General features: G+C 41.5%; 1 protein-coding gene across 1 annotated transcript; it reads right to left on the reverse strand.

Moving 5' to 3' along the window:
* Window positions 1-6,815: 6,815 nt before the first annotated feature.
* On the reverse strand, window positions 6,816-76,113 carry Pdk3 (pyruvate dehydrogenase kinase 3). Its single transcript, XM_057759114.1, has 12 exons — window positions 75,805-76,113; window positions 55,874-56,015; window positions 51,552-51,623; window positions 44,737-44,921; window positions 43,180-43,269; window positions 32,822-32,899; window positions 30,121-30,197; window positions 28,762-28,863; window positions 28,142-28,252; window positions 23,931-24,044; window positions 21,731-21,870; window positions 6,816-16,435 (listed from the first exon to the last, which is right to left on the reverse strand). Exons 1-12 carry the CDS (start codon window positions 75,908-75,910, stop codon window positions 16,405-16,407), a joined length of 1,248 nt encoding a protein of 415 aa, XP_057615097.1. The 5' UTR covers window positions 75,911-76,113; the 3' UTR covers window positions 6,816-16,404.
* Between the last annotated feature and the right edge of the window lie 68,066 nt (window positions 76,114-144,179).

A 144,179-nucleotide genomic window follows, 5' to 3' on the forward strand; every position in this document is an offset into this window, starting at 1 on the left:
GGCCTCTCCCCTGCGTACCTCCAACTACCAGGTTCCACCTACTGAACACTCCAACTGCCCTAATAGCCGGATCCAGCCCCTACCCCACAGAGTAAAAAGCCCAAGCTCAGAACTTGAAGTCCCACCAATCCTTAACTTGGAAAGCTCCCTCCCCGACAAGAAATGCTATATAATTCCTGTCTTCTTTTTCGTCAGTTCTCTGCTGCTTCTCAGCCTGAGCAGAGGTAGTCGCTCTGCTGGGGTTTGTCCTCCCAATAAATCTCATGTGTGAGGTCTGCTGTGTGACTTTATGGTAATCGTTGCCTCCCAACTGTCAGGATACCTTTCCCTCACAGCTGTAATGCTTAACAGATTCTCCATATGAAAAAAGAACATGCAATGTTGTCTTTTTGAGAGAGAACTTAAAAAAAGGTCAAACACCAAAACCCTAATCATTCAATCAATTAATGGGCTAATGAATTAACTCAATTGCTCTCAAAATAGATATAAATTGCCATTAAATATTTGAAAAAAAGTGTCCAATATCTTTAGCCACAGAGAAATGCAAATTAACCCTTTTTGATATACCATCTCACGTCAGTAAGAATGGCTACCCTTAAGACAACCAACAACAAATGCTGGAGGGGATGAGACTCTGTCTCCACTGTCGGTGGGAATATAAGCTAGAAACTGGTACAACTACTCTGGAAATCAGCACGTCGACGCCTCAAACACTGAAAATAGAACGCCTTTCAAGTAGAGCTAAGCTTTGGCAAGTGGCCCATTCGAGCACTTTTCCATTTTTAATCAATTGGAAACACACAGATGGAGGCAGATACACTAAATCATGATTCCAAGTGTCAACGCTGAAGGGAGGTGTGGCTGTTCTAAGATTTTTCTGCCACTGCCCCAACCAGTTCAGGAGCTTTGATTAAGTCCATCTGGAGCCGGGCCGCTCTGCGAAGTGACTGCAGTCAACACGAGCATATGCTCTCAAATAAGTAAAGCCACACAGGCAGTGAGGGAGGAAATTTAAAAATAGGCCATATTACTTGGATTCACAACACAGATCAGACACATACTTATTTTTTAAAAAATCTGTCTTAGAAATATACAGATATAGATTTTTAAAAGATTTATTTATTATGTATATACAGTGTTCTGCCTGTATGCCAGAAGAGGGCGCTGGATCCCACTATAGATGGTTATGAGCCACCATGACGTTGCTGGGAATCAAACTCAGGACCTCTGGAAGAGCAGCCAGTGCTCTTAACCTCTGAGCCATCTCTCCAGCCCCAATCATATACACTCTTGACAGGCAGTATTTAAGTAAGTTCTTGGTTTCTACAATATGTCAGACAAGTTCTTACGGGAGAAACAGTCCATTCTATTCTATCATAAAACTTGTGTGTGCCATCAAAACTATTTCTATACATTGGACTCCTCATGGGCTATTTAAGTTGAATATTTGAGAGGCAACTCCAAGTATTTAGACAGTCATAGTGACACAGGCTTTCTTTGAAAGGAACTTATTTTTCAATGTGCCTTTTACATCATGCATCTTGATCCCGTTCCTTTCCTGTCTCTTTGTATCTGCCCTTTGCCCCCGCAACCCTCACCTCAAATAAAATAAAATGGAAGAGAAAAGAAAAGAAAAATCTCGCCGTGGAAACTGTATTGTGACACAGTGAGTCACACAAGTGTTCATTGCAGTCATTGGTGTGGTTTGAGGCCTCTGGTTTCTGCTACACTATTGGTGCTGGGCCCTCACTGGGACTGCTCTTGGATATCCTGTTGTGCCCTGTGTCATGGAGGTCCTGCAGCTTTGGATCTGCAAGATCTGTTCCTTCACATACCCCAGCAGATCATAGATGGGGGTAGATGTTGGCCTGGGCCAACCCATAGCCCTGGTTCTGGGCCTGGATGGTTGCTGTATTGGTCAGCCCACCAACTGCCCCCCATCCTCATTACCAGGGTGAGCTCTCCAGCATTGCCCTGCCTAGTTCACCCCATGAAGCAAGGAGCAAGAAGCGGGACGGGTTCTCCTGGTCTCATGGCCCTCAGGGTCGCCTCACATACACCTACCCCACCAGGGCCAACTCGACTGTGCTGCTCAGAGGAGGTGCAGGACCTGCTCTCCTGAGTGCTACAGCTGATGAGGGGCTGGGGGGAAAGGCATCTTTTCCTCACCCATGCCACCCCATGGCAGACGAGGGGAACGGGACCATCTTGCCCAGGCCCCCTGGAACAGGGTCAGCTCCTTTGTGTTGCCCAGGCATGGTCCCTAATGCTGCAGCCAATGAAGGGGCGGGGCCAACTCTGTGCAGCCCTATCCTCTAGGTCTTCAGTGGTAACAGGAGCCACAGACAACAACACAGACCATGGCTGCATCAGGACCATGGACCCAGACAGCAGCCCAGGCCTGGGCATCACCATGGCCTGGGTGGTGATCAGACCACCAACCTCAGCCCACTCCTCGCCACCTTCACCTCTTCAGATCTGCCTCTCTCCACAGGACAGGAACCCTTTTCTCCTCTCTCCTCCCTATTCCCCCTCTTCCCCAATAACCCACCATATATTTGCTAATTATAATAGTGTCCAACCACCCACCCGGCGTCACAAGGTACCAGGTGAACCTGTGTTTTCTCCCAGAGCAGGTCACCTGGGGCAGGCCTGTGGGTTTCCTTCTGCTCAATCATAATGGCACTGGGTAGGGTTGTGTGTTATCCTTGATGCCTGGAGCAGGCCCTCTTTCTTTCTCTCTTTCTTTCTTTCTTTCTTTGTTTTTTTTTTGTTTTGTTTTGTTTTGTTTTTTTTGTTGTTTTTTTGAGACAGGATTTCTCTGTGTAGTCCTGGCTGTCCTGGAGCTCACTCTGTAAACAAGGCTGACCTCAAACTCAAATATCTGCCTACCTCTGTTTCCCAAGTGTCGGGATAAAGGCATTCGATGCCACCACTCAGTGACACCTTTAAAACTATCTGACAATTCACATACATCAAAGTCTATCCAGGGAACAAATTCATTAAGAAACAACCAAATGTCCAGAAGTGGTGGCCTTGAACTTGCAATTTTCCCACGGCTGTCAAGAGTTGGTCTTACAAACATACATCACTATGTCTGCTAACTACTAAATCTTTTTGTTCTGGTTAGAAGCAATAAGCAGAGATTTTGACCACTCTTCTAATTTAACAGCTACCAGTGATGACCTCGCTTAAAGGTTTCTTGAATCTTGATGTCCACCGAGAAGAGTGAAAGGAACAGGCACAATGGGAGTTGTCTCAGCCAAGGAAGAAGTTGTCAGTAAATATTTGAGTGCGTCACAAGGTGCTGGGGACACAAAAGTGCAAAGGCATAGAATCTTCGCTTGTGCTTTATCCACTTAAGTTCTGTCTCTCCTATCCGTCCTTACCTTTAAGTCTTAATGAGCTCTTAAGGAAAAGTCCATGTTTGGAGCCACACAAGCTTCTGACTGATGTACTCCTGTAATCCCAACACTTAAGAGGCTGGCGGAAGGATTGCCTCAATCTGAGGCCAGCTGGGCTCTAAAGCAAGTACCAGGCCCACCTGAGCTGCCTGGCCAGAACCTGTCCCAAAATAAACATGAAGAGGTAATCTGATCCTATTGAGTAAAATTTTAGAATTACCTTACAAACTCACCAATTCTAATCTCTTTGGGATAGAGTACTCTAACTGTAGAACGCAAAGATTTCCAATTCTCAACCAGAGTGGAGGAAAATAGAAAAACTAAAATTTGAAAACCCTTTCTATTGGAAATCATTCTCTGAGAGAGATAAAAAGAGGAGACTGGCAGTATCATCTCCCATCTAGACCATAAATAGCAGAGAGGATACAGAGATGAGCAGAAGGGCAGAAATGAGCCCCAAAGTTACTGTTGACAAGTCTTCCTTGAGGGCTTTGGCAAGTAAGCCCAGGCACCTCCAAGAAGTCTCTTCTTGGATGAAATGCCCGTCCTAGGTCTCACTCAATTTTTTTTTTTAATCACAGACTGTCTGAAAGACTTCCTCAAGTGAAGAACAGGACATTCGTTTACCTTTACAATGATTTCATTACCAGTTTTAGGAAGATCAGTTTTAATATAGGAAGCTCTGTTCCAATTATTGTGCTAATCAGAAAACTTTAGAAAACATGACACTAGCTTATCAAGCCAATACAAGAATTGTTGAGGAGCTGGAGAGAGAGCTCAGTACTTCACTGCACTTGGTGCTCGTCCAAAGGACTGAAGTTTGGTTCCCAGCAATCCGGAGCTCCCAGCTGCTTGTAAGGGCAGCTGAAGGGGCTTTGATGCCCTCTTCTGGTCTCCAGCGAAGCCTGCATCCGTGTGGTATACAGTCATAGAGATACATAAGTCTAAAAAGCAAATCTTAAAAACACGTCGAAAGCTTTAACATCTAGTCCAGTTGCTGAAATCACAAGTTTATTTTTCTTGAGGATCAACAGATTCTGCTTGGGCAAGATGCCAGGAAACAGTAAGTGAGTAATGGTAGCCTACCTTAGGGCTGTGTGCACAGAAGGAAGCAGAGAGGCCATGTAGTCCCAAACCCAACCTGACAAGGCCTTTTCTCCTCCTTAGCTGTCAATCACTTGTTAAACCAGTAACACCGCTGTGCCAGAGAGGCGGGTGCTACCAACACTGTAGCCACGCTGAAAGGCCACTCTCTGCCAGGCACTGCCAGCGCTCTGTGACACTCGAGTCACCTAAGGGGCCCCTGCAGTGAGTCTGGAGTGAAGGCCAGGCCTCAGGTCAAGAGCCCCTGGGCTGTAGGGGAGGCACGTGTGCCTGGGAGGAGCTGGTCTGCAGAGGTGCCTGACTTGTGGGTAGCAAAGATGAGGCTTGTTCTTGCTGCAGGGTGGCAGCAGGAAAAACTCACATATCATTTTGTTATTTTCTTATCCAAAGAGAACTGTTATGCTGGTGGTGTCACCAGTGCTCAGGGAGGCCAAGGACAGAGCAACATTTGGAAATGACAGCCGCCATCAAGCGCCTAGGCAGGTGAGTGGCGAAAATTGGGTGCTTAATGTTGCTTCTGAAAAACCCAACAGGGGAAATGGCAGTAGATAGATATTCGTTACCACCAGCCACAGGTGGCTACATCTCCAAAATAATTCAAAGTCAAAAACGCTTGCCACATTTTAACTGTTGAGGTGGCCAGTGTCAGCCGTTGCCGACAGCCGACACAGAACGAAAACATCAAGGCAGAATTTGAGTGGTAGAGGGTAGTCTCCAGGAACGGCTCCCAGAGGGCAATCTCTTCTACACAAAGACTGATGATTTATTCATGTGATCAAAGTGTTAATCTGCGTGTTGTTGTGAAGTGAGCATTGGAAAACATCAGCAGATAATCACTTGCGAGCATGCATTATGAAGTCATTTGGGAAGGATTTGGAAGCGAAGGACAAGGAAATAAAAACACAACACACTGCAGCATAAATCTCTGCAGCAACTTCACGGAAGGACACGGTCTCGAGCAGGACTCTCTGGGTAGTCTGAACTATGTTAATTCAAAACCAAGACAGGAGCAGTTGCCACAAGAATGTGGTTCCCAAGTCATGAACGACTCCTAGTACAATGGCTGACTATTGGTAAAACACAGATGTAAAACTTCTCAAACCAAAACTCACTTCTGCATTCTTAAGGCAAAATGGGTACCATGAAAGTAGCTGGTTTTTATTTGGTGTTTTGAGATAGGATCCCACATAGCTCAGGCTGCCCTTGAATTCACTATGTAGCTGAGGATGACCTTGAACTTTTGATCCTTTTGCCTTTACCCACCAAGTGTTGGGATTACAGATGTGTGCTGCTATGTCTGGCCGAAGCAGCTGGTTACTAATCACTTGGGTTTTTCTTTAAGGTACCATAAAACATCAACCTTGGATAAGGGTCTAAGAAACCATGTAGTCCAACTTGGTAATTTTATAGAGGAAACAAAATCTCACATAATAGAACTAACTAGTAACAGATCATGACTTCTTGACATTAACCCCCTTTAATAATCAATTGTAATTGATTTCTACTGATTAGTACATAATAGAGTGGCTGTGGCTTCCATATTAAATTTGAAACAACACCTCTTCGCTACTGAGTCCTTAGCATCAATGACACACTGCTAGGTATATGAAGAATCCATCTTTTTATCTAGGAAGCATGTAATTGCACCTAAATATATTTGGGGGCAGTGGTATTGCACGAAAGAAATGGCCCTTTAATTGAAATCTTCAAGATATCTTCAGAACGCTGTTGCAGAACCTCCCAGATTTGCAGTTCTAAAATCATTCTCCTGAAGCATTTATTAATATTTCTGAGTCATAACCCCAGAGAATCTGAGTTGCAAGAGTGAAGAGAAAATCTAGGCCTTCACATTTAGTCATTTCAGATAATTCTGGTGTGAGTGGTCTGCCCAGAGCAAGCCAGTTTATACCCATTTACAGTCTACAGCATAATAGTGTCCTCTCATGTAAGTGTCCTGACTGGACATCACATGGTCCCCTCCCCCGCACATGTGAACCATAGTTAGGAAGATGTCACAGGGACATTCACCGCTACACATTTCCTGTGTTTTATGCATAGGGTGGGTAGCCTGTAAAAATGTGATTTCAGTGTCCTTTGCTGCAGAAAACACAAATAATTGATTTTTCACTCTGATCAATCAAAAGAACTTGTCAGTGTCCTTGTGCCTCCCAGGCAACTTGCAAAGGAGCCTGCTGCTGCTTAGGTGTTACATTTCAGAAACAGAAGGCGAAGTTTATCTCGGCGAGAGTGATGGGAACACAGACCAGAGAGCTCAGAAAACAGCACGCTAATGAGCTGTGGAAAACAACTGCCATTTATTGTTCTGGTTACCAGGGTACAGAATTGCCCGCGTGAGGCAGGACAGGTCTGGTTATGACAAACAACAGATTGCTCAGCAACTCACGAGGAGCACGGTCCAAGCCACACGGGTCTCCGGTTATGTTTTTCCAGCAGTCACAACACACTTCTCTCCGTGGACCACAGAGTGACAAATGACCCCATCTAGTCATTCCTCATTCATGACAGCATAACTTATGGGTCTGAGCTTCATTCTACAAAGCACAAGGTTGCTCGGGAACTGTGGACATGTGTGTACATTCACCACTAAGTCAACAGAGGCATGGAGTGAGCCAGGGCAGACTTGAACTTATGGGTACAGACTGCAATGGCCATTTATTACACGTGTAAGTTAATATTTGTCTCTTATCAAACCCACAATTATTCCATTTAGACAACACTAATAAGTCAAGGAGTTACAAAGAGAACCTGGCAAAGCGTTGAACTTTTCCCTCACACCTCTTTTGTCTAGTTCCAGCATCTCCTAGGCATTCCAAAGTTGTGTTCTAAGGAAACAGATCCATTTCAAGCACTTGGGTGGGGGCTTGGAACAGCAAATGCTCTGTTTCTAAACCTTAAGCAGCAATTCAAATAACATCAAAGCAGGAACTCAGCAGAGTGGGGCTAGCTCTCCCTTTCTTCTAAAGAGTCACTGTCCACGACTGCTCAAGTACAACGTGCGCTCCAGTCCTGAGCACAGTGCTTAGACAGAAGCATCTGGAGCAACCAACAAAAGGGGAACTGTGGGGACAACAGGACACAATTTCTGCAAGATGTAGCATGATTCCTAGAATTTGTTTCCTGTTTTCAATGCTACGGTGGAAGCCAGGCCTCCACACATGCCACGGCAGTGCGCAATCGCTGCACTATATCCCCAGCCCAGCTCCTTGCAAATTTGAAATCACTTAAAGCTTCATACACTCTAGGTAAACTTTGCTTTTGCTTCCACCTGAGTCAATATATTTAATAGTCTCAAAAACATTTATTGGTCTACATCATGTGTCAGCTGTTAAAGGACCTTTTCAATGTGGAAAGCAACCAAATGACGCTGCGAGGTTCCCCCGGGAAGTTACATAAACACTCAACAAGAAAGGGAGCAGATACAGGGCCTTCTATGCTGTACCTGCCATTTTCCTTTCCGTGCTGGCTAAACAGCTGGGAAAATTCTCCCTCCTAAAAGGACTTGCCAAGTGAGGCTGCAAGATCCGGCACGGTCCGTCTTTAGTGGCAGGCAGTCTCACGTCTTCTCAGATCCCTACAGCTACAGGCTTCAGTTGTCAATAAACTCACATATCCTAAACAAACATGTGGGACCGTAAGTTCAGCATTGAAGTTAAAGGCACAAGCCAGTTCTTCCTAAAACTATTCAATGATTTTTAATTAAAAAATAAAGATTGAGGTTTCTTAAAATAGCTTCAATGACAAAAAGGAAATGGGAATGACGTGAAAGGGATGTCACGACGTAAACAGTATCACATTTGATGCTCACCCTGAGTTCACAAGCTCTTCTGGACATGACATTCGGCATGGTTGAATGACTGTCACTGACTTATCGCAGTGACCTTTCAGTTTCTTTTGAGACTAGCCCACATCAATATCCAAAACAGAGTTCTAACTGAACATTAATGCTGTATTTTTTCTCTTCCAAGAATCTGAAGGGAAGATCATTTTAGACATGAAGCACATTTGTTGCGAGTATGCATTCTTTTGTGATGTCAGGGCCGGCATTGCATAGTTACCACACATATGAGATCTCTGATGTCTGCAAAAGTTATCCAGAGCATTTAAATTAATAGGCCACTTTTAAAGGAAGTCAGAATTACTTAATGGGATGCTCCTTGAAGTGAAAGCTTATTATCTGCAAAGCAGCCAGTTCCAAAGGAAGTAGCACCTTCACCGAAAGCCGCCGAACAAATGGCCAGACAGAACCAACAGCAGGGGCTTCTATGACTATCTCAAAGGGGGTTAGACCCAGCTCCATCCTACACAAAGGAAATCTGGGTGTCACTTCTTGTGAAAAGGACAACTTCAGCTTTCCTGGGTAAGCTTATATTGCTGAGATGACAATACTTCTGTAACTCTCACTATGAAATTTAGACAAGTATCAAATGTGAACAGATCTTATCAGAGCCTGTTCCCTGACACAGGCAAGGTGAGAGAAAAGCCTTTACTAAAAAAAGAAAGCATCTAAAACCAATCTGAGCTAGGTTTTATAGTTTAAGTGAGCACTTGCCGTAAAGGCACGCCTGGGATGAACACTTTCATACACTCTCCCAATACTTCAGTTAAAGCCACCATTTGGTAAAGAAATAAAAACATAGTTCTCATCATTTACACAAACGAGATGGAATCCTAAGAGAATTCGCTGGAAGGAAATTGTAATTCTTCATTTTTGCAAACTTTAATAGGAAAAAGTTAGAGCAAAGACTAATGGAAGCCTGGAGTGATTAGAACTTTTAAAGAATGCCAAGTCTAATTTCGTACTTTTGAAAAATAGACTGTGAAAAACAAATCCCAAATACCTCTCTATGTAAATTAAAGCTCAAGCCATGGTATTCAAAATTAAAATCATTTACATAATCTACTATCCTCTGTGTTTTTTAGTAATTAACCTTCCCGAGGCTGATTTTGTTCTCCTTACTGTTTGCTTAACTGAAATGCTTAATAAAATTTCTACAGAATATATTACCCTCTCCATAGATGAATATTATTTTGAACTACAATCTGACAAAAACCTAACTACATTTAATTATGCTTGATTAATCCAAATGTCACTGAGAGATTTATAGAAGAGAGACATTTTTTCAGGTTAAGTTCATACTCCTTTCCAGTGCACACGTCCCGGGCGCTCTTTCCATCTCACCTCTCTAGTGTTTTTAATGTCTCAGGAAAAACTTAATAGTCCTCACTTGGCCATGAGACTCCACACATCAAGCTTTATTTTTTCATTTCCAAGGGACTTGGACATCGAAGGCTGATGTCATCACTTTGAACTGGTGGGTACTGTGCCTGTAGTCACCTATACTTAAGGAACAAGTATGCTGAGAACTAAGGTCAGCTCTGCAGTCTGGGTAAAGCTCTGCACAGCAGAGTGCGCATATGGGATTCCTGGACTTAGTTAAGCACTCAAAGGCTACTGTGAGGTGAGGTGTGCTTTCCTTAAGACAGCTCCAGAACTACCAGATGTTCAGAGACTTTCGGTCCTGATGCTCCAAGGTGATTCTGTCGATGGAAAATCAGGCAGTTTAAAGGGCGAGAAACTGGACCTACCAATGGACACTATTAAACACAACTCCATCGCTTCTCCAATAGTTAAAGCTCTCACTGCTGGGCCACTCAGATCTGTCCCAAGGAGTCAGAGGGGTGGGCATGGAGAACAAGTCCCCACGGTGGCTCTAGCAGTCCCTCTGAGGGAAAGGGAATTTTCTGCCAGGAGGCTGTGGCACACACCAACTGACAGCCCATGTGCTGACCACTTTAAACTCTACCATGGAGATAAGTAGACATGTGTCCCTACTTCAGAGACAGAAATAAGCAAGCAGAGGCTTCTCCAGATTTCTGCGCCCGGAATACTGCCTTGATTTTGGCAAGTGGACACAGCTGATATCACCCGGTACACTTCAGAGGGAAGCCTTCCTAGCCACCCTTCCTCCCCCTCTGAGATGAGGTGAAGTGCTAAACAGAGTCCACTCCTGACCAGCAGCAATTTTACCTCTAGCCTCATTATCCAGATACTTCTCAATTTTTGACTAAAACATTACTACATTGATGTAGTGGGTGTGCCTACACGTGCCCCGCAGCATATGTGTGGAGGTTAGGGGACAACTCGCAGCAGCTGGTTCTTTCCTCTACCATGCGGGACCTGGAGCTTGAACTCAGGTCGTCCTTTACTAGCTCAGCCATCTCACTGGTCCTTAAGTGATCATTTGTGAAACCCTAAAGAGAGCTATCCATCCAAACCCGTGGCGAGTTGCTGCTACAGAGAATCCAACGGCAGCCCTTCTTACTCCATGAGAACTCACTGTGAGAGCTGACCAGAGAGACAATGGCTGGAATGGGCGCAGTCCCACAAGGACCTCAGCAGGGACCCCGCAGGGGAGAGTGAAGAAGAGCCAAGCATGGGAGACAGACTCACACTTCAGACTGATAGATTAAAAGGTGAAACTCACTTGGGAAATCAGGAATACTTCTTTCTCTGAAGAATACACCTGTCCTTTATGAAATTGAAGCCTTTCATCTTCCCCACAGTACTTGTATCCAAAGTGAACCAGGAAATTACTCTATCTTGTCCTTACTGTAACGGGATTTCACTCTGCTTTGATCACTGGCACAGGCCCAACACTGATGTTTCTAGCATGTGAGAGACACAATGTATCACTGAAACTGACGACTGAACCTTCTCTCCCTCCCCACGACTCCTGTCTGCTACCTTCACTTCAGTCTCCCTTAGCGGAGGACACCTGTGTTCAATCATCTATTTCCCAGCAGCACGGCCCGAGGCTGACTGACCTCAGGGGAAATGTCTTGCCTCATGCACAGCTCGGTGGATGCTGCGAGGCTATCATTTGTGGTCCTTCATTGTGGCACGAGAGTTCTGAAGGTGATACAGTTTGCTGCTGGCTGTCTACTAGAAGGTCTGGCTACTGAGGCAAGGAAGTTTCAGTCTTACAAGCATTCCAAACAAGCCCCATGATCTACCTGCAAATACACTTTCAAAACATTATCCCATGTTCAACACTAAGCCCTAAACCTACAAACCATTTGAGTGTGTACTCACAAAGAACAAGAAGAAGCCATAACAAAGCTTTCATGCCTTTCCTTACATCCTTCCCCCCTCCCTTTTCCTTCCTCGCCTCTCCTCGCCCACAGGTTCTCACGATGCAGTCAGGCTGACCTTACACTTGTCCCTGCCTTCATCTCCTGCATGCTGGGATTCCAGGGGTACATCCGCAGGACCAACAGAGTTTCCTATTTCTAAATGATCTACTTTTTAAAATGGCTGACTGGAAAACATGTCACAGTAAAGCACTCAGTGAGGCTAATAGAACAAGCGTATACTTCTCGAGAGCTCTGCTTATGCCCTAGTTTGAAGTATTCTACCATATTTAGTTAACAAATTAATCACTGTTGATGGCTGATAACGTCTCAAGTTCATTAAAATTTCATATGTCCCCTCTATTTTCAAACCAGAAGGCACCGCTATCTCTAACCAGTGTGACAGGAACTGGAGTTAAAAGTTAGCTTTTCACCCAGAACAGCAAACAAAAATCCTTTATTGATTAAATCATTAATGGTGCTCTCCTGCTGGCCATATTGGTTCCTTCTGTTTCCTAACATATAGATTATGAAGGACATTATCTGTAAAGTCAATGTTTAAGCATCTGGACCACTGACAAAGACGGCAGAATCAATACATGTTTGTGTAAGTGTCCTATCCCCCCTGGCCAGCGCACACGTCCAAAAACTGAGCAAAAAATGATCTATGATGAAATTAAAAAAGCCACAATCCCACAGCATGGTCTCCAGGAGAGTGCCTGAGAGAGTACGCAAAAGATACACAAATATATTCTGGAAAAAGAATGATTTCAGAAATCCTGAAAAATTCAGACCAAAAGGTTTCGTGCTCAAAGAAATAAGGCATCAAAGAGGAATAAAATATTGAGTGGAAGCAAATTTAAAAAAAATATGAGAATGATATATGTGAAAGCAAGCCATGAGGCTTACAAAAAACAGAGAAAATAGTGAAATGGAGGATCGGATTCAAGGGTGGAAAATCACACATGAAGAAAAACAAGAGATAAAAGCCATAAAAAAGGTAAATGTAAAAGATGGGTAACACAAAGCTGATAGAGAAACAAATTTCTGAAGAACAGAACAGTGCTCGCTTCGGCAGCACATATACTGAAACTGAAGAACAGAACAGTACAAAATGATACAAAATATAATAAGGCCCAATATGCGACCTAGGTCACTGTGTACCAGGAAAAGGCAACAGACAACTACCAACCCTGAGCTATATTGAAATGAAGGAACAAAATATCAAGGGCAAACATGCAACCGTGCCAAACAAGCAGGCTGCCTACAAACCTGAGAGAAAAATCTATCTGTACTCATGAATCAGCGCACCAGCAGATAGAGACAATGAAGTAAGTCTCTAAAGAATGTGCTCCAAGGTTCTGATAGCCAGCCGAGCTATTACTCTAAGTACTGGTAATAGAAAGACTGGGCAAGAGCATCTAATTGAAGCTGTAATTGAGTCTATCAAAACACAAAACCATCAGCTTCCAAATGTAGAATCTTTGTACAAAAACGCTGGCAGTAAGCGCTGCTCTCATTCAAATAGAAACTCTAGTCATGACCTATATTAGTCTAAAGTTGTCTGCCTAATCCACTTGTCTCCTCTAACTGTGCCAGAATGGAAACACACCAAAGAAACCTTTTCCTGAGTGGAGCTGCCTTGCATTACAGAAAACTGTTGACTTACAGATCATCCTTGAGGATTAATATGCCCAAGAGATTCCTCTAAGGAGATCATTCTAACCACTTGACATACTGTTCAGAGTATTGGCCTAGGAACAGGAAGCCCCAAGCACTGGCTTTGGTTCTGCTTCTCACTTTCCATGTCTCCTTGGCAAGCCACTTCACTGCTTTGGAATTCACATGAAAACTAAAAGCTACTTAGTCCACCTCCTGGCATTCTAAGGATCACTTGGGGTGCTGAATGTTAAGTTCTTTGGAATCTCTAAGAAAGACTATAAAACCATGTCGCTAGACAGAAAGAAGCCCTTGTGCTGCGAATCCAAAACCAAATATTCAGAGACAAAGAATCAGATGGCTCATGTGGATCCGTTTTTAATCCCTGTCACTTCTCCACATTTTAAAGCCATCTCTTAGCACTATAAAAAGACATCCAGCACACTGTCACAGTTCTTGACCTGAAATCATTACCAATTTGAAGTTAGGGATCTGAAGAACTTAGGAAGATGTTCTATCAGTTTTCCTCTTTTGCTCAACAAAGACATTAAGTACCTACTGTGTGCCAGGTAGAGTTTCAAACAGGATACATGGCTCCCAAATACTTAAAATAAGAGTGTAAATTGGAGGACATTACAGAGAAATGGGGAAGAATTCAGCTGCAAATGGGTCAATATCCATCTGTAATATATAAATTCACAGAGCCAGAGAGGCATGCTTAAGCTCAGAGGGTTGAGCACTAGCAACAGAAAGGATACATCAATACTCCAGTCGAGGGAAGACCAAACTGTGAGGATACAGGATGCTCCTGAAACTCTTCTTCTGGCTGGCTTAGAGCTGAGGTGAACTCACTGATGACATGGGGACAGGAGCAGTTGGAGTGCACTAGGTTTAGATGGACACGAGGGGAGTCTAAGAGTGTTAGGGGAGGGCTGTGCATTAAATCCTCAAGACATTTCAACAAAACTGGCATTGCAGAAAAGAGTTTAAGAGAAAATGACACGGTTCTTCTATGCCATATCCAAGCCTGATGGGTATTTGGTGTGGGAGTATGGCAAGTAAAAACAGTGCTGAAGCAAGGCAATCGAGGCCACGATGACAGACACTGTCACCTCCATTCGCTGACAGCCAAACTCGCAAGTGTAAAGGAGGATGGCTGGAAACCGAGACTCAGTAAGATAGAGACATAGAGCTGGTGTTTCTAAGGCAGCCAGGATCTTGAAATGTAAAAGAGCATTATTTTCAGTCTTTCCTCACAAGAAAATAGTCATACTGCTCAACCCCCCGAAGACACCGACTTAGCTGTGTCCAATAAGTCTCTCTCACCCGTCTCTTTGGTATTTACCAACATGCTTTTTGCTCTGCAATGAGGTCTTTATAAAGACAAAAAGGAACTCACCAGAAACTCAGATAATACAAGGAATCGAAAGAAAATCAGATGCTGTGTTCCTCAAAGTTACAACTGAGCCAACTTCATCTAAGTCAGAGCAAATCTCTGAGGCAAAAGCCTTCGGTGTGGTGGCAGTGGGGACAACTACACTGCTACATCAGTAATGACATAGCAGGGGTAACACAAGTCAAAACTTTGAGAGGGACTCTTGGCACATAGCCCAGGCTATGATCATGATCCTCCTGCCTCACCATCTGGAGTACTGAGGTTTCAGGTATGGACCACCATGCCTGGTTACAAACTAAAACTTCTAAATCTGGATTCAGTACTGAAAAACTGGGTAGAAACATTTATATATACAGTAAATGAAAGCAGCAGTCAGAGTGGATGACATACACAAGAAAAAATATAATGGACAGAGAAACACCTAACAGGGACCTGCATAAGCTAGGTACCAGTTTGAATCCAGACTCTCAGATAGCCTTATTACTAAGAATAAATATCACATCATTTGTCTTTCCTTACCACAGGTCCTCTGCGAATTCCTACTTCTAACTTTTAGCAAAAGGAATGATTACAAAATCAGACTGAAGACCAGGCGGTAGTGGCACGAGTCTTTTAGTCCCAGCACTCGGGAGGCAGAGACAGGCAGACCTTTGTGAGTTTGAGGCCAGTCTGGCCTACATAGTGAGTTCCAGGACAGTCAGAGCTGTTACACAGAGAAACAAAAATCAGATTGAGTGGACAGTTCTAAAATTGGCAAAAAGTAATGACAATGAAAATGATCCACTCTATAACATTTTTCAAAATAAGCTAGAATATTTGCCTCTGACAATCTGTGTTATGGTGAGGCGAGTGCATCCCGAAGGCGCTTCTAGTTCCTAAGGGGACTACGAGAGGAATTTCATATGGCAAAGAAACAGGAATAGGGCAGGGGAGCTTTCAGAGAAACACACAACTAGATTTCCCACTCTTTACAGTCTGATTTGACTAGATGGTAGGTTTTCATTTAAAATCTTTCAAACCAAGGTGTTAAGTGAGAAATTCCAAAACAACTTTTAGAGTACTTTAATCAATGGAAGAGAAGTATGCAAACGAACTTTAAAGTAAAAATAATACAGATGAATAGGTTTTAATCCGAAAGTACCACACCTCACGACGACAATACAGTCAGATGGAAGTCGGTAGAACACTGATTCAGAGAGTAAAGGGGGTGCATATATAGGACAGGAAGAACCCTGGGATTGAATTTGCAAGATGTACTCTACTGACACCTTCCCCTTCCAGACTCCCCAGGCCCTAGCTGGAGGTCACGAAGTCAACAGTAGGATCTGCTGTACCTGGAAAGAGGAAGGTGCTCAGAATCTTGGTAAGACTTAGACGCTAAACCCATGATAAGATACAGAATATAGGGTACAAGAGTGCTAAGGAGGCTCCGTGCTCTACTGTGACGGAGGCAAGTATGCCACAGAAAGACACCATGACAAACTGCTCAGGTTACAACTTTAGTGGAAGATGCGAGTGGATTAACTAGAGGAAGCGCTCCGTGGAAACACTGAGTCAATATAAAGGAAGCAACATAACAGAGCATTGGGAATAACAACAGTGCCAGGACTGAGACTTGGTAGAGGAAGGGTGTCTGGTTAACCTGCAGAAGATAATCTTTCTTCAGAGATGACCACAGCACTCGGTTTTCTACAAAGTTCTATTAGTCTTGATCTTGTCCCTATGAAGAAAAGAATCCACAGAGAGCTCGTGAGTACTCAACCTCCTCTATTTTAACAAAAACTTACTCAGAACATTTATAGTGATAATTCCAAAACCTTTGCCCTAACTCAGAATTATTTTCTATAGTTACTATAGAAAAAGTGGCATTTCATTACTTACATAAACTTTGCAACAGTTCTTTACTCACGACTGAAAGTCTGATCAGAAGCTGGGCATGGAGGCACTGCCTTTAAACCCAGCAATCAGAAGGCAGAGGCAGGTAGATCTCTGTGAGTAGGAGGGGCAGCCTGATCCAAATAGTGAGCTCCAGAACAGTCAGGGAGCTCACTATAGAGAGACCCTGTCCCAGAAAACAAAACAAACAAAACCAAAATAAAACAACAAACAATTTGATTAGAACTATAAAATGACTGCTGCTAATGCATGTGAAGTTTCTTCTTGGCCTGAGGAAGCCTGAATTTAGAACAGTGGTGAAGGCTGTCAATTTTGAATCTACCCCAAACAACTGAACTGTACATGTCAAAAAAGCAAACTGTACGGTATGTGAATCATATCTCAATAAAACTGCTAGGGTTAGGGTTAGGGCTAGAATTCTCAGGATTAGGGGTTAGAGTTAGGGTTACTCAGGGTTAGAATACAGTTTTAGACCTCTTTCTGTGTAAGAAGTGACTTTTGCATTCCCACTCCTCTCCTGAGAGCCTTCCCCATGTTTAAGCATTATTCTATTTGTAGAACTTAATGATGTTTGTTTTGTTTTTTGTTTTTGAGACAGAGTTTCTCTGAAGTTTTGGAGCCTGTCCTGGAATTAGCTCTTGTAGATCAGGCTGGCCTTGAACTAACAGAGATCTGCCTGCCTCTGCCTCCCTAGTGCTGGGATTAAAGGTGTGAGCCACCACCACCCGGCAAATTTAACAATTTTAAATTGCCAAGTTAACTACTTTAGTATTTCACTTTTGCTAAAATTTGTTTGAAAACAACATGTTGGAAATTAGGTCTGATCCTTAATTAGCATATAATGTTATTTACTGTGGGTCTCTATATGTAACTCTACCTGGCCTGGAATTTGCTCTGTAGACCAAGCTGGCCTCAAAGTCACAGAGATCCATCTGCCTCTGCCTCTCACGTGCTGGGATTAAAGGCATGTGCCACTGTGCCCAGCTAAAGTATGGCCTTGAAAACAGCTTTCTGTCAAAAGCACCATTCCCCACTGCAAATGACTCTTATGAAAGATGGCTCTGGTACTACCCAATTTACTCCACGTTGCTAAGTACTAGTTTGAATTACCTGGCCACACTGATGCCCAACAAGGTCTTTGGCTTACATAGACTGAAAATGGGATGGACGGCACTAAACTGATCTGACAGACCAAGAGACACAATCACAATGTAGCTGGTCAGAGCACAACTCTTTCCTGGGAAAAACCACCCACCGTGGGGGCAGCAGGACTAACTTTCTGCTACTATCATATGATGGATGATGAAAGACTTAATCCTTTTTAAATTTCCTGTTTTGAGATGAGCTGCAGGAAAGATTAGAGAGCAGCACAGATGTGTTTCAGCCTTTACACTACTCATTAGAAAACACCAGCATAGCTCTTCACAGTTGATGGCTTCTGGTGGGGCTGGGGGATAAAAGAACTCATCTTTAATGGGCTGGCCACTGGACTTTGGCCATGCTCTAATGACTATAGGGGCAACACAAACTGGACTTGGTGTATTTTTTTTCTTTTAGGGGGGAGGCCTCAAGGGTGGAGGGTGAACCTGGGAGGAATGGGACGTGAATGTGATCAAGGTACACAGTGTGAAATGCACAAATAATCAATAGGGTATTTAGTATGTTGGGGAAAAGTAAAGAAAAAAATACCAGCATTTACTATATGGTACAATATTGCAAAGCTATATAAATTATATTTGCCCACAAATGTTTCTGTTATGTAAAAGATGTTAAGAATTAAGGTTTGTATGGTAAGAAATGTATATAAGAAAAACACATTAGGGAGAAATAATCAATGTTAAAAGAGAATGAAACTATCAATAAGAACTTACGTATATGTGTGTGTGTTGAGAACCTCTGTCCAGAAAAAGGGCTTAGAAGAGGTGTAATGAACACCCTATCCTTCAAGATTAGGCTTCAATATCTGTTCAAAAGAACTATAAAATGGTTGATTCCAGGACAGGGGCATAGAGGGTAGAAGTTGAGATTTTAGGATATCGCATTAGACAAGGAAGTAGGACAATGTTCAAAAATTAATGTACTTTAGCCAACAGAAGAAAAAAAATCAAGCTCAGAATAACTGCCATTATTCAAAAGTGTGCCAACTTAAGCAGCAGAAATGACAATGACTGCGACATGCAATATCATGGATAGATTTCACAGGAGCAAAGATGACAAGGGTGTATGCTTACGTGTTTCTTTTGTTTTATGTTTAAAAAACGCACCCTCAGCGAAGGTCAGAAAGCATCTTCTATGGTAAAGAGAGGATAGTCTGGCTAGAAAGGAGTCTTCCAGGGTGTTGGAAAGGGAGATGTAAATCTGTGTCAAGCCATAGACTTCAGATTTGTAGACTTTCCTACTATATGTTATATGTCAAATAAAAAGAAGTGCTGGGTATAATGTATAAAACAATAAAACACTATTAATCTACAATGCTAAAAAAGACAAGGCAAAAGCTGGGCAGTAGTGGCACACACCTTTAATACCAGTATTCACAAGGCAGAGGCAGGAAGATCTTAGAGTTCGAGGCCAGCCTGGTCTACAGAGTAAGTTCCAGGACAGCCAGGGCTGAATAGAGAAATACTGTCTTTTTTAAAAAAAAAAAAAAAAAAAAAAAGACAGGCCAAAAAACTCATCATGTCTCAACCTGTGGGTTGCAATTCATGGGTGGCAAAGCAGCCGTTCATAGGAGTCACATAGTAGATATTCTGCATATTAGATATTTGCATCACAATTCACAACATTAGCAAAATTAGTTATGAAGTAGCAATGAAAACAATTGTATGGTTGGGGTCATACACCATGAGGAACTGTATTAAAGGGTCCCAGCATTAGGAAGGCTGAGAAGCACTGCTTTAGGATGACTTAATTCAACTGCTTACCTTAAAAAGAGGTAAAAGAGAACTCAATTTTCCCTTTAAGTTTAAAGGAAAAAGTTCAACACATACTAGAAGAACTGTATTTCATGGTATGGCCTTTGTTATTTGAGAATGAGCTGTACTTTACAGAGGAACGTTAGTCAATAGTTACCAAAGAATGATTTTTTAAGACTATCATTTTACAAAGACTAATAAAATATTGACTTAGGAACAATTTGACTTCTTTTCTTCCTTTCCAATTTGGGGGTCTTTTATTTATTTCCTTGCCTAAATCCTCTGGGTAGGACTTGCTATACTCTAAGAGTGGGTGTTCTTATCAGGCCCAAATGGTTAACTAGGATAAAAACCATTAGATAAATGGCTGATGGGTAAATAAGTATACTTTTGCAATGTACCTCCTTCCAAAAACAAACAGCACCACAACAAAAAGACCCCATATGGATTACGTTCTAGTGGGAAAAAAAAGCTGAATTATATTACAGGGCAGTACTTCTCAACCTATGGATTGCGACCCCTTTGAAAAACATCTACCTTCAAAAAATATTAACATTACGACTCATAACAGTAGCAAAATTACTGCTATAGAATAGCAACAAAAATAATTTTATGGTTGGGGGTCACTACAATGTGAAGAGCCATATTAAAGGGTCACAGCATTAGGAAGGTTGAGAACCAACCACTGCCATAGATAGATCCGATAACCATCACCTAAATTATCGTGTACCCTTAGCATCACCGATAATGGATCAACTGGAAATCATGCGTGTAAACATATAATTCTGTAACAGTACTGATGGAGTATTCCAGCAGGAAAAAAATAAAAAAAAAGAACCTTTATAACAACTTTGATTTCCATCAAATATGGGAATAAGGAACAAATTAAAAGATACCGCAGAGAAAAACTAAACACATCAAGGTAGGGATGTTTTGCTAACCTGGTCTTTCATCAACAGTACTTTCTAGATTAAAAACAACTACAGACTATCCAGATATGCCATGTAGTTCTGGAATGAATCCCAGTTTGGAAAATTCAGGAACTTTCTAATGAGATGAAAGCTACTGACATGGAAAAGTAGACATAGTTAAATGAAACAAATGCATATTGCCCAACAGTATGAAAAATGATCTCACTTGGAGAAAATACATACATATACAAATAGAAGATTATCTAAAATAATATAAATAAAATTGTACCCATAGCAATGTCTGAGTTGTGGAAATACAATGATTTTCTTTTCTTTTTTCATTTAATATTTCCTAGATTATTTTTTATAACACACAATTTAATAAAAGAATATTTTAAATTGAAAAATTGGAAACCAGACTAGATTGTTTTATAAACATAAACTAGCAACAGTTTATTAACATAAAGCAATGACAGCTGTTGTATGAGCAACAACTTTTCAGTTTTGATCATTTACAGTGTTAAACTACACATAATATAGAACGAGCTGCCAACTACTTTTAAGTGAACAGCTAGTTGCTTGGGCATATTCACACTATTGCACAACCATCAGTACTCCCTACGCCGAGTGCTATTCACCATCACACAGAAAATCTGTACTCAGTAACAATTCCTCATTCCACTTCCCCGAAGTCCTGGCGTCCACTCTTCTACCTTCTGACTCTGAAATGACTGCTCTAGGCATCTCATAAAAGTGGAATAGGACAATTTATGCTTTTGAGTATGGCCTGTTGCACAGCAAATAATGACTTTAAAATTCATCTATGTTGAAGCATGTATCAGAATTCCCTTCTTTTCAAGGACTAAATAATGCTTCACTGTGTGGATAGAGTCCATTTTGATTCATTTCAGCTTCATTTTTTTCAGTTTAACCCCCAAAATTTCTGTAAACATCTTTCTGTCAATCTATAACACTCACAACAAACTGAAAAGTTAATTGTTTGAAAACAACATCCACAGTAGAATAAGCCCCTGCTCACTGTCAATACCTCCAAAGTGCAAGGATTCCCAGGCTGGTGGGAATTTCCATTTAAATGATGACTCTAGCTACCCAATTCTTGTTTGTTCTCCTCAGCATAAAAATTTTTCTCCAATCTTTTTTCTCTAAGGATCGCTTTGCTTTTCCAGTGATAAAATCACACAGAATGTACGGCATAAAATATTGTTCAATTGTCTGCTTGGTACTTTCTGGAGACAAATCAGATACTTTCTAATGGGAACCAAAGTGGTTTCTTACTGTTTAGCCTTGTATTTTGATGCGTCCCTCGGTTCGCTGCTGGGATTGCTCCAGTCATCAGCTTCAGGAGTAGTCTTGTAATGGCGCCACGCAGACTTGTTGAAAACTGGTAGTCTCTCAAAGGATTCACTTGAAAGGGCCTATTAGAAAGGACATACACCAAAGGTCTAGGATACTCTTTTTCTCACATGAAATTCACAGATTTTACTCTTTCAAACACAAGTAACCATTCTTGTTTTAGAAATATTAAAATTTATTTTACAGATGTACTTGGACTGGCTAGGAGGAAGATCCTGAGCCCTCTCTAAATGAGTTAAATCATGTGCTCACTCACTCGCTCAAAATCAGTACTGAAACACACACAACAGGAACAAAGTACATTGTAATTCCGTCAATACTGCTTTGCGATACTCCATAGTACTGAGAGTACAGCTTAGATCAAGCATTTTTATTTAATAGGCAACTGCTGCCCTAAAACAGCCCTAGAAGAAATAAAGTCTCATAAACATTTGCCAACAAGTGATATTAAACATCACATCATTAGGGGCTGGGAATGTAGCTTAGCAACAGAAAGCATGTAGTGGCATGGTAGAGGCTCTGGGCTCTGGGCTCCATTCCTAGCATCAGAGCAAGCAAACAAAGCCCATGTTGAGATCCACTGACACCCAACTAGTGAGTGAAACTGTGATAGCTTGTCCAGTAATATACTAGGGCATGGCTAAAAAGAATGAGTCAGTTCTGCGCAAACTTACGTGGAAAGTTCTGCAAGATACATTCCAAAGTTATGAGATAAAACCAAGCTGCTGAAATGTCTTTAAGATTAATTTCTTAAATCTATTTCTAAATGCAGAACCAAGTCTATTATAGCTTTTTGATGTTGCTATTTTTTGAGCCAGGGTCTCACTGTGTACTCCTAGCCTGGAAGTTTTTACATAGACCGGGCTAGCCTGCCTCTGCCTTCCACGTGCTGAGCTTAAAGTTGTGTGCTACCACACCCAGCTCCTCTATAAGATTTTTATTTGTTTTACTTCTGTGATAATGGAATGAAACCCAGAGTCTTGTATATTCTAGGAAGGATCTACACCACTGAGCTACATCCCCTGTCCCTAAAAATCCAAAATCAACTCTAGGAGGATTCGTAAGAAACAAAAACACAGTACCTCTTGAAGACAAGTAGTGTGGCTTATACCTCTACTGCCTATTGAAATAATATATCAAAATTCTAGAATTCAGAAACAGAAGTCTAACACCACCAATAAATAAGAAAAACTGTCTTATAGAGAACTTAGTTCATAGATAAACATTTTAAATGACCATTATTATGATTTTAATATAAAAAAAACAATGTACAATGTAAAAGTTCCATTAAGGAATTTCTGTATGTAATTTGTTTTTGCTGAGTCTCTTGCCATCTCCCTTTTCTCTTCCAGCTCTAGTAGTTTTCTGCTTTCATGTGCTGTTCTACTATCCTCCCAGCCATCCTCAAAATCTCTCTTCTCTCGTGGACCTCTTTATAGTTTCGTGACCATACTGATTGATGCTCATTTCCACATATGTACACATATGCACATATACACAAAATAAAAGCTAAGACCTGCATGATAGCACACATTCACTATTTGTGTTTCTGAGTTACTTTGCTTGATATAAAGATCTACAGATCTTTATGTAAACATATTATCATTACTGAATTCTTTTATTTTGGTTTTGTGAAACAGGGCTCCACTATGCAGCCCTGGCCATCCTGGAACTTGTTCTGCGGACAAGGATGGCCTTGAACTCAGGAGATCTATCTGCTTTATCTCTGCCTCCCCTGTGTTAGGATTAAAGGCAATGCACCACTAACCACCCGGCTTCATTACTAAATTCTTACAACTTGAGAAATTAAAGCAAAAGACTAGAAGACTTCAGATTACTGAAAATTGGCTTTCTTTTAAACTAGGTTTTTCAATGAACATATACTTTTGAAAAATTCTAATTTAGATCTATGGTTGTAAAAAAATCAAAAAATTTGAGGTTTATACCTCTATGATTCTTACTTTGTTATATTTGGGTATAATATCAGCATGAGGCATAGCATGGTTTCATAAATCTGATCTCAAGGTAAGAGACGATACAGTGCTCTTCTCAACTAGTTATGGGTACTTGCACCTTTAAAAAGTCAAGAGGCCTTTACACTAACAGAAATAAAACACAGTACCTTCAGATAAATGACGGCATCAGTACCCACTCCTTCCATGGAATATAGTTTTAGATCTCCCTGAAAATATCTGGCATACAGACGAGAAATTGGCAAGCCGTAACCAAATCCAGCCTATTAAGAAAAGAAAATTAATAGAATGAGACTGGTACAAATGTTTCATAGGGGACCATTTACAGAAGATTAAAATGAATCCCTGAAGTCAAATCAAATGAATTAGTAACTCCATCTTTATAAATACTGTGTCTATAATCTGTGACCAATAAATTCTCCATTTTATTAAAAAAATTGTCAAGTTTGGGTGACAGAAAAAATTTCATTTTTGATTGTTTTTTATAAAGCATTTTAAAGTAAATTTTAACCTATGTCTGAGCATAAAGTCAAGGTAACTTTTTTTGAAATAGGGTTTCATATATCCTAGGCTGGCTTTAAACTCATTATGTATCTGAGGTTGACCTTGAGCTCCTGTTCCTCTTACCTCTAACTCCTACGTACTAGGATTTTAGGCCATGAACCACCATGCCTGGTTTCTGCAGTGCTGGGGATGGAAGCCAGATTTCTATGCATGCTAGGCAAGGACTCCAGCAACTTAACAACCCTGAGCTCCAAGGGTTACTTTTAAAAAGCGTACACTTACATCCACAGGTAAATGTAGCTCTCACCTCTCAACAAAGGAGCTTCTGTTTGCAGGAGACAGACACCATTATGGAAAGCTACAACTGGTAAAAATGCTGAGAGCTACTGACCATAGGGTGCTTGACCAACATGATAAGCCTATAACACAATTCCTATGCTTTGGGCTCAGGGAGCATCTTGGAAAGGTGGCCAAAGGATTGTTAAGATGATCGATAATGCCTTCTTTAAAAAAAGATACAGGTGCGAAGTGAGGGATAGGAGGGGTGCCGAGTGAATGTGATAAAAATACAAAATTCTTAAATAAAAAGTGAATGCCCAATCAAGTAGAAATTGTTCTGATGATAACGCAAAACCACATTTACTTCCAAGTTTCTTTATCAGATTTCTCTGCTGTCTGAGATGAGAACTAATAGCACAAGAGTTGAATTTTTTCTTTCCTTTTTTGTGGTTTTTCAAGACAGAGTCTCTCTTTATAGCCCTGGCTGTCCTGGAACTCACTCTGTACCCTAGGCTGGTCTCAAACTCCTGCCTCTGCCACCCAGAGTGCTGGGATTAAAAGCATTCACTTCCAATGCCTGACAAAAGTTGAAATTTGCTAATAACAAGACGGCCACTGAAAAAATTCCTTAGAGGTTCCTTCTTAAGGATCTCGAAAAGCTACAGCATGTTAATACAGTGAATGGGTTTTTCAGAAATAAAAAATTTAGTGCCTTATATTTTAAAGTCATCAAACTGACAGTCAATATATTTTTTAAACTAAAGGTCACAGATGTTGGCAAGAATAAGAACAATACTAAAGTCAGTGACTTTGTAGTCGGCCACAGGTGGGTATGGGGAGATGCTATTAGGTAAGCTTTAACACTGGATTAAATCTGGATCAGGAACTGCGCCTTAAGGAAATAGGGCTAGGGTCACACAGGCTTCTGACTCTGACAGATCTAAATTGAAATCTCTGTTTCTGTGTGACTGAGCAGTTCATTCAATTTCTTTAAGACTTTTTTCACCTGAGATGAAAAGCTTGTCTTCGAGTTCATAAGGATTCCATGGCATAATAAGGCTACCTCTCTGTACTATCTATCACACAGTAAAACTCAGTTTTGCTGACAAACCTGAGGACCTGAGTTCAACACCTGGGATCCACATAAAGATAGAAGCAGTGAATTGACTCCACAGAGTTGTCCTCTGACCTCCCGAAATATCAAAGAATTAACAGGCAGAGTAGATCCTCCCAAAACAGGAAATTTTCGACATGTGGGGAATCACGCTGTACCATGGTCTAAGTTGTTTCATGCTGTGCCAAACAGCTTTCAGGCTGTGCCTTGTCAGGGACAAATCTGCTTCCCAAAGTATCATTTGGCTCCATTGCATAAATAGAGGCAGGACGGTTCAATACTTTACAGTATACATAGACATCGCCCACCCAGCACTCTCAATAGAACACAGACTAGTACCATCTCTAGTAATAAAAGGTACCACCTATAAATTTATCTAAATAAACAGGGAACCTATGAATACATTGGTGTTATTAAAATCATTTCAGTCCTGGGGCTGGAGCTCAGTGGGTAGAGTGCCAGCCTAGCACAAAGGCCCTGGATTCAAGTCCCCAGCACCTTCTAAAAATGGTGGCACACAGGTCTGTCCTCCAAGCAGGAAGATCAAGAGTTCAGGGTCACCCTAGCTTCAGCTAGCTCTCAGCCCACCTGGATGACACCAGACTCTGCTCTTGTGCTGGTAAGACACAGCAGGTCAAAGCACTTGCTGTGCAACCCTGACAACCTGAGTTCAAACCTTGGAATCAGCAAATAGGTAAGGGGAGAGAATTCAACTCAATTAAACTGTGCCTTCCACACACACATACAACAGATAAAATTTGAAAAGTCTGTATTTAGGGCTCCAGAGATGGCTCAGCAGTTATGTGCATTTGCTGCTCTTGCAGAAGACCCTTCCCACCACCCACGTGGTTGATCACAACCATCCATAACTTCAGTTCCAGAGGATCCGATGCTCTCTGGTACTAGGCATGCACGAGGTACACATACATACAAATATGCAGGCAAACACTTATACATGAAAACAGTTTAAAATTTGTTCAATTAAAAAATATATGAAGGAAGATACAGATGGGTAAAACTAAGCCATCTGGAAGGAAAACTCTTTTCTAGTACGACACAGCCATGTGCCCACTTCAGAGGTGAGGACAGTTTATTAACTGGGAGAGATGCTAATGGAAGCTCAAGAGCAGCCACAACAGTATGCTAGAAGTCCACAGACAGCCAGTACCAGATCTAGCATTAATTTGCTTTGATCCTTTCCCACATTTATGTAATGGGAAGGTGGATTGGATAAATAATGGTCTCTGAGAGTCCTCTGTTTCCCGGAACAAACAAACAAATATGGCATAAAGCTATCTACAGGGCGCTATTTTAAAAACTGGAATAGATAATCCATATTATTTTTAAACAACTGGCAAAAATGCAAAATTTATACCAGACCCTGGTCAAGGTAATACTACTTCAAATTGATCTTTTATGAATTTTCTTGAATTCTGTATAAATGACTTCCTCAGTTTTCCACATGCTGAGTTAACAAACTCTGCCTCAAATAACAATGCAAAGTGTTTGATTTTATTCATACAAATAAAATATAATCTTATGTGCTTATCACTCAGGTAGGACTTTAAAATGAAACTTAATTTATACCCTGAGCCATTTTGCAGACTGATAGATACATTGCTGTGTTTAATGACAAAGGGTTCAATTGTTGTTTGTCAATTAGAAACACTCAGCAGGGGAAGAGAGTGTGGCCGTACCAGGAATAAATGCTACCATGGTAACCAGAGGCTTTTCTCACTGAGTGAATAAGGCTGAAGGTTATTTCTAGAGTGCTACACAGAGACCTCTGAAAATATATACATCACCTATATGTTTTATGCTTAGATTATGAAAATTTAATGTTATATAAATATTTTAATTATATAAACAAATTTGACAGTGGTGACCCAAAGGCTCTGGGTGACTTGGGCCTGTAAGGTATGCAGCACTAAAGCATCGTCTACTAAACTGTAGCCAAACACTCCCCCCAGTCTTCTCTGCTCACCCATGGGTAATGGCCACCTCCCCGACGGTGGCGCATGATGACAAGTTGCCGTCTTGCAGCAATCTTATCATAGGGAAAGCTTTTACACACTGTATTTGGAAGTGTAACACTCAGCTTGGAGTATTTCTTTTTTTTAACATACAAGCCTACAGGCCAAAAGGGAGCACCAGATCTCATTATGGGTGGTTGTAAGCCACCATCTAGTTGCTGGGAATTGAACTCAGGACCTTTAGGAAAGCAAGCAGCGCTCTTAACGACTGGGCCATCTCTCCAGCCTGGAGTGTTTCTTAGACAAATTAGAAAAGCACTTTGTCCAAAGAACTTACAAACTAAACAGTAAGGCAAAAAGGTGCCTTTGCTCCCACCTATACCAGAAACAGCCCCATTTAAGTAAAGCTAGTACAACCACCTAAGGAGATGGGAAACTCTCTATCCCTGTGTTAAAGACCTTTCTTTCTGCAGCAGTTTGTCATGCTTACCAAGGGAGCAGCTCTTGTAGGCTCCAGGCTGGGTCGAGGGGCAGTTGAATACATGTAGTTAAAAAGACGGTCTATTTTCCGAAGTGGGACTCCACCACCTAGGTCACTTATCTGTAGTGCACAAAATGTTAAAAGTAAAAGGGGAGTCAAGGAGGGGAGGAGAGTTCATTAAATAAAGCACATGCTAGAAGGTTCTAAAGTGAGAAAGGGTTGTGAGCTGCCATTGAAAAGTGGCTCCTTTGGGAACAGTGTAAACAAAGGAGACAGCAACGCCAAAATCTGATAGGCTTGGGACTGAGGTCCTGCTCAAGTAGTCAGCGAGGTAACCAAAGCCAAGAATCCAGCACTAAATAGTCACATTTCCATAAATGACAGGGACACACTGAGAAATGTGCCATCAGGCAAATATCTTAGAAGGCTTTTACAAAATGACTACAATGTCACTAAACAATAGCAACTATGTATGTGCTCAGTTCATTGATAAGAAAGCACTGACACATGACTTTACTCACAAATAGCACACTCAAGAAATGTCAATTTTCTTTCCTTCCCTCTCATAATATTAAATACATACTATTAAATCAACTGATGATTAAAGTAAAATGGAAATAAAAGCTTACCTTAATGGACAAGTCTTCTTTACCCAGAGTGACGAGAGTTTTAACAGCTGGATAGCCCTCTTTTCTATTTTCATGTAGCTCAACTGTTGCTCTCATTGAGTTCTGAAACAATAAGCTCTTCTTGAGAAACCATGTTTCTGACTCACGAAGCACAATTAAGTTAAATGTATTCACTACTTTTGGTGCTGAGTAGAACCGAGAGCCATGCACATTAAGCATGTACTCCACCACTGAGCTAGCCCTAGTCATGAAAAACCACAATTTCAAAACAGAAATAAGCACACGGTTACTTGTATGTGATGATTATTTTGTGGAGCTATTATTAATAAGATTTACATGGATTTTTTTCTATCAGAAAATTTTCCTGATGTTCCATTTTGCATTTAATTGTTAAACATTCTTCTTGCCTTCTGTTTGGCTCTACAGATTTTTGGGGGGGGAGGGGAGTGGCTGAGACGGGATCTCACTGTGTAGACTAGCCTGGCCTTGAATTCAGAGAGATACACTTGTCTTTATCTGTCCAGTAATGGAATTAAAGGCACATGCTTCCAAGCCTGGTGGCTTTAGGGTTTTAAAATTATTCAATTCAACCACAAAGAATGTTTGTATGACTGACATGTATTGAGGCTGCACCTGAACCCCTACTTATCACTTAGAAAGTGAAGAGAGTCATACTTCTCACAAAAATTAACCATTGGATTGGAAAAAAAGGATAAAATATCCATTAAAAAGAAAGTCTGAAAGGTCACAAATGAAGAGAACGCTCCCAATCGAATGGCGACATTAGTGACACAGCAGAAGACAACAGCACAACTGATCCTTTAGGTGTTCAGTTTAGTGTTTTATCCATTAAAAGTGATGAAATGTTAGCTCAAATATCCTGTACAATAACACTGCTACCACAAATATCACTGGATACTTTGTAACCAAAAGCAACAGCTTGGGCCATAGAGTCTTCAAAAATAAAAAAGGTTTTCTTTCCTTTTTAGCCCAGGCTCCACACTCTTCCTCTCCTGCCTCTATCAGATCTTCTGAACGTATTCAAATTATAAAACAGTTACAGGATTTCTCAGAACTGAAACAACTATGCATTAACACAGTTAATGCTTCAGAATCATAGATATATAGAAATGTGTTTTTATTTGGGTATGATAATAAACAATAAAACCTTTGCCAGACCTGAAAACAGATTTTTCATCTCACAGTTTACAGATTAGAAAGCCCACAGGATATCAGAAATAGACTTTTAAAATGGTTATGCAAAATCTTTTTCTTATGCTAATCTAATGAACCCATTATGCCCAGAATCAAAGCCATTTAAAATGAAGACTTCTTCCCATGCTTTAAAATCCCACTTACCTTGAACAGCTCAAATAGCATGTGAAACAGATGTGAGGGCACATAAACTACCTGAATGGGTTTGTTTGGTGCTTTGGCTGAAACAGAGACAAACCATCGATGAATAAAGACCCAAGGTGGGAGAAAATAAAAAATGATGCTTATATTCTATTTTTCAAGTTCATAAAACAAACCTTCATTAACAAGAGTTCCATATTTAGTGACATAACTGAGCAAAAACATGCTTCAGAATAAAGCAAACACACAGTCAACTTCATTCACTGTGACTTAGCGACCTTGAGCAAATCAGTCAAATTCTTTCCAACTTTGTTCAGCAAAATGGGAATAGTATCATTTGTGTCATGGTATTCTGAAAATTACACATGAACATACAAACATTACTTGAAATTTTTCAAATTGGGGGAACAAATCCGCCATCAATTCCAGGAGGCATCTGTAAGAATATGAAGCAACTGAGAAGGGGTGGTAAACGAGACTCAACAGCAGTGCCATGCTTTCAATCTCAACCATTCACTCAAAGACTCAGACAAAGGCTTGACTAGCTGCCAGATGATAGGCTTTAGGAAAGTGAATGAATTTATCAAGAAGGCTCTGACACAATGAATGCTTAATCCACTGATAGATTCGTAATTTAATCTGGAAGATGGTGGAAAACAGGAGGTGGGGCCTAGTTAGAAGTAGATTCCTGGGGCATGCCTGATAACCCTGCCTCAGTTGAAGGTTTACCTAGACATAGAATTTGGGGTTTAAAATAATTCTTTCTCAGAATTTGCTAAAGAGGGACATATTCTGGCAGTAAAAGTACATCAGAGAAACTCAACACTAGTTAGGTGTTGTTCACACTATTGGCTTTTGCCAAAGTCTGACATACCATGGTTGTGATTTTGTTTAGTTAAACTGAATTCATCACTTGAGGTAGCTAGTGTTCCTTTCCCTTTGGAGATCATCCATACCAAGAAGTCTGACTTGGAGTTTTTAAAACCTGATCAAGATTTCACTGGTTTTAGAATAAGCCGTTAGTAAGGTATCTTACGACCAGATGAAGGCTTTACTTTGGAGCACTATTATTCACATAACCTGACCTGTAAGTTGTTCCTGAACAACATGCACTCATTTTGCTGTTGGTGGCAGAGCCTAGATGGAGTAAGCTATTTCTGTCCCCTCTCCAGACTCCTCTTAGGTCTGATGTGGGAGTGATTTCTTTCTAATCTGTTGCTTTCATTGGTTAATTAATAAAGAAACTGCCTAGGCCCATTTGATAGACCAACCCTTAGGTGGGTGGAGTAAACAGAACAAAATGCTGGGAGAAAGAAATCAGGCAGTCGCCGTGATTCTCCCACTCCAGACAGACGCAGGTTAAGATCTTTCCTGGTAAGCCAGCTCATGGTGCTACACAGAATATTAGAAATGGGTTAGATCAATATGTAAGAGCTAGCCAATAAGAGGCTAGAACTAATGGGCCAGGCAGTGTTCAAAAGAATACAGTTTCCGTGTAATTATTTCGGGTAAAGCTGTTCTTCCAAAAAAGACCCCAGGGAGCTCTTTGCCCCTTCCTACATGTAAAGGCACAGCAAAAAATCATCCGCAAGTCAGAAAATAGGCCTTTGCCATATACCAAATCTGTTTGCACCACAATCTTGTACTTCCCAGGTTCTAGACACATGAGAAACAAATGTGTTTGTTATTTAATTCGCCCAGTCTCTGATGGTTTTGTTTAGTAGTCTGAAGGGACTAATACAGAGGTCCACTTATAAGCCTCCTTGGCTTCTTTTACTGTTTTTATGAGATTCTTTTATTGTGGCTGTAATGGGGCCTGAGAAGCAAGCTGAGTGCTTAGTCTATCTTGTGGCAACTGCATCATTAGTTATATAAACAGCCTCAGAATTCAATTCAACCTTTTCAGTCCAAGTCTCAAGGAAATGAAAAACATTTTACAGTTTGTTTTCTTCTTTTAAGTTTAAACAACATTCTCTAGGAGTCATCTAAAGGCTTGCTCAATTATGTGTACTTTTCTTTGGGAGTATTACAGTTGACATTTCTTTTTCTCCCTTTTAAAACCATGTTAAATGTTTTGGCTATGAGTCTTCCCTTATCCTGGGCCTCGTGGCCTTAGTGGGTGGTAATAGAGGTCTGTCGGCTTTCTAAAATAAGATGAACGGAACATGAATACTCCCTCTAATAGTACACTTTTAAAAGTCACAGAAAAATGTGGTCTGAGGTTTTTATGTTTGAGTCTCAAGAAATAATAAAGTCTGTTTTGCAGTCATTGCCTGAAACACCATTAGTTGAAGCAGCACTTAATAAATGTCAACAGAACTCTATATGGACATCAGGAATTTTCCTTTGAGACAGCTTTCCTGTAAGAATGAAAAGTGGGAACTGGAGGCTAAGCAGAAAAAAAATGAGTATAAAAGGAGAGGTGACAGCACAAGAGAACGGAAAAGGCTTCTGAACACAAGCCGTGCACACTCCTATCCCAAGCTGACTCACAGTAATATCCCAGACGACGAAAGGGATAGGAACCATATTGAATGGACATGAAGACGGAAACACACACCATTTTAGGATCTCTGGGAAAAAAAGCTTGTATAAGATCAGCATTTAAGTCACCTTCTTTGTACTTAACATTAAAATACTTTTCTTGTCTATGTCATACCACCCTGACCCCGTCTGATCTCATCTAAAATGTTTTGTCTTTTACCATTGAATTCTTCCACTTCCAGCTCTGGAGCAACCAGGTAATACTGTTCACAGAGCAGCTTTGCTGTTTCATATGCATCTGTAAGAAAGAGAAATTTAATTGTTGAATTACATAGAAATAAAGTCAATTTGTCTAAACTGACTTTAAATGAGTCAAATACCATCTTTTTAAAGCAGTCTTTTGGCTTCAACACATTACTATGACGAAAGCATTTATCCTTACTAAATTTTAACAACCACAGCCATATCAAAATCATAGATTAGTAACAATAAAGCTAGGTTTATGCTAAACACACAAGTATTTAACTTTTAAACACACTGCTAAAAGATTTTTCATGAAAATTTATAAACCTAGGACTATACTTCTGAACATCACAGAATCTGAATAAGTTGTAGCAAAATAATACTTTCTGTAATTTAAAAAACTGGCAACAGTCAGACCTGGAGAGACCTGTGAGCTGCTGCTGACCTGGCTCCACAGTTTAGAGCACTTTCTGCTCTTATGGAGGGCCCCAGTTCACTTTATACCCACGTGGTTGCTCACAGCCATCCATAACTCAAGTTCCAGGGGATCTGATGCCCTCTAAGGCCTCTGTAGGCACCAGGTATGTGTATGATACACATACATACATGCATGGAGGCAAAACATTCATACACATAAAATAAATCTTAAAAAATGCAAACAGCCATGATTTTCCAGTTATTGGCAAATGAAACATCAATAAGAACTTATTGAGTGAACAGATTTTCATGAAACACAGAATTTAAGTTATCAGAACCACCTGCTGTCTTTAAAATGTTCCTTAATTGGTTAAGGATAATAGCTTAGAGTTGATATAAACCCTAAGGTGCAAGAATTTGCTTTCCAAGAGGGGCAAAAATAACTAGAAGATGGGCTGTAGAAAGTTTAAAAGGTAAGGAATAAATTAAGAAAGTAAAAGTGCCTTATGACATATGTATTAACCTCTCTTGAACTGTAAACCATTAAAAAAAGCAAAAACCAATCTGAGAAAAAGATTTGGGTCTTCACTTCTTTACACTGTTACACAAAACTTAATCTAGTGCCTGTTTAGATGATCAATCGCTTTTTCTTGGCTCGGTATCACACCCTTTTGTTAACTCCCTTTCCTTAACTGACACATAATTCTCATACAATTCATCCATTTATAGTGAACATGGAATTCAATGGTATTTAGTTTTATCGGCCAAGTTGAGCACTCCTTATCACAATTAACATTTTTATCACTGCAAAAGATGCCCCACGCTGTCAGCGGTCATTCCTCTCTGCCCAGCCCTTAGCAACCACCTTCCTACTTCTTCTGATTTACCATTCTGGACAGATCAAGTAACTGAATCCTGTGATACAGGTCTTTGGTGACTGGTTTCTCTCAGCATAGTGTTTGTGATGTTAGTTCTGTAAACTTGACATAATCTAGGATCACCTGGAAAAGGAGTCTCAATGAGGGACACTGGTCTATAGGAATGGCTTGGAGGGGGATTATCTTGATTATATTAACTAAGGCAGGAAGACCTGCCCAATGTGAGTAGCACCATTCCCTAGGAGTAGGGAAAGCAAGCTAAACATTAGCATGCAAGCATTAGTCCATTGTTCTTTGATGCTGATTGCGGATGTAATGTGACTAACTTCTACTATGAATTCCCGGTCATGATGGAATGTAACCTGAAATTTAGAGCCAAATAAACCCTTTTTCCCTTAAGTTGCTCTTATTAGGGCATTTTATTGTAGCAAAAAGAAAAAGAAACTAACACAATGTATTCAAGGGTCATCTATGCTATAACATGAACCAATAGCCCATTCCATGTAATTAAACTTCACAGCATAAAAATATTTTCAGTAATAGGCATTGTACAACTAAATCACATTTTCTTCATCCATTTGTCAGCTGACAGACATTCGAGTTGTTTACACTGTTTTGCTATTGTGAATAAATACTGCTAGGAATATTCATGTTGATGCTTTTGGTTCTCATGTGCCTAGGAACAGGAAAGTGATGAACTCTATGACAACTCATTATAAACACGTGGGAACTATCAGGCTATCAGAACAAGACTTTTAGTTTTCCTCTACAATTTCCAAAGTCAGATTGGTGCATTTACAATGTTCTCAGCTACATACCAACTTCCTGGAGACAAACCAACATTGTGCATAGAGAATATACTTGCTTAAGATTCAAGAGATGAGAGAAAAAAGAAAAGGAAGGGAGAGAAATAGGCTCTAGAAAATTTAAATGTTAAAATTTGACATTACCATCTTAAAATGATACAAAGATAAGAACAGGGTATGTTCAGACTATAAGTTCATTTACCTTGTGTTGCTACCAAATTAGAATTTTGTATTCTAATTATCTAATTTTATTTGTAGCCACATTAAAAATTCATATCTGATTAAACTTTTAGAATTAAGCACCAAAGACAGAAACATCAGACCAATTATGACAAGATATAATAAAACAGAAAACAAAAAGTAAATAGCAATAAGAACAGAAAAAAAATTTTTAAGAGAATTTGAAGTGTGAAAATAGACATTCAAGTGGGGTTGAATTTTTACCCTGAAAAAGGTTAGAATTTTAAACTACACTAAATTTGCAATTTTTTCCCTAGGACATAACAAACCTCATCAATTACATGTAAAATGTTTCTGTTTTAAAAGGGGGGACAGAGAGGGAGAACGGGAGGGAGGGAGAGAAATCAAGAAGCGGCTCTTTTGCTTTGGCTAGTCTACTAAACAATGCTACATCTCCACCTAGTGACGTGATAGCACAAAAGCTGACCATGAACTTTTAAGACCTCAAATACAGAAATTTACAATGTTTCACTCTCTACAAAATCAATTTACCTTAACTCCTCTGGGCATATAATAATTTTAATATTGAACGACCTTTCACTATAAGATAGTAACAGAACCCAAACCTACTAAATGTTCTAATTATCCACGGCATTAGCTTTGCCATTACTATGAATATGATAACATTGGAAACATGCTAGGCATATACAATGTCTGGAAGACAGTGGAATCCAAATAAAAACAGCCAACTTCAAACTCAGTATGGCTCCTAAAACCACATGTAAATAAAAATATTTTTAGTTTCATTATACATTGTAGTGGATCAATGATAAACAATTAAGAATTACTTCATTATTCTTGAAAATCTCAAAACATTACAATGTAGATTTTCACACACCAGCCAGTCAATAGAATGCGGAGAGTATTATTAACAAAAATTTACACTAATATTCTCATAGGATAATAAAATTCTTTGGATAAAATACATATTAAGCATCTGATTAAGGGTTGGGGATGTAGCTCTGTAGTAAGTACTAGCCTAGTTTATGAAAGGTTGGGTTTAATCCCAAACACTATAAAAACAAAAAATAAAGCATTTGCTAAATAACAATCCTTTGGCCAATGATAAAGTTTTCACTATTCAATTACACTAACAAGTGTTCCTTTTAGTTAGATTGGAGGTGGAGTCCAGAGCAGTGACAAAGGAGTAGCAAATTTAAAGAGTGTAGATTATTACTTACTAATTCGCCTTTGGGGTAAGGGCGACTGTAAAGAGTTCAGATTAGGAAATGGAATTTCTGAGGCACTATCTCTGTTTTGAAGCCTAAGGACAAACATTTTTAAAACAAAATCAGCAAGTAGGCAGAAGCAGGTAGAACTCTGAATCTGAGGCCAGCTTAGTCTACACAGAGAGTTCCAGGCTAGCCAAGTAGTTCTGGAGAGAATCTAGACTAAGTGATCACTTGCTTGAAAAGTCAAGGCAATGTCACACATTTCTGCATTGGCTCTCCCATGACATAAATGGTCACATGGCTACTGGGTGTTCGGCAGCACTAAAACAGGGTATTCTTCACTTACGTAATTTAACATAAAAATTAAAACCATTTTAAAAATCTCAAGAACTAAAATTCTGCTACTGGTATGGAATTTTCCTTTATACCTACAGTTTTTGTAAAACTCTCCTTACAATAAATTCTCTAAATAAAAATTACTATTTTAAAATTAGAAATCGAATTTTTTGAAAAGCTATTGCCAAACTATTTTTACCTGTACTATAATTCAGCTAGAATTTACTGCTAATCGTGAAAAGGAAACATGGGCAATTATTATCACTGTCAGTGAATGTAAGTGATAGTCATCGCACTAATAGTATTTCCAGCAGATTGATCTTTAGCCATAAATCATTTTCAGAAATATCACATGGGAAACTTTAACAGATTATGGAGCTTATTTGATCATAATTCTACTCCAAATCTACTCTTCCATCAACTATCAGATTTTATACTTAATCCACTGGATCACTTGTTTATGACATAAGGAGTGAGACTTTGAGTACTGAAAATTTTTAAATAAACATGTCATAAACAATAATTTTAAATCTAACAGAATAAAGAAAAATCTTATAAACTCAAGTTTAAAATTCCTGTCAGAACAAAGCATACATAAATAGCCATAAAATATTTCAAAGACACAACACCATTTTTATTTATCTTTTATGTGGGTTTGTCTGTGTGTATGTGCAGGTTCCTGCGGGAGAGTGCAAGCACACGCATGCCTCGGCTCACAGGGAAGTGTAGGACAAGGACAGTCCTTGCCTTCTCGCTCGTCTGAGACAGAAGCTTTTTGTAGGTTCTGGGAACCTGTACTCATGTCCTCATACTTGCATGGAAAGCACTTTTATCCACTGAGCAATCTCTCCAACTCTGAGAATTTATTTTTTATTCTATGTGAATGGTGTTTTGCATATATGTCTTGCATACTGAGTGCATGCAGTGCCCCCACAGGCCAGAAGGGGGCATCAGATCCTCCTGAAAGTGAGTACAGAGAGTTGGTAGCCCATGTGAGTACTGCAAATTGAACTCAGGTCCTCTGGAAGAGCAGTCAGTGCTTTAAAGTGCTGAGCCCTCTCTCCAGTCTCAAAATTCTTATATTTAAAAAAAATTCTTATATTTTTATTATTTTTAATAAAACAGCACCACACCATTATTTTCATGTGGTAATAACATAAGGCTAATCAAAACATAAACAGGTGTTTTCAAACTACCTTGCCAAATCAAGACACCTAAAACCTCCAATTCTTGCCCTCTTTAAACACACCATTTTATCAGTTGTTTCCAGCTGGATATACTTGGTAGCAGAGCAATATTATCTCCTGTTAGCATAATGCAAATAGCTGTTTCCTTAAAACAGCAAATAGCTATTTTAAAATGAATCTTGGACTGGAAAGATGGCTTAGTAGTAAGCACCCTGGCTGTTCCTCCAGAGGATCCAGGTTCAATTCCCAGCACCCACATAGCAGCTCACCACCAACGGTACTTCCAGTTCCAGGACAACACCCTTTTCTAGACTCTGTAGGCACCAGAGTGGTGCACAGAAATATATACAGACAAACACCCATGACATAAAATGAAATAATAGTAATGTTACAGATTCCAAATGAATTTGTCCTGCATCATTCCATTTGAGCCTTTCAGTCAGAGCTGGGAGTGGTAGAATACACCTGGAGTACTTAGAAAACGAAGGGAATCCCTAGTTCAGTATTATCCCTGGCTATACCAAGTTTGAGGCCAGTCTGGGCCACATGAGGACCTGTCTTGACAAACCTAAACAAAGAACAAACGAGAACACCTCCCCACCCCCTGCTGCATATGTACTTGGTCACTGAGCCACACCTGAGTTGGGTACCTATTTTCCAAGTATCTGAGAACAAGACTGATAGTTTGTCCATACCTTCACCTTCTGCACTTTTTTGACCCTAGCCACCTAAGGTGATTGTTTAACAAAGATCATTCTGACCCATGTGCTCCCTTAGAAAGAAATTTCCAGAACCAATATGCCACTTTTTAGAAACCCCTTTAAGTTACAAAGAAATATAATGCAATATATATTATTAGTCTCCCTACCCAAAATCCATCCCAAGTGGAATCCATTAGTTTTCCAACCTCATAAAACACAGCCAACTGGAGAAGTGCACACAAAACATCTAACATAAAAACGAAGAATCTCCAGGCTAGGCACAGCCAGACTATTAAAATTTATAGTCACAGGTAAAAACAAAATGAAACGATACAATCTACCTCTTAGAAACTCAGGATAGACATTCAAGATGATCATGAATCAAAAAGAATACTGAGGAGTATCATGATGCAGCAGTGCTTGGCACTGTTTTAAGTGAGCATCAGTCAAGTTAACCAGGGAATACCAAAAAAGAAAAAAAAGGGAAGTAGAGAGGCCGTAACTTGACAACTCCAGTTGCAAGCCACCCAGAACACAAGCTGGTGTTTTTGTTTGCCAACTCCAGTATCCATAGCTCTGACTGTAAACTGTTTCATGACTTAGGACCTACACAGTTATTTTAATAAATCTATTTCTGGAGCTAGAGTGGGTCTGGTACTTGCAACCTGAGGAGACCAAATTGAAAGCATAAGATATTATTTCTGAGCTGAAATAATACCATGCACTCAGGAGGCCATTTGTATGCTATCATGCTAAGAAATAATAACATAAAAATGGCATGGAGAAGTTAGCATGGCTGAGGAAGTCAACTTTTGTAACAAAGCAAAGATTTAAGTTTGTATCTTTGAAACACTCTCATCAGAATTTTCTATTTGATTGTCTGCCTCCTTTTACAAAGAAAGGAGTGAAAGGGTCACCACAGAAGGCTCCTCCCAAGGATAATAGGACTCACTTTACAGCACTAATTCTAGCATTCACTCCGGAGTCTATAATTCACAGATGTATAAAAGGAAAAACTAATGTGCAGAATAAGCCACAAGGAGGTGTGCTTAAGAGCGTTCTCTATTCAGTTACTGCTATGCTGCATATAGCCTATTTGTACACCTTTATACAACTATCTAGTCAAAAATAAAAACAGCACTTTTACCCTCTACATAAGTTTTCTGTAGTCTGTCTCTAAAAGCCTAAGTAGGTAATCAGTTTTAGTTCATTAAAACTTGTGAAAGCTGTAAAACACATGTGTGCACACACCAGCACAGGAATGCACATTACATACATATGTGGTCATCTAGAGTAGACATTTAATTATGCTTAAACCATGTAAGCTCTTCACAGCTAAGGAAACAAAAAAAAGCTCCGGAGGTGCAGAACTATATTAGCAGTGCTCTGGGGGATCATGCATAAGGTCAAGTTCAAGGCCTATCTGGGCTATAGAGTTGAGTCAGAGAAAGCATGGCAACTTAATAAAATCCTGTCTCAAAATAAAAAAAAAAATGAAAAGGGGTTCAAAATACACTTCAGTTGCGCAGTGTTTCCTCAGGACGTGAGAGACCCTAGGTTTGAACACCAGTGTTAAAAAGGAAAGCTACTTGTAAAGCTCCTGGACGTGAGGGAGGGCGCCACAAAGTGGATCATGAGGGTGTGGCTCTGCAGCAGTGCATATCTGAAAGCACCCTCCAATTCTTCTCAACTTAAGCAAAGAGGCTACTGAAAGATGGAAACTACGGAAAGATTCACAGAGGAACAGAGAGTGATCAGTTCTCCCTCCTCACCTCATCACGATGCTGGCAGGATGTGGACGTGTGCATGTGTGGTGTGTGTGTGTGTGTGTGTGTGTGTGTGTGTTGGGAGAAGTCGAATGGAGTATGGAGAGTGACAGTCATTGCTTTATTGCTTAGAGCTTCACCAAGAATCTAGGTTTTAGTTGTGTTCCCCCAAAATCACACAATAGAATATAGTAAACTGTATTTGCAATACACTAAGCAGAAGATTAAAAATGGCAAAAGAGTAAAGATGAATCTGTGAGTGGGCTATGGCTGGTGATGTAGGCCTATAATCCTAGCTACTGAGGCCAGGACAGAAGTTCAAAGCCTACATGGGCTACAGAGCGAGTTCAAGGCCAGTCTGATAGACATGGCAAAAGCCTGTCTCAAAATAAAAAGAGAAGGCTAGGAATCAAGCCCAATGGTAAAGTGCTTGCCCACCATGTCTAAAGCCCAAGGTTCAGTCCCAGCACAGCAACAATAAGCTGTGAGTATTGGGAGCATGAGGAGAAAGGGAGAGACTGGAACTGTGAGTAAAATGAACAAAGAAACTGATGCTTTATGCTTTGTGCTTAAGTCCCTTAAAGGTCATGAGTTCAATGGCCTCCAGCTTGTGGCGTTACTGCAAGATGACAGGACCTTGGGGGATGGGGTATAAGGGTGAGGAAGTCAGATCACTGATCTTGAAGGAGATTCTGGGACTCTGGCTCCTTTCTCTTTTTGTTTCCCAGATACCGTCGTCAAATGAGTAGCTCTGCTCTGGCATACACCGCCACAATATTTTACATTGTGACAGGCCCGCAATGATGGGCCAGTGACAGTGCACTGTACCAACATAATATTTTCTCTTAAGTTGATTTCCTCAGGTATCCTGTCACAACAATAGACAGCTGACTGACACTTTCTGGCTTATTTCAAATACGTGTTGAACTATTCTAAATAATCTGCACTTAGCTTTTGGCATAAAATTCACCACAAAACAATGCAAAAGTTTCTGGCACACCTTGAAATTTTTACGCACAGGTTAGAGATCAACATAACATCATCAGTAGTTAATACAAACTAAATAACAGAATACTGCTGGCAGTACCTGTCATAAAATTTAAGTTCTTTCAACCTTAAGAGCCAAGTCACTGGGGAATTCCTCCTTGAATTCAAAGGATGTGCTGTAGCATTCCCTAACCTCTTTGTACTATAAAAGCTGTTAACTTTCATCAAATTCCACAGATTCTTCCCCTAAAAATTAGTCAGACTTGATTTTGTAAAGAAACAGTGAGCTAATAAAAATGAGTGTTTACCCAACTTTACCACGAAGAATTTCAAACACGTGCCAAAGTGTAAACCACAGTATTATGAAACCCATGTACTCACCAAAGCCTCAACTATTCTGCACAAAGGCCTAGTCTTTTTTCATTCCCCATTATCTCTCTAATTTTGAAGTAAGTCCCTTATTTCAAACCATGTACAGACATTTACTATCTCCTGAAGCTTTAGCTTTAAAGTTATAACTAAAAACATCCCACACTATATCAGTATCACACCTAAAAACTGGACTTTGGGACTAGTTAATTCCAGTGTGTGCTATTTATTTATTTGTAGTTTCTTAAAATTTGTTATTCTATGTGTATGAGTGTTTTGCAAGTATGAATGCCTGTGTACCTGGTGCCCCCCATGGTCAGAAGAGGATGCTGAAGCTGGAGTTACAGACAGCTGTGACATACACAGCTCTGAGATGCTATGTGAGTGCCGGGAAGAGCATCTGGGACCTCTTCAAGCAACTTAAGTCAGTGCTCTTAACAGCTGAGCTATCTTTCCAGAGCACATTTTTTTAGTAATAAAATTTATTTAACAATTTTAAATGCCTATAATTTATCAAACCACAGAATATTTATAGAGCATCTATCTCTATGGGCACTCTAAGGTTCTATATAACTTATCGAACAAGTACAGAAACATCCCTTGACCTTACATCAAGTACAGTTCAAGAGAATAGGCAGAAGTGTCATGTGCTGGCTGGAGCTAGTCGCTTTAGAACTGAAATAATGTGAGCAAATGTCTTCTGACCCAAGAGCGACCTAGGCGGCCCCAGGAAAACACACTGTACAGGTCGTCCTCAGCAGTGGCTACTGAAGAGCAGCCAGAGCCCTTGATGGAAAGCAGGAAGAGGCAGAGTCATGTAAACTTATCAGCTGAGTGTTTCCAGTGAGATGAGAAGCAGAACAGGAAATGCAATCTGGGGAAGGAGACGGGTTGGGAACATGAATCTGCCCAAAGTAAAAACTGGAACCTGGTGGGTTACAGCCAGTTGAGCATTCCTGATAAAGCACTTATTTTAAATGAATAATGGGGAACCTGTTGCTCAAACTCAAAGTCCTCAGTTAATCGGGATTTATGAGTACCTGGCCTGTTCTACCCTGGGACTATTGGCATAGTGTCCATCCAGCTAAACCCACTTGCTGTATAACTTCTAACACCATGAGTATACAACAGAAAGACATGTAGATTTGGAAAATGTGAACTTAGTTCCATTTATAACAAGGAAATAGTTAAAAATGATAGCAAGTCAAAATTTAGAACTTCCTGGAATGTTTAGTGTTTAAGAAAGAACTACAATTCTAACCCTGAGCAATAAAGTAGAAACTGGTATTTGAGCACTGGAAAATATTTGTCCTTTTCTGATCTAGAAATATTTCATATTTGGACTAAGTGATTTAGACCTAACATGACCTGATGAATCACAGACTACACAGCAACATAACCCTACAGCTGAGCTGCCTCAAAGAAACCACAGCGCTATTTCTGCCATGGCCAGTGACACTGGGTTGGTATCCTTACCTTTCACTACATCAGCGACATTACAGGTGGGATCAATACTCCCTATGTGTTTAGGATGAGCAGGATTAGTGTCACCGCCAAACAGAAGTGCTAAATGAACACAAAAGAGAAGAAAGGGGATTGAAGCACAGCAAGCTGGGGTGCTCAGGCACAGAAAGAAATTTCAATTCTCTAAAAGGACCTTTAATTTTAAGAATCATTTTAGCATCCACAATGACTTAGAGCAATGTAAAACAGCTGATGGGTGAGCAAATACATCAGCCAAAAGTGGGGGAGGAAGTGCTTCAAATCCATCAGTTGCAGTCAGTAGACCGACCCTAAAGCAGCAGCGCGCATGTCCGGTGTCTAGTCCTTTCTCCCTCAGCTGGTGGAAACTAGATCAAGACACTTCCATGCTCGGCAGCTAATCTCCCTGCTCAAGACTACTGCAGTCATTTATCCAAATCATTAAATATTCACAACATGTAGTCTGGGCCATTTGTGAAGAACCTTCACTGGCAACACTGCAAATGCCTCCATCCTGGAGGTTCTTTTTCAATTCTGTGTACACAAACAACATTGTTAGAAAAATACTTTATTTTACTCTACACAATAGTTGCAAACTTTTATTCCTAAATAAAAACCTAAAGAATCTGAAAACAAAAAAAGGAACTCAAGCCAAATTTTTATAGGTATACTTTATATTAAATCATTCAACACTTGGAAAATAGCCACTGACTCAGTACATTAGCTGGCTAGTATTTAGGTTCCTTTTTTCTATAAATTGTCATATAGTTTGATTCTAAAAATGCATAAATACATACTTAAGAGTTCCATTAAATTTGTCTATCTAAATAAATCAAATGAGTTTTTAAAACCAAAAAAAAAAAATGAGTAAAGCAAACAAAACATGCTTTGTCCGTGCTCTGATTCAGCGAGGATGACTCCAGATACGTGGATGCTTTTTCCTTAGAATTAAAGAAAAATGAACCAAGGTGACAACACTAGAAATCAATCAAGAAGTTCTTTATGTTAAGAAGAATTTTAGATTATAGCCCTGTCTATTAGCATGGGGAACAAACTAAAGCTCTCAATGTGGCATCACGGACTGATAATCATGCTTCCTTGGATTTTTCCTACCATTGCGGAAAAAAGGAATTGTTTATATACCCAACATGCCATTCAACAGTCACAGTTTTGATGGTTTTAAAACTAAAAAAGAAAATGCATGTATGGATTAAGAAAAAATACTACATCAAATTATGGAGAAATGAACATGGCTGCCATTTAAACCAGTCCTTTGCCTCCACAGCAAAGCAGCAGCAGAGCCCGAGAGAAAGTGCTCCTGCCTCTAATGTAAGCATCACAGATGTCTTCCAAGGACAGCTCTGAATTAAGAACACTGATTAACAGATGTTTACAATAGGAAGGGTTCACTTATGAAAAACTGAACTAGAAATGAGATTTTTACAGTCAAAAGTCTAAATCAGTGGATTAAAAGTGAAGCAAAACCAAGACTTTTCAGAAAAATCAATTTGGTTACCTTCTTAAAACTGGACCCAACATAACCCAACTTACTGTGTTGATTAATAAGCATGCGGAAAGAAATTCGGTTGGTATAAAAACGATCCAGGAAATATTGGATGTTACTGCTAATAAATGGATCAAAACCGAACTTTTCCTTGTACTCAATCACGCCTTGGGCCATGGTAGGAACAACATCGTTGTGTCTGTTTCTGATGTTAATCAAAACATGGAGAAAGCTGTGTGGGAAGGAAACAAAAAGTGGTAAGTCTGGATTTCCCAGGCTGGAACATATTTCCCACCTCTGTCTAGTTACCTTCTGGTATTCTTTATAACTATAAACATTATGTTTACTAGATAGTAAACGAAGTAGTCAAAATATTAAAACCTAACCCAAGCTTTGGTTTGAAACTTACTACCAAAATTCCTTCAGAGCTACACAAAGTAGTCTAGTCAAGTTTAAAAATAAGTTGGAAAAAAATGAAAAAAAAATAAGTTGAAATAATTTCTTAGGAATGTACTTACATTTTGGAGTTCTATAAATATTTTTTGACTAAAGAATTACAGAATATATCAATGTTTCTTCTGACAACATAAGGACAATCCTGCCAAAGTCTCTAAGGACTTAGAAATGGAATCTTAAAGCAAGAACTTCTTCTCTGAATAAAGAATGCCAAACATTTTATGAGCAAAAATTTGAAATAATCTCCTTCCAGTAGTAAAACATGTTAAAATGTAGATATAAAAACTCAATGATAATAAACTTATTTTCTGGGAGCAGTGGCACATACCCATCGTTCCAGATACTCAGGAGGCAGAAGCAGGAGGGTTTAAAACTAGCCTAGACAACATAGGAAGACACCCATCTCAAAATCAAACACACCAATCATTTTCAAGTATTCTGGCACATTATTGTCAAGATGTATAGGGAAGGGGCTGAAGAGATGGCTCGGTAGTCAAGAACACTGGCTGCTTTTCCAGAGGAACTGGTTTACATATTGTGGTGGCTTGAATAAAAATGGCCCCCAAAGACTCATATTTCAATGCTTAGGGAGTGGCACTATTAGGAGATGTGGCCTTGCTGGAGAAGTGTATCACTGGGGGCTTTAGGTTTCAGATGCTCATGTCAGGCCCAGTGTCTCTCTCTTTTCCTGCTGCTGCCTGTAGACCCAGATGGAGATCTTTCAGTTCCTTCTCCAGCACCATGTCTGCCTGCATGCCGTCATGCTTCCTCCCAAGATAATAATGGACTAGACCTCTGAAACTCTAAGCAAATGCCAACTAAATGTTTTCCTCTCTAAGAGTTGCTGCAGTAATGGTGAAATTCACAGCAGACACACACTGGCTCACAACCATTTTTAAGTCCAGTCCTGGGGAGTGACACCCTGTTCTGGACTCCACAGGCACCAGACACTCATGTGGTACACATTTTGTAGACAAAACACCCATACAGATAAAATAAAAAAACTTTAAAAACATGTATAAAAATATGAAATACCACGACTTTAAGGACAGGAAAATAAGTCAAGCAATGACATCAGGCTCTAAGGCTGAGTGAGTATATAAGAATATAACAATGTTAAAGAGCATTGATGGCTCTTCCAGAGGATCCAAGTTTGATTCCCAGCACCCACATGGCAGCTCACAACTGTGTATGGTTCCAGTTCCAGGAGACCTGACACCCTCACACAGATATGCATGCAGAGAAAAACATCAATGCACAAGGAATAAGAATAAATTTTTAAAAAGAATGTAACAATGTAACTCAGTAAGGAAATGATTAAACTGATTAGGCCAGAGGGCTAATCATATACCAATTTCAAGTCATAAACTTAAGAGTTTGACTGGGGAGATAGCTTAGGAACAATGTGATGAGGACCTGTACCCACATGAAAGCCAGGTGTGGCAGCACATCTCAGTAACCCAACAGCCAGAGGAGTAGAGAAAGGTGGATACCAGGGGATTGCTGGCCAGCTAGTCTAGTCAAAACATCAAATTCCTGTTCAGTGAGAGAGCCTGTCTGGAAAAATGAGGTGAGCATGATCAAGAAAGACACTTGATGCCAACCTCTGATCGCCACATGAAAATGCACACATACACATGTATATGCATAAACCATACACAAAAATTAATTTTTTAAAGATAAAAATGTTGAGTGAAATCACAAACAATAAAGAAAATCCACTGAATCAAGTATGCAGCTGAAGAGGGCTGTTCTAAGCTTATCAGGAACAGGAAAAGCACATGACACGAAGAAAAGAGATGACTGAATTTCTGAAGCACGTGGATGAATGAAGAACCACAAGAGTCCTCAGACTTGGTGAAGATGAACATCTTACTGAGAAACTAGGAAAAGGATCTGTATTAGTGGGGAAATCTAGGAAAAAGCTAGCACAAACACCAATCAATTTTCCCACACAAAAGCAAAGTAAAATAACACAATGTGAAACTGTTCTTTATTAGGATGGCAAATAATAAGCAGTGTAGGTTGCGTGTGGGTGCTAAGTGGAACATTTTCTAAGGGCAACTTAACCAAATATAGCTCAAGTCCAGAGACGCTCATTCCACTTCCAGGATCAAGGCTGGAGAAACAGCTGAACAACGTGAATAGTTGTTTTCAAAAACGGCTTTCACACACATGCATGCACACTCATACACAGAGAACAGGAGTCGGGGAGACATGAGAGAACGAAAACAAAAGCTGTTTGGAGAGATGCTGTTTGAGCCAGCAAGATGACTCGGGATAATTGCACTTGCTGTTTAAGCCCGGTGACCTGAGTTTGGATCCCTAGAACCCATAGAAAAGAAAGGCAAAGACTAATACCCAAGCCTATCCTCTGATCTATATGCATAAGATGACAAACACCTATGCACATGTATCATATACTCATACATACAAACAAATAAATTTTAACAACTACAAACCAGTCTAAAACTCAATACTAGTGGGGCAAATTACATGACCTGTAAGTAGAAGAACTAATAATATAAGCTGGGCGGTGGTGGTGCGCCTTTAATCCCAGCACTCGGGAGGTAGAGACAGGCGGATCTCTGAGTTTGAGACCAGCCTGGTGTGAGTTCCAGGACAGCCAGGGCTGTTACACAGAAAAAAAAAAAAAAAAACCTGTCTCAAAATGCCAAGTGTGTGTGTGTGAGTGTATATATAAGTGACAACTACGTGCTACATCATAACAATGACAGACTCTGTACACAGCAGTGTCCCCAAAAGACTATGTCCCCTGGTAAGGCTGTAGTCATCTTAAGTTTGTACGAGAATACTCCACAGTGTTCACACACATTTCTCATGATGCATTTCTCTAAAGGTATCAGTCATTAAGAGATGCATGATTATATTGTGAAACTATTAATAATGGCTAAGAACTATTACAGATACTTATTTTTATAAAACTTGCCAAGTGGTGGTGGCACATGATTTTACCCAGCACTTGGGGAGACAGAGGCAGGTATAACTCTGTGAGTTGGAGGCCAGCCTGGTCTACAGAGTGAATTCCAGGACAGCCAGAGCTACACAGAGAAATCTTATCTTCAAAATCCAAAACAAATAAACAAACAAACAAAAACAAAAACCCCTACACTCATGCAATATGAATATTTAGGGTATATAAGGGTATAAGAAAATGTTAGGTGTGGTTGTCCACTAGTAATGGAAATTTGGGATAAGTTGTTTACTTAAGTCTTATTTTTATCTCAATGAAATATTTCTGTAACAAATATATACATACAATGACAGCAAAGATGAAAAACTCTAAATTAAAAGTTCACAATTAGCCAGGCTTGGTGGCACACATCTTTCTTCCCAGCACTCAGGAGGCATAAAAAGGCAAATCTCTGAGTGCAAAACCAACCTGATCACTGCAACAGTGAGACCCTGTCTCAAAAACAAAACAATAAAAAGCCCAAGTTCACAATTATTCACAAGAAATTTTACAATGGATAATTTTTCCTTAAGTACCTCCTTCCAATGTATTTATAAATTAAGTATCTGTAAAATGAAATAATGTTTTAGAGTGCAGAAACGTCTTTACTTGCAGAGGCTTACTTTAGAGGATTCTCAGAATACCTCCCTACCCACATGGGCTTTTCTATATCCCTCATGATGATCAATGTGATTTACATAGATGACCCCCCAACTGAACAGGAAGGTTGTCACCAGGACACTAGCTCACCGTTCACCTCTTCCTTTACTAACGCATGGGGCTTCTCAAGTCTCAACTTTCCAAACTAGTTGCATAAAGCCTGTAAGTTCTCAAAACTCACCGAGTAAGAACTACTGCCATGAAGATCTAGCACACGCTGGATTCAGTATAATCCATTTCCATAAATTGTCACTGATGGGAATTTTGTTACAGAGACAGGTCTCCAGAAAAACCAAAACAATGAATAATTGTGTACTTCTCCAAATCTGTATCTTCAAATAGAGAGCTAGAGGCCAGCTTCACTTTGAGGATTTCAAAATGTCCCCAACTAATGATTTAAGGAAACAAAGCTCCTGGATTCAATCCATTTCATGTCAATGCCTTAAGAGACAACAGTGACTAGTATCAAGGAAGCAACTGTGGCTTTCACCCAATGCTTGCACTTTTCATATTTCCCAGATCCATAAGAGAAAATACAACTGAACCTGAGCTTCTCCTGGCTGGAAGCAGCCATTTGGCAGTATGGTATAATGCAAAGAACCAGAACACTAACCAAAAGGAACCATGACTCATAGGTGCTCTGCTATGCAGTGTCACAGCCTTGAGAACATTCTTCCAGGCTTCTGACCTCCATAGCTCCTCGTTTGTGAATTCACGTCTGGGTGGGGAAATGCTCCAAGGTTGTTTGTGTAGTATCATACTTCCCTAATTCTTTCATGGAACACTCCCAGTCAAGTGTTTATCTCACCATTACATGGATTAAGTCTATACTTACAATTAAAGAAAGTTCTTGGCACAACAGACTACCATGAACATTCATTTTTTTATACCCAAAACGGAGAAATTAGGGTGGAGAGAATTTTCTTGGGGAAACACCCCCACTCACAGCTATGTTTTGCTGGAGAACAAAAATGGAAAATAGAAATACTTTCCAGTAACATGAGAATTCAGTAGTCTTTCTACATTGTGATAGTAAATAATTTGAGTTTTGTATAAACACCACACACACACACTTTTATTCTTCTCTAAAAGAAAATCACTATGGTTTTCTAAGATCAACTGTAATACTCCATTGGAAAATATGTTTTAAGTCGATGGACTAGGTAGATAATTCATGTATATTTATTTCATGTATATATGAAGGCTACTGCATTCTTAAAACTACCACTAGATGGAACATTCACTACAATGCTTATATTAAGCTGATGTCCAGTTCACCCTGACTAAATATATTAAGAATTATGTCATGCAGTATTAAATGAAGTTTCATTATTCTTTGTGTACTGTACTAAATTTTTAAATTAAAAAAATTCAATAATGTCATTGCCCACAAAAAAAATTAAAACTTTGATCTGAATTCTAGTTTTTTGTGTTCTCGTGGTATGGGAAGTCCTTCTGTCTATCTGTTGCTTTTATTGGTTAATGAATAAAGACGCTGCTTTCGGCCAGTGGCTTAACAGAACATAGCCAGGCTGGAAGAGATATATATATAGAGAGAGAGTAGGTGGAGTCAGAGAGAAGCCTTGTAGCCACCAAAGGAAAAGACACGAACTGCCAGTTGGAACCTTGCTGGTAGGCCACGAGCCTCGTGGTAAAATATAAAATAGTGGAAATGGGTTAATTCTAGATGTAAGAGCTAGCTAGCAACACCGTTAAGTGATTGGCCAAGAGTGATTTAAATAATATGATTTCTGAGTGATTATTTCTAGTCAGGGCAGTTGGGAAACGAACGAACGGCCTCCTACAACATTCTCAGATGTGTGTGCATGTTCCATGAGTACATAATTCTCACGCACATACATATGGAGGCCAGGTTGTCTTCCTTATTCGCTCTCTTCCGTTATTTGTCAAAACAGGGTCTCTCCCCACATTGGAGCACCAGACAGAAATCTCAAGGTCCAAATCAGGAGCAGAAGGAGAGAGAGCACGAGCAAGGAACTCAGGACCGTGAGGGGTGCACCCACACACTGAGACAATGGGGATGTTCTATCGGGAACTCACCAAGGCCAGCTGGCCTGGGTCTGAAAAAGCATGGGATAAAACCGGACTCGCAGAACATAGCGGACAATGAGGATTACTGAGAACTCAAGAACAATGGCACTGGGTTTTGATCCTACTGCACGTACTGGCTTGACGGGAGCCTAGGCAGTTTGGATGCTCACCTTACTAGACCTGGAAGGAGGTGGGTGGTCCTTGGACCTCCCACAGGGCAGGGAACCCTGATTGCTCTTCGGGCTGATGAGGGAGGGAGACTTGATCGGGGGAGGGAGAGGGAAATGGGAGGTGGTGGTGGGGAGGAGGCAGAAATCTTTAATAAATAAATAAATGAATAAATAAATGAATAAATGAATAAATAAATAAATAAATAAATAAATAAATAAAAAACAAGGTCTCTCTGAACCTAGAACTCGCTTATTAGCTGCCTAGCTAAACTTAAGAGCTCACATTTTGTAACAGTTTAGCTCCCAGCTTCCCCGGGGACTCCCGAGTACTAGGATTACAGGCAGGTTGCCATACCTGCCCAAAGCCCATTTGACTGCAGATCCAAATTCAGGTCCTCACTTATGCAGGCTATGTTAAGCAGTTTAACAAATGAGCCATCCCCCCAGCCGTGAGTTACAATTCTTGAGACCCAATAGCATGGGTTCCATTTATGAAAATATTCTTTTTGCCTAGATATTTTTACTTTCATGTAAATTGTATCATACTTACTTATCTAAAACCCGTGGGTCTTCTGGGCTCTTGTTTTCATATTCTAAAAGTTCAAGGAAGCTTTGCATGTACCTAAAAAAGGAAAAGCACCATTAGCTGCCTGCCTAACATCCTTTCCCTTTTCTAAAAGTATCCCAAGTTTTCATTCAGGTTTTACCCATTCCCATACATAGCTGAAGTACTTCAGGCTAACATGAGTCCCCCAAAGCACGCAGGTAGCTCCATCTTTCTCTGGGAGTTCCGTTTTCTCTTGTCAGGAATTACTCATCAGTCCCATGGTTATATGAATTGGGTGCATCCCTGAACACATGGACTGAGCTAGGAATAGGTCCTAAAGCTTCCAGTTAGGCTGAAAGAAGTACACAGAAGGCTTGCTGGAGGCCTCTGAGAAAGAAACTGACTTCTCTGCTCCTGTACAGTGTGCTGTATGAACAGGAAATCTGCAACTGCTGAAGGCAGTATGCCACCTAGAAGGAAGCTCATCTGAAAACAAAGCCAACACTATAAAAACAGATTTAATAGCCTCATAGTTTCTAATTCAACTAACAAGAAAAGCTCATCCTCTGACTGGCCCTTGTAGCTGTACAAGCCAGGTTCAGCAGTATTGTCTGCTATTATAAATGCATCCTAACTCCAGTGTACAGTTTGGTTACTCAAAAAGAACATATAGTTTTTAAAATGTATTTATTTTTATTTTATGAGAATTGGTGTTTTGCCTGCATGGATATCTGTGTGAGGATGTCAGATCTTGGAGTTACAGACAGTTGTGAGCTGCCATGTGGGTGCTGGGAATTGAATCCAGTCCTTTGGAAGAGCAGTCAGTGTTCTTAACTGCTGAGCCATCTCTCTAGGCCCTCAAAAAAAAAATTTTTAAGACAGGGTCTCACTATGCAGCCTTGGCTGACCTAGAACTTGATATTTAGACAAAATTGACCTTGACCTCATAGAAATACACCTGCTAACTGCCTCCTGGATTCAAGAATTAAAGGCATGCACCACCACACCTGGCAAAAAGAACATGAAATTTTAGTAAATGCCTCAGTTTGATCCTGAAGTGTACGCCAAGAATAAAGAAAGCTCCTTCTCTGAGTAAAATTAACTTCATCAATATGTATTAGAGAAATGCATGTTAGGCCCTCAGGAAAAAATTCTGGATTGATCTTGGTATTTCTTAATAAGAGTCAATACAAAAAATGTGTACAACATTATAATTCTTGATTCTTAATAGCATGTGCCACATATGAGCAAAGCTAGGCAAGTTCTAGCTCTTTCCAAAGGGAACAATCCTTCAGAGAGGAAAGTTACAAATGCAAAAGGAGCCAAGATTCCAGTAAGAGTCACAGCATGAAAGGAAGTGGGAAGACTACAGGGTAGCCGAGGGGACAGTGGCAGAGTCGCTGCTCCACATAAAGCCAATGCCAGAAACACACAAATACATGATCCTAAACTGGATTCTTAAATCAAGACAGCATTTAAAAAACAGGAGCATTATTAAGATAACTACTAAAATAATTACAAGTGTTACCTATTAGGAAGTATTGCTATATCCCCAAACTCTGTGGAGGTACAAGGTGTGGAAATGAAACTCTATAAAAACTCCTGAATTAGGAGATTCTGAGATCTTTGTGTTGAACACCTGGAAGCGCCAACAGAGCACACTCAAAGAGGGCTACAGCAACATTTTGTCTAATATATTTCTACCATTGTTGCTATTTCTGAATTATATCTTTAAAAATCTACCTTTAAATATAAACATAGTGACTTCCTGAGTTCTGTAATCCACTTGAGCAAATTATGAACTTCAGAAGAGGGGCATGGAAACTCAATGTCCAGCCAGTCAGTCTAAAGCATAGACAGGGCATCTGAGGTGTAGTATCAGTCTTGGGGAACATAGCCCTTAAACTTTGGGCTCTGTGCTGACTTCACTTACCTAGTATTGGGATTGAACAGAGTTGCTGCTGTTTGGAAAATTGGTTAATGTTGGAAAACAACTCAGAGACAGTAATTCACTTGGAAGTTCCTGAAGTAACTGCTATATAAGCAATGGAAATGATCTAATTGCTATCACTTACTGGATTTACTGGATCAAAGGACTTGACCTTGCCTACCTAGAATCCTCAACACCTTGCCTACCTAGAATCCTCAACATTGTCCCTGAAAATAACTTATACTTTCTACAGCAATATTTCCAATAATGGTCTTGAAGCAATAAAGAAATCTCACACAAATAACAATTTGTTGCTGCTTCTTCCTTCTAAAACAAGCCATGAGTCCAGAGCACAATGTAACTATGGTATCAAATGCATAGTCGTCGTTTCTCTGATCTTTCCCACAACCTAAGGACTATGCACCTCATAGGAGTTTCTGCTTTTCTGGAAAGGAGGCTAGACAGTGAACCCACATCTAAAATTGTGGGTAGTGGAGGAAGTTCCTAGTGAACGTGTAAGTATCAGATGAAGTCCTGAGTGAATGCATGGTGTTGACATGAGCATGGCCATGTCGAGGACACCAATGCCTCAGACCCATGGGAATAGCAGAGCCATCCCCTGGTCCATGTATGGATGTTGACAGTGTGTACAGAAAATGTCCACTGAAATTTCTTCCTCCCAGATATTTACACCTCAAGACTGCTCCCCTACAGAGATCCCCTACCTAGAACAGCTAAACTTGAGCTAAACTCCTTATTTGGCTCTATACAAGAAATCCACCTCTTCAATTCAGGGATGATGTTGATGCAACTCCATGAGAATGTGTGACTCGACTCTGGCTTTTCTGTATGTGTCTATCATTTTCTTCATTCCTCATCACCTGAGTTAGGTCGATCCCTATGCCATGCATGGTCAGAGCATAAAATAGTGCTTCTCAGAAGAACTACATTCTTGGGAATGCTGTTGAATGTCCATTCTCTATCAGAAGCCAGGCCACCACAAACTCTCTGAATTCAAGCTACTTTTCCAGCTCATGGTATTTTCTTGTGATGTTCTCCTGCTCCTCTGTACCAGTCAGTTCCACCACCCATCAAGGAACAGCACAAGACCAAAGCGAGCATTTTCTGCCCCTTTTGTTCTTACAACACTGTTCCTGATTAGCATGGTGTATGCCACCTAGTCCCTACTGTCCTCCTCCTTTCTCCAGATGCTCCCATAATGCTTCTAGCAGAGTAGAGCAAACAAGCAAACCTGTCGAAAAACACCACCTTTTCTTACAGCCTCCCACTCAGTGATCTCACCTAGGGAGGAAAGTTATCACAAACTCCATTCCCTCTGTGAGGGAATGCATGCTTTACAATCAGCGCTACAACTGCCTTAACTTGCTTTTAAAAGTTTTTGTATGTGCAGATGCAGCACGGCATGGAACTGATACTATTTCCATGTGAGGTTCCCCTGCAATGATTTGACTGTTCAATCATTTCCTTCACGGAAGATGTTTAAAATAAAAACAAGAGGCAAGGCTGAAACCTACTAAAAGTAGAAAACGTCTCCCTATCCAAAGGAGAACAAATGGGTTAGGACTTGCCTAGTGCTCTATTTTGTCAAAGCTGTGCTTCAATCCCTAGTAACTGGGCATGGTGGCACATGTGTGTAATCCCAATACTCGGGAGGGAAGAGGATCAGAAATGCAAGGTCACCTAAGCAACAAATTGAATTCAAGGTCAGTCTGGGATACCTGAGATATTGCCTCACTTTTTAAAATGAAAAGAGGTCCACTGATGCCTGGCCACTGCACTGCCATTCCTTTATATTATTCTCTAATTATTTTTTTGGTTTTTAAAACAGGGTTTCTCTATGTAACCACCCTGACGGTCCTGGAACTCGCTTTGTAGAGCAGGCTGGCCTTAAACTCACAGAGATCCACCTGCCTCTGCCTCCCGAGTACTAGAATTAAAGTTGTGCATCACCACCACCTGGCTATTCTTTATTTTTTTTTCAATGAAGCAACCATGTGTATAACAAGAGAAAAAAAATGAAAATTTAAGAAATTATCTTTTTTTTCAAAGATACTTCCATTAAACAGTTTTAAGATGAAACTTTTTTTATGTTTTTTTAAAACAGAGCTTCTTTATGTAACAGCTCTGGCTTTCCTGGAACTTGTTTTGTAGACCAGGCTGGCCTCTGCCTCCCAAGTATGAGATTGTAGGTGTGCGCCGACATAGCCTGGACAGTTTTTAAATGAAGAGTTAGAAGAAAAGCATTTAAATGCAAGGAAAACCCAGCTATCCTGAATGACTCAGTCCTAGAAAGAAAATATGTACATTTCTGTGGAAAATGGTGCCAATGCCAAACTGTTCCAAGCATTGTAGGGTGATCAGAACATTTACTTACCAACTCTGAACTAATCCCACTGAAGGGCGGTTCAACAAGTTATCCGGCAAAAGGTTAACCTCTCTCATTGTGTTAGCCAGTCGGACAGGAAGCTCCTTACGCAGAAACATATATGAAGTTTTTTCACATGCATTATCTCTACCTATTAGGAGAGGAAAACAATTCCATAAAATTAACATCCAGAGACATAAAATGTTCTCATGTTAGCAGAATTATTACCGGTCAGGAAAAGAAAATTAAGTAATATAACAATGTCTAGCTAAAATTTTCTTCTCTGAAATAGCAAGTTTAAGGAAACCACTTAATTAGAAGAGAAAAAGAACGTTTATTCCAAGAGGCAACTTGGAAAGCGATTTTTTTTCTTAACACAAATATGTACCTAGTGTTACCAGTCATAATATAAAAGTGACCTGGGATATAATTTGAGTTTGTTTTCAAATAAACACTGTGGGGAAATTGCCAAGTACGGAAACAGTACAACATGTAAATCCACTCCTGCTCATATTGGTTTGCTGGGCGGCAACATGATCCATTCATTCTGTTAAGGTTCCTAATGTGTGCCAACTGTTCAGTAAGATTTTTCTTCCAATGTTTCTTTAGGAAACACTCCTCTGCCGCCCTGGAAGCAAACACTCTGTGATTCCAAGTAAAGGGCTCTAAGCCACAGGACTATTATGTCCCAAAGAAATAGTTTACAATGTACTCCCAGGGCAATGATCCACTATGACAAGTTCAAGAAGGCAAAACACATCATACGGAAGGTCAGTGAGGCAAAGCAGGCATGGCAGTTGAGTACCATGTGACTCCTCCCATGTAGAATAGCAGAAATAGAAACTGAGACTAGAACGAGGGCTCCTAGAGGTTGGGGATAGTAGGGATGGAGTGGGATTCCATCAACAGCTACTAAGCTCAAATTAGAAGAAATAAGTTCTGGTGTATTGCCGCACAATATGGCTAACAATTATGCACCACACATTTAAAAAAAACTAGAAGGACTTTGAAAGTTGGTCAGGAGAAAAGACCAGATGCTTAAGGAGACAAATACGTTTCAGCTGATGTTAACAATATTCACACTGAACATTATATGCTACTCCATTAATATGATCAATATACACAGATTATTATATATCAGATAAAAATAAAAAAGTAACAGGAAAGACATGGTCAGGGAATCTTCAGGAGCTGGTTGTGCATTCACATAAACAGGGTAGGGTGAAAGAAAAGGCGTCTGGCCACCTAAAAGAGGAAACCTGTCTTTTCCCTACTGTCTTGTGGCCAGACCAGTCCCCTAAAACTGTTACAAACTTATGGCTTGGGGATAGGTGTGAAATAAAGGATATAAGTTTGGGGGACACAAATACCCTCTGGCCCCAAGTCAGCCATCTTGTGGTTGTGAAACATTTGCTAAGCTTTACCATGCGGCTGAACTTCAGCTGTCCTAATCTGTAAATCAGGGCTCAGACTTTGTAAAGGCAACATATAATAACACATAACCCTGGTCCTCCACTCTGTATACTACGAGTCTATCCCATCTCCCTGGCACTGCTGGGCCTCCTCGATGCTCCGCACTCTGTGGAAGCTGTTTTGGAATGAACCAGGCTAATCCCCTATATAAAAAGGCAGCACCCAAGGGGCTCCACACACAATATTTTCTTTTCTTTTTTTGTGGTTTTTTGAAACAGGGCTTCTCTGTGTAACAGTCCTGGCTGTCCTGGAATATGCTCTGTAGACCAGACTGGCCTCGAACTAAGAGGCCCATCTGCCTCTGCCTCCCAAGTGCTGAAATTAAAGGTATGAATCACCACTGCCCGGCCACACAGTATTTTCTAATCCTTTCCCTCACTTTCTAGTTTCTCCCTTTCTTTTCTACAAAATAAAGCTGGAAACAAACGTACCCAACTCTTGAGAGTCATCTGTGGATCTTTTCTTCCTCACCAATCTGAATCCCATTTCCATATTTAAACAGGTTAGAATGAAGATTGGTCTTAAATCATATTTCTTTCCTTCTAAAGTGCCAATATTGAAGGTCCTTGGTAGGTAAATCTTTAATGGGCAATTCTTTCACTTTCCCCTTAGTGTTCTGATGCATATGTTAGTTCTAAATACCACCCCCAAATAAGAGGGGAAGGAGTATAATACTCCAGAAATGAGCATCCAAACAACTATTTTCTAGAGGTGAATCTGGTAGTTTTGCTTCAAATATATATTATTCCTATTGATCCATATAATTTTAAATGCTGATATTGCCATAGTTAATCTCATTGGAGCTATTATCTAAGTTAAAATATAAATCTGGATCTTTACAGCCCAAAAGAAATTAACTCTAGATTCTGGTGAAAAATACATTGAGAAAAGCACTTGTTAAAGTACACAGAAAATGTCACTGTGGGCTGACAAAGACCAGCTTTCAATCGAGCTTCTTCTGAAACCTATCTCTCAACAGCCCAGACTCTACACTTTATGCTGACCTGCTTAGAACAGTTGAAATAAGAACCTTGCTATTCCATTTTAGCAAAAGTCCTCTGACCTTGATATCTGGCCTTCCTTGGTAATGACCAGATTCCTCACCTCCATTTTAGGTATCTAAATATTCCAGACAGTTCTGAACATGAGTCTAGTTGACCTAGTAAGAATCTCCCCAAACACTGATCCCTGTAGTGATATTTCATTTGGATTTTAATAAATAAAGCTTGCGTGACCAGGCAGTCAGTAAGGACACACACCTTTAATCCCAGTAGCCATGCTAGTTTGCCACAGAAACTGGACGGTAGTGGTGCACGCCTTTAATCCCAGCACTAGAGAATATAAAACAGGAGGAGGCAGGTCTCACACAAAGTCTCATTCTGAGATTCCTGGGGGCAGGATCGCCATTTCGGAGTGAGGTAGAGTGTTGGCTGGCTGTTTTGCTTTTCTCACTTTCAGGCTGAACCCCAATTTCTGTCTCTGGGTTTTTATTAATTGTGCTACAGATCACTCTTAGTGATTTTCTGCCCACTGACCCTTTGCCCAGACATACTTCCATACATTGTTCCTGAGCTAGAACTCTCCACTTGTCCATGGTGCCGAGAGCTGAGCCCAATCTTCCCCCTCTACTATAAAACCACTACAATGAAGACACTTGAATAACATCAGGGCAGTGAGTATGGCAGCAGGCGGGCAGGCAGATGTGCTCTGGGGCAATAGCTGAGAGCTCACATCTTGATGCATAAACCCACAGCAGAATGAGAGAGCCACTGGGAATAGCATGGGAATAGCATGGGCTTTTACAACTTCAAAGCCTGCCCGCAGTGACACACCACCTCCAACAAGAGCCATTCTTATTCAAACAACCACACCATCTTTAACGAAGATTACTAAGAATTTCTTAATGGGGAATGGAGAAGAAGCAAAAGACCCCCATAAGCTGGAACTGGGAGTATCAATATGAACTAAAAACTTCAAAAACCTAAGGGTTTTGGCAGGGGTAGCTAATAAAGGTTTACAAGCATGAACTTCCCAGTCTATATCTGGTTAGAAACAAGAGATCAGAAGATCGGGATCAGGATGAAGAAACGGCTATAATAATCAAGAGCTAACCAGTAGGTCCATGTCTCTCCTCTGAAACCCATGGGACTAGATGGTTCCAGAATCAAAAGTTCTCCCCATTTTTCAAAAGAGCACATGCTATACTTACGCAATAGACATCAAATACTATACAGATACAATACAGCTACAGTGAAATATATGGACATTTACATTAAGTAGAATAAAGTCTATTGTTTCAAGTCAGCTCAAACCACATTCTGTCAAATAAGCTGGGTGCCAAAACTTAAATCTACTTTCAGAAGTTTTGAACCTCATGATTCAGATAAAACTATATGACTCGACGGGACAGCAGTGAGATCTGGTGTTGCAGCCAGATTTGGGTCTGAATCTTTAAGCACTCACAGACTTTTTCACCCTTCTATAGCTCATTTTAACCATCCATAAAATCATGGCACCTCCTTCGCAGAGGTTTAGTGGAGACTAGTGTTCAACACTGAGCATACATATACTCTTAATCTTAGAAGTAGGCTTCGTTAAATAGCAATCAGGAATGCCTGGTGATAATCAAGCAGAACATTTTAAAGCCATGGCCAGCAAGGTTAAATTGTCTGTTATTTGTACCATCAGTTCTCAGAGCATGACTGTATTCTAGGCTGCTGTGAGCCTCAGGCCATCGGACAACTCCACATCACTTTCAAAATCATAAGGATGTGCTCAGTATTCCTACCATTTACGAGTTTAGATTCAAAGTCCTAAATGGTTTACCAGTCAAATCTGTACTATCTAGAAGACTTAACCTTTAGGCCCAATCTAAGAGAATCAGTTTCAGCAAGTGTTTGACTCTGCTGGAACTGGGCTATCAGACTGTTACAAACCCGTAGAGAGACTTGTCTTGACATCCCCCATAGCACCTAGCACAGCACCTTGCCCATTATAGCTTCTCAATGACGCTTTGGAAGACGTAATCATGCTTTGAGAGGTTTATATTTTTAATGCAGAATAGCTTAAAAATTCCAAGTTTTCCCTCCTACATTCTAATTTAGCTTCAAGAACAAATTCTTTGTACTTAGCTACCTTAATTATACATCAGCTTAAATAGGAGCATAAGTCTTTTTCGTTAGTACACTAATTAGTGAACCTAAAAATAAATGTCTGATTTTTACAACTTTTCTGTGGCTTTCCTCATATATATTAAAGGTATCTTATCCTAGATGTTGAATACTTAGCTTAAATCAAGGGTTCTAGCAACCATTTTTATAATGAATGTATCAAAACCCTTAGTTTTTAATAAGTCTTCTCAAAAGTGTTGTTTTTACATATCTTTTCCAGCTATTCTTTCCAATTATTTGACTCCATCCCTCCCTCTCCCACTTACTTGACTTCTCTACATTCCTTAATTCTTATTTTCTATTTTATTCTACTTTTATCTATGTTTCCTCTTGTTTGATATTACCAGATAAAAATTTTCCTAACATCTATTTAGAAGACAACAAAGAGGAAACAGTGAGGAAGCTTGGAAAATTCTGACTCTGCAAATACAAGTGAGTCACTAGCTAGGCGGATCTCTGTGAGTTCGAGACCAGCCTGGTCTACAAGAGCTAGTTCCAGGACAGGCTCCAAAGCTACAGAGAAACCCTGTCTTGGAAAAAAAAGAAAAAAGAAAGGAAGGAAGGAAGGAAGGAAGGAAGGAAGGAAGGAAGGAAGGAAGGAAGGAAGGAAGGAAGGAAGGAAGGAAGGAAAAGAAAAATAATTATTGTGTCTGTTAATGAAGTGGCCTAGTAATGTTTTATAATAAAAGACAGTTGAGGACATCTTCCATGATCTGTCTCGTTGTGAATACAACCCTCTAAAATAGTTTCCTGTGTGGATTACTTGATGGTTATCTTTTAGAAACTAGCAGTAGGAGGGAGTAGGTGGAAAAGGAGAACAATGAAAGGAAAAAGCACTAGCGAGGAATGAATCCAACAAAATGGTCCTGCTCATGTAGATGTTGCTTTTTAATAACACTGGCAAGTAATGTTGGCGTTTGGGATGTATATTTTCCATTAATCATGTTAAATTGAATAAATTTTAACAGAACATAATTTAGAGTAGCTCTTTGACTTTTCTCTAGCTGTATTTATAAGACTGTAAATCAAACATAGTAACACATACTTTCAATCTAAGCAATAGGAAGGCAGGGGCATCAAAAGGTGTCTTCTGGCTTTCTGGCCTCCACATCCATGGACACACATGCACAAACACAGAACTATCACATGACCTAGTAACCCCACTTCCGAATAACACGGTAGAAATAAGGCAAGATGGTGCATCAGATCAAAGAGTAGGAAGAAATACAGATGTATACAGAACTTAACAGAGCTGTGATCACCTAGACTCCAGTGGTTCTCAACTTTCCTAACACTGTGACCTTTAATACAGTTCCTCATGTTGTGATAACCCCAACCATAAAATTATTTTTGTTGCTACCTCATACCTGTAATTTTGTTAACTGTTATAAATCATCATGTAAATATCTGCTTTTTGATGGTCTTAGGTCATTCAAACCCCTCCACAAGGTGTAGTGATCCACAGGTTGAGAACCATTGTGCTAGAGTCATGTAACAGTCATTAGGTAGCCAATGTCACTACATACACACATAAATCTAATTCTGGAAGATTATAGATCTATAGTCCTAACAGCAAATTGGTGAGTATTATTGTCACGGAAGCAGGAAAAGTTAGGTAAAAGCTATATGATACCCGTTTCTGAATTACACTGAGGAAAAATGTTTAGTGAATGACCATAGTGAATAAAGGGAGTTCAAAGCCATAATCGATAGCACAAATAACGTGAACATGCTACCTATTCCTTGGGAAATGATCAGTTGGTACAGCAGAGACTGTCAGTTCACAAACTTGAAACAAAATAACATTCAAGGTTAAGAGCTTCCTATGTACCTCTTATTCTTAGCTAGAAACTAGCTTCATGTAGACAATGTTGTGCCGCTAATTTATGATAGAGCCATAAGCAATGCCTGCTGAGTACCTACCATATGTCATGCCTAGTGTGGCACACTCGAGATCATCAATAAAGCAATCTAATGATTATACGCTATCATTTCTATTTTGTAGAAAAGGGCATTAAATGTGATCGGATTAAGCAGTTCTCCCAAGTCTACATTGCTGACAGATACCAAAAATTAAGGCCTGGGTGTAAATCTACATACTGTTCGTATTTCCACAGACAACCCAACAAATTAACAAGCAATAGTCTTTGGGATCAGAATAACTATTTCAATATAAGAAAATGGAGTAGGTACTAAACTGACAGTCCTGAAATGATAAAACAAAAAACTTTTAAAATTATTCCATTTTATGATTATTTATGAGAATAAATTTAGAGAAAACCAAATATCTATAGAGACAATGTTTGCTATAATTACCCTGGGAGAAATGGCACATTATGTTCAACTGAAGAAAGAACCAGGTTTGTTGTTCTTGTTGTTTTGTCGGGTTTTTTTCAAGTCAAGGTTTCTCTGTAGCCTCGGTTGTCCTGGAACTCACTCTGTAGATTCGCCTGCCTCTGGGTGTGCACCACTACTGCCCAGCATAAAAAAGTTCAATCTAGCGCCATTTTATCCATGGATTTGCCCCTAAGTTTGCCTAGGTAAGAGATATAAACCATCTAGGCTTCATACAGGAATGAGAGTATCTACTTCATATGATGGTGAAAATCACAGCTAAACCTATCCATTATGGTATCTGACATGTACAGAAATATAAGTTCACTTAGCCTCCCAGAAAAAAAAAAAAACATTTCTGGTTTCCTTTGAAAGAGGTGGCCAAGATGCTATGTCAATCACTGGTTGAAGATGGGGACAATCCATTCATTACCCAGGGCTTCCTCTGTCTCATGTATAACACAGGAGAGGCTATAGGTCAGTGGTTCTCAACCTGTGGGTCACAATCCTTTGGAGTCACTCAGCCTTTTCACTGGGGTCACCTAAGACCATCAGAAAACACAGATATTTACATTACGATTCATTAACAGTAGTAAAATTACAGTTATGAAGTAGCACTGAAAATAATTGTATGGTTGGGGTCACCAGAGCATGAGGAGCTGTATTGGAGGGTTACAGCCGTCGGAAGGTTGAGAAGCACTGCTATAAATGGTAGTTCAGCTCAAGTTTCCACTGACTCTAAAAGGGGAAGATTTAACTTTGTTTCCTTACAGTTTCCAATTATAGCACACGCTCAGCTTGCCTAGTAATGGAATTTCTGAGACAAACCCGGAAAGAAAGTAAACAGTCAAAGAAAGAAGGTGTGAGTGCTGAAAGCACTCGCTTCCGTATGTGCTCTTCTGTGTCTCTCCATCCAGAACATTCCTGATGACTTTAAATAAAAGGCAATTGGATGAATACCTCACACATTCCTAGATAACTTCTCATTTATATATGAACATCTCAAAGGACGTGACTATCCTTAGCAATTTTCTAATGCTTTCCAATTCCTGTTTTATTCCAACCCCCGAATAATCAACTATGTTGACAAGACTCCACAGTGACTTAAGTGGTAACCTTCAGCATTCCATGGGCTCTGTTCCTATAGTTAATTTTTAAAATTCTGGGCTTGAGCAAAACCTTACTGGATGTGACACTGTGGTTTTTTTACCTCCTGAAGCACAATGTAATCACCCATGTATGAGCACCTAGACACTATTCTCAGAGACTGCGTTAGGTGGCTTAGGCTTCTAGTTTATAGGCACTCCAAGTTGATTCTTCTGAGCAGCTGTGACTGATAACCATGAACCACAGAGTAGCATCTAATCACATACAACTAAACGAGGAAAAGCAAATCAAAGAATTCCTCAGGATCAAATGGTGGCCATTAAGCATTAAAATTTATCCTAACTACCTATACATTTTAGTCTTTATATTCATGTTTGAGCTTTTTGTCCAGCCTCGTAGAAAACGAATCACAGAAACCTTCAGTCTGCATGCCTCTCTTTTCTCCTTCTCTTTCAGATGATCCCAAATATAGAGGATACAAAGCTCAACAAATCCATTAAGAAAATTAGCCATACTTTACAATGAGTCCGGCTGATGTTCTTAATGTGTGACAAGTGATGACGATGCATTTGTTGAGGTTTGCCTCCACTTTCATGCATGCCCAGTCCAGCAGCACCATTCTAAGCTAGAAAGAAATGGGAGGAGGACTAGGAACAGAAGCCAGCTCTGCCCCACTGCACATGATAGTCTCGCCTGCTCAGAACTGCAGTTTCCTGATTCGTAAAGTGGGTACAGCTGTGCTAAAAATCAAATGGTACCACATTTTACACCAAGTTTGGGTACACATTCTCTATAAATGCTAGTGGCAGTGGCATCTAGTCAATCTTTTCCAGCGGCCATATAAAGTCTAATTTCCTCCTGGAATAGTTCCAGTGAAGCCAAGCTCAGACTTAAAACAGAAAGACAATTGAGTACATCAGCCAGAGACAGCTAGCTACAATGTGTAAACAGCACTAGCCAAAGATGGGTAGCGTCGGTGAAGCACAATTTCTAGAGAAGAGATTCAGCGTGCGGCAAGCAGCATTCTCCGGAAGGGTATCTCCTTCAGAACATTGTGTGACAAGTACAGGGACAGTAGCACAACAATGACCACTTCACTTTCTATTCAAGTGGCAGAATCAGGAAAAAAGTAACTCAGTCAGTATAAAATCAGTCAGGTTATCAAGAAATAACTGCTACCAAACTTAAGGAAACATTCTCTGTTACTAGATAGAAGCCTGGGGGTATGGTGGCACACCCCTGTAATTCCTACACTCACACAGAAGCTCGCACATGCTCAGATCTACCAAAATATAACATTGGAGTATGCCACAAATTTCAAAGGGCCTTACTGTTTTCTGACTAGCACCACATGAGACAGTATCAAACTTCATGGTGTGGGTCATTTATTCCCAACAGTGAGACTATTGTATACTGAGCTCTGAGCAGGAGTAACAAACAAGACATTACTGGTATAAAGCAAATGTTAAGACAGAATCCCAGATCAAGCCTAAGAATGAAAATAAAATCACTGCTGCCAGAAATAGAGAACCACTGGATTAGAATCCAAAGTGTTCAATTAGAGAGAGCATATATCAATATCCACCTACATAACATAATTTTATGTCTAATATAATTTTATGTCATTCATTATGACACAAGGTACAACCTTAGAAGATGAACCAATGATCAGGACCAGGGTTTTCAATAAGACATATTAAACCCCATAATATCCCCAAACAATGTCATCAACTTTGCACAAAGTGTTCATATAAGTGGGCCAATAAAGGGAGCAGTTCCCATTCTGTATCAAAAAAAAAAAAAGACATATTAAAGCCTGGCGTGGTGGCACACCCACTTTTAATCCCAGCACTCAGAAGGCAGGGGCAGAAAAATTTCTATGAGTTTGAAGCCAGCCTGGTCTATAGTGTGAGTTCCAGGACAGCCAGGGCTGTTACACGGAGAAAACCTGTCTTGGAAAAACAAGAGATACGAAGGATACCTAACCTAAAATAGGCCATGACCAAACTCAGTTCTGCCAGGAAAAGAAATACCAAGGGAAATTAGCCCTAAAAGCATATAATATAAAAAGGATATTTCAATGCTAGTTTCAATGCCAATTTACATGTCAAAGATGGAAAACTTGTGAATACCATGTGAGCCACCCATAGTCTCATTGCATATTTTGCTGCTGTGCTAGTCAACACGTTCTTCACTGACTACCAACACAAAAACAAGGAATTCATGCAAATGATTGAAAACCCAGATTCCAGTTACCACATACTTTAGGCAGAACAAAAATGCAGGTAATACAGCAATCAGGCAAAAAAAAAAAAAAAAAAAAAACAACAACAACAAAAAAAAAAAAACTTGTAGTTCCTATGTTAAGCATTACAATTAAAATAAAAAAAAAACTCATTTTGGCAACCCTGTAGAGAAACAAGTATACTTAAATTTTACTGACAGTTTTGTAAATTAAACCTATAAAATCTTTCAAAGCCATTCATATGGAAATCCTATTCAGAAACAAGACACTCCATAAGTAAACTACCAGATTATCTGGAAAAGTCTGTGCCACCTAAAAACACATTCCAGATAAGGAAGGCTGAGTGTTAGCGGGATGCAGGACAAACAGCTTTATCACTTAAATGCAGCTTAAGAGCAACACTGCTTACTCTTTAAAGAAAGAACTCAATTGCCTTAGACCAGGGGCTGTCAAACTTGTTTTAAAGGACCAGACAATAAGCACTTTCAGCTTTGTAAACCATAATACATTCTCTGGCAACAACTCAACTCTGCTGTTGTGGAGGAAATCAAAGTTACAGAATTTAACGAATGAACTATCTATGCTCCAGTAAAGCTTTATTTAGAAAAACGGGAGGTGTCAAAACTCAGAGTAAACACAAAGAACAATTTCTAGTGTAAACAACTGACTTTTGGTGATGATGATTGTTTATTAGTTGTAACAATGGCTATTGGCAGCTCCTTCAGGTCCCACACTGGTACAGAATTTTGAAAGCAGCAGAGGCTGTGTGTTTGGGAGGTACAAGAGAACTCTTGACTTTCTGTATTTCCAGAATTTTGCTGTGAATTTAAAGATACTCTTAAACATCTACTAATAAAAAACAATGAGAAAAAACAGGTTCTGATCAGAGACATTCTTAGGCAAATACATTCCAAAAAAGATTTACCCAACTCTTGAGACAGAATTATCACCAAAGCAAAATAATTTAATGCAATATAAAAAATGGAAAGTGGTTATATTTTGTACCTGCATCCAGCAACACAGGTAAGGTTTCCTAAATCTTGCCAACAGTCTGATCAATTTCCTAAAAGCTTAATAGGAGGAAATCACCCAGACATCAACAAGGTCAGTAAGTGAAGCTATGTCATCTTCAAAGAACCCTAACTCACTGCTAGTGGGAGTTCAAAGGAGAGCAACCACTACGATAATCAGTACGAACGTGCCTCAAAAAGTGAATAAACACACAACCTAGCTAGTCCACAGAGATCCCTGCACACACACATATACTGCTGCATTGCTAACAACGGCAAAAAAGAATGAAAACAGCTATCAATAAATGAATGGATAAATGTACACATACTCAAATGAATTTTAATCAGCCATAAAGAAAAATGAGATCATGATATTTGTAGGAAATGGGACAGAACTGGAAATTATATTAAACAAAAAGTAACGTTTTCTCTGTATGCAGATGCTAGCAGCAGCAGGGCAGTGGGAAGAGTAAGATCAACACGGCAGGATACATATGAAATTTCCTACCTTCTATGATAATAATAAAAGGCTAATCAAGTACATGAAAGATACTCAAGTGCTGGAAAAGGAACAAAGTCAGAACTTCAAATTTAGATGCTTTAAGACGTCCCACAGTCTAATAAATGAGGTTCCATGGAAACCCAGCCCTATCAGATCATAAAGGCCTAAAGATTAACTTTTTTGTTGTTGTTGGATTTTTTGTTTGTTTTTGTTTGTTTGTTTTGGAGACAGGGTTTTTCTGTGTAGCTTTGGTGGCTGTCCTGGAACTCGATTATAGACCAGGCTGGCCTCGATCTCACGGAGATCCACCGGCCTCTGCCTCCTGAGTGCTGGGATTAAAGGCATGCACCACCACTGCCTGGCTAAGGCTAGTTTTTTAAACAATGACCAAGGTACAACATCCAGACTCTAAATTGCTCCCTTCCCTTTTAATTCTAAATAGTTGGTTTCTGTCTCTAAACAGGTTGGTCTAATTCTTGGCAGTCCCCCACAGCATCAAACCTTTTACACTTACAGGAAAGATCTGTAGGGCACATGTAAAGAAGCAAAATAAACACATTCAGAAAGAAGAATGAGATGGCTTCCCCCTTTCCTAACACAATCTTTGAATACACCCTTTCAATTTTCCAGGAATGAAATTGTTGTTCTGTGCACTGGTAACCAAGCTTCGAAGAGCAAGATGACTTAAAAACATGAGACTTTACAGAAAGCAGGCATTTGGCACCGAAGTCAACATCTCTGTGGGTAACAGAGTCTTAAAATACTTTCAAAAGCAAAGCCAAAGGCAGCTGGGGTCTTAAACCTCAAGATTAGCAAGAACAATGGAACTGGCTCTGCCTTCTAGCAGCTAAAGCCTATAGGATTCACAGAGCTGGTGTTTAGGGTAGATAGCAAAGCATGTAGGTCTGTGAAAAGCTAGAGGAGGTTTGTCCAATAGTTTGCTTTCTGGTGGTTTAACTTAGGAGACGCTGTATTGTTATGTGGAGAGGCTATAGGCAAGTGATGTAATGACCCCACGTCATTTATGGAGTTCCAGCGCTTGCTGTGCAGAGAAACCTGAGCTGAGGAAGCCGAGAAGCTACAAAGGGGCAGGCATCCACACACTGGAAAGGGAGGAGTTAAGACAAAATCCAGAGCAAAGAACAGGAATATCTTCATTACAAGTGAGGCTGTGTAAACGTAACTGAAAAATAAACAAATGGGAAGGAAGTGTGCAGGGAGGAGACAAAAGTTGCTAACAAAAGGACCAGAAACAGTGAGGCTAAAGATGAAAACCAATGAAGGTGCAAACTGTTTCCTACCGACTCACTCCACAGTCACAAGAATCATAAGGCAAAATCATAAAGAGAATTATTGACTCAAACAATACTTAAGGGACAGAAATGAAGGGTTGTACAAATGGTATAAGAACCACCATAATATTAAGGGCCATTCAAACAATACATTAGTCCAAAATACAGAGACTTTACAAAAAGAAAAAAAAAACAACAAAACATGTAAGAGCTATATTAAGCCAGGTGTGGTGGTGCACGCCTTTAATCCCAGCATTTGGGAGGCAGAGGCAGGAGGAATCTTTGTGCATTCAAGCCCAGCCTGGTCTATAAAGTAAGTTCCTGACACAGAGAAACCCTGTCTCAGGACTCCCCCTCCCCCAAGAAATCTATATTAAAAAGTAAAATGAATAGAAGTTTATTTTGTATATAAAATGTGGTATTATAGTGTTCCCACTAAGAAATTAACATACTATTTGAAACCACACACTGTCCAACAGAATATGAGCTACACATACAATTTGAAATTTCTTAGCAGCTATATTAACATAAAATAGATTGTATTTTTTAATATTTTGTTTATCCTGACACATGTAAAATATTTTAATACATAATCAATATGGAAGATGTAGAATATAGATTTAATCCTCAGCGCATCAATAAAGTTAAGATATATCTTACTGGTTTTATATTAATTACCTGCTCTCTGTTATGTATCATACATGTACAGTACATCACAATTTAGAGGCTATATTTCACAAAGAATTGTCCTATAATTAGATTCCATAGAGTTTATACTTGTTAAGGTAAATTTTTCTTTCCAAATTATTCTAAACATGAAATTAACTGAGGGCTGAAGAGATAAGTCAGTCAGTAAAAAACTTGCCTCACAAATATGAGAACCTGAGTTCCGTCCCCAGGAAGACAGGCAACTGGGCGGTTGGTGGTGCATGCCTTTAATCCCAGCACTTGGGAGGTAGAAGCAGGCCCTGTGAGTTTGAGGCCAGCCTGGTCTACAGAGAAAGCTCAAGGACACCCAGGGTTACACAGAGAAGCCCTGTCTGGAAAAACAAAACAACGACAACAAAGTCAAGCATGGTGGCTTAGACTTACAATTCTCTTGCTGCAGGGTCAGAGACAGTAAGATCACTGGCTCTCTGGCGAACCTGGTGAGCCGCAGGCAAGTGAGAGACCGTGTCTCAAAAACAAAGTAGGTAATTCCCAAGGAAGGAGAGCCAAGATGGTCCTTGGGCCTCCACACCATATACACACGTGCATCTGAACACCCACACACATCGGAATTTTAAAGTGAATTCAATCAAGTTTGTTTTAAATTTCAACTAAATTAAGTTTCTCAGCCACTCTAGCCACATGTCAACTGCTCAAGAAGGCCATGTGGCTAGAGGCAGTGATCATAACTGAACAAAGGGAGATTTAGTCTAAAGAAATGAAGTGGGGGCTGGATGACTTAGCAGTTAAGAACACTTGTTGCTCTTGCAAAGGACCTGAGTTCTATTTCCAGCACTCACATAGAGACTCACAACCATCCTTAACTCCAGTTTCAAAGGATCTGACACCCTCATCTGACCTCTGAGGGCATCAAGCAGAGTGCATGCAAGCAAAATACTTACATAAAATAATCTTTAAAAATTATGGAAATGAAATAATTATAACACATGAAATCAAAATTCAAACTTAAATTTTAATAAAAATAAGGTAAAATAAAGAAACAAATTATGTGACAGGGAAAAATTAAGGCATTAAAAACAAAAGGGAAAATTTGCAGATGCTGACCATTATGTATGACCAATACACTGATTTCTACCAATATATACATTCAGGCTAAAACTGCTATATAAAGAAAAATTGTTACAAAGTAAAGCCAACTTTACATTTAGAAAAATATTTAAAGCAAAGTAATTCAGAAAAACTGAAAATAATAATGACAACAAGAAGATCTCAACATCAAATAAGGCTGAATCCAGACCAAAAAGCATGAAACTAGTAATGCTAAAAGCTACAACTCACCATGAGGACATGACAGTTAACAAGCATCAAGGATCGTATTAACAACCATATGACAGAAACTAAGAGATATATGGAAAAATAGAATCAAACTAGAAGACCAACTTTTCACTAGGCGGTGGTGGCGCACGCCTTTAATCCCAGCACTCGGGAGGCAGAGACAGGCGGATCTCTGTGAATTCGAGGCCAGCCTGGTCTACAAGAGTTAGTTCCAGGACAGGCTTCAAAGCTACAGAGAAACCCTGTCTCGAAAAACAACAACAACAAAAACAAAACAAAAAATAAGACTAACTTTTCTCACTTGGTCAACAATAAATCAAGTGAATTTTTAACAAGGTATAAAAAGCCTAAATAATAATATGGTATATATAATTATGTAACCTGAGAAGAGAGAATAGCCTTCTTTCTGCTGTTCAAGGATACTCACACAAAATGACACATACAACAACAAACATCAATAAGTCAAAGAACCTAGAGAACATTCTGCAATCATTCAATATAACTGAAGATAATATATATAATAAACCTACAATGGAAGTTTCAACACTTTCAAGCTAACCTTGACTCATAAAAGAATAAACAGCTTCCAGGATACAGAAAAGACTGGGGTAAGAGTCAAATACACATATCACCAGCTAAAGCACTGATCAACCACTCTTAAGCCTTAGGAACTGAAATAAAGATAGCTCAGAGTTAAGAGCACTGACTCTTCCAGAGGACCTGGGGTCAATTCCTAGTACCTACATGGCAACTCACAACAGTCTGTAACAGTCTGTCCAGGTGATCTGGCTTCCTCTTCTGGTCTCTACATGCACCAGGTAAGCAAGGGGTGAACAAGCATGTATGCAGGCCAAGCACCTATACACATATATATAAAATTAATATAAAACTTAAAACAATTGAAAAGATCAATGACAAAAAAGAAAATCGTATTCTGCTTGTTTTTAAAAAGAAAAAAAGAACAAAATTGTTCTAAGAATGTCAGAGAGACTTAATAAGTTGAAGGCAAACATGAACTGAAAGATCAAAGCCATAAAACTAAGAAATAAACTTGACCAAATAAACTATCTGCTAACTGAATCAAGAAGAGGGTGGAAGTCAGGTCTGGTGCCTCCTGCCTATAACTCCAGCACTCAAAACGTTGAAACGGAGGAATCACTAAGAGTTCAAGGCCAGTTTGTTCTACATGGTGAGTTCTAGCAAAATGAAATTCTACCTAAAATAGAGGTTGGAAGGATGGAGAATAAAGATGAAAACCAAGAAAGAAAGGGAAACCATTAAGAAACTACTATCAAAGCTGCATATAGTGGTGCGCACCTGTAATCCCAGCACTCAGAAGACCATGGAGAGGGACTGAGTTCATGATTAGCCTGGACTAGAAAGTAAGACTGCTTCAAAAATAAATAAATATAGCTAGGCATGGTGGCACATATCTATAATCATAGCACTCAGGAGGCAGAGGTAGGCAAATCTGAATTTGAGGACTGGTCTATATACAGGGATTGTCAGACCCTGCCTCAATAAATAAATACAGCCCTACCAAGTTCCAACCCAATGGTCACACAGACAGCTCTGGTTCAATTAAATGGATCATAAAATCAACCCAAAAGTCATGAACCTAGGAAAGGGACTGTGGGATGGGGGTTGACAGGGATGGGAGAAAGTAATAAGAATATTATATACACTTATAAACTTGTCAAAATACAAATTGAAATTTTTTAAAAGCACAAAATTAAAAATGGATGTTTAAATGGAAAGGGAATGAAGGGAGTTGTGCTCATCGCATCTATCCAAACTGGCCAAAATATATTGATGCAAATTATTTTCTAGAAAAATCTATCCAAAGAGATTCCACATGACACAGAAAACCTATACAGACCAATGCCACAGATTCCCATAGAAGGTTTCAAAGGAATATACCAAATCTTTAAAGAAAAGTTAACTCAAAAGAAAAAATTAGAGTACTGGGTAAAAAGTAAAAATTGTCTTTCTGAAATAAACCTAACTTTGATAAGAAACCCTAACAGTCTGCATATGCAGACATATTCAGATAGCACAGTATACTATCCCTTCCATATGTTACAATCGTCCACAATGAAAAGTCAACATTACTTGCAGAAAACCCATTTCTGTGTAAACATGACTTTTCACCTATCAAAAGTACAGGAAAACAGGTACTCTGTCCTGAAAACTTCCAGGATAAACAGACAACTCCTATGGAAAGGAATTTGTTCAGAATTATCAAAACTACAAATGTGCATCCTTCCTGATGCAGTAAAGTCACCTTTAGGAATTTGTATTCTATCTATACCTAGCCATGCGTGAAATTACAATGTACACAATAATTCACTGTAGCACTTGTCTTAGCAAAGACTAGAAACATCCCACAAGCCATCAATTATGGGCTAACTACACTATACCCGTATGAACTCTCAAAAGTTATAGAAATGAAAAGGAAGCTTACAGGTACATATAAAGAAAGTTCTTTCGTGTTAAGTTTAAAAAGCAAGATGCAAATAAATGTATAAGTGAAACTTATGCAAAAATTGCAAGACTAGTCAACAGAAGTAGAAAAAAGACCTTTTCTGACCAGTTTCTTTGGCATCTTTTGAATTTAGAACCATGGAACTGTCACTTTGAGCCAAAAAGAACATATAATTACACTGATTTTTTTCTTAATCTTGCCCTTGAAAATGATACTCCATTTAGAATACTTGATATTCTTGCAGACCAAATCTAGTAAAGATATAATTCAAGAAATTCTTATTTTAAAAGCTTAAACAAATACTCCACATAGATGTAAGAGGAACAGCAGATGAGCCAGAAGTGCATCTAGTTAATGGTTTTTAACCCTGATGATACTTTAGAATGACCCTGGGGGCTTCTAAAAATACCAGTGCCCTATATTCCACCCCTACACTACTAACACCAGAAATTCAGAACATGAGGCCCTGCCCCAAACCACTGATCTCAACACTTTTAAAATAGCAATCATTTGTTTCTAGATACTTGCCCCATAAATTATCCACCACCACACTATCTATTCCCTCCTGCAACTTTCCTACTCAAATAACGTCCTTGCCAAGATGCCTATTAACACCGGAGATACTAGCTGCCAGAGAAGTAAATTAACAAAAATTTCAAGTACACTACTAGAATGATCACAAACTTTGAATGTGGGAGTGACCAAGATTCCCTTTGTTCTTTTTACTCAGAATCAACTTGTCTCACTTTATTTAACAAAAGTTTTCTATGTTCATAATAAGTTAGAAAAACATGCCTACTTATAGCAATAGCAAGGTTTTCATTATAAGCTGTGCGATCAGGATCCGCCTCAAACCTCTAAAACTCTGCAAGTAGGGTGGGGCAAGAAAGCCCAGTGAGTAAAGGCATTTGGTGCCAAGCCTGGCCACCAGAGTTTGATCTCTGGGACCCACATGATAGAAGGAAAGAACTCCTACAAGGTGTCCTCCGACCTCTATAGAGGCACCAGGCACCATGACACGTGTGCCCAAACAACCACAAAAACATACATAAATAAAATGTTTAAAATAAATTTTACAAGTGGCGAGCGAGCGAACGGGAGGGGGAGAGGGGGAGGGAGGGAGGGAGGGAGGGAGGGAGGGAGGGAGGGAGGGAGGGGGAGAGGGAGAGAGCGATAATAGGATCCAACTACTGAAAAAGCTTTTGATAATGAAACTCAAGATGAAAAGGCCAGTTGCTCACTTGTCTTAGATTTTTATCATCTGTCTTTGGCAGCTTGATTTCTAAAACAGTTTGGCATCAGCTTAAACCTTTAACCTATACACCCTCTTTCCATCCTGTATACCCCCCCCCAAGTACAGACAACAGGTTCTATCAATTTTGCACTTTTTATACCCAACTGACACCATCACATGACATTTTTAAATCAAAAGAATTAAACCGCTCTAGGCTTGGAGAGCCTATGTCATCTTGATTTTCCTTCGGCAATGCTGAATTCCATTTCTGTTTTGTTTTCAGGTGTTTCACAACCGCATTCCGCCTGCTGGAGTTGGAATGACATCCTCTGGGGGAACACGACTGATCAGTTAATGGAAGATGGTAGAATCTATTCCCAGCTAAATTAGGCCACAGGCTTTATTGGGGTCCTCTCCCTTCCCACCCCAATCCATGTAAATCAAGTACTAACTCAGCTGCCAATATAGTGCAAGGGACACCAAGGAAAGCTGCTTGCTCACACTCAGGCTGGAGCAATCCTAGAAGCCCTGCTCTGTAGCCAGGAGCCCACAAGTCAACTCTTGCCCAACATCTAAGGCATCTGCAGCCCACGATTGTGACTGTTTAAGGTATCATAATGAAGACGTTCAGGTCAGGCCACTCACTACAGGCTACCTTAACAGTAGAAAAGGAACAAAATGCCACTGCAGGATTTACTCAACCTCAAGGTGTTTCTAAACACGTCTTACCCAACCATTAAAAACTCTAAAAATAAAAACGTTTAAGAGATCTTTCTCAAGTTTTAAGGACAGAGCAGTCTGAGTCAAGTAGATCTGAAGTAAGGACTGGGAGTTCCGACTGGGATGAGGGTCCCTGGATGTAGCTGAGCGTGGGGGGTGTCAGGCCCTGCCCCTCCACCTCCTGAAACCCGAAACCTCAGCCCCAAGAGAGCCCCAGGCTTGTATCCCCCCCATCACCCCGCCCAGGCGGTTCCCACGGACTTTGCCTTGAGGCTGAAGAGCCCCTGCAGCAAGCGGGGCGGGGGATGGCCGCTCCCGCACTCCCTTGGGGCCTTGGGGGGTGGCCCCAAGGCGTCGCACTCACCGAAGTCCAGGAACTGTTTGATCGAGAGCGGTGACGGAGAGAAGCGGGAGTAGCGCTCGATCTGCTGGGGCACCGGCTGCTTGAGCAGCCGGTAGAAGAGCCGCATCCTCACTCGGGCACTGCGCACATCCACCGAGACGTCCCGGACAGCCGCAGGGGCCGCCGACGCCGAGCCGCAAGCGGAGGCGGCGCCAGCGGGGCTTTACCTCCACCTGGGGCTCGGCCTTGGCACCACCAGCGCCGAGGCTGCAGCAGCACCTAAACAAGCACCGATGGCAGTGAAGGAGGCCGTGGCCCGCTGCCCGCGAGTTCGTAAACCCCGCCCAGAAGAGGCGGGGTCTGCCGCCGCACGTACGCGATGCGCGTGGGATGTGAGGGGCGCGAGGGGCACGCGGAGGCACGCGCGCACCGCTGATTGGCTGCCGCCGCCGCCAAAGCTTTCTTAAAGTCCCGGTAACACACACAAACCTCCCGCCCTCGCTCGTTGCTCTCACCCTTATCCTCGGGAGCCTGGCTGTGGCCGGTCCCTCCCCACATCAGGTCTTCCAAGACCAAAAGGTGCTTGGAGACCTGGAGGACGCCGGGAGCCCACGTCCTGAAACATGATCTTTAGCGCTGCCCTAAACCTTTCCAACCCCGGGCCCCTCTTCCGGAAGGCCCTCCTCAGATCAGCTGACTGCTCTGCCTTAAATTGTTCCTCGCAGTCCTATGCTTTTACAAATTCTTTGCCCCTTAACTATGTGGTTTGTTTCATCCCCTCCAACAATACTAGTACCTTAGCACAGAATTCCATAAAAGCTACTGGCTTTCCCACCTCTCCCCCTAACCCCAGCCACTGGACGGAATTCACCGTAATATCAGTTAACCTCACCTCAGGAGCTCTGCTTCCTGTCTGCCCGCCTTCACTCTGGTGAATACCTTTGGGCCGATTGTTACAAAAAAAGGATTGTTACATCACCGGCCCTAGGCCCTAGACCTCCAGTTACCACCTGAGCCAATCACTGCCCAAGATCCTTAGATCACTGCTACCTCTCACTGCTACCACCATTGGAGGGGTCCATTAAAAATAAAGGTCATTAACACTTGCTAGCCATGCATCCTAGATCCCCGCCTTCCAAAACAGTTGGATGGGATTCATCATAGATATTTCATTGCCCTCCTCACGCCCTCACATACACATCCATTGGAAAGGCTCAAATTCGAGCCAGTGACCATTATTTCACAACACCTCACCACCATAGAACCCTGACTCAGTTTCACCACTATTTGAGAGCAGGTATCCATCTATGTTTACACTGTGCTGAATTTTCTTTGCATGAGAGTGAACTTGAATACATGGCTCGGTATATAAAATCGGTATTCCCAAATGTGGCTGATGAAATACTGCTTGCTTTAGCCAATACCGCCATACACTGACTTAATTTCTGATAATGTGCAAACATCAACTACAAAGAAAGGTAAAACCATTCTTCTTTACCCGATTATTAGGGTAAAGCTTTTATGCCTTCATTTGGATCCTTACGTACCCACTTCTTTGCTTTATAAAGTTGCTGTTGCAACTCTACCTGAATTTAAAGAAAAATAGCACATGCAAAAACCTTCTGTGGTCTCCCCAAGTACAGCTATGATTAATAACTGAACTACGCTGTCTTCTCCATTCAAAGGAAAGCCTAAGGGGACTTAGTGCCAGCCTTCCTAAAGGGCAGTTTACCAACAGAGCAGAGCGCTGGCTGCGGTTAGAGCACATGGGCAGACAAAAAGAAGGCAGGGCCGGTGCTTGTCCACTCACTTTCATGGGTGCTGCCTGCAGATGGAGTTTTAGTGGTAGCACTTATGGATGAAGATCACCATAACTGGGTGTTGGTGAGGAGAGAGGTTTTCCACCTATGTGACATCTTTCTGAACTCACCCATCAGCTTTTTCATAATTTCCTCTTCTGTCTCACTAACTGCTACTTTAAAAAGATTTATTCTGATGTTTTAATTACTCAAAATCAAGGTGCCTAATTTAATACTTCTCTAAAGAGTGTCACAGTCCTAAAAGTTGAGAAAATGTGAAAGAGGCCTGGATAATGGAAACTTGGGCTGGTCCATGGCTCACAGGACTAACTCAACCCTAAACTTGATCCCATCATTAGCATGCTGTGTGACCTAAGACTAGGCTCCTAGCCTTTCTGTGTCTCAGTTATTTTAGTGCCAAGTGGAGATGGACAACTTCTCTCCCTTACATTTGTGACGATTAAATAAAATAAATCTTATCTAATGCAACTATAAGACGCTTTTGGCCCTCTTTAGTACATGGTAACAGTTCATCTAGAAACTCAAGCCAGTTTGATTCCGGAGGTAATTATCATTAGATTTCTTGAGCTCCAACCATCACAAGGATTTCCCAGCTTGTTGAGCACTGTAAGGTGTTATACAGGCCTCTCTGTGAAATTCCAAGCCCGTTCACAGCAGCAGCACTTGGAAGCTTGTTAGAAATGCAAATCCTTGGACTCCATCACAGTCCCAGTGAAAGGAACACCTGGGAGGTGAGGCCCAAGGACTTAACCACAAATTCTTCTAGATTCCTATCTTCAAGAGGTACAGCTTAATCCTTCCCTCACCCCGAATGTGGGTGGCTAGGTTTGGCAGTAGCTTTTAACAAATAGATTACGGATAGACATAATGAGATTGCCCTCAGCAATTAGGTCAGAAAACTACTGGGTCCCACAAAATTCCTGACCATCATGCCTCAAAACTATCAACGTCATTAAAAGCAAGGAAAATTGGAGAAGGTGGCATGGCAGAGAGGAACCCAAAGAGATTATGACAACTAAATGTAATGGACTCTCCTGGATGGAATTCTGGGGTAAAAAGAAGAAGAAGTAGAAGGAGGAGGAGGAGGAGGAGGAGGAGGAGGAGGAGGAGGAGGAGGAGGAGGAGGAGGAGGAATATTAGGTTTAAAAACTAAGGTCCTGGACTCTGGACCAAATGTTTTTAATAATCATATATATTGGTTCATGAGTTATAATAAACGTACCAGCATGCTTAGCATCCATTTCCTTTCCCTCTTTTTTTCTCCCCTCCCCCTTCCCTTCTCTCCTTCTCTTTCTCTAATTTTTCCTCCTCTCACTCCCCTTCTTTCTCCTCTTCCTCACAGTTTGGAAGCAGATGCTCCCACTGAATAACCTGGAGACACCATAGCTCTGGTTCGAGGCCTTGATTCATACCCTAATACAATCTCTGACTCTATGTTAAAACCCTTAGCCAAGGGAGATACCCTGGGACACTTAAAACCCAAATTTCCAGTTTGTGGCCATAAATGCTTGTTTCCAGCTGCTAAGCTGGTGACGATTTGTGATGCAAAAAGAATGAACTCATATGCAAGCCCCCAGGATTTTGATATGTGAGCCCCTCTCCACCCTAAATCTACATCCCTCCTATCAAATGCCTCAGATTGCAGTTAATCACTTAAATAGGAAGGGAAGCCTTCCCTATCTGAGAAGTCCATCCCTCCCCCACACTACATGGTTTCCTAATAAATAATACTTCCCATTCTAACCTTCCCAACAATGTGCTATACCATTATAAATGCTCCCTTTCATACTAGTGTTCTGCATAAGTACCTATCATTATTTAAAGTCACAAAAATATTCATCAAATGTTGTAAGAGGCCCCTTGTTTGTCCCCAGCTGCTCAGCCCCGAAATAATCACACAGAAACCATATTATTTGCAAAGCTGTTTGGCCAATGGCTTAAGCATATTTCTGGCTAACTCATATCTTAAATTAACCCATCTCTATTAATCTGTGTATTGCCATGAGGTTGTGGCTTACTGGGTAAAGTTCCAGCGTCTGTCTCCAGCAGGGCTACATGGCTTCTCTGACTCTGCCTTTCTTCTCCCAGTATTCAGGTTAGTTCTCTCTGCCTACATCTATTCTGCTCTGTACAGGCCCAAGACAGTTTCTTTATTAACCAATAGTATTCACAGCATACAGAGGGGAATCCCACATCAATCAAATAAAAATGCACAAAACTGGACCTGGAGATCATATGGCCTACCTGTAACTCCAGCTCTAGAAGATCAGATGCCCTCTTCTGACCTCTGTTAGTAGCTGCAGACACATTTTAATAATCTCTATAAAACGCATCATCTCTTTCATTGGTAACTACTCTCACTCTTGTTCACATCTCCATGAACTGTATTTATGCTTTGGATAAAAAAATAGACCATGTGGGGGCTTGAAGAGATGGCTCAGTGGTTAAGAGCATTGCCTGCTCTTCCAAAGGTCCTGAGTTCAATTCTCGGCAACCACATGGTGGTTTACAACCATCTGTAATGAGATATGGCCTGCAGACATACACACACAAAGACAGAATATTGTACACATAATAAATAAATATTTTAAAAAATTATAAAAAAATAGACCATGTTAGTTGCAATAATGAGAAATATGGGCTAACCTGAAAACTAATGAGCTTAATTCTGATTCGTAGCTTTAGTTCTTGGTTCAAGACAAGATGCTGTTATGAGGTGCCCATAAGAGATGGACACATAGACAGAATCTTAACAATTGTGTTTTTATTTTATCTTGTTTTGTTTTGTTTGTTTATTTTTTAAGACCAGGTTTCTCTGTACATCCCTGGCTGTCTTGGAAGTCAAGGTGTAGATCAAGTTGTCCTTGAACTCAGAAATCCACCTGCCTTTGCCTCTTGACTAAAGGCTTGCCACCACACCCAGCTAGAGTAAGGGCTAGATAAAGGCAAAAAAAACTCCTCCTAGTATCTTGGCAGTTGCAGGGGAGGTTTTGTGCAAGCAAGCAGATTAACAGAAGCTAAGATAAGCAGTTAGGTGGAGGGAGTGGGGTTTCTGCACAAACAAGTGATTTAACAGAAGTTAAACTAAGTTAACTGGGGCATCTTGACCTCAGGTTGGATAATTTTTCACAGGGCTTCCCAATCAAGGGGATTAAATTCTAGTCAAACCTAATGTGCCTTTAGCAAGAACAGAAGTGGCGGAGGAAACACTGTACTCTCTTGACCTGTCACAACACCTGATAAAAGTTAAGCCAATGGAGAAGGAGGAAACATTTTGTAGGGCCTTGAAGCTTCTGAAACAGTCCTCTTAACCTCCAACAGTTTTCCTTCTCTCTACCTTCGCCTTATCTCTGAGTGCAAGCAAAGAAGAAAGTAGTAACAATTTGCAACATCTTGAGAGTAGGAGAAAGCTGGCATTGCAGAATGTAGAGCAGAAACTGGAAGAAAATAGGTCCTCAATGGTGGTATTAAGCTATTATCAAAGCAACCCCTATGCCTTCTCTGAACTTCAGGCTCTACGGGCCAGTACATATCCTTAGGATTTAGACAATCTTGAGTAGATTTATATTACTTCAAAACTGTACTGGCCTTCATGCCAAGAAGTCTCAAGATGTTAGAAATCTTTCACTAATGGTTAATATTAGGTTGTAGGGTTTTTTTTTTTTTAACTCTTTGTGGTCTCACCACCCAGCTCCCAAATAAATACATGGAGAATTATTCTTACTTATGAATGCCTGGCCTTAGTTTGGCTTATTTCTAGCTTGCTTTTCTAACTTAAATTATCCTTAAATTATATCTATTTGTAACTACATTTTGCCTCTGGACTTTTTATCTTTCTACCTTTCTTTCTTTTTTTCAAGACAGGGTTTCTCTGTAGCTTTGGAGCCTATACTAGAACTAGCTCTTATAAACCAGGCTGACCTCAAACTCACAGAGATCTGCCTGCCTCTGTCTCCCAAGTGCTGGGATTAAAGGTCTGTACCACCACTGCCCAGTTTTCCCTTTCTTTATTTTATATATCTTTCTTTCCTCCACGGCTGGCCCCTGACACTCTCCTCTCCTTCTCCTTTTCTCACTCCTCCTCTTCTTCTCCTAATTTATTCTTTCTGCCCAGCAGCCCCACGCATCCATCTCCTACCTAGCTATTGGCTGTTCAGCCCTTTATTAGACCAATCAAATGTTTTAAGCAAGCAAAGTAACATAGTTTCACAGAGTTAAGCAAATGCAACATGAAAGAATGTAACACATCTTTGCATCATTAAACAAATGTTCCACAGCATAAACAAATAGAACACATCTTCTGATGGAGGTGGTTCTTGTATTTTATCTGTTGCTTTTATTGGTTAACTAATAAAGAAAACTGCCTTAGCCCATTTGATAGGCCAAACCTTAGGAGGGTGGAGTAAACAGAAGAGAATGCTGGGAGAAAGAAGCTGAGTCAGGAGTCGCCATGATTCTCCCACTCCAGACAGACGCAGGTTAAGATCCTCCCTGGTAAGCCAGCTCGTGGTACTACACAGAATATTAGAAATGGGTTAGATCAATATGTAAGAGCTAGCCAATAAGAGGCTGGAGCTAATGGGCCAGGCAGTGATTAAAAGAATACAGTTTCCGTGTAATTATTTCGGGGCATAAGCTAGCCATGCGGGCGGTCGGGTGCTGGGGACGCAGCCCCGCCGCTTGTATTACAACAATCTTCAACTAGTATTCCACAATATTTCCCCCTTCTTGTCTAAATAAAAATGAAAGGTTTTTAATTTAATATAGTAAAACTATACACAACAAAAAGTTATCAAGTAAGAATTACATTTACAATATTCAGTCCATTTCAAATTCAGAGAAAATAATCCATGGTGAAGGCACATTTAGGGGTCCATGAGAAAACTGAGATAATGGCCAAGTCCTGGGAAGACCTTTCTTGATAGACATCACCTGTCAAGATTCAGGAGGTCTCCCCTAATCAAACCAGATCCATATTAATTCTGAAATAACCCACAGCCTCTTGTTTCTTGTGGAAACAAAAGCATAAACTCTTCCCCTAAAGCATTTTTAATTTCCATTTGACAAGTAGATTCTTTTACTTCCATTTTAAAGTTAAAACATTCTTAAAATATCTAGACTGGTTTATTTCAGCAGTCACTCTTTCAATCCCATGTTTCCCAGCAACTGTCTTTTGCTTATCAGCATTCAAAAAATTAAAAAAAAAAAAAAACACAATGGCATACAGGATCCAGATTCCCTATGTATTTCCCATCTCTATGTGACTTATTCTTTTTTTATATTACTTTATTTCTCTCTTTAAAGACTATTATTTTAAACTATTTCTTTCTATGACTGTCTATACCCATTTTCTTTCTTAAGCCTTTGCACATTGTTAAACACACTGTAGCTTAGAGTTTTTTCTTTCTGGATCTATCTATCTATCTTTAGTGCATATCTCTAGTCTTTTTTGTCTGCATGAGCAAAAAACTGCTAAATGGGATGGCTAGGACCTCCACTGCAGCTTTAGTGGCTGGTTCCACCCACCTCTTTGAGAGCCCGTCAGAGATGCATTTGACCAGGAACTGCATTTTAAATCACCCCTCCCCTATGATGGCATTGCAACAGGCATTTTTGGTTGGCTCTTTTTTTTTCTACTTAACATACTGGCTGCTCAAGGGCTTACTGTGAGGCTGAGACTCTTAAAGAAGCTGTATCTGTTTTGTTGTTTTTTTTTTTCCTCAGCTTTCTCAGACCCTATGTGGAAATTAGGGCTTCACGTTGGATTACCAAAATATAGGTTTTCTTTTTTCTTCTTTGAGAGCCTACCACCCAGCTCCAAAATAAACACATGAAGAGTTAGTCTTACTTATGAATGCCCAGCCTTATCTTGGCTTGTTTCTAGCCAGTTTTTCTAACTTAAATTATCCTGTCTTTAACTATGTTTTGTCTCTGGGTTTTTTTCTCTTCTTTATTGTATATATTTTTCTTTCCTTCTTACTACATTGATGGCCCCTGGTGACCTCCTCTTCTCCTTTTCTTGCTCCTCCCTCTCCTTCTCCGATTTGTTCTCTCTGCCTGGCAGCCCCACCTATCCCTCTCCTGCCTAGCTGTTGGCAATTCAGCTCTTTATTAGACCAATGAGGTATTTTAGGCAGGCAAAGTAACATACCTTTACAGAATTAAACAAATGCAATAAATGATTGCAACACATTTTAAACTAATATTCAACAACATTAGATATCTTGCTAGCTCTGCACATGAGAATTTAAGAGTTTGATTTAAAATAAAGTATTATAATGCTTCTTGTGCCCAAGATATAGAACAAAATCATATCATGTAATATCCATGAAAAGAAAAACAATAAGGGAGGGGGGGCCGAAGAGATTGCTCAGTGGTCAAGCTGCTCACTGCTTGTTCTTGCAGTGGACCCTGGTTTAACTCCCAGCCTTCATAGAAAGGCTCACAACAACCTGTAACTCCATTTTCAGGGGATCCTCCACCCTATTCTGGCCTCTGCAAGTACTGCACACAAGTGGTACTCTTACATGCATAAAGGCAAAACACTCATGCACATAAAATAAAAATAAACAAATAATTTTAAAAGAGATTGGTTAAATAAATTATGACACATACATTCAATAGTCAGTTATCTTGTTACTAAGGATTTGTTGTAAGGGCTGGAGAGGTGGTGTCACAGTTAAGACTACATACTGATCTTGTAGAGAACTGGAGTTTGGTTCTTAGCATCCATGTTAGGTGGCTCACAAGCAACTGTAAGGCCAACTCCAGGGGATTCTACACCCTCTTCTGGCCTCCACGGACACCACACTAGTGTGTACACACTTACATTCACATACACATATACACATAATTTTTAAAATATCTTAAAAATTCATTGTATGAAAATCCACACGGGAACATTAAAAATTCATCTGCTTTAAGAAAGGAAAAGCAAGATATAAAATTATGCACTAATTTTCACTTGAACTATTTATAAAGAAAACATATAAGCTTTGCATAGAATAAGGTATAGGAAAGATACAAAGCAAAATGCCAACGACTCAAGTCCTTAACTTTTTGAACCTGTTTTCTTATCAGTAAATAGGTGCTTCTGCCACCTGCTACTTGGAAAACTTGGCATTTCTTACACTAACAAGACCAATGATATCTTTATCCACCCAATTTGTTTGATAAGGTGCTACCTCTCCTCCTATCCCAACCAATATTGAAACTGAACCTGACACTGGGGCGGGATGTGGGGGAAGCACATCTTTGATCCCAGCACTTGGGAGGCACAGGCAGGCAGATCTCTGAGTGTAATGATTATATAGATTATTATATTATTAGTAAAAACTCAGGAGTTGGATATGGGGTTAAAACCTGATAGCTCAGAGAAACGGCAAAGAATCAAGCAGTGACCTCCCCCATCTCTCTCCTTCTTTGATCCAAAATACCACAAATCTTTCGAACCCCTCCCTACTACTTCCTGTGTCTCTCTATATGTCCTGGGTCCTCTAAAACCTCTATGACTGATTCTGGTCAACTAGTAGTAGTTCTATCCTCTGGTTAAAAGTAAACTTTATTGACAGTCTCAGTAGTGTCAGAGTATGATCAAAATATCCCACAACATCTGAGTTTGAGACCAACCTGATCTACAGAGCGAGTTCCAGGACAGCCAGGAATACACAGAGAAACACTGTTTCAAAAAACGAAAGAAAGAAAGAGAGAGAGAGAGAGAGAGAGAGAGAGAGAGAGAGAGAGAAATTGAACTTGACTTAGATGAATTTCCAAGTTGTTAAGATTTCCATCAGGGTCAAGGTCTCATTCAGTTGCCAAGGCTTTTCTCTCTGCCATGATTGATCTGAAGTCTTGTGTAAGGATGGGAGATGATGCCAAACCAAGTAGAGAGTAGGCATGTTCTATAAAATTAGAATTTCTTTACACGGATGAGCCTCATGGAAAAATCATAACTACAGCGCCCTCATCCTTGGTGCACATGACTGGTGGCAAGTGAGAAAGCACTACTTTCCTTTGCTCTAACACACTGAGGGCTTTAGAGTGCTTGCCATTGAAATCTGGACTCTCCCCACTCAAGAAAGATTCCTGAGGTAGGAGCAGGGATGGCCCTATAATCCCTGCACTTGGGAGGTGAAGGTAGGCGGACCAAGAGTTCATGGCCAACCTTAGATATATAACAAGTTCAAGGCTAGCCTGGGTTATAAAACCAATCTTTAAAAAACAAGAAAGAGGAGGAGGCATAGGAAGAGAAGGAGACAAAGATAGGTTTTGTTTTTGATTTTGGTTCTGGTTCTGGTTTGGGTTTTTTGAGACAGGGTTTCTTTGCATAGCCTTAGCTCTCTTGGAACTTGTTTTGATAATAGCCTTGTCCTTTGATAGCAATGTCAGCGCAGTCAGATTGATAATTTTGGTTGGATGGACCTTCAGCCATGTCATAGGCCACCAGTAAACTATCACCTTTCCCAACTAGGGAGTAGGATCAGCCCTAGATACACATAGCCCTACATGGTCCTCCTGCAAGATTAGGAAGTTCTATCATTTCCTGATGCTATGGTAATAGATGAGTTGTCTAACTTCTTGGAGCCTCGACTTCCTGATCTGAAAATGGAAGAGTGAAGTCATGAAGCTGTTCTTGTGAGTTTAGCGTGAGAACTGAAAAGAGTCCGCTCCAGCTGTCAATCATATTTCAGTTGTTTGAGGGGGGTCACTGCTGCTGTTTCACGTCCAAATAGCTGTCATAGTGTAGGCAAACATCTGACCTTGAAGTGTCCCTGTCAGATCTTCCACACTGTCTGAGTGTGGGGCAGTTACTTCATCTTTCCTCACCTGTAAAGTAAGGAAGTTGGACTTGAGCTGACCCCGGAAAAGGAGACCGTGGGTTGATTAGAGGAGCATTGGCTGCTATAATAAATTATTTACCCATGCCAGCATCGTCACCTGAGGCTATTGTGCCTTAGGCACTCACTAACTTATTCAGCAGATCCTAACGAAAGAGTTAGGACAAGTAACGTCCCAAGGAATAAGAAATCATTTTATTTTATTTGAGGAACTAATTTCCAAAGGCAAAGGAGAAAAAAAATAGTAAGGAAAGGGTTAAGTGCCTGCAGCAAAATGTTCAAATAAAAGCGATGTCTGTACTGAAGATGCTATTCAAAGTCGAGTTTAGAGCTCTGAAATTGCTCTGCAATTATTCCAGCTCTTATTCCCCAACAGAAAGCAGTCTTTCTTTTTTTTTGAGACAGGGTTTCTCCGTAGCTTTTGAAGCCTATCCTGGAACTAGCTCTTGTAGACCAGGCTGGCCTCGAACTCACAGAAATCCGCCTGCCTCTGCCTCCTGAGTGCTGGGATTAAAGGCGTGGGCCACCACTGCCCGGCCAGAAAGCAGTCTTAGGATACAAGTCAGGCTTGCACAACCTGTCGTACAGACCCTTTCTCTCTTTCCCTCGGGATGGCTTCATTCCCTCACTGTATTTTTTTTTTGTTTTTTGTTTTGTTTGTTTTTTCTTCTAAGCACTTCTGTTGTCACTAGTTCCAGTGAGGAGAGTCACTTCTTTCTCAGGTAAGTTTGGTTTGGCAGCACCACCCAAGCTGTTCCTGCTCCCATTCTGACATCATGCCACCTTCAGCATAGAAGTTTCACTCCCGTGTGTAGGCATAGGCAAGAAATTCCTTTTGGATCAAGCACAAGCTGAATTTCAGTAGAAAAAAAAAAGCAATGCTGTCTATTTCCCTTAAACTTTAACCCAGTGCTTTTTCTGGCAGCCTTCCTGGCTTCTCCCAGGCAGAAGACTTACCTGTTACCTTTATTACACTTCTCTGGGAACGTGCCTGCCGAACTATCATCCTATTGTCCTTCATCTGCACAGGTGTGGCCATGTCCCCAGCAAATGGCTGCTGTGTTCTCAGCGTACAGGAATGGCAGTGAACTTTTTCTTAACTCAGACTCCCTGGAGATCCAAAGTTTCTCCACCAATACCAAAAGGATGAGAAGAGGCCGGCAAAAGACCAAGTGAATTCACAATTCAAGTTTGAATAATCAGGACCTGGTGGACTTGGTAGCAAGCAAGGAGTAGAGAGCTCAGAAAAATCCGTGATGGGATGGTCTGGAAAAGCCAAGAATACAGCGAGAAGCTCTGCTGTGGTCTGAATGTTTGCGCGCTGCCCCCAGGACATACGCTGACGTATCCAACCTGCAGTGCACTGCAGCGAGTCTGGAGTCTCGTGACTGGGATTAGTACTCATGTAAAAGAGAATCCAGACAGCTACGATTTTCCTTTCACTATGAGTGGCCCCTGCAAGAAGATTCTGTCTGTGAAAAAACAGGACCTCCTAAAACACCACATCTGCTTGGCACCTTGATCTTGGCCTTGTAACCGCCAAAACTATGAGAAGTGAATTTCTGTTGTTTGTAAGTCATGCAGTCAATAATAGTATTCCGTTAGAGTAGCCCAAATGGAGTGAGTGTGTGTGCGTGTGCGTGTACATGTTCTTAACAGGGTTAGTGCACATGCGCACACTTCCCCAGCTGTGCTGCTTTTCCTGAAGACACCATCGTCGCTAGTGTCTGCCAGATGTGCTCCTGTTGTATTTACTTTTCCCACTGCTGTGACAATCCCTGACAAAATCAAAATAAAGGAAGAAAGGTTTATTTTGACTCACAGTCTGAGGCAGCAGTTCTCAACCTGAGGGTCAAATGACCTTTTTGCAGAGGTCAACTAAGACCATTGGAAAACATAGATATTTACATTACAATTCATAACTATCACAATTACAGTTACAAAAATAACTTTATGGTTGGGGTCACCACAACATGAGGGACTGTACTAAAGGGTCACAACATGAGGAAGGTTGAGCTGCACAGGTGTGAGAGCATGTAATCAACCCAATATGGCAGGAATTTAGCACAGCTGGTCCCATTGCTCCCACAGTCAAGAAGCAAGAATAAATGAATGCTAGCACCCCACTTCTTTCTCCTTTATTTTTCCTTTTTATTTAGTCTTGGACTCTAGGCTGTGGGATAGTGCCACCCAGTTTCAGAGCTGGTCTCAATTCAACTTCTCTGGAAATGTCCTCACAGATACACCCCAAATTGTATCTCCTAGGTGATTCCGAACTTGGTTACCTTGACAGTGCAAATGAACCCTCACAGCCCCTATTATCCAGTATGGAGGCAGATTTCTGCTAAGCTGCCGCTGATTGTACAGTCAAGAGATTCTTTTGAGCCCTATGTAACGACGTAAATGAATGCAGACAGATTATAAAAATATATACAGCTTTAATGGGGAAATAGACTTACAGGACCACAGGTTACTGCAGAGAACAGGAAAGCAGAAAAAAGAGGGCTGCTGGGATCACACCAGCAGATTTATCAGTAAACATTAGCCCGAGGCGAACATGCCCCCTAATGGGTGGGGCTATATCCCTACATCTCCCTCTTTTGTCTAAATAAGACAGAACTAAACCAAATACAACTATATACAATAATAACAAATAATAAATATAACAAACAATATTGAGAACAAAAGTTTTGCTAAACATTCTATCTCAAGGAATCTAAATAACAGAGAGAGTAACTACAATTATATAATCTTCAACTCCGTCAAAGATCTGAGAAGGGAATAAATATTACTTAACAAACGAGAGATATCCAAAATGTGTAACAGTTGACAGAGACAACTGACTACCTGGGCAATCACCCAAAGTCTCGTTTACAATGTTGAGTCAACCAACTTTGGCTAAGGCCTAACATAACTGACATACCATTCTTAGAACTATCCTACCCTGTCTTGGCAGGATAAGACAATCCTGTTACATCCACTTAGGGATATTCTGTATCTTTGTCAGAAGTTGAGGTATGGGCTTTTCTTAACCCAAAGGCCAGTTCTGCCAAGAAGACAAGCTCCCAGTGGAGTGTCTTTGGTGCTCGACATTCTCTCGGGAGTAGAGTGGCGTTGCCAGGAGTAATTGTGTCTCGTTGGCATAGAAATTTTAGGTTAGATTAAAGGCCATTTTCTACAACTCTTCAAAGAGGCTGAAGATCATATCTATATTAGATATAATCTCTATGTATCTAAAAGACCTGATTAACCTAAAAATAAATATGACAAACATATAATTCTCAATACCTATCTAACTTGAAGACTAAAAGAATAAACAACTGTGCAATATATGAAGACAATGATCTTCAACTGTAAACAATGTCATAGTATCAGAGGTAGAAATGTACATTGTAATATGGTAGATGTATCAATACAATATAGACAAAGTTATAAGCATACTCATACAAAAATAGATGTAGGAACACTCACATTCAATATTCAATATATCAATATACAAGAAACAGTACCAATACAATTTTCTATAAACAGTAATTCACAAATACCAATCATCCCATAAAACCAGTTAATCCCCCTTCTTCTTTTTTTTTTTTGAAAATACCCCTAATTCCATAAAAATATCACCCCATCCCCTCAACCCTAAACCAACCACTAAAAGATGTCCCTAACCCTGAGAGCAAACTCTGTTGGGAGAGGGGATGTCGTCCTCTAAGATTGCTTTTAGCTGACATGGGGGCGATGTGCTTCTTAGGGGGTCCTGTGAAAGCAAATGATGGTAAAATTCCCAATTTAACTTTTGACCTAAGAAAATTGTAACTAGTCTCTGAGCGTTTTGAGAAGGTCCGGCCAGAGTGTTGTCAAAAATGTGCACCATTCGAAATTGTCTCGTGTAGTTGCTACCAAAAAACAGGTCTAATATTAGCGCTTTAAAAAAAAAATTCATGACATCATAAAAACCAGATTGAGTTGATGTCGTGGGGCCCCATCTTTATCCTGGAAACTTCGAAGATTACTGTAGGAAAATTTGTTGCTTGTTATGGGAAATTTAAACATTAACAACAAGGACATATACTGACATATAAAGAAAGACACAGATATGAGGAAAGGCAAAGAAAGTTTAAGACACACACACACACACATATAAATATTCAGGGTCCCTTACATTCTTTGAAGATGGGTATTTTCCTGTGGAGATAAGAAGAGAACCCTGCCCCCAACCTATCTGTATTACTTACCATCAGTATGATCGCCATCCATGTGATTGAATTGTTATTTATCTTTTCCAAGTGACTTCTCTTCATCAAAACGAACCTTTATTAATTTTGATGATATCCACAATTTTTCCTCACCTGTGGAGACAAGAGCAAATCCCCTTCCCCATCGCAGCACATCTCCTGGTTTCCATTGTGAGGTCAGCACATCCTTGAAATAAACTGGTTGATTTAGTTCAGTAGACTTTTCCATTATCCAATGTCTTTCTGCAGCCAATGTTCCCTTCTCATTAGCGTTGAGAAAATTCAAGGTTAACAAAGCATTATGTAACCTATTTCTGGGGGTGTTTTCCACCCCTTTCTGTTTGTTCAACATATCCTTTATAGTTCGATTTGATCTTTCTATGACTGCTTGACCTGTAGGATTGTATGGTATACCTGTAACATGCTTGATATTTTAATAATCAAAAAACCGTTTCATTTTCCTAGAGACATAAGCAGGACCATTATCTGTCTTTATTTGTGTAGGTATACCCATGATAGCCATGACTTCTAATAAATGAGTGATTACTGAATCAGCTTTTTCTGAACTTAAAGCCGTTGCCCATTGAAAGCCTGAATACGTGTCAATGGTGTGATGAACATATTTTAATTTGCCAAATTCTGCAAAGTGGAACACATCCATCTGCCAGATTTCATTCCTTTGGGTGCCCTTTGGATTAGCCCCTGTAGGCAGTGGCGTTTGGTTATAGAAAGAGCAAGTAGGGCATTTCTTTATAATCTCCTTAGTTTGTTGCCATGTAATAGAAAACTCTTTCTTCAAACCTTTGCTATTAACATGATGTTTTTTATGAAATTCAGAGGCTTGTAGCATACTACCAATCAATAATTGATCAATTTCTGCATTACCTTGTGCTAGAGGACCTGGCAGACCCGTATGGGATCGGATGTGTGTTATGTACATAGGGCAAAGCCTGTTCCTAATCAAATCTTGCACCTGGATAAACAATGAGGTTAGTTCTGTATCATCAGGTATAAATTCAGCAGTTTCAATATGTAAAATAACTCTTTCTGCGTATTGCGAACCAGTAACTATATTAATAGGTTCTTTAAAATCCCTTAGCACCATAAGAATGGCATATAATTCTGCCTTCTGGACAGAATCATAAGGACTTTGTTCCACCTTACCCAAGTCTTCTGATTTGTAACCTGCCTTCCCTGATTTATTGGCATCAGTATAGAATGTATGGGCTCCAGTTATTGGAGCATCATGGATGATTTGAGGAAGGATCCAAGAAGTTCTCTTTATGAAGTTAAGCCTCTTGCTTTTTGGATAGTTGTTATTAATGTCTCCCAAAAAATTAGCAGAAGCTCTTTGCCATGGTTCATTATCTTCCCATAATTTCTTTAGTTCATCAGCAGTGAAAGGCACTAATTTCTGCTGGGTCTATGCCTGCTAGTTGACGAAGTCTCAACTTGCCTTTTATAATTAACTCAGAGACTTTTTCCACATAAGTTTTCAGTTTCTTACTTGGTTTATGTGGTAAAAAGATCCATTCCAAGATAATATCATCTCTCTGCATTAAAATTCCTGTAGGGGAAATTTTTGATGGTAGTATGACGAGAATACAATCAAGCTCTGGATTTACCCTGTCCACATGTGCCTGTTGTAATTTTTCCTCAATCATTGTCAGTTCCTTTTCTGCTTCAGCTGTTAATTCTCTGGGACTGTTTAAATCTTTGTCACCATCCAAGGTTTTGTTCAAATGAATTATTAGATCAGGTGTTATCCCAATAGCTGGTCGTAGACTGGAAATGTCCCCTAACAGTCTTTGAAAGTCATTAAGAGTCCGTAGGCGATCTCTCCGAATTTGTGCCTTTTGTGTCTTAATTTTTTGCAAACCTATTTTATAACCTAAATAATTAACAAAATCTCCCTTCCGAATCTTTTCAGGAGCAATTTGCAATCCCCATTTAGGTAAAAGTATTTTTATTTCTTCAAACAGTCTGTTCAAGGTATCCATGTTTGAATCGAATAACAAAATGTCGTCCATGTAATGATATACTATCGATTTTGGAAATTTCTTGCGTATTATTTGTAATGGTTGATTCACAAAATATTGGCACAGGGAGGGGCTATTTAACATACACTGGGGGAGGACGGCCCAGTGGTACCTCCTCGAAGGTTGAGAATTATTATAAGTAGGCACTGTGAAGGCAAATTTTTCTCTATCTTCTTTTTGTAAAGGTATAGTGAAAAAACAATCCTTTAAATCAATAACTATGAGAGGCCATCCTTTTGGCAATAAAGAGGGCAAAGGAATTCCAGATTGCAGAGGGCCCATAGGTTGAATAACCTTGTTGATAGCCCTGAGATCTGTCACCATTCTCCATTTACCTGATTTTTTCTTAACCACAAATACAGGAGAATTCCAAGGGCTGGTAGATTCTTCTATATGTCCAGCATCTAATTGCTCCTGTACCAACTGTTCTAAAGCCTGTAACTTTTCCTCAGCTAAAGGCCATTGTTTCGTCCATATTGGTTTCTCAGTCAACTATTTTAGAGGCAAGGCTGTTGGTATCTCTGAAGGGACATCAATTGCTTGTTCTTGTACAGCCCGAATGGCTGGTTTTCTCCGTTTGTAATATCTTTTAATATTATTCTCAGAAATATAGGCTCTAGAAGTAGCAGGAATGTTAATTTGGGTATTCCATTGTTGTAATAGGTCATGACCCCATAAATTCATTGCAATTTTGGCTACATATGGCCTTAATTTTCCTATTTGTCCCTCTGGTCCTATACATTCAACCCATCTCGTGCTCTGCCTTATTCGAGATAGGGTTCCAATTCCCAGGAGCTGAACATTTGCATTCTGAAGAGGCCAATACAGATGCCAAGATTCTGGGGTAATGATACTTACATCCGCACCTGTGTCCAGCAGGCCAGTAATAAAAATGCCATTTACACACACTCTCAGCTTTGGTCTTTGATCATTTATAGAAGTTTGCCAAAACACACGGAACTCATCTTTCTGATCATTATTGCTTGTAACAGTAGGCATGGGGCTTCCTAATTGTCCTGACGAGGCACGTTCTCTGCAGAAACTGGAAATGATTGAACCATGTTTGCCATGGGGGCCTGTGAGGCCCCCCCCTCACGTTTCCCGTCTGTATCAGGTTGCCTTGTCTATCTCTTGTAGACCTGCATTCATTCGTCCAATGTCTGCCTTTTCCACATCTTCTACATAAACTTAAGGCTGAGTCCTCCTATTTCTGTTATTTCTAGAAGATTCATTATTATTATTTCTGAAAATCCGTTGTCTACAATTCCTTTTCATATGACCCATTTTGCCACAATTAAAACATTTGGTATTCTGATGTCTCCTTTTACCATTGGAAATTGCTTCTTCTACCCATGCTTCAGTGCCATAGTCAAATGTATCAACATTCAGTGTATGCAAGACTCATTCTTCCAATGGCGCTGATCTGAGCTTTAAAGGTCCCAAAATCCTTTTGCATTCCACATTTGCATTTTCATAAGCCAAAGACTTGATCATTATACGTCTTGCTTCTGGGTCAGATATCCCTATTTGTACAGCTTTAGTTAGTCTTTGTAAAAAGTCATTAAAGGGTCCTCTCTGACCCTGTTTAAATCTGACAAATGATTCCATTCTCTGTCTTGGGTCTTGCACCCTGTCCCAAGCCCTTAAGGCTGCTGTAGTACACATGGAGAGTGTGTTTTCATCCAAATTAGCTTGTTCCTGGGGGTCGGAAAAGAGCCCCTCTCCTAGAATTTGATCTAGGGAAATCTCAATTCCCTTTGCTCTTTCCTGCTGTTCTAAAAGTCTAGCCTCTTGCCTGAATAAGCATTTCCATTCCAATTGCGGTCCACTCTCAAGTACAGCAGAGCTCAGCTGTAACCAGTCAGAGGGAGCTGCTTTGCTTGTCGTGGCCCAAGATCTTAGCATCTCTTTAAAAAAAGAGGCATGCATCCCAAAAGTCATTACAGCCTGTTTAATTTCTTTGAGATCATTCATACGGACAGGTTCCCATGTATCTTCCTTGATGACCCTAGGGTTTCTGGAACCAACCACTTTCTCTGTTGTTACTACTGGAAAGGCAGGTAGAACTGTAGGTAGAGCTTTGTGGGAATTGTCCCGGAGAGATTTACCTGCAGATGTAGTTAAAATTTGTCTTTCTACCCCTTGCTCTTCTTCATCAGAATTTAGAAATTCCTCAATCTTTTCAATTCTATTCATCATTGCCTTCTGCAATGTCTGAATCTCCTGTCCAGAATTATGTTCCAAAGCCTTCATTGAGGATTCTAAAGTATGAAGTTTGTCCATTAGAGATAACATCTCATCTTTGGACATAATTTTTGTAGCATAAACCGTGCCTTCTTGTATTGACAATCTTTCCGCCAATCTGTCATAAGCTTTAGACAAAATCTGATTGTCACATTCAGCAGTTTTGATTCTCTCAGTTAATGCTTCAGTTCTTACTGAAAGGGACTGAAGCTTACGATTCAAATCAGCTGTTCCTTCTTCCATAGTAATGAATTTCTTTTTAATACCAGCCGTTAATGTTTCAGTTCCTACTGAAAGGGACTGAAGCTTACAACTCAAATCAGCTGTTCCCTCTTCCATAGTAATGAATTTCTCCTTAACATCAGCCTGTACCTCTTCTAAATTTTGTTCAGTTTGTCGAGTTGTGTTAAACAAAGATCTGTTCTCTGCCCGGAGAACTTCAAACTGATTCTTGAGAAGATTGTTGTCATTCTCAATTGTTTTTAAGCATTCAACCTCGTCTCATAAAGACTTTATCATATTTCTATTATCAAACCAGATAGTACCAAGGAAAACTAAGAATCCCAGAAAGATCCATATCTGTGGGCTGATAGACACTTCTCGTAAAATCTCCCACATGGTACAATTGAAAAGGCTGTTAAAGTCTTGAATGGTAATGTTTTCAGACATTATTCTTATTTATAAAAGAAAATTATTTACCTGTAATGACGTTTTCCTGCCAGTGGTGGCGAAAGAAATGCAACTGAGTCCACGTGGTCTAAGCCAGAGCCGGTCTGAAACAATTAACTCAAAACGAAAATTATTGTGCTGCCTGAGAAGTTAGATTGGTCGCGGAAGAGGTCACTTTGTCTGTCACTGTGGCGGCTTTTGCTTCAAAACCGCAGGTGCTTCCGTTAATTCAGGCAGTGGGGCCTTGGAAGGCAGGCAGGGAGCAGTTAACTGCTCTGGCCCAGACTGTATCGTGGCCTGGAGCGGGGGAAGGGAAAGCGAGCTGGGACTGCGCTGTGAAAGCTAGCAGGCTATGCTCGCCCAATCGCAGTTCCTGAGCTCCGGTAGCTAACTTGCTCGCAAAGGCTGGGAAAGATCGAGCTTGCGCCCTTACCCCCCCCTGTGCCAGGGCAGGGGCAAAATAGCCTGACGTTGGACTCCAAATGTAACAACGTAAATGAATGCAGACAGATTATAAAAATATATACAGCTTTAATGGGGAAATAGACTTACAGGACCACAGGTTCCCTCGGAGAACAGGAAAGCAGAAAAAAGAGGGCTGCTGGGATCACGCCGGCAGATTTATCAGTAAACATTAGCCTGAGGCGAACATGCCACCTAATGGGTGGGGCTTATCCCTACACAAGAGATTCTTTTGAGCCCTATGACGTCTGTCCTCATCATCAGCCCTCCCATATGAAAAGCCTTCCTCTCCTCCGAGTTCAGGTCTACCCTTTTTTCTCCTACTGTCTTCTGGACACAGTCAGGTCTCTGAATGGTTGCTGCTCTTCTGCTGCTTCTAGAAGTGCCTTGGAGCTCAATCTGTGGCCCCTTTGTTTCTCTCTACTAGACAAGTCCCACTCCCCCTCTGACTTCATTTGGCCACTTTGGTGCTGATTCCTACACTTCCACTTCCATGCCAGTGTCTCAGTGATTCCCTCAAGCCCTACGTGCCAATGTTATGTCCTCTCCATCTCTTGAGTTCTCTGCTTCGCTTCAGCCCTACGGTCGTTACCCTGCTCATGGCTACATTTACTTCTCATCTGGTTACTCCAATTATACTTGGCTCCCCCTACATGCTCTCTTGCTTCCAATCTATTCTTTCATCCATTGTGGCCTGAGTGGTTTTTATAAAAGTTTCTGCATCTCATGTCACTCTCCTTTGGAGGGCCACAAGACCTTGCTTGGTCTAGTCACTGTGTTTCACTCCCTCCTTTGTACAACTCTAGCTCTTATTTTCTCTGCTCTAACAATACTAGATTCGCATTAAAATGCAATGTCTTTTCCCACCTGCAACCTTTGACCAAGATCCTCATCTGTCCGATATATTCTTTCCACCTTCAAACACAAAGTAGCTAATCTATACTCATCCTTAGAATCCCCACTCACCCTTGGAATCGCCTTCTAGTTCCTTCCATAGCACTACACATTCCTCCTCGCTGGCACAACGAGCTCTTCAAGGGAAAATAATTTGGAGTTAACGTCAGTCTTCCTCTCTGCCTAGAAGTTCCATATTGGAAGAGCCCATGCCCGTTTGCTCACCACTGAGTCTCCATGCCTAGGATTGCTTCCAGCTGAAAGCAGGAATGTCTTTAAGGTGGCTGCCTCTTCGAGCATGTCTACCAGTCATTATCCACCAGGGTTCACCAAGCCATGCCTATCGGGTTGAAGTCACTTTACTCTTCCTGTATTAGTTTCCGACAACTTCTGTACTAAATTACCACAAATTATGGCTTAAAGCAAGACATTTATTGTCTCGTGGTTCAGAAGTCAGGAAACCTAAAATCAAAGTCCATGAGCAAGTGAAGGGCAAATGGTCAATTGGTACAAAGGGTCAGTTACATAGTGCAGCGATATTCTGCTGTTCTACTGCATGGCACAGCACGTATAGCTAAAAATAATGCATTTTACATTTCAAACGAATTAAAGGGGCCAGGTATAGTGGTACATGCCTGTAATCCCAGCTACTTGGGAGGCTGAGGCAAGAGGATCACTTGAGTCCAGAAGTTCTAGGCTGTAGCGCATTCTGTTGATCAAGCGTTTGGCATCCCTATAGTGACCTCCTGGGAATGGGAGACTTCTAGCTTTTCTAAAGAGGTTGTAAACTAGCCAAGGTCAGAAATGGAGCAGGTCAAAATAGCTAAAAGAGAAGACTTTGAATGTTTTAACTAAAAAAATATGTCAAATGTCTGATTTGACCATTTCATGATGCATACATATATCAAAACATCATACTACACCTATAGTGCACACAATTGCTGTTAAGTAAAAGCAAAATAAACCTTAAAAATAGATCAAGGAATAGACAGGATGGTATTCATTCTAGAAGCTCTGGGGTCTTGTGGGCCTCACAGATGTGAGTCTGTTCCACCTTGACTAAAGGTCAGAGAGTTTGAGCTTGTTCTTGCTCTCAGTTGTTGACAAGAGGTGTGGCTACAAACAAGTGATCCTGCCCTAGGGTCTGGTTAATTAGTATTTTGAGTATACAGGTGGATCTGCTCCACCTGGACCAAAGGTCGGAGAATTCAACTCTATTCCTTACACCATGTCAGTGAAGTCTGTTGCACTCCCCACTTCCCTTTGGGAGTGAAGTATAATAAGCACATGGAAAATGAACGTGGGCAGTTCAGTAGCCGTTAAATTTCCCTCCTGATGGCGTTCTGTGTTTCTGCCTATTATTTCTCTCATATCTCTGGTCCTTTGATTTAAAAATTCTAATCTTCATGTCCCTACCCTGGAATGTGTGAATTTCGTTGAGGCTGGACCCCAACAGGGACTGACTTGTTAGGGTTTCTATTGCTGTATAAACACCACAACCAAAAGCAACCTGGGAAGGGAAGGGTTGATTTCATCTTACAATTCTCAGGTCACTCCCCATCACTGAGGGAAGTCGGGGCAGGATCTCAAACAGGGCAGTAACCTGAAGGCAGGAACTGACGCAGAAGCCATGGAGGAGTGCTGCTTACTGACCTGTTCCCTTTGGCTTGCCCAGCCTGCTTTCTTATAGACCCCAGGACCATGTGCCCGAGGATGGTATCACCCACAGTGGGCTAGGCCCTTCTGCATCACTACTCAATCAAGAAAGTGTCTCACAGGCTTGCCTGTAGGCCAATTTGATGGAGGCATTTTTCTCAGCTTAGATTGTCTCCTCTCAAATGGTTCTAGCTCGTGTCAAGTCAAAAAATGAACCAGCACAGGGGGAGTTCACCTTCATGACTGCAGTCTTCTTTTTGTTTGTTTTTGTTTCTACTTTAAAAACCTTATTTCTATATAATATGCATAAGACATAGTCTCAGATAATAATAGAATGCAATTATGTTTAACTTATTCTTACACAGTTTCGGCCAGAAACTTGGTACATGGTTTGCAATTTAAATAAGCAAGCTGAGCTGGGTGATGGTGGCACAGAAGTAGGCAGATCTCTGTGAGTTTGAGGTCAGCCCGGTCTACAGAGTGAGTTATAGGACAACTAGGGCTGTTACACGGAGAAATCTTGTCTCAAAATAAAGTCTGGTTTACCTGATTTACTTCTATCTATTATAAATGTATAAAAGTTCCTCCACCAAATGTTGCTAAAGAAGGCAGCAGAACTCCAAAACTGCAGGCTTCTCGGCTTCCAGACCTGCATCCCTCCAGCAGCTACCTCCACTGTCACCTGTCCCATCATCCTTACTATCCTGTCTCCCTCTTTTAGGGGATTTCAATCTATCCATGTGAACCAGGAAAAATCTTCCCATCTCAAGAACATCAACTTAATAATATCTGCAAGGTCTCTTATCATCTTTTGGGAGAGCGGGGGTTTGAGACAGGGTTTCTCTGTATAATAGCCCTGGCTGTTCTAAACTCTGTAGACCAGGCTGGCCTCGAACTCATGGAGATTCACCAGCTTCTGCATCCCAAGTGCTGGGATTAAAGGCATGTGCCACCACCACCCGGCTTCTAGCATCTTAAGAGAATACATTTACAGGCTTGAGGCATTGAAAGATGGATATCTGGGAGAATTGCTATGGTCTGAATGTCCCCCCACACTCTACACCCCAGATCATGGGTTAGAAACTTAATCTTCAGTACAATGATACTGCAAAGTATGGGCTCCTGGGGGTTCTTTCCTCTAGTCTTGATGGAGGAAGGTCATTGGTTAATTAATAAAGAAACTGCTTGGCCTCATAGGTTAGAACATAGGTGGGTGGAGTAAACAGAACAGAATGCTGGGAGGAAGAGGAAGTGAGCTCAGATGCAGGGCAGCTCCTCTCAGAGCCAGACGCAATGCAGCCAGCCACCAGGTCAGACATGCTGAATCTTTCCCGGTAAGCGCACCTAGTGGTGCTACGCAGATTATTAGAAATGGGCTAAATCAATATGTGAGAATTAGCCTAGAAGAGGCTAGATATAATGGGCCAGGCAGTGTTTAAAAGAATACAGTTTCCGTGTAATTATTTCGGGTGTAAAGCTAGCCAGGTGGCGGGACACAGCCCCGCCGTTACTACTACATAGTCTTGTAAATGAACTAATGATGTCATCATAAAAGGGGAAGTGGATGTCCTTTCTTCTGCTCTTCTTCCACATCAGGACAATGTTTCTTCTATCATGTGAGGCTATTGTAGCTTGCATAAGAACTATCTCCCCAAAGACTCAGATGTTGAAGACATGGTTCCTAAGTTAATAAACCCAATCATTGTCACCACCATAGACTCTGCCTTCGTCAGTGGATCAATTGATACATGAATTCATAACTTAATGGCATTGCCAGGAGAGCATGGAAACCAGGAGGTTAGCCCACTGGGGGAGTGTCTTAGGGACTAGATCTCATCTCAGGTACCCATTTGGGCTCTCTGCTGCCTAAATGCCACGATGTGAGTAGCTGTCTCTGTGATGATGTTTCAGCCTTGTCTCAGTGATGTAAAGGCTTTCACCAGGAACCAGATGCCAGGGCTTTAATCTTGGACTTTTCAGTCTCCAGGAACTATATGGAATAAATTTCCATTCTTTTTACATATCCAGCTGTGGTGGTTTGAACAGGTATGACCCCCCATAGACTGATGTGTTTGACTACTTGGTCCATAGGGAGGGCACTATTGGGAGGTGTGGTCTTGTTGGAGGAAGTGTGTCACTGTGGGGGCTGACTTTGAGGTCTCACATGTGCTCAAGCCAGTTCTTTCCCTGCTGCCTGCCTATCCAGATACAGAACTCTCAGCTTCTTGTCCAGCACCATATCTTCTATAGCTGGTGTCTATTTTACTCTTTTGGCTCTTTGGTCTTTGGTGGTCCACCACCCAGCTCCCAAATAAATATACAGAGGCTTATTCTTTTTTTATCAATGCCTGGCCTTAACTTGGCTTGTTTCTAGCCAGCTTTTCTTAATTAATTATCCCATCTATCTTTTGCCTCTGGGCTTTTATCTTTCTCTACTCTATATAATCTTCTTTACTTCTTACTTCATGACTTGCTGTGTGGCTGGCTGGCTCCTGGAGTCCTCCTCTCCTTCTTCTCTCACTCCTCCCTCTCTTCTCATTCTTCCATTTATCCTCTCTGCCCGCCAGCCCTGCCTGTCCTTCCTCCTGTCTAGCTATTGGCCATTCAGCTCTTTATTAGACCTATCAGTATCACAGCTTCACAGAGTTAAACAAATGCAACATAACAGAATGCAACACATCTCTGCATCGTTGAACAAATGTTCCACAGCACAAACAAATGTAATCATCTTCAACTGATAGTCCACGACAGTCTGCTTGCATGCTGCCACGCTCCCTGCCATGATGGTAATGGACTAAACCCCCCAATTAAATGTTTTCCTTTAAAAGAGTTGCTATGGTCATGGTGTCTCTTCACAGCAACAGAAACCCTAACCCAGCCCCACATATTTTATTACAACAACACAAAATAGATTAAGATGGAGAAGGAATATTATTCAGTCTATGACATCCCCCATACTGCAGAGGATAAATTCTTTTCAGTTTTTTGGAATAAATTCTGAATTTAGCTACCATGCGCTCTTCATATGCTTGGTGGTACTGATTTATAACTGTATCTCAGGCTCTCTTGTACATTGTTTCCATTAGTCCTTCCATACAGATCCAGATATACATATGTATGTATACATCAACCTACCACCTCTCAGCACTTGTTACACTGGGTACCACATTTCAGCATGAGTTTTGAAGCTGTGGAATATTGTGTGTGTGTATATATATATATATATATATATATATATATATATATATATATTCCACAGTGGCCACATAAATACAGCCTTCAGTTATATTTAGAACATCTTTCCAGACTCCTGCCCTCTTGCCAAGGGAGTACTATAGATTTGTTGTGGCCTGTTGGCTTCAAAACTTATGCTGATGGCTTCAATACTACAGCCAGGGGCTGGGCTGATATCCACGGCTTCTGGTACCACTGAAGGCCAAGCAGATGCACAAGATCTGGTATGCCACCTGGGGCCATGTTATTATCCAAGGGACATCTTGCAGCTGGGGCCATGCTGACCTGAGAGGCCTGCACAGTCACCCGGGGCCATGCTGACATCTGGGCCTTTTGTCCAAGTGGCTTTCTTCGTGAATGTTTGTTGTGTAATGTGTTGTTGGTCATATCCAGGGCTTCTGGCCTCCAGTACACCATCAACTCTGGACCCCCAGGAAACTCCCCGAACTTTCCATTGTCGCCTTGAGTCATATGTGACCATGGCTCTGCAGAACCGGTCCCTTCACACACTCCAGCAGGTCAAGGATGTTGAGGTGTACCAGCTCAAAGTCCTGTATGTGTACCTGAGTGGCTGCTGAGTTGGTCAGTTGGGGCCGCTAGGACCACTCCCCTCAGATGAAGGGCGGAGTCAGCTCTCCCACACCCAGGGTGAGGGGTGGGGCTGTCTTTCCCAAGTATGGGAGGGCCAACTCTCCTATTAGGGAAGGGGCTAACTTTCCCACGCTAGGGTCATAGGAGTCCGTTATATCACGGCTGACAAGAAATGGGGTCAGCTCTCTGGTGAAGAGGAGGTGACTTTCTACAGGCTAATGAGTTCCAGGCCAGCTCAGCAAGGCCCCTATACTTCAACTCATGGTTCAACAATGGTTCACAGGGGCCCCTGTGGTTAACACGAACAACCTGAGCCATGGACATCTCATGTACCCTAGCTGTGGTGGAGCCATAGACCCAGGCATGGCCCTCAGCAGCAGCCCGGGCTCTGCATGTCCCTGGCAGCTACATGTCCCTCAGACCCCAACATGGTCACAGGTGGCAACTGGAAGTAAGGCATCTTTATGGCCTTTGGTGGGAACGTAGGTCAAAGATGTCAGCTGTAGTAGGGCTATGAGCCCAGACTTGGCTCTTGGCAAGAGACCAGGCCCAGATGTCAGCATGGCCCCGGGTGACTGTGCAGGCCTCTCAGGTCAGCATGGTCCCAGCTGCAAGATGTCCCTTGGATAATAACATGGCCCCAGGTGGCATACCAGATCTTGTGCATCTGCTTGGCCTTCAGTGGTACCAGAAGCCGTGGATATCAGCCCAGCCCCTGGCTGTAGTAGGACCAAGGACCAAAAAATGGGCCCTGGCTGTAGCCTGAACCCAGACACCACTATGGCCCTGGGTGGCAGTGCTGTCCACCCCAATCTGTATGGCCTCAGTGGCAGGATGACCTTAGGGCACCAATATGGTCTCCAGTGTTGGCCCATATCCTGGGCATCTACATGGCCTTCAGGGGTAACAGGAGTCACTGACATTGACATAGACCCTGGCTGTAGTAGGACCACAGACCCGGACATGGTAACCAGCAGTAGCTTGGGCCTAGGCAACACTCTGGCCACAGGTGGCATTATAGTCCACTCAGATTGGCATGGCCCTCACCATGAAGCATCCCTTGGTCACCAATGTGGCCACAGGTGGCAGCCCAGAGCTAGGGCATCCATGTGACCTTTGGTGGCAACATTGGCCATGGACATCAACACAAACCCCAACTGCAGTAGGACCACAGACCTAGGCGTGGTCCTTGGCAGCAGCCTGGGTCCAGATGGCACCATGGCTCTAGTTAGCAGCAAAGTCCATGCTGATGGATATCACAGGGCGGTCCTTGGATACCAAAATGTCACTAGGCCCCAGGTGGGGACACAGACCCTGAGCACCCACCCAATCCTCAGTGACAACAGGCACCCTTGGACATCAACACAGACCCTGGCTGCAGAAGCGCCATGGATGTAGACATGGCCCCCGGCCACAGCTCAAGCCCAGAGGGCTCCATGGCCTCAGGTGGCAACCCAGGCCACTCAGATTAGTATGGCCCCTGCTGTACCGTGGCCCTTGGGCGCCAGCCCACATGTGGTAGCCCAACCCCTGGGCATCTTCACACTCTTCAGTGGTAACAGGAGCCATGGACGTCAACACAGACCATGGTTGCAGGCCCCCAGACCCAGACACAGTCCCCAGCAGCAGTTCAGGACCAGACACCACAATGGTCCCAGATGCAACTGGGCCTCCCACATCAGTCTGTTCCTCACCACCTTATTGTCTACAGATTTATGTTGTAGAATTTTTTTTAAGGTGTGCTACATTTGTTTATGTTCTGGAACATTTGTTTAACAGTGTAAAGATATGTGGCTTTTGTTTGGGCTGCATTTGTTTAATTCTGTGAGGCTGGGATTCCTTGTCTATCTAAAACAACTGAGGGTCTAAGAAAAAGATGAAAGGCCAACAGTGAGGCGGGAGAGAGGATAGAGAGGCTGGCAGGCAGACAGTGTAAGGAGTAAGAGAAATCTGGAAGGAGGAAAAGAGAAACAAGAGAACAAGGAGAGGAGGATGCTAGGGGCCAGCTGGCCAGCCATGGAGTAAGAGTGACAGTAAGAGATACAGAAGTAAGGAAAGGAAAAAGTCCAGAGGCAAAAGGTAACAGGATAATTTAAGGAAAGCCGGCTAAAAATAAGCCAAACTAAGGCCAAGCATTTATAAGTAATAACAAGCCTCCGTGTGTGATTTATTTGGGAGTTGGGTGGCAGGCCCCCCAAAAGACCTAAAGAGTGAAGAGTATTAAGAGTAAAAGACAAGCAACAACAGATTTGCCTCTCTGCACAGAACATGATCCACTCTGCCTCTCTTTCTCCCTCCCATAGCCCTTCATACATTTGCTCACCATAATGGCACCTGAATGCCAGGTGCCACAAGGCGCCAATGCTGGCCCTTAGCTTCTTCCTAACCACCCAGGACAAACTACTCCAGGCGGCTTGTGAGTCCATATCTGCCGCTTGGCCCTCTGGCTGGCTTGATTCTTACCAGAGTGAGTTCTCATTTTGGAAGAGCTAGATTAATGACCTGGAGCGTGAACTCTTATGGACCAAGGCTATCCTCCATGTTTTGCTTCTTCTGCAGGTACACATGCCCACTTGTTATTCCACCTTCCATAGTCTTCGGACAGCACGCCAGATACAGAACAGATGCCAGCACCATGTTCTCAGACTTCCCAGCCTCCAGAACTGTAGGCGGATGAGACTTCCATTCTTCCTCATTTACCTAGCCTTGGGGATCTGGTCATAGCGACAGTAAATGCACTGCGACAGAAAAGCAGAGTCACAGGAAGGGACTGAGATTCAGTCGAGCAGCTGAAGTGGCCTCCCTGTGTACCCGTGGAGCCCCAAGTCTCCTGTCAGCGCTGCCACTCTCTGGAGGAGCTGCTAAGGGAGTGGTCACAGAGTGTCTTAGTCTGGAGAGTTTTTATCTAGAAACTGTAGTTGAACCATTTTAGAGGATGCATTTATAATTTGTTGGGCAATGTCCAGAAAGCGCTCCTACCTCTTTAGCCAAAGGGAGTTCACTGTGAGAATAATTTGCATTTGAAAAACTTCATTTCATGCACCTGACTAGTAAAGCACTCTGATCCCCAAAGTGCTACCTATGGGCCACAATGCACATCCACCTAAATTAGCATGAATGGAAATAGTCAGCCCTAGGAACGCTCTCATTTCATGTTACAATCGCCATTATGAGCGTCCCTAACAGCTATCACTTCTGATAGCACTGAATAGAGTAACTGGGAATGACTCTTGTTCCCAACAGACACAACCTAGATACCTGTGGAGGAAGAGACAAATGTGGCCTTCACTGCATATGCACTGCCTTCAGTAACCAACTCTCAATTCTTTAACCTTTGCTCTCCCCCAGGAGGCTGTCAATTGACGGGTATTCTGGGCTTCACCTACCTGGTGAATATTTACCCACAGAAAATTCATAAGCGGAAAACAAAAAACTGAAACACTTTCTACACCCTTCCTAGCTCTAATTATTAAAGTAAAAATTTTACTCTCAAGGAAAACTCTAGGTCCGTTATTTTGAGTCCTCTAATACAGAGTGAGGGGTGCACCTATAATTATAATCTACTTTTGGCATCTTAGACCTTGGAAGGAGATCAGCTGGTCTGCCTTCGCACTTCGTACATAATGAAGTAGAAGCCTATGCCGCTGTGTGCACAAGGGATTTCCTGTCAGCCCAGGCGGATCAGAGACAGTATTAATCAAGGGTCTGCCTAGCAGGAGGAGGGGAGGGAAGGGGAACTGTGGTTGGTATGCAAACTGAAAAAAAATTTATAAATAAAAAATTTTAAAAAAGAGTCTGCCTATTCAGCCAGTAACAATTATACATGTTACTCTCTAACCAGTAACAATGATATGTTTGCACAGAAAAAAAATTGTTCTTCACTGTTTTAAGGTTCCATGACTACTTGGCCTGAGCTAACTAAAGTTCATTTGAAACCCTCAATGAAAGAAAAGTTTGTCAAATGCTGTTGTAAAAAGAAACTTTAGGCTTAAGGACCACATGATTGAATTACAAAAAAAAAAAAATAAAATAAAATAAAACAAGGGGCTAGAAAGTCGGTTTGGTGGTTAAGAGCTCTTCCATGGAAGCCAGGCTTCATCGCCAGCACCCACAGAGGCCCTGTAATTCCACTCCCAGGGATTCTGCACACCCCCCCTCTAGCCCCCGTGGGCACTGTACAGACAACGTACCAAGTGTCTTCTGTTCCTGCCATAGTAGACGGTGTCCCTTGCTCTGCCAATCAAAGGAAAGCTTTCTTGCCTTGGGTTGCGTTTGTCAGGAATTTCGCCACAAATAACACAGAGATAAATAATTGGTACAATTTCTCCATGTTTTAAATCTGTTCCAAAAGGAAAATGTTTAAAGGTCATTTGCCTTTAAATGCAACCATTCTGATTCTTTTTTGTGGTGGGACCTTGCTATGTAGCCTAGGGAGGCCTGTGATTCCCTATGTAGCCCACACTCACCACAAACACTCAGCAATCATCCTGCCTCGCCCTTATGGAGACTAAGATTATAGGCCTGCTCTACCACAGCTGGCATTCTTCTTCTGATTTTGAAATAAGCTCCTAAAACAGATATTATCAAGGCTAATCTAGAACCATCTTGCTAATTACTTAATCCTCATTATATACTTTCAGTTAAATTTGTTATTTAAAAAATAACCTCAGACTTTTCATCGTTCTGAACTGATCATGCCTTCTAGCAACTCAGAGTTAACTGGAGAGCTTCCAGAATAGTCAGTAATCATGTGATGAGGGTGACTGTCAGAGCCCTCCACGGCCTCTCATGAATCTTGGGGATTTTTGCTTTGATTAATGAGAAAGGCAAATGGTTTAGAACTTTGTTTCCATAGACAAGAACTCATGTTGGAGTTTTTGTTTTATGTAGTGTGCATGTGTGCATGTGTGTGTGTGTGTGTGTCTGTCTGTCTGTCTGTCTATGATGTTTGTGTGGAAACTTTTCAGGAGTCGTTTATCTCCTATTTGTTTGGGAGGGAGGCTCTCATTTCTGAAGCTGTGTAGTATAGGCTTGCTGCCCTGCAAGCTTCTAGGCCATTCTCCTATCTCTGCCTCTCATCTTGAAACTGCTTGCTAATTCCATGTTGACTGAGGGCCTCTGGCTTGCAGCTGTGAGGGGTAAAAGGCCACCAGGGAAAGAAGGAAGAGTTAGGAACAAACACCAGCTACTTTGCAGTCTTGCCAAAGGTCAGCCTTGCTGCATGTTTATTACAGGCTTTCTCACTGATGACACATTTTTTTTTCTTTTTGACTGTGTTGACAACATGATCTGTAGGTTTATGTTTGAATCCAGCCCAAACTATATATTTATTTCTTGTTCCTGTATGCCTCTCGCTAACTGCTTATTTTCCTACTGAGGTGTTTATCGCCAGTGTGTTGTATAGCATAAGACTAAGTAGGTGTGCTTGTTAATGCTTGCTTCCAAGTTCCTCCAGGGAAAATTCTAAACTCAAGGCAACATGGATGCACTTCATTGTGAAGTTCCCTTCGAGATTTGATTCACTGGCCTTTTTGATTATGTTCTTTTCTAAGAGGGCATAAAATATTCCAGAGAACAAACAGCCAGCTGTCAGCATTGTTATCAAGAAAACGGATGAAATTGTTACTGTAGACCACAGATGGTCGAGACTAAGGCAGGGCCGAACAATCGTTTTAGTCTTGAAGCCACGTGAACATGCTGATCACTCTCGTGACACATAGTAGGCAGACAGGCTAAGTGCTTTGGGACAGGGAAAGGTATTATCATATGCTAAGGATTAGTGATTTAGAACAGCAATCTCAGACCCGACAATCTCCTTACAATGCAGTTAGTAGCCTCCTCTACTAGGCTGAAATGAAATGTGCAGGTGATACCATATACCTCTGAACGTAGTTGCAATAAATGGTATAATGCTTAGCTGAAAGGAGAAATAAAAGAAATGTCTAATAAAATCACATGCCTTTCACAGTGCAAACCTGCGGGCGTGGCAACCCCAGAAAACATAATAAAGTATTCAGATGTTGTAAGTGACAGCTAAAGATGCAGACTGATGTAGGCGGCCCGCGGTGGCAAAGCTGGTAACAAAAACACTACTGCCCGTGTTCCTGAGATTTCTTGACATGCTGAGAAACTCTTAAAAAACCCTAACCAAGGAAGTCCAAGCATCCTTCAATTTATATGCTGCCTGTGTTGGTAGAATACTGGGTGCTTATTGTCACCTGTATGAAGGTTTAGTGGGATAGTTAGAGGTCATTCAGAACACAGGGGGATGTCCAGTTCAAGACCTCACACTTTAAATGCCAAAATCTTTCCATTCTTTTTAATGCCTTCATAGATTTCTAAAATTCTCTCAACCGTGAATGGCATCACCTCTCATTTTGAATCTATGATTTAAAGTTAGAAAAGAGATTGCAGATGGATGGGGTGACCAGGTCTATAAGTCCAGCATTTGGGAGATAGAAGCCAGCCTGGGCTGCATAGTAAGTCCTTGTCTCCCATTTGGGGATACATAAAGTCGTGTGCAGATGACGTGAATGTAGAAGTGCAAACGCATGGGGGAACAAAAGAATAACGGAGGAGGAAAGGGAGAAAAAGGGGAAGATAGCAGGGCATGGGAGGGGAGGTGCTCAAAATAAATTACTTGCATGAAAATGGCCCTATGTAACCTAGAAATGAAAGCAAAAATTGAAAGGATTTTTGCCTTGTTTTTGTTTTTTTGAGACAGGGTCTCTCTGTGTAGCTCTGGCTCCCTTGGAACACACTCTAGAACAGGATGTCCTCGAACTCAGAAATCTGCTTGCTTCCACCTGCTTCTGCTGGGATTAAAGGTGTGTGCCACCACCGCCTGGCTGCAGCAATTTTTGAAAGATTTATTTTATTTTTAACTATGTGTATGTGGGGAGGCATGTCCACATGAATGAGAGGTGGCAGAGGTCAGAGGGTTCAGATCTCCTTGGAGCAGGAATTATGGGAAGTTATTAAGCCTTCCTGATGCATGCTGGGAACAGAACTTCAGTCCTCTAGAAGTACTGTGAGCTAGCTTTCCAACACTATAGTAGAGATAATTTTTTTAATTATTTATTTATTATGTATACAGTATACAATATTCTGTCTGTGTGTATGTCTGCAGACCAGAAGAGGGCACCAGACCCCATTACAGATGGTTGTGAGCCACCATGTGGTTGCTGGGAATTGAACTCAGGACCTTTGGAAGAGCAAGCAATGCTCTTAACCACTGAGCCATCTCTCCAGCCCCCAGTACAGATAATTTTTGTAAAATCTTAAAACATATCATTGATAAAAATTTCCCCATTTGTGACTCACATCCCTTTGCATTTTAAGCTTTTCATTTTCTACCTATGGGTGTTTTGCCTGCATGCACATCTGCGCACCATGTGACTGCCTGATGCCTACAGAGGCCAAAAGAGCTGCCACGTGAGTGCTAGGCCTTGAACCTGGGTCCTCTGCCAGGGCAACAGTGCGCTTAACCATTGAGCCATCTTTCCAAGACCATTCTTTACATTTAAGAGAATCTTTGATGCTATTGTCACACAAAGAAGGAATTCCCCACTATCCAATTCAGTAAAATCATGTGGACAATAAACAAAATTATGTAACACTTTTTCATTATAATAAGTCTTAATATTTTGAGCATTAAGAGTTTAGATTGACAAAAGGAGAGAACAAAACCCTGCCTGTTTCATCAAGAAAAGTAATTTAATGAAAGAAGGTGTCACACAGGGATAGATGCTGTCACTATAGGTTTGTTTCAAATTTGCACTTACTCTGTTTAGTTGTATTTTTCAAACATGTTTCATGATCAGGAACTTTTTTGTTGTAATGTGCGTTATGGTTATGGGACCTGGAGCTTGCACATGCTAGGCAATTGCTCTGTGACTGAACTACTTTTCTCCTATTGCTGTAACGTTGCATCCTTAGCTCCTCACATTGCACAGGGCAAGTATTAGTACGTATGCTGATCAATTATGTGTGTAATATATATACACATACAGTATATCTCTCTCTTCCATGAATAAACATGCAGGCAAAACAGCCATACATATGAAGTTTAACAATAAAATATCAATATAGTACAATTTAAGAAAGCAAAGTACTGCCAAGCACATACCTATAATCCCATCACTTGTGAGACCGAGGCAGGAGAATTTGCATAAGTTTGAGGACAGCCTGGGCTACATACTACATACCAGGCCTGCCAGGTTACATAGCAAGATACTGTCTCAGAAGAAAACATAGGGGGGGAATGAGGGAAGAGGGACAGGAGGAGCTAGAGAGAAGAAGGAAGGAAGAAAATTACAGCTGGTTATGGTGTACCCCTGTAATTCCAGTACTCAGGAGGATGGGACAGGGAGATCACAGATCTGAGGCCACCCTGATCTGTAGGCACGTATCATAAAAGTTCATCAGAGGCCAAATTAGAATCTCTCCTAATATGTTTAAACTATCTCCCTACTGATACTTAACTTGTCAGAAAATACATTTACCAAACAAAAGCCTGCTGGGTGTTGGGGGAGGGGGTGGTGATGAGAAACATCTCCACACTCTTGGGCATTTGAGCACTTGGTTCTCAGTTGGTAGCCCTGTCTGGGGGAGGGGCACAGACTTGCTGGAGGAAGGGGGCAGGCTTTGGAGGTCAAAGCCTCATGCCATCTACACCCCCTTTTCTCTGCTGTGTGCTTGCAGTTCAGTGTGTGAGCCCTCCATTGCCTGCAGTCATGCTTCCAGACCGTGATAGACCTTAGCCCTCTGGAACTGCAAGCCCAAATAAACACTTCCTCCTATAAGTTGCCTTGGTCATGCTGTTCTATCTTAGCAACAGAAAAGTGATGAAGATGCTTGCCATGAATACAGTTTCCGTGTAATTATTTCGGGGCATAAGCTAGCCATGCGGGCGGCTGGGTGCTGGGGACGCAGCCCTGCCGCTCATATTACTACATTGGGTATATGGAAGGGTCTAGCAGGCATTTCCAATGTTTTTGCTAACATGATGTAATGTTGATGTCTACAAAGTTTATGCTTATGAACCATACAATCGAGCTACAAAAAAAAATCTTACAATGTTTAAATACATTTATACAACTTTTGTGCTGGGCTATTCTTGGTATCCTGACTGGAAAGTTAGATCCATTCAGCAAGGGAAGAGAAGAGGCTTTACTAAAATGGATAAATATTGGAGGCTGTCTTAGCTCGAGTTCTCCTGGAAGTAGAAGGTGATAGGGTAGTTTATTTGAGAGATTTTTGGAAATATTGGCAGGGCAGTAAGAAAGTGAGACAAGGAAGAGAAGAGAAAGAAGCCACTCCTGCCGGGAAGCTTCAGGTGACAAGTTAGAGACCTACATAAGAAGAAAGGTTTTACTTTGAGAGTGCAGGCTTGAGTTTCTTTTGGTGCCCTACTTTTTTCTTCCTTCCTTCCTGGACTTCAAAGTGACACCGTGTCTCAAAAAAGCAAACTAAACCCAAAGCTGCCTTTTTACCTCCCGTCTCTTCTTAGGTGTGTATTCACTGTTCTTGCCTCAGTACGCACAGAGGCTAGGCCTGTGCTGTTGGAGACAGACGCTCCTCTTCACCTCTCCCCTGCAGGTTATGTACGGTCAGTAGCAGGGTGAGGCCTGCCGTGCCCGAGAAGCTGCTTCTGACTTGACATGTTACCTGTTGTTTGCAGGTCTGTTTGTGTATTTGTTTAGGTGGAATCTTACATGGCTTAAACTAACTTTAAACCTGAACTCACTATATAACAGAAGTTCATCTTGAACTTTTTTCCTCCTGCCTTCACCTCCTGAATGCTGGGATTCTGGTCTGTATCACTGCCTCTTGTTTTAATGGTATCTGTTCGTTGGGGGTGGGGATCAGGAAAAAAGAAAACATAAGCCGGGCTGTTATTCCAGTAGCAGGAGGGCCTGGAGCCTTGAGGACATTTCTACAAACAACCTGGTCCAGTTTTAGACTTGTTCAACATGTTTCTAGGGCAAGGGTCAAAAGACAAACTGCTGTTAGTCAGTCTGGAAGGGAGACTCGTGGTTTGTGTTCCCACAGGACTTTGTCTCCTCCTTTTGTCCCCCTCCTCTTCTCACCCCACATCCTCTTTTGAGATGAGGTATTCTTTCCTAAGCAGCTTTCAAAGTCCAAGAGATAATTGCAGAGACACAGTTCACAGCATGCAAATGCTTGGCTGCGGCCATCTTTGCCTTTCTGTGCAGGCTGGTAATAAGAAGTCAGACGGCTGTCTCATGCTGAGCTGGGAGAGCTTGGGCCAGTAGCTCTACATACGTCTGTGCCCTCTGTGGCTTGGAGGCAGTTGGAAGGCACACCCATCTGGGTGCCAGACTTTGACACTGGCTGCTTTCCAACCTCTCGCCTCTGTCCCATCACGAAGTAGGTCTTTCCTGGGGATTCTTAATGAGGACTCATTCTTCTTGTAAAAACAAAAACAAAATAGCGATTTTGTAAAAATTGTCACTGGGCACTGGGCAGTCCAGGTTAGCCTCAGCTTCGTGATCCTCCTGTCTCAACTTCTCCAGGCATATACCACCATGCTTGGCCTTATAGAGGATTTTCAAAGGTACCCCACCCCCCAGGAACATGCACATAGATCCCAGTGCCATGGCACCTAGGCTGGCAAGAAGACATAAGATGGATTTCTAGTGTCTGTGTGCAGGTCACAGCTATATACAGAGACATCTGTGGAAGTAAATTCTCCAGATAAATAAAGGAGAGGGTTGGAGAAGGGCTCAGCAGTAAGCACATATACTGCACTTCCAGAGGACCTGGGCTCAATTCCCAGCACCCACATCACACTGCTCACAACCACCTGTAACCCCAGGTCCTTGGGGGATCCCACACTTCTGCCTTCTGCAGACAAATTGCACTCACATGCACATCCCAGCCCCCTCACCTCCTACATACATGTACATAACTAAAAGTAAAACTTGAAGGCAGAAAGATGGTCAGATATGCAGAAGTACAGAAGGGCTACAGGGATTGCATGGAAAGCCCAGGTGCCTTCTGAGAAGAAGGTAAGACAGAATCCTAGTCTGCAATTCAGCTCAGAAATTCAGCTAATAGAGAGCTATAGACGAGGTGAAAGCCTCAGGGAAAGTGAGGATGACCCCTGTGCTGGGTAGAGCTGTTGAGAAAAAGCCAGCCCATCTGGGCCTAGCATACAGCACACACCACACATATGCCAACTCCTAATAGCAAATCTTCTCCTCCCTCAGGTAGGAGTTGTGTAAGCAAATCAGGGAGGTGACCTGTTGTCATCTGGTTCCAGCATTACTGCCTGCAGATGTACTCTGGGGACAGGGAAGAAACTGCTGTAACCACTGGCTTTGGAATTACTCAGGACCTGTTCCAACCTGTACCTACACATGGAAGCTTCTTACCATGACTCTTTGCCCACTTCAATAAACAGGTTCTGAATTTGTCTCACATGACCATATTTAATTGGTGGAATGTAAATTACACAGCTGCAAGGGAGTCTGGGAAATATAGTTTTTCTATTTCTGGACGCTACTAAATACATCAAAGCACAAGTAAAGGGGTAGGAATAGGTACTGAATAGCCATTTTTATCAGGGTGTCAGTTAGAAATCTGTAGGTGACTATCCCTCTGGATAACACTGCTGAAGGTAAAGGTCTGAATCAGGAAAATCTCTCTCAAAGGAGCTGCAGCAAGCTGCCAGCAACCAACAAGAAGCTGTGTTAAATTCTATATTTTTTTTGTCTAGAATTCCTTTTCAAGGCTTGCAAGAAAGAAGAAAAAGAGTATAGAGAGCCATAAAATAAAGTTAATGCTTAAAAAAGGGTAAAGTCTTTAAAGAAACAGAGTACAGATAGTCATAGATTAAAAGAAGTAAAGAAAAATAAGACACGTAAATATGGAAAATTCACAGAGAGTCTGGACTAAGTATATTATTGTGTTCTCTTTAAATTTTTTAACTGTGAAGGAGCTAAGTACAGAGAGACATTTTATTATATGGACTGCTAAGCTAAACCAGCATGTATATTGTAAAGGTATCTTGGGTCTAAGGATATGGTGCTTTGGAAAAAAGGTTCTCTTTTGTTTTCACAGAAAATGAGAAACCTGTGGATTGCTTCTAGACCAATATGGTTTCATGGAACAAGATCCCCTGAAAGGTGGCTGTGAACACCCCCATAAAGAAAATACTTCACCCAACTTATGACTAAGATGAACCTAGCACACAGGATACATCATGAAAGACCTGATTAACAGCACCCCCTAACAGCAGGAAGTAGTATGGACAGAACTATGTCCATATTCCCAAATATTGTTTATAAATGTTATTTTACATTTAAAGGGGATATGCTATAGAGATTTGCATTGGTATGGATCTTGGTTTGTTGATACAAATTTAAGGTCAATTTTGTCATACTGTGTATATATATATTTCTGCTCTTGATTAGGGTATTGTGATTGTCTATCTCATTTGAAAATGTAATGTATAATTAAGAAATATAGGTTAATATATTGTTATCTATAATATTCAACATTGTAGTCATATTAGTTAGATTTTCTAGATTATATAGAGATATATTTCAGTTAGATATTCTTCAAATCTTTCAGAGACCTTCAGAATATGGCATTTAAAATGTTTTAAGAAGTTAGGACTTTTCATGACAGTGAGACACATCTGCTCCTGGCAGCACCAATCTACTTCAAGAGGCTTCTTCAGGCATCAAAGAGGCTCCTTATGGAGTTTGTTAGATGAACTGGACATGCAAGATCCACAGAGAAATGACTGCTGAACTTGCCTAAAGGCGAGATGGTCCTTCAGGGTTCCTGCTTAATAAAAGAGTCTATGAGACATTCTGTAGGACACAGAAGAAAGTGACTGAACTGTCTTTGAAATTTCCTGCTTCATGGAAAAAGTCTGCTGGATACAAGGGCCTGTAGGTTGAAGATGGATGCCCCAATGATACAGCAGAGTCAGAGAGGGAGAGCCGCCATAGAGCCGCCAGACAGACATGCTGAAACTTTCCTGGTAAGCCCATGTGGTGATATACAGATTAATAGAAATGGGCTAAATTAAGATGTAAGACTTAGCCAATAAGAAGCTAGAGCTAATGGGCCAAGCAGAGATTTAATTAATACAGTTTCTGTGTGGCTATTTTGGTTCTGGGTGTCTGGGACAAACAAGCAGGCCCTCCTCCTACTACAGACTGTATCTGATAACTCACTCCCTAATGGAATCACCTCTGACTGTGTAGAGATATACATGATATTTCGACTGTTGTCTTTTCCCTTAAGTGTTAATCCCTCTGAGACTGTCAGTTGTCTGGCCACTAGAGTACCTCAGGAAGGCTGCCATGCTAAGGAGATGGGAGGAATAATTATGTCTTTAGTGAGGTACTATACATCTCCCCCAGAAGCTCCACCCTCAGTACAGGCACTTCTGGAGCTCCCTGTTGTGTAGCCCTGAAGCACCTACCTGCTTCCTAAAAGGAGTAGAACATTTACTTTACTTTCTATTCATTTCTTGTTTTGTTTTTGTTGTTGTTTTTTACATCCTGACCAAAGTTTCCCCTCCTTCCTCTCCTCCCACTACCACCTCCAACCTCCCCTTTTCCTCTCACCACCCACTCCTCTGTTTGTCTTCAGAAAAGGGCAGCCTTCCTTGGATATTGACAAATCATCCTATATCAAGTTGTAGATAGACTAGGCACCTCCCCTCATATTAAGGCTGGGCTACCTCATATGAAGAAAAGGGTCCCACCTCGAATGAGGAGTAGGGCCCCAAAAGCAGGCAACAGAATTAGAGACAAGGCCCTACTCCCACTGTTAAGTGTCCCACAAGAGCACCAACCCACACAACTGTCACACATATGCACAGGGCCCAGGTCAGTCCCATCCAGGGTCCCTGGTTGTCGGTCCAGTCTCTGCGAGCTCCCTGAGCCGAGGTTAATTGATTCTGTGGGTTTTCTTGTGGTGCCCTTGCCCACTGGTTCTTACAATCCTTTCTCCCGCCTCTCCCACAAGGTTCTCCAAGCTCCACCTAATTGGGACACCAACCCAGCCACAAACCCTTAGACCTACATTTTTTCCTGCCTACAAGATGTGCCGGGGCAAAGAAGGTGCAGGAATTGTGGGAGTAACCAAGCAGTGACTGGTGCAGCTTCGGACCCATACCATGAGCGGGAGCTCACCCCTGAGGACCAGGACCTAGAGACCTAGGATAGACCCAAATGTGACTTCCAAAAAAAGTCAATGAAATGATTCCTAAGGACATTCTTCTGTACACATTAATTAGTGCCTAGCCCAGGTGTCATCAGAAAGGCTTCACCCAGCAAATTGATGGAAACAGATGCAGAGACATATTCATTTCTTGTGTTTTCTTTGTTTGTTTTTGTTTGTTTGAGAGAAGATTTCTCTGTGTAGCTTTGGAGCCTGTCCTGGAACCAGCTCTTGTAGACCAGGCTGGCCTCGGACTCAGAGATCCACCTGCCTCTGCCTCCCGAGTGCTGGGATTAAAGGCATGCACCACCATCTCCTGGACAAACTCTTAGTTTCCTCACTTTTCCTCTGAAGCTGCCTCTCCTTTTGACCATGGGGCTGCTTACAAAGGGGCTTGGGCAGTGGTGGCACATGCCTTTAATCCCAGCACTCGGGAGGCAGAGGCAGGCAGATCTCTGTGAGTTTGAGGCCAGCCTGATCTATAAGAGCTAGTTCCAGGACAGGCTCCAAAGCTACAGAGAAACCTTGTCTTGAAACACCAAAAAACAAAACAAAATAAAACAAACAACAACAAAAAAAAAACAAAGGGACTCGGCTTCCTCTCTTCCAAGATCTACAGCTTGCCTGCCCTGCCGTCGACCTTCCTTCAGAGTCTGCTTTTACATTCTTTTATTTATGAGATTGAGATTCAAAAGAGGAAACTCCAACTTTCCTGTTATCATATTGCACTCAATGTGGGGCTCCCTAGTTTCCTGGTAACACCCAAACATTCATGCTCCGGAAGCGTGTTCCTGAAGGGGGTAGCGCTGAAGCGGTGGAAGTTCTAGAGATAAGGGCTGCTGGAAGTGATTAGATCATCGGGGTGCTGCTCCTAGAAGGAGCTAACGCTACTCTTATGGAATAAGTTAGCTTGGGGAAAGTTAGTTTTATTTTAAATAAAAAGAAGGAAAGCCTGGATCACTCTCTGGCTTCCTGTGACCCCTCCTTCACATGTGTTCCCACCGTGATACTGTCCACTATGCTATGATACAGCATGGGGGAGTCTTAGAGCACACCAAAAGGTCTTAGACCTCTAAAAGTGGGAGCCATAGCAACTTCTTTGCTTTATAAATTATTCAGTGTCAGATATTTTGTTATGCCAACTCAAAGCAGCCCAATACGCTTTCCCAGCTGCGATCTCTCCTTTCTCCTGGCCTTGTTACCGCACTGATTGTCGCTCTATCCGTTCATCTGTCTATCCACCTGTTGATTTATATTTTAATTGTGCATCTGCTGTTTCCATAAATAACCAATAACTTTGTATGATGCTAAAATGAAAAAAAATCAAAGGCTTTTCTTCCTACCCAACACATTGAGAATTCTGGGACCAGGGCCCAAACTGTTTGATTTTTCCTTCTCTCGTCCTCTCCTGTCTGTTAATACAGGGATGGATGATTTTCTCCTTCCACAGAGAATACCAGACTAAATTACAGAGCAGCCTAAGAAATTGCTACCCTCGGCTCCCTTCTTTGCCTGTTTTCTCTAAACTAGGTTCTTTCTGTTGGTTATATAAATATAAGACAGAACCCGCCACTGCTTTGATAGCACATGGGAAAATGTATCATCAGCTCTGAACTCTGCAGGAGCAGACCCGCTGGCCAGGATCCACTGGCCTGCCTTGGGGAAAATGGAGTTTCTGGAAACTTCAGTCCACACATCAGAATTCCCATGAGAACGTGTAGGAGAACAACACTGGGGGGTCCATGCTAATTTCCTGGTAATCGGGAAGTAATGTCCCATGTCTCTGTATTCACTGTTTATATTCTATCTAGCACGTATTTCCCGTATCTCGGTGCCCAAAGAGGCTCTGCTTATGCATGCTAACTGCTGCACAGGTATAGTAACTGACTATTTTCTCTTTCAGGTGTTAGCCTCACATCCTGGACACCCTTCCAGGCTTGTGTTCAGGGACCAATTCAGACAGGTCAGGCATGGTGGCTCTGCAAATCTCTCATGTAACTGATGCACCTGAAACCATCCTTAAACACCACATTTGATCAAGGCATGCTATCTGCAGGAGAGTTAGGAAAGCACCTCAAAAAAACTTAATAAGTGACTTTCATGACTCACTATTGTTCTAAACTACCTTAATTCTTAGTAAGCCAAGTGACTCACTATGTCCACAGTCATCTTAGAGATTGTCATCTCAGTCTGTGGAAGAACTGGGATGTGGTCACAACAGTGCTATGCAAGCCTTCGAAGGAAAACAAAATAAATGCATGGGTCATACAGACATTATGGAGGCACTGAGACATGGCATTTAACACTCAGCTAATGTTGACACTGAGCAACATCCTCACAAAAACCAAGGAGGAGTTTAATTTGGAATCACTTAGGTACTTAAAAAAAAATCTTCGTGCCCATTGTCATATCCAAGGGCAACTAAATTAAAATTTCTAGAGTTGGATCCCAGGCATCCCTACATTTTCAGGGACCTCTGGATTTCAACATGCCACTAAACTCAGAATGACCGGTTTAGAACACCTGGCCCTTGTTCGTAACTACATAGGTAGGCCCTCCATGCCAACCTCTGTCAGATGTGTAGGGCCAGGAAGACCACCACACGCCCGAAGCTACCCCTCAACCAGCCCAACCCAATCCTGCCTTTACACTGTCTCTCAGTTATGGCAACTGCATATGACATAGGCTTGACACTCAAGGTCAGATTACCACGTATCAGAGCACGGAAAGCCGGAGAGTCCAGGCACAGGGAGCAGAGAGATTTCAGGTCGCATTAAATGGTAAGCTGTGTCATCTCCCACTGGCCCTGCTCCGAAGATAGCAGATGGTAGGTTCACTAGCTGGATACACTGTCAACTGATCAAATGAAAAAGAAAAAAATTCCTGGTAAGCAGGGGGCGCCTGAACTGCTAGGGCTGCTGCTCCTGGAGCTGGCTGCTGGTTACATGGTATGGCTATTTTATGAGGTGTGGCCACCCACACGTTTAGGAGGGATGCAGTTTCCCACATGTTTTAGTTAAAAAAAATTTTCCTTTTATTTTATGTGTGTGTGTTTGTGTTTGTGTGTGTGTGTGTATGTTTGCATTTATGTCTGTGTTCCATGTGCATGTAGTGCTCATGGAGACCAGAAGAGGGCGGTGGGTCTTCTGGAACTGGTTACAGATGACAGTGAACTGCTCTATGGATGCTGGGAATAGAATCTCTGAAAGAGGGTAAATATGGTCAGGATGTAAAGCATGTAAAGAATTTATTTTTAGGAAAAAAAAGAATCTCTGAAAGAGCAGTCACTACTATTAACCACTGAACCCTCTCTCTAGTCCCTTTAGTAAAGTTTTTAAAAGAGAGACTTCACATGGACTGTTGTGGAATATTAGCTTAAGAAGAGTTACATTTGTTTGTGCTGTGAAATATTTGTTTAATGATGCAAAGATGTGTTGTATTCTTTTATGTTGCATCTGTTTAACTTCATGAAGCTGTGTTACTTTGCCTGTCTAAAACACCTGATTGGTCTAATAAAGAGCTGAATGGCCAGTAGCAAGGTAGGAGAGGGATAGGCGGGACTGGCAGGCAGAGAAAATAAATAGAAGGAGAAAAAGGAAAGAGGGAGGAGCAAGAAAAGGAGGAGAGGAGAATGCTAGGGGCCAGCCACCCAGTCACCCAGTCAGCCATGGAGTAAGAAGGAAAGAAAGGTACATAGAATAGAGAAAGGAAGCAGCCCAGAGGCAAAAGGTAGATGGGATAATTTAAGAAAAGCTGACTAGAAACAAACCAAGCGAAGGCCAGGCATTCATAAGTAAGACTAAGTCTCTGTGTATTTATTTGGGAGCTGGGTGGTGGGACCCCAAGAGTGATTACTACAATTGACCACTGTAAGAGGGCCACAGAATGCAGTTGCTGTTAAAAACAAGAAATTCACTGGCCTATTTAACAACGAGATTGATAATAGGTCCATGTTAGGCCATCCAAGTGAAGACGGCTCAGTTAAATAAATACAGGTTCAGACACGCAATGCAATGCAAAATATCTTTAAACTTTTTATGTTGTTGAAGCCTATGCTATGAGGTGGAAGGTTGCTCACAATTCAGTTTCAAACTTTAAAATAATATAGCTGTGTATTACATATCCCCAAATACATTGATTTTGAAATAAATATACTAATCATTTTAGGTGGAAAATAAAACGAGTGGCAAATCAGACCTCAAGTATTCGCTAATACTTCTTTGCCCATGGCTAATAGGCCAAAAATAGTAAAAATAGTTTTGCTGAGATATATCATAAGCCACACCATTTCCCTCCTTAAAGTATACAATTTGTTCTTTTTTTAGTGTCATCATGGAGTTGAGCCACCATCACCACAATCAAGTTTTAGAACATTTTCATCACTCCAAAGACAATCTGTGTTCATTATTAGTCGCCCTGTTCTCCCAACATTCCAGCCCCTGGTGACCACTTTCTGTCTCTGTCTAATCTGGACACTCCTTCAAGAAAATTCTCTGACAATTTTGTACATGCACATAACCTATTATACTCTTTTTTTCAAGACAGGGTTTCTCCATGTAGCTCTGGCTGTCCTGGAACTCCCACTGTAGACCAGGCTGGCCTCGAACTTACAGAGATCCACCTGCCTCTTCCTCCCGAGTGCTGAGATTAAAGGCATGCACCACCACTGTTTGGATACCTATTGTAATCTTATTTACTCCCATTGTGGTTCTCTTATTCCATTTCCTTCCCTACTGAAATTCTTTCCAAGATGTTACCCTCCTACTTTGACATCTTTGTGCTCCACTAATTGAATTACAGCTTCTCACATGAGTATGAGTGAGGGACTATTGACTGGAACATGAGATACTCATGCCCCAATTGATACATCTACAACACAGCTCCTACATCCACAGCTCAAGGAACATTGCAGAAGAGGAGACAAAAGGATTATAAGAGCCAGAAGTCTTCTGTGAGACTGCCTAATTAGTTAACCAGCAGCAAGATGTCATCCCTGAAAACAAACAATGCTAACGAACTCAGCACATTGTATTGATGTGGGATTCCCCTCTGTATGCTGTGAATACCATTGGTTAATAAAGATACTGTCTTGGGCCTGTGCAGGGAATAGAGGTGGATGGGGAAAACTAAGCTGAATGCTAGGAGAAATCAGGGGGAGTGAGAGAAGCCATGAAGCCCTGCTGGAGACAGACACTAGAACTTTACCCAGTAAGCCACTGCCACATGGTGATACACAGATTAATGGAGATGAGTTTAATTAATATATAAGTGTTAGCCAATAAGAATCTAGAGCTAAGGGGCCAACCAGGGATTTGATTAATACAGTTTCTGTGTGATTATTTCAGGTCTGGGTGGTTGGGACGAATAAGCACCTCCTTATTACATTATATTTATATATTCATGCATATATGCATATATATAATCAATAAGTTTTTTAAAAGAGGTCATGAAATTGAAAGGAAGTAGGAAAGATGTGGGAGCAGTGGGAGGTAAGAGGGGGAAGGGGAAATGGTATAATTACATATTTGTTTTTTAAAGTAAGTTGTGGGGCTAGAGAGATGGCTCAGTGGTTAAGATCACTGAATATTATTCTAACAGACCCAAGTTCTAACACCATCACCCACATGATGGCTCATAACTGTCTATAACTTCAGTTCCAGGGTATCTGACCCCCTCTTCTGATCTCTAAGAGGACTTTGTGAACATGGTATATGGACATTCATTCAGACAAAACACCCATACATATGAGCTCATGAATCAAATTTTTTAAAAAAGAAAGATAACACACTCTCCCCTACCAACCTTTGACAGTTGTTCTACAGGGAGGGGTGTGGCCTCAGGATCATACCCCCCAACTGCTCCTTCCAGGACAGAAACTTGATAGGTCCAAAGTTGTGCAGGTCTTATGCAGGTAACCGGTAACCACAGCTGCAGGGAGTTCATGAGAACAATGGCTATGCCATCTAGATAGTTCTTATAAATACAATATTGTTTTATGTGTCTAGAGTCTTTCCCCTAGCATAAAGTTTTCAAAGTCACTCACACCATAGCGTGTATTAACATCAAGTAATACCTGCTTGTGTGCATGCAGAACATTTTGCTTATCCATGCAAATGTCAATGAACATTTGGGTTGTCTCCACTTTGAGGCCCTTATGAAAAATGCTAGTATCAACATTCACACATGAATGTTTGTACAGAAGCCTGATTTGGTGCATCTTTGGTATATACCTAAGAGCAGAATGGCTGGACCATGTAATAATTATGTTTGACTTTTTGATGAATGGTCAGGCTGTTTCCCAAAGCAGCTGCACTATTTTTACATCCACTTTCTCCCCACCCTCAGCAGTACGTGCTACTCTTTGTATTTTATTATTGTTATTCTAATTGGTGTAAAATGCCTCATTGTGGTTTTTATTTTGAAATTTATTTCTCTTTTCTATGCATGATCTTATTTATTGCCTATATTTAAGGTATACAACAATATGTTGCTTTTGAAGTGGTTGTGACACAATTTAATTTGAACAGTTCTTTGATTCATATGGTATTTCTTTTCAAATTTTTTATTGTTTTTAATTGGACTGGGACATGTGCACAGAAGTGCAGGTGCCCACAGAGGCCAGAAGTGTAAGATTCCCTGGAGCTGGAATTACAGGTGGTTATGAATCACATGATGTGAGTGCTGGGAATTGAACTTGAGTCTTTTGCAGGAGCATAGTATTGGCTAGTTTTATGTCAACTTGACACCAGCTAGAGTCATCAGAGAGGAGGGAACCTCAATTGAGAAAATGCCTCCATAAGATCCACTGTAATGCATTTTCTTAATTAATGAACAATTGGGAAAAGTCTAGCCCATTGTAGGTGGTCCTGGGCTCTATAAGAAAGCAGGCTGAGCAAGCCATGGGAAGCAAGCCAGTAAGCAGCTCCCCTCCAAGGCCTCTGCATCAGCTCCTGGCTTCAGATTCCTGCCCTGTTTGAGTTCTTGTCCTGACTTCCTTAAATGATAACCTGTGATATGGAAATGTAAGACAAATAAACCCTTTTCTCTCTACCTTGACTTTGGTCATGGTGTTCATAACAGCAGTAGAAACCTGACCTAAGAGAAGCAGTAAGTGCTCTTAACTACTAAGCCATCTCTCTGCCTCCCCCTCTTTTGAGACAGGGTTTCACTATGTAGCCTAGGCTGGTCTGGAATACATTATGTAGACCAGACCTGCCTCTGCCTCCTGCGTACTAGGATTAAAGGTGTATGTCACTACATCAGGCCTACAATAATGTTAGAACATGTGCATACATAGTGAAATTAGTATAGTCAATGAAATCAACATATCCATCACATACTTACTGTATGTGTGGTAAGAATACTTAAAATCTTAGCAAATTCAATACACAATACAATCTGTCTTTAAGTCCTCATGTTTTGATTTGCATTTTCCTGGTAACTACTGATATGAGTATATTTTCATGTTTTTATTGACCATTTCTGTATTTTTTAGAAATACCTATACAGATCCACTATTTCTTTTAGTTGGGTTATTCATCTTTTTATTATTGTTATAAAATTCTTTGTATATGCTAGACATAAATCTCTTCTATGACTTGTAAATATGTTCTCCTAACTGTGACTTATCCTTCATATTCTTGATAAGGTTCTTTGAAGAAGGATTTTTTTTTTTTTTGGTTGTTTGAGACAGGGTTTCTCTGTAACTTTGGAGCCTGGCCTGATACTGCTCTGTAGACCAGCTGGCCTCAAACTCACAGAGATCCACCTGCCTCTGCCTCCCGAGTGCTGGGATTAAAGGTGTGTGCCGCCACCACCTGGCTTGAAGGAGGATTTTTTAAAATTTGTATATAGTACTATAAATTGAACTCTGAGTATGTGCAGACTGGGCAAGTGCTCTTCCTACTGAGCTATGGCCCTAGCCCTAAGTTTTCAAGTTTGATGCAATTCAATTTATCTAGTTGGTTGTCCAAAGGCTAGGCATACTGACATTCGGTGATGGGTAAGGCCATTTAAGAATGGAGTAGCCTGGAAATGACCCCTGAGAAAGGACTATGAACAAAATATGGATGAAAATGAAATGGGGACATATATCAGGAATGGGGATCAAACAAAGGGTTAGACGGGAAGAATATGGACTGCCTTCAGCAGGGCGGCCTGACAAGCTTAGTCAGTAGACTTGAGTACAAGTAGTCTGAGAGCTGGGTGAGCAAGTACTAGAAGAGTGTTGTAGGGAGAGGCTGCTTGTTCGTCCTGGCCACCCGGCTGTATTAGCCCCGAAATAACCACACAGAAACTGTGTTAGTTAAAACACTGCTTGACCCATTTGCTCTAGTCTCTTATTGGCTAACTCTCACATTTTGATTTAACCCATTTCTATTAATCTACATATCGCCACGTGGCAGTGGCTTACTAGGAAAGATTCAATATGTCTTTCTCTGGTGGCTCCATGGTGGCTCTCTCCCACTCTGCCTTTCTTCCTCCCAGCATTCAGTTCTGTCTTCCCTGCCTATCTAAGTTCTGCCCTATCAACTAGGCCAAGGCAGTTTCTATATTAACCAATGAAAGCAATACAAAGACAGAAGGACCTCCTATACCAAAAGATTAGGGGAGAGGTAAAACAGGAAAGAAAAGCAGTATAGGGCGTGTCATTCAGCAGGTTGCCACTGTGGGCCTCCTAGGATAACTAAAAAATGGTGTGGGCGCCAAAAGGCAGCACCATTTCCTGATTTACTCAATTTCTTCCACTGGCTGAATGCCTAATAGGTTGTTTCTCAGAGGACCTACGTCAAAACTCTACTGGCATTAGTATATTAACACTTGCTAATAGGCAAGATGGGGGAGTCTCACTAATTAATGCCTTGGGACTTGAAGAGAGCAGATACAGAATATTTCAAGAGAGACAGCATTAGTGGGAAGGGGCAAGAGTAGGCAATGTGGAAGCAAAAGATGGAAATTAATGATAGCTTATGTGTGACAGGGGCCAGACATTTTTTCTGAAGTTATTTGCATTGGTTTTTTTCACTGCAATCAAGAGGCAGATTACCATAGCCTCATTTTACAGGTGAGGATCCTGGGTCACACAGAATTTAAGAGGCCGCCTGTGCTAATTCATCAGATACCCTCCCTGCAATGAAGCAAAGACTGGAAGGATATTCAGCGGAAAGGTCCTTGGAGGGCTCAGAGTCTTTAACGAGGGCAGGGGAATGCAGGGAAAGCCTATAGATAGTGCTGCCATCTATGTGGAATGCCAATCACCCCCGTGAAGAAGACAAGGAAGAAAATGGGGCCAGGAAGAGAGCATCTCAGGATGTGACCAGCAATGTCTCAATTATCCTCAACCAAACGAGCTTACAGGAGTACTCAGAAGCAAGAGGTCTGAGTGACACGCTATCGAGGCTGTCATAGTGACTGAAATCACAAGAATAATAAATGAAGTTGGAGGAGGATTTGAACTGGGCTCTTCCTGATTCTAAATCCCAGTTTGTTACTGAACTATGGATCTATGGTTTGGAGAAGATACGCTTTACAAATTTCACACTAAAGGCTTCTTGCCAAGAAGTACAGCCTTGACGAAGGTTTTGAACTTTATATACTGCGCAGACTCCTACAACATGGATTTCTAAAATCAAAAGTCAAAATTAGGCTGCCAAGATGGCTCCAGAGGTAAGTGCATGCTAGGAGAAGCCCAAGTTAAGTTAATAATCATGAAAAATTATGGGGAAATGTATAAGGAAAAGTATCAAAATAGCCGAAGCAACAAGTATCCCAAGGAGGGTGGCACTGGTGTTATAGACTGAAAGCACGGCACTGCTTCTCCTCCAAGGGCAGTGTTTATATACTCCAGTGGCCTTAGCATATCCTTTTAAGCAGAAGGAGTATTGACTGCCATCTTTACAGTGTTTGCATTCTTAATCCCTTGCAGTCGGTTTGAAAACATACAAATAAAATAAGCACACTGCATGGTTCTAAGGTCACCTGCTCCCCCAGGAACAAACTGGGTCTAATCTTCCTATCAGCTATGGCAGGTACAGTGATTAAAAACCACCTGTTTGTGCTGCTGGCAGGGAAGATGGCAGGGGTGCTCGAAGATTGCACTGTTTAGAGGCTATAAAGCTCCCCTATCTCCTGGTTACAAAATGTTTGCCTTTTAGTTGACTAACTGATTTCGAGGCTCACTTGTTGTACTGCTTATTCAGGTTGGAAATCATTAAACAAAATGATAGCTCTTAGTTGAAGAGATCACCATCTAAAAACAAAGTGCTTCTTGCTCCCGAGGACTCCTCGGTTTCTTACTCCTATTAAAAGTCCTTCTTTTCCCGCGTGGGAGCCTGTGAGACAAAGCTTTTTATTAGACAGATTCCAAACCCTTAGCAGTCATCACCCCTTCATTCTCCCACTCTATTAAACAGGGACAAGTGTCATTACACCACACTGGGCCCAAACCAGACAGAATGCAGTCCAGTGGGCAATTATAGGTCTCGCCAGAGCACATGGGCACTCAATTCCCCCTGAAGTGTCAAGGTTGGATCGCGGATTAATATAGCGTATTCACACTGGAATGTTCTGTCAAGGCGAGCTTTCAGAGCAAGTGCTGCCGAGTTGGCCAGAGCTGCGCTCAGATGGGAGGCATGATTTGTATCCCCCTTGGGCATGGAACTGAAGTCTTTAGGCCCAGTTTCCTCAGTTACAAAACAGAGCTAATACGGATCGGGGTTGGCGGGGGAGAACTGGGATTGACTTATAAAATAATTCAAAAAAAAAAGAGTTAATAATGGTATCTGCTTGACCTAGTTAGCTCATAAGAAGCCCTTAAAGGGACACTGTATTCAGTACCTGCAGGGGATTGAACCCAGCACCCGCTGGGGTACCAACATCTGAGGCTTCTCAAGTACCTTATATAAAATGGAAAAAGGCTCAGCAGATAAGGAGACCTGCGTTCAATCCCAAGACTCACTTAGTGGAAGAAGAGAGCTGACTCCCACAAGCTGTTCTCTGACCTGCAAGCACATATATGCACATAAACAAGTGGAGTTAGAATAATTAGATGGAATTAGGCGGCATAGAATTTCCCCTGAAGCTGTTTAACCCTCTTGTATATTTGAAATCATCTTTAGATAAGTTAGAATGCCTAAAAGAATTAGAAATGCTACGTAAATAATGTGCTGTATTACAGGGCATAAGGACAAGAAAAGGGGGGCTGTACGTGTTCACTGAGGGTGCATTTTAAAAAGTATTTTCCACCCACTTGATTGAATCCACATATGTAGACCCTGCAGACACAGAAGGGCATCCTTGCCCATTTCCCTGGGGATTTTAGAAACAAGGCCAGCTGGTGCCATGGAGGCCTTGCAGTTTGTCCTGGGTTTCCAAGTGAGTGAGGGTCAGGTGAAGGTAGGGGAGACAAATTAGCAAAGAAAGCTCAGCAATGCTATTCATGCCATCCGACAATACCTTTCTCCTTCTACTCGCCTTGGTCCACTGGAGCATCCCTTCTTTCCCACACTCCTCCACACTGAGCCGGAAGCTGAAAGCCATGGCCTCAGTCATCCCATCCTATGAGCTCTTGACTCTTCCTCCCTGCAATGACAGCTTGGCTTGTCTAGAATGTAGCCTGTTAAGGGTGGAGTCTGTGACTTTCATTATGTGTTCCAAAACCCAAAGGAAGTCAAAATTACTACTACTACTACTACTAATAATAATAATAAAACCTCTCAGATCTCTGTGGTTGTGAAATTCTGTGACTGTAAAAACAAAGGAAAAATTAAAAAGGAAAGGAAGCTGAAGCCAGGCGGTGGTGGCGCATGCCTTTAATCCCAGCACTCGGGAGGCAGAGGCAGGCGGATCTCTGGGACTTTGAGGCCAGCCTGGTCTACAAGAGCTAGTTCCGGGACAGGCACCAAAACTACAGAGAAACCCTGTCTCGAAAAACCGAAAAAAAAAGAAAAAGAAAGAAACTGAACCATGAAGAGAGAGCCTCGGACCACCATGGAGCTCTGACGTCTGTCAACGGAAATGTGTGCGTGGGATGTGAAAGGCAGGACCAGGCAAGGAGAGCTTAAAACTGTGATGCTTCTCCATCACAGTTACAGGCAGAGCCCCAGGAGCAGGGGAGCAAGGATTGCTCAAGACAGGAACTCTATGTTGGGCATGAATGTCTCTATTGCCACAGACCAACTTCCGCCAGCAAGGCTCCACCTCCTAAGGGTTCTACATTATCCCCAAACAGCTGTCAACTGCAGACCACCTTTTCAAACACAGGGGCCCGTGGGGACATATTTTGCATTCAAACATCTTAAGAAACTCTAATGGATTCAGAAGAGGATACATTTTAAAGTAATCCAATAATGTTACCACAATTCCCCAAAGACTGAATGAGAATCAATCTCAGAATATTTTTTCAAAGTTTAACTCAAAATAAGAAAAATAAGAATGCCATTGGTTCTTTCACATGTGCACTTACTTCCAGAAATGCCAGAAATCTCCAAGTTAAAGAATACAGGGGCTGGTTTGATCACATGCTCGTTCAGTCCCAGTCCAGCTGGATTTGGTGAGCTCCCATTAGATCAGCCCCACTGTCTTGGTGGGTGGACCAACCCCTTGTGGTCCAGACTTCCTTGTTCATCTTCTCCCTCCTTCTGCTCTTCAACTGGACCTTGGGAGCTCAGTCCAGTGCTCTGATGTGGGTCTCTGTCTCTCTGAATGTGGCTGACAATGGGGGCTGACTGAGAAGCCTTTGATAAAGGCACCGGGACTTGTTTCTGCTGCATGTACTGGCTTTGTGGGATCCTAGTCTATTTGGATGCTCACCTTCCTAGGCCTGGATGGAGGGGGAGGGCCTTGGACTTCCCACAGGGCAGGGTTCCCTGTCCTCTCTTAAGGAGGGAGGGGGAGGGAGGAGGGGGAGTGGGGTAGCGGGAGCGGAATGGGAGGAGGGGAGGAAGTGGAAATTTTTGAATGGAAAAATATAAATATATTTTAAAAAAGAATATAGGGGCAATAAACGGGCTGAAATAGATTCCTAGTTTGCAATGCTATTTTGCAAAGACATTTCCAGCCGTTTCTTCTACATGTTTCTGTAGTTCATCAATGTCTGGCGTCGATCCGTGAAAGGAACCTTAAGGTTGTTCCCGCTCTTGTCCTGTGTCATCCTCTCCTACTGTGAACTTAGTAATTGTGAGACTGTAACACCATGTACGGTCTGCCCACTGCAGGCAGAAATCCTGACGTGGTAGATCATATCCCCTAGCAGCATGGGGAGGACTATGTATGGTTACCAGAAACCTTCCTAGAAGCTTAAAGGAATAGAAATGTCACTGAAAGCAAAAATGTCTCATGCATGAGTATCACAACAAAATTGACTGACAAGGTTGCCTGCTTCCTTCTATTACACAACAGACAATGGAAGGTCAAATACAGCATCACTTCCTTTTTTAATTTAAAGGGGAAAAGAGATGATACCATGAATTTCAGGGTTCCTGAAACTTATACAAATTCCCTCTTAATCAAGTTTTGGCCTACTTTTCCAAGTATTCCTAAGAGACTCCTAATTCCAGTCAACATGGCTTTGCTCTTCATTGAAGCTGTGCCTCCCAAGTCTAAGAGCAGCACACCAAAAAATCCTAATCACAAATATTAATGCAGCAAGTTTGTAGGATAAAAATTAATACTCAAGTTTTGTTGTGTTCATATACACTAACAATAAAGTACCTGAAAAGGAAACAAAGAGAACAATTCTATTTGGAATGGAATTATGAAAAAATACTTAGGCATCAACCCAATCAAAAAGATGAAAGACTTTTACACAGAAAATACAAGCCATTGAAGAAAGAAATTTAGAAAGATATAAATAAATGGAAAGACATATTATTCTTCTGTTTATGCATTAAAACATTCAATGCTGGTAAAATGTCAGTGCCGCTCAGTTCAATGCAATCCTTAACAAAACCCCAGTGGCATTTTTTGAAGAAATAAAAAAATATCATCAAATTTGTATGAAATCTCAGGGAACCTTAGGTAGCCAAAACAAATTTGAAAAATAACAAATATGCATGATTTCCCCCACTTCGTGGTTTCAAAACATTACACAGCTACAATCCAGACAATGGTGCTAACATACAGACAGACATATGGACAAGTAAAATCGAGAGCCTAGGAATAAACTCATGCATACAGAATCTAATGACTTTCGAAAAGAATGCTAAGACAAACTCAACTGGCAAAGAATATTCTCATCAATAAAAGGTGCTGGGAAGATAGGTGTGTCCATGGAAAGCAAGAAAGCTGGAAGATTATTTTATGTTATTAAAAATGAGCTCAACATTTAGGACCGGCCAAGAGGCTGTTCCTTCTTAGCCGCTTGGAGCTGTTAGCTCCCTGCATGAAACAAGAGCCATCGGGCACTGAGACCTTCCAATGCTCCAGTCTGTGCTCAGCATGGTCTACATCTTCCTTCATTTTGCCCTCACATCGCCCATGAGAAGGTCTCTTAGCGCCTCCGTGAAGCCTGAGAATGTCTGGTTGAAAGGCCTCTCCTCCTTGCACGTGTCTCCTTCAGGGGGTCCCCCTGCCCCTCATCTCTAGTTACTGCAGTGGAAGCATTGATGATGAATTGGGGACTTAAATAATGCCCCAAACTCGTCAGATACTGTTAAGAACAAAATACATGCAACTAAAACAAAGAGAACTCAAAAAGGCCCCAGTCTGTAAAACTCCTCGACAGTAGACAGACATCGTGACATTGAATGTGTTAATTATTTAGCTAGCAATGGCACCAAAATAAACAAAGGAGGCATCTTTATTTTTGTTTTTTTGAGACAGGGTTTCTCTGTGTAACAGTCTTGACTGTCCTAGAACTCCCTCTGTAGACCAGGCTGGCCTTGAACACACAGAGATCCGCCTGCCTCTGCCTCCTGAGTGCTGGGATTAAAGGTGTGTGCCACCACTGCCCAGTTGGGGCATCATATTTTTAAATTGTCTAAATATCAAAGGAAAGATAAACATAATTAAACAGCAATGTAAAGAATGGGAGTATCTGCATCATGATAACCACTATGGAAATGTTTGCTTTGTTAACATTGTTATGACTGTTGCCAAAAAGTATACATTTTCCTCTTCAGACTCACTTGCTTTTATAATGAGGGCAAAAAACTAAAAATGCTTATTTTAGAAAATTTACAAAGAAAAGTCTATTAAAACACACACACACCACCACCACCACCACCACTACCAACAACAACATCAACATCCAGCCAGTTACTTACATTTCCAGGACAAAAGATAATTTGATTTTGCTCAGAAGCATTTGAACACATTTTGGATTACTGCAGCCATGAGCAGCCCTGGCAGGCTACACTTAGATTTTTATTGTGTTCTTAATACTCAACCATAATTCCAGGCACGACACTGGGCCTCTGTTCTCTGTGGTATGTCTTTCTCTCTGCATGGAACATTCCCAGAGGAGAGAAACCATCACTCCTATTTGGGCACCGTCAGGAGGCAATAGCACTAAGCCAGACCACGCCAGACGCTCTGAGCATCTATGGGCCTGGCTTGCTGCACTTCAGCAGTTTGTGACTCTGTTTCAACGCCCTCTGCTCACAAATGACAGTTTCTAGCAGAACCACCCTTGAAATAAATATAAGGAGACAAGAATCGTCCAGCGGAGATTGGTAAGATTAGTCTCAGGTTTTGGTTTTGGTTTTGTTTTTTTGTGGGTTTTTTGGCTGCTTTCATCCTTTCAGCAACTTCAAACATTTTTACCACGGGGTCCATGACTCACTAAAGCAGTGATTTTCCACTCACAGGTACAAAAACGAAGAGGGCTGGCCAGAGTTGCGCCCATGAAAACCTGGCATCTGTTCGCAGTTTATTAATTTTGGTAACTGCTTGCCCAAACCCATAAGCCAGTGGAGGATTCTTTTTCAACACACACAACAGTACCCTAATTGACACGAGTTCCTCTCTCTCTCAGGGAAGCATATACCAAGTGATAGCCAAGTAAACTAAAATGAAAAATGGCAACATGGGGCTTCCTGTCACATGAAATGCCATTTCTAAATTGTATTTTTAAGAAAACAAAAAGCCGAGGGAGCAAGAGAGAAGACTGACCAGGCGTGTCCACTTCCGTGGCTAAGCCCGTTTTCAGCCTAGCTACTCTGCTGCCCTGCCTTTCCCTTTGATCTCCTTTCCAGTTGGCCTGAGGTTCGCAGCAGCGAGCACTGGGCCAGCCAAACTCTTCCCTTTCTAGAAAGGCGGTTTGGAGTCTCTCCCTGCTAACCCAGGACGCTTACTGGAAGTGAAGCAGGGGACAGAAGCAATGCAGGAATGAGTGTGCACGCTCATAGCCCAAAAGGACAGGCTCCTCCTCCAAATCAGGAGCAGCTTCTAAATCACACGGAGCATCAGCAAAGGCAGAAAATGGATGTGCGTGTATGAAAAATGTGCTGACGTATTATGCAGAGCTATGCGTCTGCCTCCAAAAGCCGATAATTAAGAAGTGGAAGAAAGCAATCAAGGCTTGACTCTGTGTACCAAAGCACAGGAAAGAGCCAGGGCTGTATTGTCACTGCTGTTTCTCCTCCCCCATAATAGAGCCTCTTCTCTCTTCCTCAAGCAGTTTACAAGGCTATGTTTAGAATAGACGTCAGAGCCCCGAAACCAAGTCGCAGAAGCAAGACTTTCCCAAGGGTGTCACCTTGTGGTCGTTTTGTGTATTGCAGCATAGCTTGGCCTTGTTGCAGATTTAAAGAAACCACGAAAAGCAAGTAACTAGGGGTCAAGTCCCTTCATGATTTACAAAGCTGAACCTTTGGGACTCGGCATTGGAATGGTGTGTGGTGTGTGTCAAACACATAGGTGTCAAGAGATTAAAACGTTAAGATGAGTCTACAGGGCAGAAACCACACATTGGGAAACCAGTCTTTAAGGTCGGCTTGAACACTTGGCTGGTTTTATGAAGGAACATATCCAGGCCTTTTCCCCTTTATTCATTTTCTTCTGTATCAAGCCATGAAAATATTTACAAAAGACTACCAAGTGTAACTTCTATGGAAAGGACTTAGAATCTGTGTGCGAGCATGCGCACACGCGCAGAGCAATAAAAATATTTTAAAATGGTGTACTATTTAAAATAGTGTACTAACACAATTTACATACCAATATGGTATTTTCTATGTAGAGAATCTTAGGCTAAGATCCTAAGATCCTGTACAAGATCTTCATACCCTGTACAAGAACTCTGTCTCCAAGTCGCCTTGGCAGATTCGGTTCCTCTGAGTCTGGCCTTTTCTTTAGTGAAGGCACCAACCACACTGAAGCAGTTGTCAGTCTGTTTCTAAGCATACAGAAGTTCCGACTGAACTGGACTGGGCTTCCCCAGAACGTCTAATGCTTTCTCCCACCCCACCCCTCCACACACACCACGACTTTTCTTCATCCCCGGGTCTTCCTTGTTTATCTTCCACACTAGCTCAAGGCCCCCCTCCCACACCTCCCGCCTGAGGCAAAGCTTATCTGGCTCCCACAGCTTTCGTTTGTCACAGTGTTTAGAACCTTCGTTCCCAGGTTCCCCTCCCACCCCTTGAGACAATGCTTCTTTGAAAACCTGACATACAAAACCAAATGCACTTTCCCCAATGACAGCCCCTTCCACCTACAGATTGCCTCACTTGAACTTGTTCAAAACACACAGACACATGTCTGCCTCTCTCTAGTTTAACTCAGACTCAACTTTTCCAGTTTAAAGCGCTACAGCCAACAATAAGATAAGGGAGCAAGCACAATTGGAACTGTATATGTGTGTATACGTGTGTGTCCCGTCACCCCCCCCCTTCATACCACTTCGTTCATCTTCAAGCACACCTATGCCTTTTGCATTTCTGATTCAAATATAACACAAATGACTTCTCATGGCTAATTGAGTTTGCCTTAAGCACAAGCCTTTTCTAGCCTTCTGGCTTTCCTTCTGATCGTGTGGGGAACGCTTGTGTCTAGCCTTTACTGACCCTGGGTTTCTGCTTTTTGCACACGGCCCTTTGGAAGTAGAGCTATTGAAGAGCTGCTGGCTTTGTGGTGTCTTAGCCCCACCCTTTCCTCTCTTCCCGAGCTTCCTCTCAAAGCCATCATTTTCTTTTGCTTATATCTACTTTTTGAATTCCGTGGCTCTTGCCTGTATTGTTTGTGCATTTTTGAAATCTTTACTAAACTCCGCACACATTCCTGGGGATTCTTTTCTTAGCCATGTCCAAAAATGGCTGTTCTCCTATTTCTCCCCACCCGTGCCTGTCACCTCGAGGATGATAATTAGGACTGGTCTATCAGCTCGCCTCTGGGCTTTAACAACACTGCGAGGTAATGAGAGATAAACAAAAGAGAGGAGGCAAATGATTAAAGCCAGAGATGAGGCTAGAAAGAAATTCGTAAAGCAGATGCAAGGGGCACCCCAGGAGGTCTGACGGCGGCTCATGATTTTTCTCTTGGACTCAGGCCAAGAGTGAGCAGAAACGTATGAGGTAAGACTGGGTGGAAAGTCTTGCCTGGCTCTTAACCTTGTGTATACTAATTCCTGGGCCAGCGGCACCACGTGTCTTCTGGGACTTCATAAACTGGACCTTGCACAATTCCTTGGCCATGACTGTTCAGGAAATGAACCAGGCTGAACACGGAGACTGAAGGCCTCAGCTTAAGGCCTGAGCAGAGCTGCAGCCAAGCAGCCCCGCCTAACACAGCCCCTCAGTCAGCACCGTCCTTATTTGCCAAATGAACAACTTCACTCACCTGGCAAGCACTGCTGACGCCCTGGCCACACTTCACACCCCCCCCCCCACCAACGCTGACAGCTGTTTGCAGACAACCACAACTCTGCCTAGGACTTACTGTGGACCCGGGGTAGGAAAGTAGCCTTGGGCCGCTAGTGAAAGTGATTGGATGCCAAAATATCCCCGAGGGGAACGAGTTGGAGGCATGGGCTCTGCATCCTCCCAAAGGAGCTCATCAGGACTGAGCCCCTGCTGCCCCATGTGCTAAGTCACTCGCAAATGCCAGCAGCACTGTTCACAGATGCCAAAAGCACTCTGTATGGTTGACATCTGGCCTGATTCTGCCTCCCCTGCATTCATGCTTGCTGCGTGCATGACCACTAATAATCTGCTTGCACTCAGGGCCATGGGGAGATGGGGAAAGCGGCTCGGTGTAAAATACTCTTGTGATTATAACACTAGGTTCTGTTCCTTGCACGTTCTTTCCTGGAAGATGGTCACATAGCGACCACTCCAGGGAAGCTGTCATTCTGTACTCTACCCCAAACTGACCAGCTAGCTCACTTTGTGCCTTTCCAGGGGTTGGGGGGCAAGCATGATGCGTTTCCATTTTTCTACATTGGCTCAGGAATAGACTCCTGACTGCACAAAGCCTTTGTAGGGCCCTACCTCCAAAGTACCCTGACTCCTCATTTCCACCACCTCCCTGCCAGCTTCCACAAGCTCCCTAAGCATTGGTTCTCAGGATATGGTCCAAGTTACCTGGGATGTGTGTTGACAATAAGATCACTTCGGACTTGCCAACTGGTCCTGAAGTTCCGGAAATGAAGCCAAAGGGGGCAAATGCCAAAGGGGGCAAAGTCAAGCCCCAGGCATGCTGGACATGAGGAATAGATATTTTAAATAGTTTCTCCGGGGATCTTATTCAGTCTGATGTTTCTGGTGCACTGTTCAGAGTTTGGACAGTCGGCAAGCTGCAGCATCAATTGAGCCGGTTAGTTACCTGCCCAGATACATTCAGTCTGACTCACAAAATTCAGTGCTGAGTGTTTCATCCAATGGTTCCCTTTTTCTGTTTCTATACTGTCTTCCTTTAGTTTGGGGAATTCGCCGTCTTCTCCAACCTCTGACACTGATTTCTTTAGCTGTATAGAGGGCATGAATGCCTGTGGCTAGGAATGGAATTTAGCCCATGAGAGACAGGTAGGAGCATCTGAAGGAACAACTTCCTTGTCTGGAATAGGACTGACCCTCAAGAGCGAGCTCTCACATAGTGAGTTCTAGGCCACCCTGAGTTGCTTAAGATCCAGTCTCATAAACAAACAAAGCCCCCCTTGCAGGATCAAGCTGAGGAAGGGAGTTTGCCTGGCTTCCTCCCCTCTCTGTTCTGCAGCTCCATTCCTTCCCCCGCCTCTTCTGGGAACGCACCCTTAAAAACCATTTGCACAATGGCCCTTATCTCAGGGCCTTCTTCTGCGAAAATTCACCTAAAAATTAGTTTGTTCCATTTTTCTTGACTTTTGCTGACTTGAAAGTAGTTAATTACACTGTAAATAACAACTCAGTATCAAATTCTTCACAAAGAACAAGAGTTGGTGGCTCAGTGCTTGCCCCACGCTCTCCATAGGCTCTAATTCAGTCCCGGGTACAGAGAGAAGGAGGAGCACATGTCGTGTTTAAGGAGTGCAGCAGAGCTCATGCTTTCCATACTCGATCATTTTCCTCCTTTCTTTCCACAGCAACTAATATTTAGTTAGCTCTGATATTTAGCATTTAGTATCTAGGTACTGTGCGTGTGTGTGTGTGTGTGTGTGTGTGTGTGTGTGTTAATCTTTACAACTCTGTGGCATTGACACTGCTTTTTCTTTTTTCTTTCTTTTTGTTTCTTTTTGAGACAGGGTTTCTCTGTGTGGTCCTGGCTGTCCTGGAACTCACTCTGGAGACCAGGCTGGCCTTGAACTCACAGAGATCCCTCCCCCTGGCTCTGCCTCTTACATGATGGGATTAAAGGCATGTGCCATGTGCCACCGTGCTTGACAAGTTATGTATGTGTTTTAAATGTTTGTCACCTTTCTGAAGCATCGCCCAGCTTGGCATTGGCACTTTTATTGTGTCATTTTTGTGATGAGGAAGCAGAGAGTAAATGACTTGTTCAAGCTCATAACTTGTGTATGGCAGAATGGCCATTAAGACAGGTGATTTGGTTCTTATAGTTGAGGCTGACATGGATCACTCCCTTCTGGGAGCCACAGGGCATTTATTTACTTGGCCTAACTTTGGCATTGTGGCCTGTCTTGCATGCCATGCATTTTAGATGGTTATTGTGTCTCACCCCAAAGACAGTAAGGCCTTTGACAACAGACCCAACTCTTCATTATTTATAGCTTTTCCGGGGGCAAGATGTGTCCTTTATGTACTTAGATGCCTATTTATCAGTTTCTCCTGCTGGCCTTGTTGTTCTGTCTTCAGTCACCTCCTCTAGGTACAGGTCCTGACGTCCTCCTATTCCTTCTTGTTTATTACCATCTCGTGCCATGGCCATAGATTGTGTAAATTTTTAGATACTGTATAGGCAATATGGGTCTCCATAGGCCCATATGGAGTGGCACTATTAGGAGATGTGGCATTGTTGGAGTAGGTGTGGCTTTGTTCGAGGAGGTGTGTCCCTGACGGGGTGGATCTTGATGTCTCAGATGTTCAAGCCAGGCCCAGTGTGGCATTCTCTTCCTGCTACCTGCCAATCTGGATGTAGAACTCTCAGGTCCTTCTCCAGCACCATATCTGCCTGCATGCCACCATGCCCGCCGCCCCCCTGTGATAATGGACTAAACCTCTGGACTGTAAGCAAGCCCCAATTAAATTTTTTGCCTTTATAAGAGTTGTCATGGTTATAGTGTCTCTTCACAGCAATAAAACCCAAACTAAGACACATGGGTAGCAAAATTCATGAATAGTAGTAAAACTTAAACCTATATAAATCTTCTAGTCTTCAGACCTAAATCAATACATGCTTTGCATACTTGTGTTTTCCAGTCTGCTAGCTACCAACAACATGTGGCTATTTCACATTTTTAAGTTAACCTAAAATACAGTCCTTCAGCCACACAGACCATATTTACATACACAGTAGCTGCACATGGCTAATAGTACAGAAAACATAATAGAAGACTTCTGTCATGCGAAGTTCTCTTAGGGATCTTTCAGAGGCCAGTCACAGCCGAGTTTTCTCTTAAAGACTAAATGAAACTATCACTTTCCGGTTTCCATGGACTTCTACCAATTACCACTAATGTCATAACCATATCCTCTCTCCTACACAGGGTTCTCATTCTTGTCCTCCTTCCTATACAAGGATGCTAATATGTGACATGGGATACAGATGGAAGATGATCTTGAAGGCAATCCCTTTCCCCACCCCAGGAGTCCCAGAGGGTGTTGGAGTTCTGCTGGTTTTCCAGCTTCTTTATTTTTGAAAAATTTCTAGACCATTAATTCTTAACCTTCCTAATGCTTCAATACTTTAATACAGTTCCTCATGTTGTGGTGACCCCCAACCATAAAATTAGTTTCATTGTTACTTCATAACTGTAATTTTGCTACTGTTAAGAATCATAATGCAAATATTTGTGTTTTCTGATGGTCTTAGGTGGGCCCCAGAGGGGTTTGACCCAGAGGTTAAGAATCACTGTTCTAGAACATGAAGGACACTCCCTCATTTGCTAGCACACATGCTCTCTTGGAATCCCAAGTTCTTAAAGGACATGGGAATTATACTAGATTTTGACACAAAAGTAAATGATGCAGGTTTTCTCTCTTGTTATTGCTCTTACTAGTTAAAATCAAAATAGAGCAGTTCAAGCATTAAAAAAATCAAGCAAGCTAATAAAAAAATAGGTGAAGGACTTAAATAGACATTTTCCAAATCATAGATTATCAGAAAACTAAAACCAAAACCATAACAAGGTTAAACACAATGGCATTTATGCTTAGTCCCAGCACTTGGGAGGCAGAGGCAGGCAGATTTCTCAGTTCCTAGCCTGGGCTACATAGTAAAACTATAATATGTGCATGCATGCATGCATACATACATACATATATACTGTCTTAGGGTTTTCATTGTTGTGATGAAATGCCATGACAAAAAAGCAAGTTATGGAGAAAAGTGTTTATTAGGCTTACACTTCCATATCACCGTTCATCATCAAAGGAGGTCAAACAGGGCAGGAACCTGGAGGCAGGAGCTGATACAAAAACCAAGGGGTGATGCTCACTGACTTGCTCACTATGGCTTACTCAGCCTGCTTTCTTACAGAACCCAGGACCACCATCCCAGAGATGTCATCACCGAGAATAAGCTAAGCCCTCCTCCATCAATCACTAATTAAGGAAATATCCTATTGACTTGCCTGTAGTTCAGTATTACGGAGACATTTTCTGAATTGAGGTTCCCTCCTCTCCGATGTCTTAAGGTTATGTCAAGTTGACATACAACTTTCCAACACACACACCCTCACATTTAGTAAGGTAGCCAATACAAAGGAAGTAATAAAATAGAAAACAACCATATGGGCAAAAATGTGAAGAAATCGAAACCCTTATATATTGCTGGTTGAAATGAAAATGGGACCAGATATGGTGACACACGCCTATAATCATTCATTCAGAAGTCAGAAGTCAGCCTAGGCTGACCCTGTCTCAAATAATAAAGAAAAAAGAAATGCAAAAGCTGCACCTTTAATCCCAGCACTCGGGAAGCAGAGGCAGGCAGGTCTCTGGGAGTTCGAGTCCAGCCTGGTCTACAGAACGAGTTCCAGGACAGGCTCCAAAGCTACAGGAAAACCCTGTCTCAAAAAGCAAACAAACAAGCAAAGAATTCCATTATAAAAGATAATATGGGGTTTTCTTTGGAAATTAAAATGAAGTTATCAGCAATCTCACTTTGGAGAAAAGGAGGGAGGGAGAAAGGGATGGGAAGGGAGGAAGAGAGAGAGAGAGATTCATCATAAAGAGCTGGAAGCAGATCTTGTTTCTCTACAGCATTGTTCACATAGCCAAGACCAGCACAGACATCCTCCAATACAATACTGAGAACAAACAGCATGCAGTATGTGCTGTGAGCACACTATTCCTGAAACACACACATCTCTTTCCACAATGTCAAAATTTACTGAAGGAGAATAAAGTCACATGGTTTAGTGGCTTCAATGACATCAGTTTGTCACAAAGCTTAGGTGAATGCAAGTTTTTTATTCCAATCTTAATTACAAATGTTCTTTCTTTTCTTTTTTGTTTTTTGTTTGTTTGTTTGTTTTTTGAGACAGAGTTTCTTTTGCGTGACTCTAGCTGTCCTGGAACTTGCTCTGTAGAACAGACAGACTGGCCCCAAACTCATAGAGATCCGCCTGCCTCTACCTCCCAAGTGCTGGGATTAAACATGTGTACCACTACCGCCCAGTACTAATGTTATTTCTTATATCACATAGTAAATCTGTGTGTGTATTTGAGTGCATGCATGCGTGTGTGTGTGTGTGTGTGTGTTGCAGAATGAATACAAGGTAAAGAGGCTGAAATAGAGTTGAAGAGGCCTCAGGCGCCTGCTGAGAAAGAGTTTGTATAGATAACAAATCTAATCAGTTCTGGGAGGGAGATGCTCTAGTCGGGTTTGAACGTGAAGCTACAGAATTCAGCTTCAAGGGGGAAAAAACAAACAAACTGTCAGAAGCAGCAATCAATAGGTCAAGTCCAGGTCCAGACTGGTAAACAGACCGACAGGCAGACAGTCCAGTAGGCTCTATCAAAGTAGGTGTGTGGGTGAGGGCAAGCCAGGGAGTCCTCCTTCTTGACACACACAACATGTGTCAGATAATAGGTTGGTTTGGGGTCACAACACAGCAGTGTTTTGTATCCATCACTTCAGGGTCCAGGCAAGAGAGTCATACCCCTTTTCCTTCCTGATGTGTCTGATAAGTTCTTAGGCCTAGCTTTTATGCTATGATCTAATATGTCCACATGCTCCCACAGTTTCATTTGTCCCTAATAAAGATATAGGGTGGCTCTCTTTCTAGTCCCAGGAATAAGTCATTTGTCAGTCTGTACTGGATAGGGACAACGTGACAGATGGTGCTGCTTATGGGTCCATTTAAGGGTCACAGTCATCCTTCTCTCCCTCAAAATGAAATCAAAAGCTGCTTGTAGAATAGGGCAGTTCACAGCCCGAAAACCCACTGTTTCATGAAACATGGAGTAACCTGGAGTAGGACATAGCCTGGTCTTGAAAGTGTGTGTATGCAAAAGAATCCTAAACAGCCTGGCTGGCGTGTGCTGCCGCGTTGATGAACTATGCTAAGTGAAATAAGCCAGCTTTAAAAAGACAAACGCTACACGATTCCACTTCCACTGTCATGAGGAATCCAGCAGAGAAGATTGCTCTCAGACATGGGTTAAAGCCAATAGGAAGTCTCTATTAGCCGACTGGCAATTACACTGGGAGCTCAGGATCTCAGTGTAGCCCTGGATCTTTCTCAGGGTGAACTTTTAAGCACACAAACCATGTCCTGGGTTGATATTCTTCAGTTGACAAGAACAGTCAGCCAGAAGAGAAACTACAGAAGCCAAAACACAAGGTTAGTACATTTACAGACTTTCCCAGAGGCTTTGGTGGATTAGGTCTTTGTTTTAGTTTTGGCAGGTGGTGCTGTCTATGTGCTGAGTTTTACAGCCTGAATGGCTCTTCTTTCATGGAGTCAGTTGTCTCAGGGTCTACTAAGATCTGGGGCCCTGTTGCAACATTGGGTGCTCAGATTCACAGAGACGAAAGTAGAAAGGTGGCTGCCAGAGGTGAGAAAGAAAGAAATGGGAAGTTCTAAGTTGGGTTAAAAGCTTCAGTTTTACACAATGAAAACGTTCTGAAGAAGCCTAGAAATAAGTCATGAAGGTGTCTCATAACCATAGACTATACTTTATAGTGTAGACTGTACACTTAAAAACAGTTAAGGTAGTTGGCTATGAGAGCGGGAATCCAAGAGGACCATAATGGCAGTGGGGAACAGAATGAGGAAGTGTCCTGGGGAGGCCACTGCAGGAAACAGATGGCAGACTAAAAGAGGAACTTGGGAGGAGTCAGTAAGGAAACAATACACAAATATGAGCATGAACGTGCATGCCTGTAATCCTGGCACTTGGAGGTGGAGGCAGGAGGATCAAGGGTTTGAGGTTGGTGCTGGAGAGATGGCTTAGAGGGTAAGAGCTTGCTGTGTAAGTGTGAGGATATGGTCGTAGATTCCCAGCAGTCTTGTAAAAGCCAGGTGCTATAGCATATGTCTGGAACCTCAGCATTGCAGGAATACATCCTGGGGGCTTGCTGCTGAGCCAGTCTAGCTAATCAGTGTTTCAGGTTCAATGAGACCCTGTGTCATAAAATAAGGTCAATGACATTAGAGGAAGACATGCAGAATGAACTTCTAGGCTCTCCATACATACATATAAACAGGCCTGTACCACATACACAGAGAGAGACAGACCATACTTACCTCAAATTCACTGTGTAATTGAGCATGACCTTGAACTCCTCTCTCTCTCTCTCTCTCTCTCTCTCTCTCTCTCTCTCTCTCTCTCTCTCTCTCTCTCTCTCTCTCCATATACCACCACCACCACTACTACCACCAAAAACCAAAAAAGAAACCACACACAAATGATTACAGAACTCATGGAAATCCCTGAGAAATGGAGAAACACCCCAGCGGGAGCAACATGGAAGTCATCCACATACCAAGGCCTGAAGGGTAAATAGAGGGTGCAGTCACCCAAACTGGTGGGCACTCTAGCTCTGGACCAGGGCTGCCCGCCTGCAGCTCTGCTCTTCTGGGAAACAGAGCTCTGAGCCAGGAACAGAGGAAACTTGAGATTATTGTTCTTCTAGCCCCTTCCTTCCAAGCTGGTAGGACAGTAGCATGCGAGGTTCCTGGAGTCTTTGAAGATCTATATACTCAACAGCACACTGTGAGACCTCATCTCCCCAGACACTGGAGTTCTAAAGCAAAGTAGAGACAAATAGGGTCTGTCCCTGGAATTTTCCTTTATCCTGTCTTTGTTTGTTTTGTTTCCATTATCTTTTCTCCAAGATCAACTAAGCCGGAGTGGCGTAACCTGCCCTCTCCTCACCAGGTGGAAGAATATCCAGGTGAGAAAAAGGCCAACATGTTAAGAGAAACAATGCCGAGAAGACAGATCTGTGACAGAGAGGCTTTATGGTGTCATTTGATAGAGTCCCCAGAGTAAGTTTTGTCTCTGATCTTGCCAATTTCCTGTGTCAATAAATCTCCATTTCCTTAAACTCCATTGATGTGGATTTCTGTTACCCGTAGCAGAAATGGTACAGAACAAAACCTTGACTAACACAACCTAGCCTCCCTCTCTACTGCAATCAGACCCCCTCTTCCCTCCCCCACTCTTTTCTGGTCTCCACTCTTATGAAGGTCATTTATGGAACTCTGTCATCTCACCAACTCCCATAGAAATAAATCAGTGTACTATTTTAGTGTGGTATATGACATCAAGAAACTTTGTTTTAAAAAATGAATTTAGGTAAGTATGTTATTAAAGATCATGTTATAATTTTCATTTTAATCTATTCTTTAATAATATTCATAATATATAAGGACAAGGTTTGACTTTCTTCCATTTAACAAGTGATGCATGCTGCTTAATTTGTTTCAAATTAAGTATGCACGAAAGAGTATGGCTTATCTAC

This window comes from Chionomys nivalis, chromosome X (genome assembly GCF_950005125.1).
Source record: "Chionomys nivalis chromosome X, mChiNiv1.1, whole genome shotgun sequence".
Classification (NCBI taxonomy): domain Eukaryota; kingdom Metazoa; phylum Chordata; class Mammalia; order Rodentia; family Cricetidae; genus Chionomys; species Chionomys nivalis.

What these genes read in the sequence shown, in the direction of transcription:
- Pdk3 (XM_057759114.1), bottom strand. Translation starts at nt 75,910, where the DNA reads ATGCGGCTCTTCTACCGGCTGCTCAAGCAGCCGGTGCCCCAGCAGATC. An exon ending in GGAAGTGGAAGAATTCAATG is followed by an intron (nt 30,198 to 32,821) that starts GTAAAAGACAAA and finishes TCTCTGTTTCAG; the next exon opens with CCAAAGCACCAAACAAACCC. An exon ending in ATGCCGTCATTTATCTGAAG is followed by an intron (nt 21,871 to 23,930) that starts GTACTGTGTTTT and finishes CCTTTCTAATAG; the next exon opens with GCCCTTTCAAGTGAATCCTT.